Below are 144,179 nucleotides of genomic sequence, written 5' to 3' on the forward strand. Positions count from 1 at the left end.
TTGAAAAGTAAGAATGTAGGGAAATCAGTAAAGAGAAAGAAAGTGGTGTTGTTAGGTAGTTCCCATGGAAGAGGTGTTGGCCAACTTTTGCAGGATCAACTAGGGTCAGAATACCAGGTCACCAATTTTTTTTTAAAACCTAGTGCTGGTCTGGAGCAGGTGACAGAGAATTTAGGATCACTTTGCAAAGATTTCACTAAGGAAGACATCGTGGTTATAGTGGGTGGGCAGCTATTGACAGAGATTCTGAGTACAGTATAGAGTGTGACCTGGCAAAGATTGCATCAGCATCGAAGCACACTAGTGTTGAGTTTGTATCTGTTCTTGGATGCCATGACCGACCTCATTTGAACTCTTCTGTCATGACAGTTAATTTGGAGTTGGAACAGCTGCTTATGTCGGGTACAGGGTCACACATTGGTGTGATTCCTGTTGATTCTCTCAATAGGTGGGATTATACTAGGCATGGCCTTCACCTCAACAGGAAGGAGAAGCGTAAACTGGCTGGGAAAATAGCAGGAAAGTTAAAGGGGGGAGGCACTGTCATGAGTGATAAAACATCAGTGGTTATAGGGTTCAGAAAAGACCCTTTTTTAGGATAGCGAGGACAGAAAGAAATCAAATTTTAAGAGAGGTTAGGACTGAGGCAAACCTTCAGTTTGAGAAAGAAACCAAAAACATAATTCTAGCTTATTACATCAGCATAAACAGCTAATGGTTAACAATTTTCAACAGTCAGCAGATATTTTAACTCTACCCAATTTTAACTCAGTCAATGTGAAATGTCAGCTATCTTTATTGTATCAAAATATTCGGGGACTGAGAAATAAAATTAATGAATTAATTATTGGCATAGATGAATTAGAGTCTTCAAACCCAGCTGACATAATCTGCCTCTTTGAACATCATGTGACCACTGGTATAGAACTTTTAAGTGTTACAGGGTTTAGGTTAGCATCTCACTTTTGTAGATCAGAAATGGAGAAAGGAGGAGTTGCCACATTCATCAGGAGCTGTTATAAATTTAAGAATATAGACATTCATAAATTTTGCCTAGAACAGGATGTGGAAGCATGTGCAACAGAAGTAGAATTTCACAAAAAGTCCTTCATAATATTAAGTGTATATTGAGCACCTGCAGGTAACTTTAATCTGTTTGTAAATCACCTTGAAACTGTACTGGCCCATTTAAAACAAAGAAATAGTGGTTGCTGGTGATTTCAATGTATATTTCCTTAAAGACTCTCCCAATAAGAACTTATTTGAATTAGTAACACCATCATTCAACTTAAATCCCACTATAAAGTTCCCCACTAGGGTAGCCAATTGCTCACAAACAGCCATTGATAATATCTTTACACAAAAGTCCAATGAACAAAATTATATTACAAAACCAATGGTCAAAGGCCTCTAAGACCATGACATGCAGTTCCTTCTGTTAAATGTTAATACTGAACAGGATATAAAATCTGTTAAATCTGAGCTCAAGAGGGTAATCAATAAGCCAAAAATTGATTACTTTAGGACACTCCTCAGAGACATTCACTGGACTGACGTTCACAGTGCTCATGGCATGATTGAAAAATATAACACTTTTGCTAATAAAGTGCTCACCTTATTCGACACTGTTTCCCCCCAAAACTTACCAAGGTTAGAGCAAAGTCTACAAAGAAGCCATGGATTACCCAAGGAATAGGGGTATGTTGTAAAACAAAAAGAAAACTGTATTTGTCAATCCGAAACAGTTCCGATGTTGATGCTATAGCACATTGCAATAAATACAGCAAAATATTAAAGACTGTAATACCGACATCAAAGCAAATATATTACAAGGAGAAGATAGTCATATCAGGTAACAAAATAAAGACTATATGGGATATAGTGAAGGAGGAGACAGGTAGAACCAGACATGAAGTGGGACAAATCGCACTAAGACTAAATGATACATTGGTGACAGATGTGTATAGTGTTGCAGAACTTTTTAACAAACATTTTATAACTGTTACTGACAAGATGGGGTTGTCAGGTTCTGTAGACGCTGCTGTGGAATACCTCAGACCAGACATTTCAAGTAACTTTCATAATATGAATTTGACCCTCACTACCCCAGCAGAAATAATATCCACCATAAAATCTTTAAAATCAAAAACATCTAGTGGGTATGATGAAATATCAACAAAGTTAATTAAAGAATGTTATTCTAAGTTAAGTAACATATTAAGCTATCTTTTTTTAACCAGTCATTTATCAGTGGAATATTTCCTGAATGGTTGAAATACGCTGAAGTTAAGCCACTATTTAAGAAGGGAGATAAAGAAATAGCATCAAATTTCCATCCAGTTTCACTTTTGCCAGCATTCTCAAAAATTTTAGAAAAAGTAATGTACAGTCAGCTTTATAACTATCTTATCTCAAATAACATACTGTCAAAGTCACAGTTCGGATTTCTAAAGGGTTGTGATATTGAGAAGGCTTTCTACACTTACAGTGAAAATGTGCTTAATTCATTAGACAAAAATTGCAGGCAACTGGTATATTTTGTGATTTGTCAAAGGCATTTGTATAAATCACAATATCCTTTTAAATAAATTTGATTATAGTGTAACAGGAAATGCTGCAAAATGGTTCAAATCTTATATCTGTGGCAGGAAACAAAGGGTGTGGGGTCCCACAAGGTTCCATTTTATCGCCCTTTTTCTTGTGTATATCAATGACCTTTCATCAGTAACATTACCAGAAGCCAAGTTCGTTTTGTTTGCCAATGATACAAACATTGAAATAAATAGCAAATCATGTGTAGTCTTAGAAAGGTCAGCTAATACAATATTTGCAGATATTAATCACTGGTTCCTAGCCAATTCTTTGTCACTAAACTTTGAAAAAACATTCTACATGCAGTTCAGAACTTGTAAGGGGTGTCCCACGAGTATATGCCTAACATATGATGACAAGCAGATAGAAGAAGTGGACAGTGTTAAATTATTGGGATTAGAGCTTGATAATAAATTCAACTGGGAGGAGTACACCACAGAACTGCTGAAGCATCTTAACAAATCTCTATTTGCAATGCGAATTGTGTCAGACATAGGGGATATAAAAATGAAAAAGCTGGCATACTTTGTTTACTTTTATTCCATAATGTCATATGGGATTATTTTTCTGGGCACAAAAACGTTCAGTAAGAGTTATATGTGGTATGAACTCAAGAACATCCTGCAGAAGCCTGTTTAGGGAACTAGGGATACTAACTAATGCTTCCCAATATATTTATTCCTTAATGAAATTTGTCATAAAAGTATATCTCTTTTTCAAACCAACAGCTCAATTCATGGAATCAATACTAGAAATAAGAATAATCTTCACAAGGATTTAAAGTGACTTAGTCTTGTACAAAAAGGTGTGCATTATTCAGGAACACACGTTTTCAATAACTTGCCAGCAGCCATGAAAAGCTTAACAACCAATGAAATTCAGTTTAAGAGAAGTCTAAAGGATTTATTGGTGGCCAACTCCTTCTGCTCCATTGATGAATTTCTCAGTGGAACCAACTGATTTGTATAAGTACAACATAACTTCTGCACAATTTCAGTGCAGTAATGTGTTCATTGTAAATAAATGTATGTGTGTGTGTGTGTGTGTGTGTGTGTATGTGTGTGTGTGTGTGTGTGTGTGTGAGTGTGTAAGTACAATCTAACTTCTGGACCAGTTCAGTGCAGTAATATGTTCATTGTAAATAAGTATTTAGTAGTTGTATTACATGTTTATTACCTTATAAATAAATAAAAAACTTTTTTATTTTAAATTCAGTGCATTAGTATTTCTGAAATGATTCTTTCATATGGCATTCATTAAAAAATGATGACCATTCCACTTGGGACCTGTGGAATGGAACATTAGCTTATTTGTTTGAGTTGTAAATATTTGTCATAATTTGTTGTTTCTCTGACTTCCTTACTACGGATCAGTTGGAATGAAAGTAAATCTAATCTAATCTAATATTAGGAATTTCGGAGAGATCAGGTTAACTGCATTACTACATCTGTAACAACAACACAGAAAATTGTTTTCTTGTTAAAATCAATGATTTCAACTATAAATGAGAAAAACTATAACTGTCAGCTCTTCAGAGTGCATGATAACAGAAACTCGGTGTCCTGTCCCGAGTCACATGACTTAGATGTTACTTTCAGTGTAATGACGTCACGCACAGTCTATATTATCAATGGTTTTTGTATGGTTACGACGAACCACAGAGATAAAATACGAGACTGGCAAAGATGTATCTTTTACTGCAACGTGACGTTTGGTGAGAAGATAGCGGCATCAGCATGTTGGCGTTGGGTACTACTACCAAATGACATTGTAACCTTTTTGAGGTGGTCAAACCAAATTCTGCAATTGAGCAAGGATTTGCGTAAGGTTGAGGTTACCACATATCGTAGAATAGCGTTATGAGAAGAACTTCAAGTTATATATACACATGTTTAGAACAGACTATAGTTTTCGTAGGAACTCTCAGATGAATAAAGAACACTTGTTATCGAGGACAAATAGCACTTCTAGGGGCACTTTCATAATGAGCGTAGTATTTGAAGAAAAGCCAAAAATTGATGAAAACTGGTTAACAACACATCATCCAGCTACGTCTGTTAATACTACATTTATGAAACCGCCTAAAATTTACATAAATTATTTGATCATTGTCGGTATTTCAGGTAGGACAAATTGTAAGTATTTAGGATTAAATACAGCATGAAAGCAAAAATAAATAAGTATCTTCCGTCCACTGTACGATAAATTACAACCAAACAAGACGCGTGTATTAACCATTTTATCAAAACTCTAAAGGTAAAGTAATTATATAAGTTTTCCCCATTTCTTACGATTGTTTTCTCAGTAAATAAACTGCTGTTTACAGGTTCTTTGCGCTCGCCGCCATATTGCTAGACTAAAGTAACGCCGATGGTACTATACACGGTATTGCTAGTCTAGTGATGTCATTTCAATCAATTTAATCTTTGCAATATATAAATATATGATCATCACCGATAACACACTGAAATATCGCTTTCAAATGTATTCTTTTTCGCAGAATGTCAATTTTCAACGCGGAATTTGTTGTTATGAAAACATGCGACAGCAGAACTGTCAAACTGAATGTCACTTTTTTTGTTATGCAAATATATGACAGCAGAACTGTCGAATTGATCGTCACATTTCTTTCATTTCAAATTTCCGATTCTTCCGGTGGATTTTCCAACTTTCGTACAAACCTTGCCCTGACAATTACAAACGCACACACACACGAACACACACACACACACACACACACACACACACACACAAAGTCAGCCAAATCGGTCGAGTCGTTCTCAAGCGATGGTCTTTCATATATGCGGCAATTGATTTTTATTTATAAAAATTTATAAATGATCGCTTCCATCCTTTAGCCAAATGTCCATGACTTTAAAGGTACAAGACCAATGATGAACTATTTACATTCTGCTTGGTCGGTTCTCAGTCTTTTGCATCTACATGATTACTCTCCAATTCACAATTGTCTGCAGAGAGTTCTTCGAACTACTTTTCAACTGCTTCTCTACCTTTCCGCTCTCGAACAGCGTGCGGTAAAAAGATTCTATTATAATCCTGGTATAATTACTGAGAGACTTATCACCATGGATGAGCCTTTATGTAGTAGAAAAGTCAATCAAAAGCTGTGGAGAGAAAAGTTTCTGGAGGAAATTTTGCAGAGTGGAAACAAAAAGTGTTCTAACTATAATATGTTCTTAGTAGACGAATATGTGGATATGGTTAAACAAGTAGAAGATGCGGAAAAGTTGGAGAAAAGAACATCATGACAAAAAAGAAGACTGAAACGCATTGCTGTTTTCAAAATTGATGATGTGAAAAAACTCATTGCACAGTGTGAAGTAATATAAAATACTTTGTTCCAGCTGATGAACTTTATGATGTGATTGACACAGGTCATGTAGCTGTGGGTCATGGTGGTCGCGATGGGATGTTAGTCGAGACAACAAAAAAATATGCCAATATCACAAAGGAAATGATATGCCTCTATTTATCAATGTGCGATGTTTGTCAACAAAATAACACAAAAAAGAAAACAGGGCTAGTTTCAAAGCCAACTCTCCATTTGGAAACGAATATCAGATGCCAAGTCGATTTGATTAATTTCCAAACACATCCAGATGGGAACTAAAAATTCATTCTAGTTTACCAAGACCATCTCACAAATTTTGTTCTCCTTCGTGCGTTGACATCGAAGAGGGCTGAAGAAGTGGCTTATCATTTAAATGACATATTCCTGAGTGTAGGGGCGCTATGCATTCTTTAATCTGATAATGGCAGAGAATTTGTCAATAATGTTATAAGTGAACTCGCAAATCTTTTGTCAGAACTGAAAATTGTGCATGGAAAACCAAGGCACAGCCAAAATCAGGGTTCTGTTGAACGTGCCAAACAAGACATTGAAAATTAAAGTTCTTGGTTAAAGGACAACAATTCGACGAAGTAGTCGGAATGATTAAGGTTTGTCCAATTCATGAAAAACCGAGCTTATCACTCTGGCATACAAGAATCACGTTACAAAACATTGTTCGGAATCGAACCTAGAGTAGGACTTTCCACTTCCTCGTTGCCTCAAGAAATCATAAACTATATTCAGAATGAAGATGACCTAAAGAAGGCAATCGAAGATCGTAGCAATACTGAACAGTATGAAGACAGTGATGATGATAACATTGTGGAAATTGACACATACGATATTCAAAGTGCTAGAAAAATTGCGAGAAAATTTTTTAAAAAAACAGCTAAAAGAATGAAAGCTTCCTCTGACAAATCCCATCCTCCAGCCGACATTGGAGACAACGTAATCATACCTATTCCAGATGTAGCAAAAGGCAGAGGTGACCTTCGAGTCATAACTGGAGTGTAGTACTTCAAAAGACTGATGATGAAGAGTGCCTCTACAAAGTTGGCACGAAACAGAGCGTACTTCAAAAACATTATTGCAGGTATGATTTTATTAAAATTTGCCACAGTTTTTGTAAAAAAATATCAAAAAATATTTGTTTTAACTTCTTTTTTATTTTATAGAACTGATTTTAAGGTCTGTATTCAGAAGTTTTTAGATGTGAGAGATATTAACCAGGATACTGAAATATCTTCAAGGACTGCAGTCACAAAGCATTCTGTTGGATCAGGGCAAGGCTTTGTGAAGTGCAGTTGCATAAAAACCTACAAGAAACAAATGCAATTTTAAGAAACACGAAGTATTCTGCAATTCTAAGTGCAACCAAAGTATACCTTGCAAAAATATGTAAATCAGCAAATTGCAGATAAGGTGATTTCTGCGGATGGATATATGTAAGCTGGTCTAGTGATAGAGGTGAAATTACTGATTAGTTAATAAATAACTTTAATGAATCATATTGACTATTTTATTTATATTCCTTTATTCAGTATACTTTGAAAAGCTTATAGAAGATACAAACTGGGTGAAATTAGTTCAGACTAGTTTATCCTAAAGCTTGTAATTTCTGACTAGGATAAGCCGATTCGACCTAGGGTAAACTGTTTTGTCCTATCGGTAACAGGATGAACGAGTTTCACCTAGGCGAAAGTAGTTCATCCTAAAATCGTGTTTGGCCGGTACCACTAATACAAAACCAGCTGCCCTTCTATGAACTTCTTTGATGTTCTCCATTAATCCTATCTGATGCGGATCTCACACCACACAGCATACTCCAGAAGAGGGCGGACAAGCGTAATGTAAGAAAAAAGCAGTCTCTTTAGTACAACTGCTACATTTAGTGGAAGTGTTACATTTTCTACCAATAAATCGAAGTCTCTGGTTTGTTTTCCCCACAACATTGTGTGATCGTTCCAATTTAAGATATTCGTAACTGTAATACATAAGTTTTTAGACGAGTTTACTGCCTTTAGATTTACGTGATTTATCGTGTAACTGAAATTTAGAGGTTTCTTTTTAGTGCTCATTTGGATGACTTCACTATTTTCATGATTTAGAATCAATTGTCACTTTTTGTACAATATAGATATCTTCTATAAATAATTTTGCATTAGTTATGATCATCTGCTGACTTTACATGACGGTAAATCACAGCATCATCTGCAAACAATCTAAGAGGACTGCTCAGATTGTCTCCTAAATTGTTTATGTAGGTCACGAACAACAAAGGGCTTTTAACACTACCTTGGGTAATGCCAGATATTAGTTCTGTTTACTCGAGGACTTTCTGTCAGTTATTACGAACTGTGACCTTTCTGACAGGAAATCACGAGTCCAGTCACACAACTGAGACGATACTCAATAAGGACGCAGTTTAATTAAAAGTCGTGTTTGAGGAACGCTGTCAAAAGCCTTCTGGAAATTTAAAAATATGGACTCAGTCTGACATCCCCTGTCGATAGCACTTATTACTTTCTGAGGATAAAGAGCTAATTGTGTTTCACAAAAACGATATTTTCTGAATCCGTGTTGGCTATTTATCAATAAATCGTTTTCTTTGAGGTGATTCATAATATTGGAGTAAATCGGCGTTAGAGATATGGGTCTGTAATTCAGTGGATAACTCCTATTTCCTTTCGTGGGTGTTGGTGTGAATTGTTCAACTTTACAGTCTTTGGGTACGAATATTTCTAAGAGTGAATGGTTGTATATGATTGCTAAGTATGGAGTTACAGTATCAGCATACTCTGAAAGGAACCTGACTGGGATACAGTCTGAACCGGAAGCCTTGCCTTTCGTAAGTGTTTTAAGCTGCTTCACTGCACTGAGAATATATGCTTCTAAGTTACTCATATCAGCAGTTGTTCTTGATTAGAATTCTGGAGTAATACTGACTACTACGTACAATAACGAGGAATGTCGTGAACACTTAGCGTTTATATATTTGCAGTGGGCCATCTTTATCGTATTCAAACAGTAAACATGACTTATTGTATAAATACGAGAAGATGCGTAAATAAAATAAATAAATAAAAGCAAATATACTTATAAATGACACTATGTACTATGTAGAAAATACCTGGTGCACATATTTCTTTAAATCTCTCTGGCGATTTAATCTTTGAATCTTGTTGGAATGCGAATAGGCTATGAGACAGGATTCTTCATGTAGCATTCTGATAATATTATATGGACCAGTGTACAGCAACTGCCGTTTCTCGTTTTTATTTTTTGTAAGTGAGGGCTTGGGGCGAGTTCTCAACAGTATTTGCTCACCAGCCGTAAAGTTCTGAATTTTTCCCAGTAGTTTTCATAATATGTGAACTTCCTAAGACATACAGAGGTTGTGAAGGAAATGCGGGCATGGTGTATTTTTTCTTCTCTTGCTATGTCACATCCTGGCGTGTGCAGCAGAAGTTTTACCCACTCATTCTTCTCTAATTTGATTTCAGCCAGTGTGTGGTGTGTGGATGCATGATGAAAATTATTCACTATTTGTTCAAAACTGATTTACAGACTCGACCCATCCAGTCTATTGATGAGGAAGATACATCCTAATGAATCGGATGAACTGCCTGAAACCCTTTCAGTGGGATTGGATTCAGGATAAAATTTCGGAATTAAAATTTGTCTAATATGTTGCTCTTGAAGAAAATATTTCCATGCTTTACATGTAAAGTTTGGGACATTGTCAGACAGCAGAGCCTGTGGTTTGCCAAACCCTGTGATGCAGTCTGCCCTCATCCTTTTGATAATCAAGGCTGTGGTAGCAGTTTTTGTGACATAAGAGTCTAAGAATTTAGAAAATAAATCACACACAGCTACGAGATATTTTGCAACCCCACGAGCCTGAGGTGATGGTTCTGCGATGTCAGGGGTCACGATTTCCCCAGGTTTTGATGTCAAAATTGAGTGCAGTGGTATCTTTATGGATGTGTTGAATAGACGAATTCTGTGACATAGTGATTCTTCATATATACAGCGAAACGTTTTGCAAAGATAGAGTGACGCGATGTGTTGAGAGTTGAAACTCAGCGAACGTGTTGTAGAGCTCTGCCGGGGAGCGACGTGCACCAAAGGTGACACAGGATAAGCGCTACAGATCTTTCTATTAGTGGCGGCCACTTTCAAATCTGGACCAGTTGAGTCCACGCACAACAGCCGCAAGAAGGTCGTCCAGTGTGTGACACGTCGAACGATCTCCATGAAACTTGTGCACAGCGTAATGTCGAAAAACCAGTCGCGTGCTGTTGTGACACGCCAAATCCTTAATAATCCGAGATGTTTGGCTTCTTCCCGTTGGGACAATATGTCGATTATCTTGGAAAAATAAGACATTAGATTGGGAATGTTCGGACAGAGCATTAGTATTGCCCTGCTTGACACAGTCACGTCGTTTAAATATCTGGACGTAACGTTACAAGGCGATATGAAAAGGAATGAGCATGTGAGGATTGTGGTAGGGAAGACGAATGGTCGACTTGGGTTTATTGGAGGAATTTCAGGAAAATGTACTTTATCTGTAAAGGAGACCGCATATAAGACGCTAGTAGGCCCTATTCTTGAGTACTGCTCGAGAGTTTTGGATGCGCACCAGGTCGAATTAAAGAAAGTCATCGTAGCAATTCAGATTCAGGCTCCTAGATTTATTACCGCTAGGTCTGAGCAACACGCTAGTGTTACAGAAATGCTTCGGGAACTCAAATGGGAATCCCTGAACGGAAGCCAAAGTTCTTTTCAAGGAACCCAATTGAGAAAATTTAGAGAACCGGCATCTGAAGCTGACTGCAGATAGATACTATTGCCGCCAATATACATTTCGCTTAAGGACCAGAAAGATGAGATATGAGAAATTAGGGCTCATACAGTGAAAGGCAGTCTGTGTGTGAGTGGTACAGGAAAGGAAATGTCTAGTAGTGGTAAGGGGTACTCTCCGTATGCTGTCTTGCGGAGTGGGTCCGTAGATGTAGATGTAGAAGTCTTTAGAACCAGATAAGTAGCGGGGCCGGAAAACTGGAAAGTGCTTTTTGAAACGTACAGTGGAAAGAACAAGTCACAATGTAAACGCTTTTCCTTGGGTTTGTTATTAGGCTGGCTGCCATTGAAGATTCGTATTGCAGGACTGAATAGACCGGCTTTGGAGTACCATCTCTTTAGTGCGCGGCAGCACCAGGTGGCTCAATGGTTTCAGTCGCCACAGGAAGGCATCAAGTCCCTGTCAAAGTAGGCTGAAGGGTTTAGTTGCTTCAGTGATGCACTTCCGGCAAATGCAGCCACGGTTCAAGAAATGTACTGCAGAACCGCACCAGCTACGCAAAAGCTTCGACCATAATTGCTACGAAGACGACGGCACATTACTCTCCACTGTTGCTTCTTTTCTTTTGTAAATTATGCACTTTTCTTTCCGTAAGTTTGCACATTGTTTGCTCCTTGGTATAGGCCTGATTGTCTGTTTCGTGGGTGGCGTTATACTTCAACAGTCAACATACCGCAGGCAACGTTCATTCACTAGGACTCTGGCGATCCGCCTGGCCACAACGGATAGCGCAATATTTTCAAGCAAGTGTAGTTGACTACATTTTTCACACCTCGAGAACACCAGTAAACAGAAAGCAGTAAGGTTAGAGTTTCTTGTTCCTCCCAGCATTGAAGTTATTTAAGACTGACAGTTGGGTGTACATGGTGGAACGAATGTGACATCGACTTGCTGAAGGAACTTTACTGGTTTCGTTTGATATGATTTCCAGAACCTAAGGAAAAGCTGAATCACGCTGGTTGCGCTGTAATTAGGATGTTTCACCTTCCCGAATGATATGCAATATCTTAACTACTGCGCCACCTCCAACGCCTTGTACCTCACACTTCAGACACGAGAAGGGCATGAATATTTCTTTCAAGAGGAAAGTAAAATATATTAGTACAAATGTACACGTTTGCAATGTAAGAGATGGCAGGTATATTGCAAAATGTCATTGAAAAGTGACAAGTTTTGAGAGAAGAATATGAAGTCATTATTGTGGGTCTTTCTGCGAAGGCTTTGTATGAAAACATTGTTTGTCTTTCTTCATGTTACACATCATGGCACAAATTGTTGCTACATATAGAGCTCGGTGATCCTTTTAAGATTACAACATATCTGTGCAGGTGCTTCGTGTTTCAACGATACCAGACATGTTGTTGTTGTTGTGGTCTTCAGTCCTGAGACTGGTTTGATGCAGCTCTCCATGCTATTCTATCCTGTGCAAGCTTCTTCATCTCCCAGTACCTACTGCAACCAGACATGTGTTATATTTAATTTAAAACCGTACATAATGTACAGAATAAATACCGTATCCATAGAGATGTCACTGTTTATATGGTACTGTTGTCTATTACTAAATTTAGTGTGTAAATGTAACTATGCAGGCAATAGTCCCACGTCTTTCAATGCATCTCTATAAAGTGCACACAAGCCGCTGAGACTCCTTTCAAAATTATTGAATATTTCGTTGTCTGTTAATTTGTATTACCTAGCATAATCAAAATTGAAAATATTAGAATTAAAGTCAAGATTAGTAGATACAGATAATGGATGACAAGAAGTTAACTTAAAAATTAATCTTAGACTTCAGCCATAGTTTATAAATGGGCGAGCCACCAGTATAAATAAGGGAGGTAAGTTCAGATTACGTGTGTAAAATTAGTGCTTAAATGAACACAAAGCGTGTAATTAATACATCATTAACACAGAAATATTTTCTATCTAAGGACAAGAAAATCTGATAAGGAACACCACTCAATCCATGACAAGAAGATTGCAGCACTGCATTGATACCAATGGTCATCACTTCGAACTCCTTCTGCGAATGGACGTTCATGCCACCTTTGTGACCTTCGTTGACCTTCAACGATCTTACTGCTGCACATCATTAGATTCGTCTCGACAGCCGCTATCAGAAAACAAAGTACCAGACTATAGCATCCAATTAAAAAAAAACAAAGTTGACCTTCATATCTCTGAAGCGACCCCACCTAGCAACAAAAAACCAATGTCATATTATGGCCCCCATTGTCCAATGCAACATCTGTCGGACAAACTTTTCAGCTACTATCATTATTTCGGAGTTGTTCTAGGTGGAAATAGTTAGTGACTCACCCTTAAATAAAAGAGAGAGAGAGAGAGAGAGAGAGAGAGAGAGAGAGAGAGAGAGAGATTTTAAAAACTGATATGTAGTATGTGAGTTCAGCAGTTGCCATGCAAGTGTTCCCATGGTAGTGACCAGAGACTTGTTCGCCACTACATACTAACCTTGTAAGTAGGGTGTTTAGGTTTTTATGTTGGTAACGCCACGTAGCGCTCTGTATGAAAATCACTGACTGTGCTGTGTGCAGTCTGTGGCTGGTTCGCATTGTTGGAATATTTGCTATTGTAGTGTTGGGCAGCTGGATGTGAACAGCGTGTAGCGTTGCGCGGTTGGAGGTGAGCCGCCAGCAGTGGTGGATGTGGGGAGAGAGATGACAGAATTTTGAGAGCGGATGATCTGGACGTGTGTCCATCAGAAAGAGTAAATATGTAACACTGTATATCATGAACTGATATATATATGATGACTTTTGAACATTATTAAGGTAAATACATTGCTTGTTCTCTATCAAAATCTTCCATTTTCTAACTATGCCTATCAGTAGTTAGTGCCTTCAGTAGTTAGAATCTTTTATTTAGCTGGCAGTATTGGCGCTCTCTGTATTGCAGAAGTTCGAGTAACGAAGATTTTTGTGAGGCAAGTGATTTGTGAAAGGTATAGGTTAATGTTAGTCTGGGCCATTCTTTTGTAGGAATTATTGAAAGTCAGATTGAGTTGCGTTAAAAATATTGTGTGTCAGTTTAGTGTTGATCAGAATAAGTAAAGAGAGAGATGTCTGAGTATGTTCAGTTCTGCTCAGCTGTTTGAAAATCAAATAACGTAGAGGTTTATCAGCACAGTAATTCATTAATTTTTCTGGGGGGATGTTTCAACCTGAATGTCTCAGTTTTCATATTTTCAACAGCATTTTCATTCCTTACTCAAAGTTTGAGGGAGAATTTTGTTTCATGTACGATAATGTGGTGGTAAGGATAAGGATTAAGGGGTGAGACGCCCTTTTGACGTATCTGAGTTGCTGAAGAGCTACTAATTGGAGTAACTTGTGTAATGTTATGAAACATATTGCGACACAAAACCACATACCACTCTGAAGGCTTTGTTTATCACTGACATCAGTTGAAAGCAGGTGAAATGTCATACTTTCCTGAAATGCATCATTTACAAACTCAAAATGATAGACATAAGTTATTTTATTTTTTATACGAAACGTGGAACATTTTAGTCGGTGAGACCTATGAGGAGGTGACCCTGGTGAAGTGCGGCAGCGTGTTGAGAGGCGCCGGGTAGTCGCGGAGCCAGGTGGGGCCCTCTATGGTGGGGTGCTCGGGGTCCACCTCGTCCAGCCAGCTGCCTTTGGGCAGGTAGACGTCGCGTTCGTATGTGTCGTGCTGCACGATGGGCGCTGCCAGGAGGTCCTTTCCCAGAAGGAACTCTGTACAGAAGACGAGACACATTACTGGTGCTCTAGTTATGTCATGTTGAACCACTGCCTGCGATGTTTAAATACTGGAAAACAATGTTATAATCTGGATGTTGCTGGCGTCAGTTGATTTTACGCTAGAGAAAAGTGGATAATGTGGTGTAAGTGGAAGGACTGGATTCTTCAACAAAAACAAAGTATGTTATTGGACAAAGAATGGTGGCAGATATGTGACACACTGGAGAATGGTAAGAAACGTCATCTGATTCCAAATATCAAGGAAGCTATGTTGTTGTTGTTGTGGTCCTCAGTCCTGAGACTGGTTTGATGCAGCTCTCCATGCTACTCTATCCTGTGCAAGCTTCTTAATCTCCCAGTATCTACTGCAACCTACATCCTTCTGAATCTGATTAGTGTATTCATCTCTTGGTCTCCCTCTACGATTTTTACCCTCCGCGCTGCCCCCCCAATACTAAACTGGTGATCCCTTGATGCCTCAGAACATGTCCTACCAACCGATCATTTCTTCTGGTCAAGTTGTGCCACAAACTTCTCTTCTCCCCAATCCTATTCAATACTTCCTCATTAGTTATGTGATGTACCCATCTAATCTTCAGCATTCTTCTGTAGCAGCACATTTCGAAAGCTTCTATTCTCTTCTTGTCCAAACTATTTATCGTCCATGTTTCACTTCCATACATGGCTACACTCCATACGAATACTTTCAGAAATGACTTCCTGACACTTAAATCTATACTCGATGTTAACAAATTTCTCTTCTTCAGAAACGCTTTTCTTGCCATTGCCAGTCTACTTTTTATATCGTGCCTACTCCAACCATCATCAGTTATTTTACTCCCCAAATAGCAAAACTCCTTTACTACTTTAAGTGTCTCATTTCCTAATCTAATTCCCTCAGCATCACCTGACTTAATTCGACTACATTCCATTATCCTCGTTTTGCTTTTGTTGATGTTCATCTTATATCCTCCTTTCAAGACATTATCCATTCCGTTCAACTGCTCTTCCAAGTCCGTTGCTGTCTCTGACAGAATTACGATGTCATCGGCGAACCTCAAAGTTTTTATTTCTTCTCCATGGTGACCAAGATATATGAAACAGGCGAAATACCCTCAGACTTCAAGAAGAATATAATAATTCCAATCCCAAAGAAAGCAGGTGTTGACAAATGTGAAAATTACCGAACTATCAGTTTAATAAGTCACAGCTCCAAAATACTAGCGCGAATTCTTTACAGACGAATGGAAAAACTAGTAGAAGCCGACCTCGGGGAAGATCAGTTTGGATTCCGTAGAAATGTTGGAACACGTGAGGCAATACTGACCCTACGACTTATCTTAGAAGCTAGATTAAGGAAGGGCAAACCTACGTTTCTAGCATTTGTAGACTTAGAGAAAGCTTTTGACAATGTTGACTGAAAGGGAGCTATATATTTACACAGTAGAGGCGACCATTTTCCTTCTATCTTCACTGATCTACACTGAGCAGTATAATAACTGATAATGTGGAACTATATTCTTATCCCACAGATAACGTGTAACGTGTTAGATCTTGATAAGATTTCGAAGGGGTGCCACAGTAGGCTGCTTGTTTTAAGGGGGGGGGGGGGGGGGTAGGACGTTAGACGGCCCGACTTGGAGCAGGAGAGGCATCTCAGGACATTTTAATTTCCACTGCCTATACTTTTAGAAATAAATTCATAAAACTTTGTCAGCATCACCAGAAAGGATTCAGGATTCACACCCATTGCAGTGGAAGTTCGAAAACATAACAAAATACATTTTTTTACGTGCGAAATTTCATCATTTTTTCACTTACTAATGGCTGCATTTGGTGCTATAGGTACAATTTTCTTCATAAGTTAGAGAGATTCTTCGATGAATTTTGCACAGCATACATACAATACTCACAGGTGTATGAAACTCTAGAATTTATTTAATTTATGAAAAAACGAATGAACTGTTATATTTTAAACTTCATGTTTAGAAAAAACACAAATTTTATATTTAATTACCTCAATTTTTACCATAGTTTTTAATAGATATGGAAATTTCTGAATCCTTCCTGGTCATGCTGACGAATTTTATGAATTTATTTGTAAAAGTATAGACACTGGAAATTGAAATGTCCTGTGGTGCCTCTCCTGCTCCAAGTCGGCCCGTTTGACGTCCTACCCCCCTTAATGTTGAGAAACGTAAAATAGTGCATTCCATAAAACGAAAAAACTTAGTATCCTGTGACTACAATATCAACGAGTCACAAGTGGAATCTGTGAACTCATACAAATACGTGGGTGTAACAATTTATGGGGATATGAAACAGAAAGTTCACGTAGTGTCACCTGTGGCTAAAACAAGCGGGAGACTCCAGTTCAGTGGTAGAATTCTAGGCGAATGCAATCAGTCTACACAGAAGATCGCTTACAGAACACTTGTGCTTCTCATCTTAGAATATTACTCAAGTATGTGATACTCATACCAGATAGGACTTACGGGGAATCTGAACGTGTGCGGAGGAGGACAATACGAATCACAGAACAACGTAACGGAAATGCTGAGATACCTGAATTCGCAGACATTTGAAGGTAAATTACTAGTTATCGCACGAAAGCTTACTTGCAAAATTGTATGAACCGGTATTTAGTAAAGAATGTGCACATTCTTAATCGTCCTACTTCTTACTCCCATAGGGACCGTAGAGATAGAGTTAGAATTGTTACGGTGTGGCGAGAGGTATTTAAGCAGCCATACTTTTCGTGGTCCATACTGGAGCGGAACGAGAAGGAATACTAACATATCCTACCACGCTGAGTACCCTACTCCATGCACTTCAGAGTACTGTTCAGTATACGGAAATCAGCGTCAAAGCGTAACATTTTTTGAATATGACTGCTCTATTACTTTTTGTTATATCCTGTCTGTCTTTTTTGTTTTTAAGCATATCTAGACATATTAGGGGAACCGGAAAGCAACGTCGTTTCTGCGCATGTCTATATTGGTCTGTCATTTATCAGCTCTTGTGTACTTCAAAGTCGTGCCAAAGACGTTTTAAGGTTAGTCTCTTGTTTACTGGCAAACCATTAAATCTTAAATTTTGTTCGCAGTTTATGGTGAAATGGCTAGCCAGATTCCAGAAATCACTTGCATCACTTGCTTTTTGAGTAATAGTTGCTGCCAAAAACATTTGTGATATTTACATGAATGCATTAGACGTTCGCAAATGCCAACTTCAGATTCGGTAATTTTGATCTTTCTGATACGTATCGATCAGAAAGGTTAACAACTTTAGACAATAACATGTTAAGAGTGGAAGTGGAACCAAATCAGTGTCAGACAATCGGGGAACCGTCAAACGCTCTTAATCAACCTTGGTCAACCACCCAAGAACTTTGCAGAACTTTCGTAAAGACAAAAAACAAGCTAACCTATCCACAATAAGCAAATTATTGCTTCAGTGACTTGGCAGAGCAGCGTTTTTTGATCGCTTTATCAGTTGAACTGAAACATGGGTCCACTACGATAATCCAAAAAGCAAGAGGCAGTAGCTCTCTCCGAATGAATCGCCACGGAATACAGATGAGCCAGGTATTACTCCCTAGAAAGGCGCTCTTGTGTGTTTGATGAAGTATTCGCGGGGTTGCTCATTCTGAAGTGCTGAAACCTGGAAAAACTGTGGATGCAGGCCTTTACTTTGAACAGGTGGATCGAGTAAATCAATATTTAATAGAAAGGTGCGCTGCGCTTGTCAACAGAAAGGCCATTATTCTGCAACACGATAATGCAAGACCGCACTGCGCAAGAGTAAGCCTGGAAAAATTTAATGAATTGGGGGGGGGGGGGGAGGTATTGCCTCATCCACCACACTTGTCCGATATTCCGCTATCCGATTTCCATTTATTTCGATCATTACGACATTTGCTAAGTGGAAAAAAATGTGAAGATGTGTATGATATCCAAAATGCTATCTCCAGATGTTATCTCAAAAACCAATTGAATTTTGTCCATCAGGCGTTGAAAATTTGCACACTGTATGGAAAAAGGTTGTTGATAAGAAGAGTGATTACGTCATTGATTAAAAAGAAAGACTCGTTAACAATTTATATGTTTAAATTCAATGTAAAAATACGACATTATTTTACGGACCCCCTAATACATTTACAGTCTACGTGTCACTTTATGATGTGTGACTGAGAATAGTTTGGGTGCCATTGTCATCACACTTTCAACATTCCGTTCGCAAGTGATCCTCTTGGAGAACGACTGTTGATAAGCCCCCATAAGAGCTCGCATTGCTGTGATTCTGCCGTCGTGAACACTTCACTATATATGTGTGTGTGTGTGTGTGGAGGGGGGGGGGGGAGGGAGGGGCGGCGGGGGCAGCGGCATTAATATCGTAATATGTATCCTTACATTACCGGAATTTATTCTTAAGACCTCTTTGTGCTGTACAAAAGCTCTCTTGTAGCGTTTAGCACTGAACTTACTAGAGCCCTTCACTGATGCCCTCAAGATCACTAAATGATCCCCTGGTGAAACCTACTACTCAGAGATTTCACCATCTGGCACGAAGACCTCAACGCAACTTACTTTCAAAAACATGAAAAATCCTACAGAGAAACTAGAAGGAATCGAGCTGCTAAACAAATAAATGCTCACTGTGAAAGCAGCTCATATGAATAAAAACGTTTGCTGAAGGCAAATGACCGTGACAGAACCTCTACAGCAGTTTAAATGCAGCGTGCATGGCATGTTCCATAGAACTGTTATGTTCCAGTTATCAGTTTGAACATGGCAAGGGAACGTAAAATAAATTCAGGGAGATAATATTCAAGTTAATGATTATTTCAACTGGAGACACCGTAAAAAGAAGAATACAATTATTCACATATGAACCACCAGGCGTTGTATGCCAGCACATGATAACGAATTTAACCACAAATTAGTCAAGAATCCTATGAAAGTATCAAGAACAGTTACATGATAATGTGAATTACGTGGCTCGCCTGGAACTCTACTGGGAAAGAGATTTCTGGCCCACATGCTTTGAGACTTAGTATCTCAGAATTCAAAACATGTTAAAGCCTGCCACTCACAACAGTTCGTTACGGACCTGTAATCGTTGCATTGAATTAATACTCAGAGCTGCGCAGTGCTAGGTCTTATTTCACTGTAGCTCATAGCTCGTAACAAACGCATGCAGAAAACAATCTCAAGGCAATGCTGCACATCAATCTCTTCCAGTAAGAATGTGCCAGCAAAGAGCTGCACACACAGAGCTGCACACATAGATCCATGCATCCAATGCCAAACAAGAACCACAGACAATTCTCATACAGGACGGAAAAAAGCTAACATTTTAACATTACACTCACGTCCACGTTCCTGTTCTTTACTACTGTTCTTATCCAAATGAAGCTATTGATTCACTATTCCTGCTGTGGCTACACTTCGCATTTCAATAATTGTTGTGCATTTGTTCAGAATAAATGTAGTGAAGTCTTAGTTTCCTTCGAAACTTATTGTTCCACACAAGCTCTGAATCTCGGTAAGGCGTAAATGATAAAAGAGGATTTGTTCCTCTTTTCTTGACTAGCAGTGCTGAATTCTTCCTTTAAACAACAACTGGGCTGCAGCTCTCCTGACACCACCAAAAACAGCTCAGTATCTATAGGTCGCTTACTATTCATGTACTGGCACACATAAATCATCAGTTCTCAAATAGATCGCAGTGCTCCTGGCACCAGTAAAATACTTCCTTACCGTTGTTGTTGTGGTCTTCAGTCCAAAGACTGTTTTGATGCAGCTCTCCATGCTACTCTATCGTGAGCAAGCTTCTTCATCTCCCAGTACAAACTGCAACCTACATCCTTCTGAATCTGATTAGTGTATTCATCTCTTGGTCTCCCTATACGATTTTTACCCTCCACGCTGCCCTCCAATACTAAACTGGTGATCCCTTGATGCCTCAGAATATGTCCTACCAACCGATCCATTCTTCTTTGTGCCACAAACTTCTCTTCTCACCAATCTTATTCAATACTTCCTCATTACTTATGTGATCTACCCATCTAATCTTCAGCATTCTTCTGTAGCAGCACATTTCGAAAGCTTCTATTCTCTTCTTGTCCAAACTATTTATTGTCCATGTTTCACTTCCATACATGGCTACACTCCATACGAATACTTTCAGAAACGACTTCCTGACACTTAAATCTATACTCGATGTTAACAAATTTCTCTTCTTCAGAAGTCTACATTTTATATCCTCTCTACTTCGACCATTATTAGTTATTTTGCTCCCCAAATAGCAAAACTCCTTTACTACTTTAAGTGCCTCCTTTCCTAATCTAATTCCCTCAGCATCACCTGACTTAATTCGACTACATTCCATTATCCTCGTTTTGCTTCTGTTGATGTTCATCTTATATCCTTCTTTCAAGACACTATCCATTCCATTCAACTGCTCTTCCAAGTCCTTTGCTGTCTCTGACAGAATTACAATGTCATCGGCAAACCTCAAAGTTTTTATTTCTTCTCCATGGATTTTAATACCTACTACGAATTCTTCTTTTGATTCCTTCACTGCTTGCTCAATATAGAGCGTGAATAACATTGGGGAGAGGCTACAACCCTGTCTCACTCCCTTCCCAACCACTGCTTCCATTTCATGACCCTCGACTCTTATAACTGCCATCTGGTTTCTGTACAAATTGTAAATAGCTTTTCGCTCCCTGTATTTTACCCCTGCCACCTTCAGAATTTGAAAGAGAGTATTCCAGTCAACATTGTCAAAAGCTTTCTCTAAGTCTACAAATGCTAGAAACGTAGGTTTGCCTTTCCTTAATCTAGCTTCTAAGATAAGTCGTAGGGTCAGTATTGCCTCACGTGTTCCGATATTTCTACGGAATCCAAACTGATCTTCCCCGAGGTCGGCTTCTACTAGTTTTTCCATTCGTTTGTAAAGAATTCGCGTTAGTATTTTGCAGCTATGACTTATTAAACTGATAGTTCGGTAATTTTCACATCTGTCAACACTTGCTTTCTTTGGGATTGGAATTATTATATTCTTCTTGATGTCTAGGGTATTTCGCCTGTCTCATATATCTTGCTCACCAGATGGTAGAGTTTTGTCAGGACTGGCTGTCCCAAGGATGCCAGTAGTTCTAATGGAATTTTGTCTATTCCCGGGCCTTTGTTTCGACTCAGGTCTTTCAGTGCTCTGTCAAACTCTTCACGTAGTATCATATCTCCCATATCATCTTCATCTACATCCTCTTCCATTTCCAAAATATTGTCCTCAAGTACATCGCCCTTGTATAGACCCTCTATATACTCCTTCCACCTTTCTGCTTTCTTTTCTTTGCTTAGAACTGGGTTTCCATCTGCGCTCTAGGTAATCATAGAAGTGGCTCTCTTTTCTCCAAAGGTCTCTTTAATTTTCCTGTAGGCAGTATCTACCTTACCCCTAGTGAGATAAGCCTCTACATCTTTACATTTGTCCTCTAGCCATCGCTGCTTAGCCATTTTGCACTTCCTGTCGATCTCATTTTTGAGACGTTTGTATTCCTTTTTGCATGCTTCATTTACTGCATTTTTATATTTTCTCCTTTCATCAATTAAATTCAGTATTTCTTCTGTTACCCAAGGATTTCTACTAGCCCTCGTCTTTTTACCTACTTGATCCTCTGCTGCCTTCACTACTTCATCCCTCAAAGCTACCCATTCTTCTTCTACTGTATTTATTTCCCCCATTCTTGTCAAATGTTCCCTTATGCTCTTCCTGAGACTCTCTACAACCTGTGGTTCTTTCAGTTTATCCAGGTCCCATCTCCTTAAATCCCCACCTTTTTGCAGTTTCTTCAGTTTTAGTCTACAGTTCATAACCAATAGATTGTGGTCAGAGTCCACATCTGCCCCTGGAAATGTCTTACAATTTAAAACCTGGTTCCTAAATCTCTGTCTGACCATTATATAATCTATCTGAAACCTGTCAGTATCTCCAGGATTCTTCCATGTATACAACCTTCTTTTACGATTCTTGAATGAAGTGTTAGCTGTGATACTTCCTTACTAAAACGTCCATAATCGGAAGAATAGCGTTAAGCACACGGTACAATTAGGACTATTGCCCAATTTCAACCATGAACCACAACAAGACACTTTGGCTAGCAACAGCCTGTATGCAACGGAGAATCAAAGAAACCTCATATACTCGTCTACAAAAAAACGACAGCGTTACATTATTCCAGCATCTACTTTGGAGCAAATTCTTATCTACACAAACCAGTTTCAGTGTATAACTTCATCTTCACAGTATTCAGTACAGCCAGAAACATTCACCTCAAACAAATATCAACCACAACGACAGCCTAGAGAAATCATAAATCATCATACATAATCAACCTCTACTGAAACAGAACCCATCTGATGATCTTATGCAACATTATTTATTTCCTGACAGACTTATCATGGTTTGAAATCTGAATCACATCGAATTTATTTTCAGTAACCATGATCACTGTGAAATACTTATTTTAATTTGTTTTTCATGAAGTGACTGTTAACAGATGACATTAATTCAAACAATCCCACATTCTTTATGACCAGTTCACTTTCATTAGCCATTGAACTACGTACATTTTTTCGCGGATGACTGCAACAACTTCCACACTTAGATCGACTGGTAGTAAGAGAACTATACTCATATAAATATAGGACAGAAACCTGACTTCACCTAAACAAACGAGTAGCAATACAATAACTATAAAAGAATTGAAAAATGTAGACCTTCACAACATATCACTTCACACTTACAAATTATAGACCCCAAGTATTAAATATCACTGAATGGAAAAATATTTATTCATGACCTCGTGACATAGTTCAAACCAACTAACTAACAAAAATTATTGTACTGCATCACCTTACCACATCATCCAATGTTCGCAAACATCCAGTACCAAGGCATCAAACAAATCATCAAAACATAAAGAACAGGTATAGTAAATCAATGCAACCTATTCATGAAAGCAGACACAACACCAAGAAAAACTGTATGTAGCAAGTAGGGAAATTTCATCACTTGAGTACAGTAAGTGAAAGAAGAATATACAAAACAGCCACATGGAAAGCATAATCAGAATCTAGTCATCGATCTGGTCGATCACTGCATACTCTGTAATCACATACTGTCACCCACAAAGAAGAAACTATCTTGTATGAATACTAAAATGCAAACGATTCCTAACAAGTAAAAAAAAAAAAAAAGCTCTTCAAGGATAGCACATATTAGCTGCCCAGTTGCACACACAAAATGAACAACAATTAATTAACATACCTGGGTACTCTCATCTGAGTACAACAACATACGAATTTTAGTGTCACTAAATTCTCCCACACTGAGGCCTGTTCTTACTTCTGTGTGAAGAAGATAAACATTGTGTTTGATCCTCTTATAGTTTGCTTCTACATCATTCAGTGAAAATAGCACAGTAAGGAATTCATTCAGCTTGAATGGAACTTCAGCGAAAATAGCACAGTAAGGAATTCATTCAGCCTGAATGGAACTTCAGTGAAAATAGCACAGTAAGGAATTCATTCAGCCTGAATGGAAATCATCCAGGTGCAGTTCACTAACACTCAATTGCACCGGAATGCCACAGATAAATTTATGCACATCCATCTGGGAACAGCAAAAAATACATCAGGCTTAACTAATGATGTGGTCTCTCTTGACACTACGTACCTTGACAGCATTGCACTAAGAGGGTCACCATTTGGCATAGCCTGAACAGTTCTGAATTTATCTCTCCCCTCCTAATAAGACACAGGATCTGGCTCATCTTTATGACCAGAATTCATATCAAAATGACGCACATGAGTTCTGCTATAACAAGAACCCTAAGCAATACTTTCTCCTAACTTTTATTGGAGAACTCTGTTCTCTTCCCATCAACCTCCTTTTGACCTCCTCTCAAATTCAACAAACGTCTCACCTCTTCAGAATCACCAACAATAGCAGGTAGTGTACTACGTGAGCTGTGCTCAGCATTAACAGCTACTTGTGCAACAGAAATGGCTTTTTAATGGTCTTGTGAACCTCTTCTCTAATTCCTGACAGCTCTTTCTCTGAACTAACGTTTATCTCTTCAAAATCCATCTCTAGTCCTTATAATAAGGCAGTATTATTTGAACTTCGTTTATGAATTTGTGTATCAAGCTCCTCATTTGGGAAAGCATCCAACATTTCTGTCAAATCTGTTTTATTATTCTCATACTAATTGCTTAAGCTGAAAACTCTCTTTTAATTGCTTATTTTGTTCACTCACTATTTCCTGCAATTTAATTTGACTTCCCCATATAATAACAAATTTATTCTCAATACTAGATTTACTCTCATCAAAATATGACAAACTCTCCTCTTAACTGCGTGCTAGGTGCATCAAATCTCACTGAAAAATCTTCCCAAATCTAATTTGTACAAGTTTGTGCTTTAGTACACCTACTCTAACCTATTTTTCCATAGAAATAGCCTCGATCTTTTCACTTAATGTATCTACACCAGGCCACCTTCTGTTCTTTCCAAAATTTAATTTCGCTTCCAATATTAATTTTTAGTTTCTTACAAATTCCCTTTTTTATTAGCCTCTAATCACTCTATGGATGCGAACAGAACATGAATTAAGAATGAATCAGAAATATCTTTTGGAACTTAATTAACGCTCAGTTACTCAATCTGTTCATTACAACCAGCAGGAGTTGCAGAATTATCTGTCGAAACACGACAGTGAGCAGCAGACTCAATGGGTAGAACAAATTCAGATTAGTGGTACCCATACCATCACCTATAACTTCTTGAAACACGTTACTGGCCTCAACACACGCTAATTCACTAACTCACATGCTCATTGAATCACTAAACGGCACACCCATATCACCTAAATAGTACCACTACACGTAACAACACCAGAATCATACTGCATGTTTTAACTAGATTTTTCGTTTCTAGTCTGGCTCTTCCCAAGTCTGTTGCTTCTCATCTCACTTTGATTTATTGCATATTTCTCCTTCATACAACGCAAAATAAGAGCACAAATGATTGATCAGCCACTTGAAAGCAATACACCAGAACACAGGTTCACAAAAAATCACAAATCCTCTCACTATACAGAAATTTAATATTCGTTTCTATAAAGCATTGCAATACCAGGACATAAGACAACAATACTTAAACTCTTTTCTTAATAGTCCACATCAAAAATTGGAAGCTGAAGTAAATTAAATATGACATGAAGATACTCAAAGTTCACTGCAAATACATATAAAAATTTAAAAAATCATTTCTCAAATATTAAATATCCATAGAAAAGCCACATCATTGCTCACAGAAGCACAAAAAATCTCAACTTCACAGCTGTGGATGTACAGTAGTACCTCCAGTCTCTTCTAGATACAGAATTTTTAAGTCACAGGTAATGGTAGTAAAATAATTAATGAAAATAAACAAAATTGTTTAATCCAACATACTCAGTAACTTTCTCCCAGATCTCATTCTGTCCTTCTGTAATGTAATGACGATGTAATATGTAACTATAACATAAACATTTTAAATTTTTCTGATAAAATTGTACCTAACTGAGTGCTAATATTCTGTTGATGGATTCTAGCTTATCAAGACTGTACCACTTTGAATTTAAAGAAGTGAATGCTTCATTTCTATCTATTGACTATTAACTGTAATATAGTGTGAAATAAATTACAGTCATTTCATTTAAAGTGTAAATGATCGATCAGCTTCCAAGGGATTTGTATTGAATTCATGTTTGTAGTTATGATTTACATAAGAGGATGAACCACAGTTTGTTTAACTTTGATAGATTTTTTAGATGATCTTGATGCACATAGTGGGCAAGAGGAGAACTGGGATCAGTGAGAGACTGGCTTGTACAGAGTGGAGTCATAAAGCCAATTTTCTGAAATGTATAATTAAAAATGTTCGATACAGTGTGCCAATACTCTGATAAAAAGGTTAAGAAAGTAGGGCAGCAATAAGTTACATGGTTATAAGTCGTCTCAACAAGATATTTGTCATGGATGCAAGAATTTCCAGATATAAACTTTGGTGAAATAGTGGCGCCACTGGTATGTCAAGAACAATGGCTCTTGATGGCATCATGGGGAGCCATATTTTTCTACATTAACAGAGACGGGAAGAAATTGAGTAATATTGTTTGTCACCACAAATCATGACTGTTCATTTGCTACAACAGAGGAAATTTTATGCACTCTCATATTTGGAAGCGTATTGGGAGAATCAGTCATATTAGTGAATATACCAGAACACTGGATTTTAGAACAAAATAATTTATCAGTTCTCAGAAGTTCTGTATTTTAATATTACATACATACAATTATTGTCTTGTTTCGTACATCATTTTTTTAAACAAGTTGATTTGTTGAGGAACTGCTGTTCATGTAAATTTTATTAGCTGAAATGGCAATGTTAGTGTGTCATTTACTTAACAAAGTACATTAACGACCAAAGCAATGAAATCTATTTGGAGTGGTCCCCTTTCAACTCACAGTGGTTAAATTCGATTTGCTGTTATTTTACGAGAGTACAGTAAATACAGTAAAAAGGTGGGATTTTAAAGAGGTGGAAACTGGATAAACTGAAAGAACCAGAGGTTGTAGAGAGTTTCAGAGAGCATTAGGGAACGATATGATACTGCATGAAGAGTTTTACAGAGCACTGAAAGGTCTAAGTCGAAACAAGGCCCCAGGAGCAGACAACATTCCATTAGAACTACTGATAGTCCTGGGAGAGCCAGCCCTGACAAAACTCTTATCATCTGGTGAACAAGATGTATGAGACAGGCGAAATACCGTCAGACTTCAAGAAGGGTATAATAATTCCAGTCCCAAAGAAAGCAGGTGTGAAAATTACCATACTATCAGTTTAATAAGTCACGGCTGCAAAATACTAAGAGAAAATTTTTACAGACGAACGGAAAAACTGGTAGAAGTCGACCTTGGGAAAGCTTAGTTTGGATTCCGTAGAAATGTCGGAACATTTGAGGCAATATTGACCCTACGACTTAGAAGGTAGATTAAGGAAAGGGAAACCTACGTTTATAGCATTTGTAGACTTAGAGAAAACTTTTGACAATGTAGACTGGAAGACTCTCTTTCAAATTCTGAAGGTGGAAGGGGTCAAACACAGGGAGCGAAAGGCCATTTAGAATTTGTACAGAAACCAGATGGCAGATATAACAGTCGAGGGGCACGAAAGGGAAGCAGTGGTTGAGAAGAGAATGAGACAGGGTTGTAGCCTATCTCTGATGTTATTCAATCTGTATATTGAGCAAGCAGTAAAGGAAGCGAAAGAAAAATTTGGAGTGGGAATTAAAATCCACGGAGAAAAAATAAAAACTTTGAGTTTTGCCGACGGCATTGTAATTCTGGCAGAGACTGCAAAGGACATAGAAGAGCAGTTGAACGGAATGGACAATCTCTTGAAAGGAGGATATAAGATGAACACCAACAAAAGCAAAATGGGGATAATGGAATATAGTCAAATTAAATCAGGTGATCCTCGGGAATTAGATTAGTAAATGAGACACTTAAAGTAGTAGATGAGTTTTGCTATTTGGGGAAGAAAATAACTGATGGTGGTCAAAGTAGAATGGATACAAAATGTAGACTGGCAATGGCAAGGAAAGCATTTCTGAAGAAGAGAAATTTGTTAACATGGTGCATAGATTTAAGTTTCAGGAAGTCTTTCCTGAAAGTATTTGGGTGGAGTGTAGCTGTGTATGGAAGTGAAACATGGACGATAAATAGTTTAGACAAGAAGAGAGTAGAAGCTTTTGAAATGTGGTGCTACAGAAGAATGCTGAAGATTAGATGGGTAGATCACATAACTAATGAGGAGGTACTGAACAGAATTGGGGAGAAGAGGAATTCGTGGCACAATTTGACTAGAAGAAGGGATCGGTTGCTAGGACACTTTCTGAGGCATCAAGGGATCACCAATTTAGTACTGTAATGAAGCGCAGAGTGTCAAAATCGTAGAGGGAGACCAAGAGATGAATACACTAAACAGATTCAGAAGGATGTAGGTTGTAGTAGTTATCCAGTGATAAAGAAGCTTGCACAGCATAGAGTAGCATGGAGAGCTGCATCAAACCAGTCTCTGAACTGAAGACCACAACGACATCAACAGTAAGTAATATTTAACTGTTATTTCAGATCAGCTTTTCGACATGCAGCTACGTGGTTCAAAGATGCTGATGGCATCCCTCTTGATGCCAGGTAACTGCTATAATAAAGGATTTCATTAAAATATTTCAGTTCATTACAAAAGTAATAATATTCGGATTTTTTCTGTTCAGGACTAGTGGGCAGATTTTATGTTTGGTATTTACTTCGGATGGAAAGACTAATGTTGACTTCGGTCTTGCTCTCATTCTGATACTGAATACAAGCCTTGCTTGTTCAGTCGATGTAACTCCAGTTATTAAGACGATATCGCAGATAGGCAGTGCAGTGAGGCGTATTGTTAATGTATTTTATGTGGAAGACTGAACCCCACATGCAGCTAATACGTCGGATAAATTATGCGAAAACATCTTACAGCAATTTCAGTGGAGGTAAAAACACAGTAATAAATATTGTTATCAGTAAAATGCCTGTCCAATTTCATAACGGGTTATAACGCTAAAGAGCCATTGCACAACAAAACTGTAAAAGTCACAGCTTGTTTGAAGTATAAAATTTGCGATACGCTCGAACGTTTAATGTCTTATGTGTTATCTGAATATACAGTGAAATATGTTGGAGGTTGTTACCTTTGAATAATGCTTTAAAAAGTGTATAGATTTTTTTGTGCAGTGAAGATATTTTTTATGAAATAATGTGGTTGTGGTGCAAGAGCAGTCAGATGTCAATGTCCAACGGGCGCAATATTTTTACAAATGAGCCCATTGCTATTATCAGATGCAATGATGCAATGTGGTCATGCCCCGAGGTCATACTGACGGACGCTGCGAACGTTGAAAAAACAATCTTGTTAAAGCAGGATTATGTTACTAAATATCTGACAAGAGACAAAGTAGGTGACGTTGTACTACTACATGTGAGGGAGTGAGAAATTCTCCAAACTGCTCTCTAGGTTTCAAACACTGAATTGTTGAGTAATACACTTCACTCCTTACATTACTATGAAACGCATATGAACACAAGAGATGTCTCCCACTAACTGCATTTCGAATGACTGACTCGTAACAAGAAAACAGGAAAACCACAGCTGCATTCTATCCATCATACACAGGTCCAGTGTATAAGCCATGACACTTTGAAATGTAAGTCACAGAGGAATAGGTACATGTATTTAAAGCAAAATGTTATACTTCAAACGAATAAGGACCTCAGAAAGACAACATATTAGCATGAACACTTCAATAAATTTCCACAAATAAATAAAATTTACATCGTATATTAACACTACATGAAATTCAATGGAAACAACTCTACCTCCACTGTGTAATAACCCGACGTTGATCACTTTTCTCATAAAGCAAGCCACGAGCGTATTATAATTCTTCAGGTTCTCTTTGCGTACTTCATAACGAAATAGTTCATGTGTAAATGGTCAGATGTCAGTGTCCAAGTGACCAAATTACCATCATTGCACCTGATAATAGCAATGTGCTCACTTGTAAAAATAATGTGTCCGTTGGATGCTGACATCTTACCATTCATGCGTGACATATTTCGTCACAACCATATTATTTCACAAAAAATACCTTCGCTGTACCAGAAATTTTTATAGAGTTTTAACATCAGCATTCAAACATAACATGTTCCAGAATATTTCACTGTACATTCAGATAAGGCATAAGACATTAATTCTTCGCACAGTTTCACAGAAAGGAAATTCACTCATAAAAATCCGCACAGTATTCAAAAGAATGGCACATTAGCAAGATTACAGGACAAAAATTTTTTCAAAATAACCAACAGAAAAATAAGAACCATTTCCACCCATTCACCGAAAATAACTCACTCTGACGGTCATTTAATCAAATCTTACCGCATGTTGACAAACAATTTATCCACAGAATGCTGTAGTACTGGCTGAGTTTAAAATACCTGTGTAATGTAATGGATGTAGTCTTCAGCATGAGATATGACTATAAGTACCATGCAATGAAAATAGTAAAATGCATACAAATATCACTCCCAGCATTAATTGTCCTTCGAGTAATATATAAGTTTCGCCAAAAGAATGTACTCTTCACTAGCAGAATATTGACAGTGAATATTACTGGACTGTAACCTCTAAAATTAAAAAACTGCTCACGCAGATACGAGAAGTTCTACACACTGTATGGCAAGTCTCCACACAAGAAAGTCTTCGATACTTTATTCCAAAAGTTCCAAGAACTGAAATGAACGACGTTAAATATCCAACAATCTTAATGCCTCCCAATTAGCTACAAAATAAAATACCAGAATTTGTAACTTCTCAGGTGGTGTAAGCAACATTAGCCTTAAAATAGTAATGTACTATAAACGAAGTATTTATACGGAGTTTAGCCATGTATGGAAGTGAAACATAAACGATAAACTGTCTAGAAAGGACGAGAACAGAATTTTCTGAAACGTGGTGCCGCAGAAGAATAATGAAGATTAAATGGGTAGATCGTATAACTAATGTGGAGACAGTGAACAGAACTGCGGAGCAAAATAATTAGTGACAAAACCTGACTGGAAGAAGGGATTGATTGACAAGACACATTCTGAGACATCAAGGAATCACAATTTTAGTATTGGAGGGAAGTGTGGAGGGAAAACATTATAGAGGGAGACTAAGAGATGAATACAGTAAGCAGATTCAGAAGGGTGTAGGTTACAGTAGTTTTCCGGAGATGAAGAGGCTAGTACAGCATAATCATGGAGAGCTGCATCAAATCTGTCTTTGGACTGAAGATCACAACAACAGAAAAAAAGGTTCCGCTACATCTATTAAATAAAAACGAACTGGATTAGACAAATAATGTAATACATGAACACAATGTTTCGTGTAACAAGTATACTTCACATAAATGTGTGAGGTTCATAGATCACTGATCTTCCAGCAACATATATAGAACAGTACACACACTGTACTATAAAACCATATTCTTCGAAGTATACTAATGAGTAATGTTGTCGCAATATTCTTTGCAAAATGTCTCACTATATAAGCAACAGTAAATGATGTTTTATTTGCACAGCTGGTGACCCAGAGGACATGAAAAGCCCATGTAAAAACTGATAAACGCTGGTAAAATGGGATCTTGGCTGACATGAATAGCAATGAATTATTAATCAGAAGGTTCCCAGCAAAAGGTCTAGGGTGAGGATCGAGTAATATCAGCTCCCCTATGATGGTAAATTCTGGATACATGTGAGAATCTCTGCAGAAAGCTGCCCTGTTTGATATGCCCTCTTTTGCATTGAAAGGTTTTAACTCTGCAATTTTTGTTAAACACTGTCTGACTATATTTTAAGAATAAATTGCCAAGGAGAAGGCTCACTTTACACAAGGCGTTGATCTATGGGCGTAAATGAACATTCAAAGGAACTTAAACGACCAAATTTCCTAACAGCAAATTCATGCCCTGACTTGCTAAACATGTAAATAGACAGCGGCAAGTACAATAAACATACCATGTGCAATGAGCGTACGTGGCTCAGTCTGTTGTCTTAACACTCTTCCACACAAAGCCTGAAATTATAATGTACTTATGTAATAATTACTGAATGGAGCATGATACTATATATAATCAGCTGCTACGAAATTCTCGACGCAGCTTACGTTCAAAAACCTGGAAGATTATTCAGATAAGCTAGAAGTAATTTTGTTGCAGGACAAATAAAAGTTGATAAGCACACGTTTGCTGCAGGCAAATGATCGTAGCAGGACCTCTGTGGCAGCTTAACTGCTAAGTGCACGAGCTTTTGGGGTGCTGAGTGGAATTTTTACGTTTCAGTTATTAATTTAAGTAAACGTAAGAAACTTCGGATATATGTTATTCCGGTTAATGATTATTCGAACCCAAGGCATCTCATAATATAAGGAAGAATACAATTATTCATACATGTACCACTTGGCTGTCTACGCCACCACATAACAAATGTACCCAAAAATTAATCAATGTTCCGAAAACATCAAGTATAGTTAAACAAATCCGAACGTGAATTATGTAGCTCGGCTACGAGTCAGACATACTTTTGGTTTCTGTCCGATGTGCATCGTGACAGAATATATTACAGTACAAAGTGTGTTAAGTTATACCATTCGTAGTGGCTCGTTACAAACCTGAAATCGTTGCACTGAATTAATAAGCTAAGGTGCGTAGTGCCTGGCTGTAGTTCGTAGCTCATAACAGTAATACACAGAAGGCAGTTTCATGGCAAAGCTGCACATGAGTCTCTTCCACTTAGGACGTGTCAGCACAGAGCTACACAAGTAGCGCCACGCGACCAGCACAGGCAAGAATCACGAGCACGTCTCTCTTGCCTGCCTTTGTCCTTTTTCGTACGCTCACCAGGCACGAGGCAACGCAGAGTTCTCACAGCCCTAGCTTCTCTCCGTGAAAGAACGTGGCCCAGACTTTCATTAACGACTGGCCAGAAACTGTACTCACTTCGGACGTCTTATTACTAGTGTGCTCGCCAGCTGTTGTTGTTGTTTTGGTCTTCAGTCAAGAGACTGGTTTGATGCAGCTCTCCATGCTACTCTATCCTGTGCAAGCTTCTTCATCTCCCAGTACCTACTGCAACCTACATCCTTCTGAATCTGTTTAGTGTATTCATCTCTTGGTCTCCCTCTACGATTTTTACCCTCCACGCTGCCCTCCAATACCAGCTAGGAAACGGAAAATAATAAAGGCTGAAAATTCTCATTTCTGACGAGCAACTTCCAGCCTACCGCTACCATGGTCCAAATATAAATCCGTAGGATATTTACCATGAATCGGTGTTGGATTCACCTTTCTTACAACTACTTTTGTGAGCTGGTTCCAATTTAAATCGATTCGCACACAATCTGTATATATTTTATCGCTTTGATTGTTGCAGTTACTTGATTACTTACCACATGAACGAAAAGCTATGACTATTTTCACCTATTTTTGGCAGTGAGTTGCTTTTATTTATAATGAGCGTCGACTGTCCGTACATTCACTAAACATAGATGTTCTTAGCTCCTCCTGATCTTACAGTTTTCTACATACTCAACAACAGCATCACCACTGAATATCCCCATGTAACTTCCCACCTCATTCCGCACATCACGTACATACTGCACGTAATCAACAGAAACGACCTAGTAACATTTCCTTGGAGTAGTCCCGAAGATAATTGAGAACAATATTCTGCGCATTACATGCTAAAACGACCACAACTCTAGTTAGAAAGTTGTCCTGATATTCCATAAGCTCGTATCCTCTTCACTAGTCGTCAGTGAGGAATTGTACTAAACGTCTTTGAAAGCGGGGAATCGTGGCCTCTGTGTAGAGCCTTCTCGATCTCACAGGAGAACTGAGTGCAGATTTACAAAATCGTCGTTTGCATGATCTTTTCTTCATTGCTACAGAGGAGACCGATAATGAGCACAAAATATGTGACAATTACAGAAAATTGTGGGTAGAGGCATTTTCATGTTAAAGTCAAAAATATGTAATAATTTCTGCAAAATCACAAGGAAATTGTAAGACTATTTAATCACTCGCACGCGCGTAGGACTCAAGAAAAATGTAGATCTTACCTGAATCGATGGTGAGGGCCGTCGAGTCTGTAGGGTCGAGCCACCAGATGGGAGGGTTGACAGGGGTGCCGTCCTTCACCGCCCGCTCCATGGCTTCCACAATACGAGGTGCGTGCATTGTGTGCAAAGCTGTCATGTTGCGGAAGATCTCCACCGTCTGTAACATCACCAGCAAGTACCTTCCAGGTGATGGCTGGACGCAAATTTTTCCGTGTTTTTTGTTGAATGATTTGCAACAAAATTCACCATTACTGAACATACACTGGCGTATACTCTGTATTAAGGGAATGATGAATGGAACGTAGCAAAACACGCAACACAGAAAACTACTGGAGTGATCTTAAGTGGCTTAGTCGTGTATGTCCGGGCAGTTACAGTTCCTAGTCTTCCTGTTCAGCTGGGTTAGAAGCTGAGAAAAAAAAATTGCTCATTTGAGAAATGGTTGTGCAGAGAAGAAACTGTCCAAGTATAGTTTAAAAAAGCCTTCACTTCTGTTGTAATAATGCATATTTCCTATCATGTAAACTGAACAGCGCCAGCCGCGGTGGCCGAGCGGTTCTAGGCGCTACAGTCTGGAACCGTGCGACCGCTATGGTCGCAGGTTCGAATCCTGCCTTGGACATGGATGTTTGTGATGCCCTTAGGATAGTTAGGTTTAAGTAGTTCTAAGTTCTAGGGGACTGATGACCTCAGAAGTTAAGTCCCAAAGTGCTCAGAGCCATTTGAACCATTTTTAATCTGAACAGATATATTATCACATATCGTCTTCGGATATACTATGAGAAAATAAAGTTCCGCATTCTGGCCCTAGACGAGCAATTGAGCCCGACTAAACGTGTTATCCACAGCCAATGGCGTCATCGGATGCGGTATGGAGGGGCATGTGGTCCAGATATAGTGTACCATGTTATTAATAAACTCTATAAAGTCAAGAAACTAGATTGGCATTTATCTGGTGATAAATATACAACAAGTGGCTTTTTTACCATGAACATGTTTTCGAGCCACTGTAGGTTTATCATCATGTGTTATAAGGACATTATATTGTGGACCAAGTGTAACTAGATGCAGCGCTGGAGAGTGCACTGCCTTGTGGTGTTAACATCAGATTGCTTCTTATAACGTGCATTATTAAGCTATGTACACAAATAAACACAGTATTTAGCTACAGTTGGTTTTGCACCATCACAGAATGTAAACATTACTTGACGATTTACTGAAGAACTACAGACGATAAAAATGATAATCGTAACTGCTGGTAGAGGTGGATAATATCTTATATTCCTGAAGTGTCTGTGTTTATATCTGCTTCGCATTCAGTATGACGCCTTTGTGAATTTACTGGGACAAAATTCACGGATTCCTCACGTACATGCCCAGTTCCTGAAATTAAATCTTCGTCATTGTTAGCTTTCTAAATGACTATCTGAGTGGCAATTCGTCGGTCGACAAATTCTCCTGCAAAGCCATACATGGGTGTAATACTTTGCAGTTCGATGCTTTGGTCAAAAGAGTTCCTGTTAAGCCACTGTTTTTGTCACGAGACTCATCAGAAAGTTACAGACGACGGAATGACACGGTTTACAAGTGTTGTGCTTAATTCTGAAAGAGGTGTCTCATTTGAAGACAGACTGGCAGTTGAGGGACGTCGCCAAGTTCTCCAGGACCTGTGACACTTGTGGGGCCTTCTCACTACAAACAGACGGACTTCTTGTTAAGAGCCAGGAGGCAGTCTCAGCAGTTTTTTTTCTCAAGAACATCCGGTGTGCAAACCGCTAAGGAAATGTCCACAGACAGTGGCTTGCACTTGCATCGCAACACGAGGTAGCATGGAAATACTTCCTGCATTCCTGTGACCCAAGCTAGCAATCATCTGTGGATTTTTCCAAACAAGATTAAAAAGGTTGGCATCCTGTATTAAAGACTGATAAGAAGAAGTTATACAGCATCAGCCGTTCATTAGGTGAGACTGAAAATTAAACGTATCAATGACAGGGAAGTCTATTGGGAAATTTAGAATCCTGAAGTACAAAAGTGGGGAAATACGTACTCCATTGTTTAAAATTAAACATCTTAAAAAGTGTTACAAACACAATATCTTAAAAAATGTAATCAAATTTTCGGGACTGCTAATGCTCATAAGAAATAGATATCACTCCTAAAGGCAAACAAATGCAACATATCTTTAAACCTGCATAAGATAAAATTGGAGCATCGTTACTGAGAGATGATGACATACATATTGGCATGGGAGAAAACACAATTTCAGGCCTTAACAGCCAAATCAAACAATGTATTTACGAAAGCAGAAGTTGGAGACAAAGGAAGACGAGAAGAAATAGTAGATGATTACACTAAAGAAGGTGGTGGAAATGATGATTCTGAAGAAAAAGAAGAAGAAGATAATCATGATGAAGAAGAAGAGATTATTAGAGGAGGAAGATGACTCTCCCCATTGTAATACAGTCTCCAACGAATCGTTAATAGCTATCGACAATGACCACTGTAATAACCTGAAAGAAATGGTAGAATAATTAATTTTCTTAATGACTTTGAAAGCGACAGGCAGTGATTCACGTGATAATGAAATAATATCTGTCGAGGAGAAGCACTGATTCTTGCTTGAAGTTTATAATGATCACAGAAAATGAAGTGAAAGACTCAGCTGCAGAATGGTAAATTGCATATGAGAATATTATATCTTACATAAATAACAAAGATAATTAGTGATAAACGTACTCTAGTGAGCCAGGTCCTTGCTACGTTGATGGCTGAATCACTGTGTTTTATGTTTGTCATTCGCTGTTTGATGTATCAACGAGAAGTATTTGCTAGAGTTAGACATTCTTATCATATTGCTGTGCTAAATGCATCCCAAGCACAAGAAGATGATGGATGAATGGTGAACTAGCTGAAACCGCCTTTTTGTGAGCATATGATGATGACATTCTTTCCTTTGGTTATCTTCGACGACAAGTGTACATTAAGCTGTATATTCGATCAGTAATGGTGGTCATACATGTTTTGCAACGCTATAGAACCAATTTTTATGTATTTTTATGAATTTACACATGTTACAGAGATCAGACGCTGCTCATCTAGTAACGTATAATTTATTTCACTAGTGCCAAAGTGACCACGAATAGTTAAAGTGATACGGACGATTTGGATGTGAAAATATTTAGTTTTAGGGTCCATTGTGCCTTCAGAGTATGGTACAAGAATCATAATTTGGTCGTTAACAGTTGTTAAAAGTTTTATCAATAGTGTACACAATGTGAAATTTTAAAAATATTATAGAACAATTGATGTATGGCGGTAGTGCCATATGTGTCTCGTGCTTAAAATCTTACCTATTTTGAGAAATAGTACAATTTTATTTTGTTGTTAAGTTCGAATTTTTGTTCATGATCAGATATCTCTAATTCTGCTTACGTATTATTACAAGCAATCTGTATGTGTTTAGTACTCAATAAATGACAATTTTACTTTGGTTGCAAATATTTTATTGTAGAGATATCGACACTGAGTCTCTGTCTGTTGCACCATCGTCTTTGGTGACGTTTCATCTCTGTTTTCGACCAGCACCCGTCATGTTTTGATGTTTGTAAACATAACAAAAGTTCTTATTGTGTACTGCGAAAATATGAAGTTTAAGTGATTAATCACAATAAAATCTCACCAAATCACAGTCTCCCTTCCTTTCTAAAATGGTTTTTGCACAATTTGGTTGTCTTTTCGCTATATTGTGTGTGAACTTACTGTTTTTACATCATGTAATTTCATTAGATTCTGGTGTTATTTAGTAGTTGATTATGGGGCATACACTTTCAGAGATCTTTGTCATGATAGTTTCAGTTGGTAAATATTGCAGACATCATTGAGAGTTGTTACTGCACAAAATCTTTACTAGCATTAATCATTTTCAATAAAAGAAAAAATTGACAGTCAATATCATCGACTTTTTTATTGTGGAACATGGTGCATTACATTCTTCCACCTTAAAACAGCGGTTTCTAAATTGAAACATTATCGAAAAACTTGTAAAACCTTCAGGCAGACCCGAACCACCATTAACACAGCATCAGTTGAAATGTCGACACCCTTTACGCATTTCAGGTGCCGGGATAGCATTGTAACACTTGCAAATATCATAGAACAATGTAGATATTGAAATACTTAATTTCAAGATGCATTGTGTGTTACACTAATAGTGGGCCAAAAAAAGTGAGCTACATTATCCCTGTATCTGGCAATAATTAAAACTTCCTATTTGTTAGTATGTTTGCCTGCTTAGCATACTATATTAGATAACTTGTATTTTCTGCAGTTTTTAGCCTTGTCAGGTTAATTTTACTACGTCGAAGTTTGGGGCCTAATTTCAAATGGCAAATGTTTGTTTGGTGTGTTATTTGTAACAATTTAGGTGTGGAAGTAGGTAGCATTGAGCTACTGATTTTACTGTTCAAAATCTTATTTTAGGTTCAGTTTTGCACACACACACACATACACACACACACACACACACACACACACACACACACACACATACACACGCACGCGGGCGCGTGTGTGCATGCACGTAAACATTGCATTATTTTTGTTGCTGATATATTTTCAGAATCTTTTTAGAACTGGAGAGAACATTGTGAACTATACCTGCATCATAGGACAATTTAGATGTGGAAAATAATTCATTTGAACCCCTGATTTGCCTTAGACCATGTATGGTACGCAGGTACAGGTTCACCGAGCGAGGTGGCGCAGTGGTTAGACACTGGACTCGCATTCGGGAGGACGACGGTTCAATCCCGCGTCCGGCCATCCTGATTTAGGTTTTCCGTGATTTCCCTAAATCGCTCTAGGCAAATGCCGGGATGGTTCCTTTCAAAGGACACGGCCGACTTCCTTCCCCGTCCTTCCCTAATCCGATGAGACCGATGACCTCGCAGCCTGGTCTCCTTCCCCAAAACAACCAACCAACCAACCAGGTACAGGTTCACTAGTACAACTTAACCTAACCTGTAAGATCACAGCATAAACACTGTGTATGTGTTTCTTGTGCGTGAGTTCTTGTGTTATTGTGTGTGTGCGTGTGTGTGTGTGCGCGCGCGCGCGTGAAAAATTGTGGCACTTGATGTAAAGATAGCATTTTTTGCCTTGTTGACGTAGTTTTACCGACATTTTAGACTTGGAAGAATCATTGTGATACTCGACAATGATCGTAGTACAATTTAGATGTGGAAAATAGTTAATTTGAGGATACGCTCTGTCTTACACAATGTGTGATATGGGACTCAATCTATAGACATTGCCAAACATCTGTTAGCAACACAACCGAAAGGTGTAAAGCAGCAGTTTATTTTACTTCGCATTTTGAAGTGTTGCAGAATGGTAGTTAAAGTAAAACACATGCTCAGCATCTTGGTATATCTAATTCATTAATTACAGTGTATAAGCGACCACTGGTTTGTAACTATTTATGGAAAGAATGGTTTATTCTCGTTGTCATATTCCATGCTGAATGCGTCTAGTTTCGTATGAAATTTACAAATGTCAGTTGAAATTTGCTGATGAGGCCATAAAGTGTTTGACAAACAATTTTTTTATAGCGAAGAATGAAAAAAGTTGGCAATATATTTTTAACATGTGCAAGGAGTACGGAATTTGACTATGAAATACAGTGTGTGCATGCACTATTCACAGGCATATACCTTTGAACATACACCATTTTTCGGAAAATCTTTGAACATGATACTATTTCAAATGAATGTTACATAACTTTTCGGAAATACTCCACGTCAGAGGCATATTTTTACGGAATTCAGTTACTTAACTGCCTCTTTTGCATAGTATACTGAGATTGACTGGTGAAGGGGATAGGGTGGAGAATGGGAAAGGGGAAGGGGTTAGGGGGAGAGGGAGAGGTGGTACGAAGCACAACTAGGCTACTCCCGCTATCTTGCATTTTTTTAATTTCCTGCCATCTTGGATTTTTGAATTTTCCCGCAGCATCAGCTTGGATTTGTCGCCGACTGCAGCGCCGAGTAGCAGAGGAAGCTTGAACTATGGATCAAAGTCCTCGTAGATATACCACCTAGATGGTATGGCGGTAGTGCGAAGAGAACCATTTCTTGCCAAATTTTCTCAATGGAAAAATGAGATGAAGGTTGGTGTTCCTTAATGTCACAAGTTAGCTTACCGTGTCGCTATCTATTTTTAAGTTTATTCTGTCCATTTCTACATGATAGTACGATGTATTCCTGTTGTTGCCACAGCGGAGAAGAGAACACAAAAATTCACAACAATGTAATGTTTCCTGACACTGTTATTTGACATTACTCTTCACGCACTATCACTTGCGACTTTTGTTCAATGTGTAATATGTAAGAATCCACAGTTCATCTAAATAAACCGCAGGCTGCTCCAATTCTGATGGTTTATATTTCCATAAAAATATAATATAGTGCGTTCTTTTTGCAAGAAAGTTCTCTCTTCTGCACAAAATGGCTAGAATCTGGTCCCTATCAATATCGAAGACCAGAGATTGGACTGTTTTTTTAGAGTGTCCTTCCAACCTGCAAGTCCAGTTACATGTGCCAAAAGATGTGAAGGTTCTGCAAAAATATTTTCTTGTGTTGTTCATAACACCTCAGAAATTGCTGTCTAATAACACTTTTATCTGTATCATCAATGAGACATTTGTAATTTGAATTTCACTTATTCTTCTTCTGTTCCACTCGTCATCACATGTCCGTCCTTCTGTAATTTGCACTCTCCTGACCTTGCTTTTGCCTGTGAACAATCGCTCTTCCATCACCTTCTCTGTCCGCAGAGATGTTTTCTGTGACTTGTTTCTGCGACTGGGCTACGAGATAACAGCGCGCACCACTTTACTGGGTAACCAGTTCGCCTTGCCGGGTGATACTTGCTTTGGTGACAGTACTGCCTAATTTACTCTTCGTCCTCAAACTTGCACTGAGCACTGCTCAGTTCTCTCTTCAGTCGGTTTCACCGGTGATGTTAGCTGTACATTAACAGCAGCACACAGCAGTATGGGTAGCTTTCCTGCTGAAGAGTTAGCCAATATGCGGCTCACGTCTGTGCAGTGTAAGAGCGGCAGCACGGCACTGTGCTTTGTGATTCCTTCTGGTACAGTAACTTTTGCTACTGCGAGCTGTTGAGTTGCTCCACATTTTGTGTTGTACCTTTTTGGGATGGTACATTGAGGCTGTTTCGTTGTTCTAAAAGTATTATGAGGACAGTGGTTAGTCACGTGTCACTAACACGCAAAAGTCCAGATGTGAGACACTCACACAAACGTTGTATGTAGACAGAATATCAATCAAAACACCGATTTCTATAGTGCTGTGTGCTGTCCTCCGGTAGAACATGCGTAAACGGTAATTAAAAGTAACACGAGCACTACGGAGCACAGAAGGGCAAAACTGTGAGTGATTAGTTTCATAGATCTCGCGTGGGTGGGTAGATAGACCACGAGCTCGTCGTGCCAAAGTTTCCGCATTCAATCCTGATCAAAATTCATTTTAACTGTTTACGCGTGAAACTATTATATGGGTTAACATTTTCCTGACATGTAAAAGGACTTTTTGGAATTTGCAGCAATGTTCTTGTAACAGTCTACTTTCGCTTCGTTAGTTGAAAGTAGCAAACCTATAGAGTACATTTGTATAGATAGGTCCGGGGTTCTGTCGGACATGTGCGACAGAACAGACACCACTCGTGATGAAGCACCTAGTGCATTTGTAGTTTCATAGCATACACATAGCCGGCCAGTGTAGCCGAGAGGTTCAAGGCGCTTCAGTCTGGAACCGAGCGACCGCTACGGTCACGGGTTCGAATCCTGCCTCGGGCATGGATGTGTGTGATCTTAGGTTAGTTAGCTTTAGGTACTTCTAAGTACTGGGGGACTGATGACCTCAGATGTTAAGTCCCACAGAGCTCAGAGCCATTTGAACCATTTTAGAATACACATAAACAATCGGAACAGTAGAATAAAGAAACAATTGCATCACACTGGCGGAAGTCTTAATAATCCCATATAAAACTTTCCCCTAAATGCAGTAAAAAAGAAAGTGGTCATAATTGGGGTATGAACCCAGCAGTATGACGGTCTAATGCTCTACCAACTTCCCCACGGAAGCTGTACGTATTAGGTACTCACAGTTATGCTTTTCGTGTGCTCCGTTGTTCTGTTGTTACTTTTAATTAACGTTCTGCTGGACGACAGCATAGAATACGAAATAAATCGGAATTTTGGTTGATATTCTATCGACATACAACATTTGGTACCGATCTGAGTGTCTGACATCAGGAGGTCAGTGTATAAGCAACAATCGATGCATAATATAGAATTATTTTGTGTTGTATTCTTGCAAAATTTCTAAATGGAAGAGCCGACTCTGTGATTCTACTATTTTAGCCCATGTTTCTCCGAGTTGTTGGAATATGACGAGACATTTCACCTGCAGGTTTTAGGTGCTGGTTAGGCAATGTTGGGAAACTGGGAGATTTTCCACCAGAAACCGGCACGAGTAGTGGACATGTGAGTCAGCCGCTTTGGGTTCCGCTTAAGTTAGAATACTACAAAAGTGCCTTTCAAAACAGTGTGAGTCATATGAGCTCCCAAGGGATTTCAACAAAGGCCCACAGGGTGCCCTAAATGCGAACCACTATGTGACCGTAAACAACATGGGAGCAGAGCTCAGACATCATTCCGCCAATCATAAGGCGAGGGCCAGTACACTGCCAACTTTTACTTCGTTGGCAGAGAATACGAAAAGTGCTAGAGAAGAAAATTCTGCTATCTTTTCCTGCATGCAGGAAAAGAGAGAGAGACTTCCAGTTGTCACTGTGGCAAGCTTCGCGATTTCCTCCCCTCCTACGGTAATTATGAGAAGTGTGTGAGAGCAGGCAGTGGTGAGCACATGGGGCAGTTTGCGTCTCTTCCCTGGAGAGTCATTGCTCGGTGCTGTGCTTCAGCTTGGCTCTCCTTTAGCTGTTTTGGAGTAAGTGTCACGTTTAGCGAATGAATTGGCTTTACACTGCATAGCTCACAATTTCCGTGTCTGTTTCTCAACTTGTGACGGCTTTTTATCATTGGAAATGTCGTGTGGCTAGGGCCTCCCGTCGGGTAGACCGTTCGCCTGGTGCAGGTCTTTCGATTTGACGCCACTTCGGCGACCTGCGCGTCGATGGTGATGAAATGATGATGATTAGGACAACACAACACCCAGTCCCTGAGCGGAGAAAATTTCCGACCCAGCCGGGAATCGAACCCGGGCCCTTAGGATTGACAGTCTGTCACGCTGACCACTCAGCTACCAGGGCGGACTTTTTATCATTAATCCTCTATCATATTGGGATGAACTATTAATGCTATTCAGTATATGTCCCTTTGCCTTCCTTCTGTACAGATAAAGCATGTACAAATCTAGATATTATCACACTGGTGATTCATAAAAATCTTAACATTGTACGTGTACTGCTTTTTTCACTTTTTATGAAAACAGTAGTAAATCAGTCCAACTCTAATTTGAACAATGTTGATTGAGAACAAATAAATTAGTATTTTTAAGATCACTTTTTCTCATTTTATCATTTACTCCCCCAACATCGTGATGAGGCGACCTTTACCATTAAAAATAAGTATCGTGAGAAGATTCTAGCTCACTGAATTGCAGCTTCACTGTGACGGTATTCGCAAACTAATACAGGTGCCATTACGAGGAACCTATTCTTTTCCTTTAATCTGGAAAGTCAGCTGGTCCTTTTTAATTATATGAATTCTGTTAAATTTTGCTTTGTGGATAATGAAACTTCAACTGAAATAACACTCAGCAGAGTGTATAATTATCAATTTAACCGTTTTGCGATTGTGTTGGATTCCTTATGGGCACAGAATCACTTATTTGGTCATTTGTGTATTGAGTTCACGAGTGTGAGAGACAGCTTGTTCAAACGAATGCTGAACTCAAGTCGACTCGCACATAGCACAATTACAACAAGTGACGTAGACATTTCAGTAGTTTCACAGAAACAATTTTTTTGAGGACAGAAACGGAATCAACCATAGTTAAATTACTGCTCTGTAACGAGTCAGTGTTATACCAAAATAATTAGAAGACATCCCCGAATAACTTCCGGAAATTTGATTGGGGGAGACCTGTTTTGCCCTGTATACATTGTTAGTGCAGGCGATGGGTAAATTCCCGACAGGTATACGCGTCACAATCAGTGAAAGGGTGAAGACTGGAGTAAAACTAATATGCTTCGCTGCCAGAGCACGATCAACATGCACATCCATGGGCCTGTGGGACTCAAGGAGAAAAAACCCCACGGCGCAGTGCTCCTATCGTAGGTGATGGAACCAATTGATGAGCGAGTGGGGCATGTTGGTTGGCAGCCATGACGTTCTCCTAGGCGAGTACGTGACTTATAGATAGGACCAGAGCGTTGCTGTTGACTACTTACATCCTTCGAGAGCGAAATTCCAGCAAAGCTATGAACTTAGAATTTAAAGAAAATTGAAAACCTACATTCGACTAGCGTCTGAATTCCAGCAAAAATAGTGATAGTCTTATATTATAGGTGATAAAGATGTAAACTGGAGCCAAGGTAGCCCCTGAGGGCCGGCAACCCACATTACACCACAGAGGACGAGGTTGTCTATGTCCAAGGCGTAACTAACGCACCCTGGTAAACACCGGCTATTTACATACAAGATAAGGGAAACAGACATGCCGAGCACTACTTCCTGCAGGGGAAGCTCGAGCCACGGAATGCAGGAAGTATCACTATGCCAAAACCTGATTGGCCAGAGACAGCTATTTAGTGGCTAGAACCAGCCCCGAAGTTCAGTTCACTCTGGATGCCGATCTCGTGTACTTCGACTGTTGAGGTTTACGTCTTCGTCTCTGAATTGTTTAATAGTGTGTGTGTGTGTGTGTGTGTGTGTGTGTGTGTGAGTGTGTTGTGTGTGTGTGTTACCACAAACCTTTGTGGCAAATTAGAAGTGAAGTTTTGTTTGCCTCAATTAGGAGACTTTTACTGGCACCGTTATTGTTACCTTTCGTTTTTTGTTCAGTCATCAACCTTGTGAACTTACATCAAGAAAAGTTTGTGAAAAATTGCGAATTTTCAGTCACAACACGTACCTCGTTGTCGTAGTCCCAGGGCACGGAGGAGAGCTGTATAGTGGGCATGAAGACGTTGACCTGCAGCCAGCGTATGAACAGCTGCTTGTCGAGTACGTCACCTTTGTAGCCATTACCGCCCACCATGTCTGGCAGAACGAAAGGGTGGCCCACTATGTTCATCTGCAGCAGTGTGGGTATCAACGTCTTCAGACCGTTCTGGGCGCTCCAGCTGCTGTCTTTGTCGATCATTCGGAAGAAGTGGGGCAGGTGCTGGCTCTCGACACTGGCGCGCACCTCTATCATGGGCCCGAACTGCGAGACGGTCTGGACGTAGTCGTCGGTGAAGCGCACCGGATTGACCTCCAGGGGCGTGATGGCGGGCAGCTGCGGCAGCCAGCTGGTCTCGCCGGCGTCGAACTTGAAAGAGTCCAGCCCCGTCTCGTTCCGAAGCGCCTGAGAAAAGACAGCGGCGTAAACGTGCACGCAGTGGAGACGTGGACACGCGACAGACGAGCGTCACTGTCTAAACTAGCCAGCCGCTAGGCTCGCTGAGTCAAACTTGGGGAGCAACATCTGCTTAATGACTACTTAAGTCAAGGCAAAGTACCAAAAAACCGCTCTTATTAACAAATATTTTTAAAAAAATGGGATCATTGTTCACAATTTTACAAAAGCTCAAAATTTAGTGCGAACTTCAATGTGAGACACATTCCACAACGAAAATCTGTCTTTAAATCTGGCAGAAAACCCGGAGCACATCAGTCGCGATACGTTGATTTCGCAGCACTGAAACATGCAGCAATTTGCGGAAGGGTTGCATTTCTGTCACGTTGAGCAATTCTCTTCAGTCGTCGTGGGTCCCGTTCTTGCAGGAGCTTTTTCCGGCCGCAGCGATGTCGCCGATTTGATGTTTAACCGGTTTCCTGATACTGGCGGTACACTCGTGAAATGGTCGTACGCGAAAATCCCTACTTCATCACTATCTCGGAGATGGTTTGTCCTATCGCTGGTGTATGACTATAACACCACATTCAAACTCACTTGAATCTTGATAACCTGCCATTGTAGCCGCAGTAATCGATCTAACAACTGCACCAGACACTCGTTTTATATAGGCGTTGCCGACCGCAGTGCCGTATTCTGCCTGTTTGCATATCTCTGTATTTGAATACGCATGCGAATACCAGTCTCTTTGGCGCTTCAGTGTATGTCGCAGTGTGTGAAATTAGGAAAATAAACACTATCTGTTGAGTCTGGTTCCAATGGTAATTTTCATGTGCATGTGTATCAGCACTGTGAACTATCTAAATTTCATCTACATCTTCATGCAAGTATATTGGCTACCTGAACAAGTTATGTGATTAGCACAGACGAGCGTGCTACGGAAGAATCACAAAATGAATCGTAAACCAACTTTAAATAAACCTCAGGGATCGTATGGATGCTTCAACATATAATGGAAATACAAACAATTAAAGAGTACACCAAGGAAAGAAAGTCTATAGAAAATTATGGATAGAACATGTAATGCAGCTCACAATTGGAGAGGAAATCGGTAAGTTCCTTCCAACTGGATCGAGTAGCAAGTGGGTGGGACAGGGGAAACACAGCTTCTGAAAGCTGCAGCACGAGGTGGAGAGGTAAATACCAATAATGATCTTCCAGTTCTTACACGTTGTTTGCTGCTTAGGAACTGTAGACAAAAATGTCATGTCTTCTGCCGCAGAACTCTGATGAGGATGATGATGTGTTGGTTCTGGCGACAGATCTTTAGTGAACTTACTATAACCTTTTTTTGAGACAAATACTGCTAAAAGTGGTCAAACAGTAATTTAACAGGAATTAGAATTTAAGAACACCTTGAATACCATAAACTTAGAAAACCCCCTTCCCACCCAACACACACACGCCCATCCTCGTGCGCATGCGCACATACAGAGAAAAAGAGATGCTTTCTGTAAAAAGCAGTTCATTTATGTAATATAAAATGGCGCAACAGTAAAATATGGCTGGCTAACCACTGAAATAGAAACTACATCAGCTGCAAAGGTATGTATGCTCTTTATTGTGCGGACAAACTTTGTGCTTAAAGAACAGATTATTCAACAGCTGACAGTATCATACTGATCGATGTCATGGAGCTAACAATTTGTTACAGCCTCTTCATGTCTTTTACAATGTTTTACTCATCTTACAAGACTCTGCTTGATGAATCACACTTCAACATAATCTTAAGCATAGAAACCAGATCATGAAGTAGAATGTTCCCAATCAGCTCTCACATACCATTTGGGTTCAGTATGGAAGCTAGTAATGATAACAACACACCAACCTTACCATTAAGTACTTGTTAATAAATTAATTCAGAATGTATAAATAAATGTTTAAAATATTTATGCTTGTGCCTCCAAGGAGCAATTGTTAATCAGGATGATGCGACTGAATCAAGATGATATACTTTTTACAAGTGTAAAAACCTGTCAAGGTGTTGATGGCGTTTTACGTCAGTGGCGACTATTACTTTATCTCTGTCAGTTTTGCATAGAATTTATGTGCAGGTGGGGCGATATCCTTAAAATGTATGTTCATAAAGGGAAAGCCAACCAGATGTATTTGAAAGCGTTTGAATCACCCAAGAATAAGAGAAAATATGTTTTTACTCTTATCATCCCAGTGATGGATCAGTATCAAATGATTCTTGCTTCCTTACGATGTAACCTCTTCACTGAAAAAGATATGTGATAATTGCTACCTGCTTTTTTAAACTTTTTTCCTTCATAACTATAGTGACAGTAATAACGAGAAAAGTTTATGACTGGAATAATGACATAAAGATTTTCAGTTCTCCTTCAAGCACATGAACTTTTTCGCTGTTGTAGTAGCTCCCTGAAATAAGCTGTAATCACAGAGATATCTCATAAGCAAGTGTAAGCATCGTGTCTACATAAGGCTATGGAGTAAAAAAGTTTTCCGTGTAAGCTGACTCACCCAGACGCGATTGATCCACCAGCTGGCGGCTTTGGAGTTGGTGAAGTCGATGACTCCGCCGTAGCCACGCCACCACTCTGTGCGGGTGCTGCCCTCTGTGTTGGTCGCGAAGTAGCCTTTGGACAGCGCCTCCGAGTGGTAGGGCTCACAGTCCTCGCTCACAAACGGGTGTATCCACAGCGTCGACCGGAAGCCCATCTGGCGGAGGTCGTCCGTCAGCGCCCTCACGTCGGGGAACTTGTTGGTGTCGAATGTGAGACTGCCGTAGCAGGTCTCCCAGTTGTCGTCCACCTGAATGTGGCTGTTGTTGAAGCCGTTGGCGAGAATTTCTGCGGCCAGTTGTCTCACCTTCTCGTCGTTGACGTCTTTCTTGTAGCGGACCCAAGTCGACCATATGGGGTGCGTCGCCATGCGCTCATCTGGGATCGCCGTCGGCTTGGCCAGGTACTTCCCGACGGCGTACTCGTGGGCCTCCCTGGCGTCGTCGAAAGAGCACACGTCCCACTCCATAACGTTGTCAGCTCGTTCCAGTGGGTACGGGTCCTTGTTCTCAGCGATAAAACATAGGGAATTCACTGAATCGTTAGTGTTCTGGCTTATGAAGAGTGGTACGTATGACGGGATATGGACCAGTCTCCCGTCAGAGAAAAGCCAGTAACGCACGGCGATGCCGATGTGATCTGTCTTCACGGTCACATACGGCATGTGGTCGTACTCTTTGGACTCCATCGGCCACTTTGGGTTTATCGTCTCGTGCCCGCCATATACCTGGCTGTCCAGGTGATACAGACAGCTAGAGATAACGGACATGGAAGAATCAATTGACGCCTGTATATTGAGACAGTGGCCATCACTGTCTCCATTCTCTACCGTTATTTTACAACTGCTGGCTCTGGAGTGTTCTTTGTTGGAACGACTCTCCCCACATGGGATTGAAGAGCCATCCTTGTCACTGACCACAAAGTAACCAATCTCAAACTCTTCGTCACCTGCAACATAAAGTGATAAAAAATGTCTTCACCTGCAGCTGGGAGACATATGTTATCCTCTAGCGAGTATAGTTATCCCTTATATTATAGAGGGTGAACCTGAAATCCACCGACTAACTTTGGTGAGTTGTTGTGGTATATTTTCTGAGTATTTTGATGTGAGGGACTGTTGGACTCCAGTGGCTCATTACATTTCCCAGTACCTTTCTTTTCGTGAAAATTTCATAATGATGAAATAGAATGAAAGATACTGGCATATTACAGGCCAAACCCGAAGGATCTGGTATCTCGTAGGTGGCTGTGTGCAGCTGCAACAATGCTGTGAGGTGGCTCCCGCCACTGCGTGCCGTCCATTGCATTCAGTGAACCCTTACAGGAGGTGCCTAATGGCCAACTCCTCGTCAGTGAATCAGCCCAAACTCCTCTGTACCGCTGCTAACGTGCAACTATTTTCTGGAAAATGAAATCTGAGGTAGGACCGAGCAGTAGTGACTGCTAGTGCGAGGGCGAAGAGTAAAGTGGACAGTACCTTTGTCAACAGCAAGAACCGTGAATGAGTGGAAAAAGTTAGTTTTCAAATAAAGCACGTAGCATATAACGTCGAGTTCCGCATTGTTGGGCGGATTTATTTTGTGCAGTACAACTACAAAGGTAAATGGGGGTAAGAAAGCAAAGGAAATTGAATTACTCTGTAGCGACCCACTGGAGACTACAAGTGGCGCGAACCAAGATAAAAAATATCCTTTAACGAACTTCGAAATGTTGTGTGTAGAATTCAGGTTCAACCTGTACATAACGTATCCGTTCAAATTGCGTGAGTTCGTAAAGTACATTGTATTTTGTATGCGATACTCAATGGAGAATGACCACCTAACTGTCACTCTGAGAGGGACGAGTCTGGATCTGGAACAGTCAGTAACAATCGGTTTCCGAGTAATGGAGCATGGCATCTTGAAGTAAATGCTTGTGTAGTTGTTTTAGGTTTATTCCCTTCTATAACAGTACAGAAGCGTTTGAGCCGTGGTAAAATTTGCTGTTATGAAGAGCGCGCCGCAGCGCGTAGTGTAAAGCAGTCGCCTTCCGTTTCTGGCGGTGGCGCCGCTGTGGCAGTCGCAGCTTTGGTGTCTCCCTCTGGTGTGAAAGGGGAAAGGTTGGTTGTTCACGTGCATTTAAGGGGCGCTATGAGCTCGTTCGGGCTCCTTCCGCCTCCTTGATTTCTACATCTATGGCAGTCCTATCGCCCTCACTCCCACCCTTAAGTACCTTGGCGTCACCCTCGACCGTCGCCTCTCCTGGACTCCCCACCTCCGGACAATCCAAGCCAAGGCACCCTCCCGACTCAGTCTCCTCAAGCTCCTCTCCGGCCGTACGTGGGGTCTGGACCCCTCCACCATCCTCCACACCTATAAATCCCTCATCCGCCCTATCCTTTGTTATGCCCAACCGGCTTGGATCTCCGCCCCCCCTCCCTTTTATAAATCCCTCCAAATCCTTGAACACCATGCTCTCCGCCTCGCCTATCGCATCCGTCTCCCCTCCCCCACGTGGTTCCTGTATGATCTCATACCCTTCCCCCACCTCCTCCTTTTCCTTGAAAGGATACGGATCCTGTACACCTCCCGTAAACTCGACCCTCCTCACCCGCTCGTCTCCCCGATCCTCACCGACCCCCGCCCGCTGCCGCGCCTGTGTTTCCATGTCCCACCAGGTCTCCATCTCTCAACCCTCCTTACCCTCTCCCAAGGTGGCTTCCGCCAGCTCCCCCTCCCTGACGATGTCCTCCTCCCCTGCATCTACCCCTCCTATCAACTTTGATCCTCCCCCCCACCTCCTGTGTCCTTTCCTTTAGGCACCCTCCCTCCCCCCCTTTCCCTTCCCTACTCTTTCCTTTCCCCCCTCCCTCCTACCCTCTCCCCTGGGCTTCCCCTCGCCCTACCTCCCTCCCCCTCTCTCCTTTGCCCATGGCATCTCTGCTCTCCCCTCTCCCATTTCCCCTTCCTCCTCCTCCACCTCCTCTCTTGGAAGGTCCCCGGACTCGTACACGCTCAGTGAACATTCGCGCGCCGGAGATCATCGCCATCAGTGTTTAGTGTGTGTGCATCGTTTTGTGTTTCGTGCAGTTACAACTCAACTGTTCACATGTACCGTCGCCGTTCTCCGTGTTTTGTGCGCCGTGTCTCCAAGTGTTAGTGTTTTTTTTCATCCAACGTAAACGGCTTCTTGTTTATTGTTTTTTGTATCTCCATTTTTTGCCCGCCTTTTTTTGTATTGTATATATCGCCTCTCTGTCCTGTTTATTGTTCCACTTAAGGCTGAAGAGCAGCGTACTATGCTGCTGACAGCCCACCTGTATAGGTGTTTAAAATTACAATAAAGGAAAAAGAACTCATTAGGGCGTCAGTCAGTCGGAGGCAGTTGGTCAGCCAGGGCAGTCTGTCAGCCTGGGCGAGTCTGGTCAGTTGGTCAGCCAAGTTAGTCTGGGTTTGTCTCCCGTCCGCATTGGTTAGGCAGTTAGTGTCTGTCTGTCGTACGTTAATAGCTGCCTCTGTCATGTTTGTCGGATTCTGTGTTAACGAATTTATAGAATTAAGGTAAAGGCCGAATTCCTGAAATATGTTTTTATCTTGCGTATCATCTTGCGACCCGGTATATGTGTAATGTAGAGCATGTTGTACACTTTATGTAAGCCTGAATTTCATGGGTTTTATTTAAATAGTCATTTTTATGAAGTTGCCGCCCTTCCACCGTAGGAGTTCTTTAAAATGAATTGCACTTTTGGTGGAAAATAACTTCTTAGTGTGAGTGTCTGTGCCATTTCCGTCCCTCTTACGGGGAGCATAGTTAATGTGTTTGTGTGAGTTGTTAAAAATTTTATTTCAAAGTAATCTGGTATGTTGCAGATTTGCACAAGTGTAGTTTTTCAGAGGTCGTTGTGAGCGGTCGTGACTACGGCCGTGTTGATAGGGGGCGGAAGCTTCTCAGCCCGAAGGCTCCTACTGTAACAAAAAAAAAATTTTTATCCTGCCTCTGAATAATTGTAACTTGATATTTCGAAGGTGTTTTTCTGCTTATAAATTTTAAATCTGTTTTTGAAAAGGCTTTTATGAATAAAATTTCCCTTGGTTGAAATTTAATTTGTTTCCATCAGTTATTCCTTGGCAACTACTTCCACGCTCACATGATGTGTTAATGTTCTTGATGAATGGCTAGTAAATAAAGTAAATTCTTTAAGAAAAGATTTTGAAAGTAAATTTTTACGGTACATCGTTGTTAATACAAGCGGCGATCAAAAAGTCCGAGAGCCATACAGTCCAGAATCGGTATGAGAGTCAGGCAAAATCGCCGTGAGCGTTGAGGCGAGGCGATCATCCCACCGACGCATCAAGTTGAAGATACCGTTGATAGAACACTGTCTCCAGCTGTGTGAAGAAATCCGTAACTGCCTATTGCACATCCTCGTAGGACAGGAATCGTCGACCCTTCAAACATACTCTCCTCTCCCATACCTATTCTTCATTTTACGATGTAACAAGTGAAGTAGAATATAAACTACGAAATATTACAGAAATGGATGTAATCCCTACTCCGAGGATTCTCGTTAACTGAGCGACTCGATTCAGTCGAATCCGAATTTAGTTTCAGCGCTCGTGACCATGCTACTGTACCCCGGAAAGCCACCAAATTATCAGCGATATAGAGCTGTCTTTCTATTGCCAGGAAACATTCGAATTTATTGTTACCAAAACACCTAAAACATGCAGGCAGGGAACACCTGATAACAAGAAACCAAGCAGGAATCAGGATCGAACGCACCACAACGACCTCAGCCAGCACTCAATCGTACCGTTTATGTCTCAACCCTGCACTTAGACGATGAACGCGCTTTAGACAGGTGAGATGCTCAAATCCTTATCACAGAGTACTACAACTCGATATCATATCACTGATGACCCATATAATGACATTGATAAACGATGACAGGCCTTAACGTACAGCTGTTACACAACCAGCAATCAAATGAGCGTCTTGCAAAAGTAAGAGACTTCTGTTGAAAATCACGACCTGTTTCGCGTCAACTGAAGACGCATCCTCAGGTGACAGACGCTCCATTTAACAACTCATAGCGAAAAGGTAACGGCTTTGCAGTCACTCCCTGTCATTCACGCCAGTTAATATACCGCGGTAAAGGGTTGTTAACATGAAGCCTATGGCATAGAATCGTGCCACGAGCGTAAAGGTGGTTGAACGGCAGCCGACAAGGTAGACTTCTGCGATGCGGAAGCTCGCGAAAAGTTCTTCTCCTCGTAATAGAAAAAGAGCAGTAAACCATAGATTCATTGAGGGATTGAACTCCCATGTACAAAACTGCTTAACTCCCATTTACAAAACTGCTTCAAATATTTGTTTATTCTAAAATCAGTTAACATATTAAACATTTGAAGTTAACGATGTAAGCAAGAAAAAGTTTAGAAAAGGTTTGAAACCATGTTTAAAGTTTTGACTGCCTTCCAGTATCCATCGCAGTTGTGATAACAGTAATTTCTTAGTTGTGATAAGTGTCGGACGATCTCGTCCATTTTCAAAGCTTGGCTTTAGAAGTAAGTGTTATCATATAGTTCCCAAAAATGAGTATGTGAGTAATCAAATATTCATGATCCCTCACTAATAATTATTATACACTGAAGCGTCAAAGAAACTGGTATAGGCATGCGTATTCAAATACAGAGACGAATAAACAGGCAAGATACAACGCTGCGGTCGGCAACGTCTGTATGAGACAAGTGTCTGACGCAGTTGTTAGATCGGTCGCTGCTGCTACAATGGCAGGTTGTCAAGACTTAAGTGAGTTTGAGTTTGAACTTGGTGTTATAGTCGGCGCACGAGCGATGGGACACAGGATCTCCGAGGTAGTGACGAAGTGGGGATTTTCCTGTACGACCATTTCACGAGTGTACCTTGAATATCAGGAATCGGGTAAAACATCAAATCTCCGACATCGCTGCGGCCGATAAAGATACTGCAAGAACGGGACCAACGACGACTGAAGAGAATCGTTCAACGTGACAGAAGTGCAACCCTTCCGCAACTTGCTGCAGATTTCAATGCTGGGCCATCAACAAGTGTCAACGCCGACGGCCCACTCGTGTACCCATGACGACTGCACGACACAAAGCTTTACGCCTCGCCTGGGCCCGTCAACACCGACGTTGGGCTGTTAATGACTGGAAACATGTTGCCTAGTCGGAGGAGTCACGTTTCAAACTGTATCGAGCGAATGGACGTGGAGACAACCTCATGAATCCATGGACCCCGCATGTCAGCAGGGACTGTTCAAACTGGTGGAGGGCTCTGTAATAGTGTGGGGAGTGTGCATTTGGTGTGATATGGGATCCCTGTTACGTCTAGATACAAGTCTGGCAGGTGCCACGTACTAAGCAATCTGTCTGATCACCTGCATCCATTCATGTCCATTGTGCATTCCGATGGATTTGGGAAATACCAGCGGGATAATGCGACACCCCACACTGTAAGTGTACTGTCATATCGCTGGTTTAGTTGTGGAGTATCTTTGCGGGCAGCCGCGTCTAGAGAGTCGAGCACGGGGGACAAAAAACTGTTGTGTAGCGTGTACCTCTGCATGTAAGAAGCATTGTTAGTATTCAGGTTGAAGTGTTGCTACACGTGCTATTGCAGTAAAGTGATTAAATATGGAAGTAATTCAGAGGAAAGTGCGTCAAGATGTAATTAAAAACGGGCAGTGCCGCCGATAACGTATTTGTGTATCCTCTCGTTGCGTGTCGCACAGTATCAATCATCCGTGCCGTGTTCGGTCTCCCAGAATGATCTGATGTGAATCAGCAAAAATTAGTTACCATAAAAGAGTGCAGTCAAATGCCAGTGTCTTGTAGCGAGCGTGAGGACGTGCGTTCGATCATTGCGTTTCCGCATTATCAACAATCAGCCGCGCTGCGACGGTTACGCGCACGCTCGTTCAAATCAGAACTGAAAAATTAACTTTACGAACAGTGTTATATCATTACTAGTGACAAGGAGGACTATTACCAGATATCTGTATGTGTGACGAGCGTAAGAACTTCGTTCGATCATTCGGCTTCCGCATCATCAACAATCACCCACGTCGTGTCGGTAACGCGTACGCTCGTCTGAATGATATTTTGGACTGTTAATCATCAAGATTGTTAATTGGGATAACCATTTACGATGTAGAGTGTAAACAGTGCAACCTGTGGTTTCCATATGGTCTCAGAATATAGATGTTCATACCAGACATAGGACAGTGTTGTGTTTGAACGTTGAGTGGCTCGCCTAAACCAGCTTGCATACTTCGATAGATAATTTCAGTCAAGTCAACAGCAACAATACGATAGCCGTGGGATTATCAGGTACGTGGCGTGAACAGGGCGCACGGTCACGAAACGAGATGCCAGTTTAAGGAACCACCGCACCCATTGTACCCCCGGGCGTGTTACAACACGTCCAGAATTGCTACAGAGTGGCTCTGGGAGCACTCTTCTGAGTTTAAACACTTCCGCTGGCCGCCAAACGCCCCAGACATGAACGCTATGGAACATATCTGGGATGCCTTGCAACGTGCTGTTCCGGAGAGATCTCCACCCCCTCGTACTCTTACGGATTTATGGACAGCCCTGCAGGATTCATGGCGTCAATTCCCTCCAGCACTACTTCAGACATTAGTCGAGTCCATAGCACGTCGCGTTGCAGCACCTCTACGTGCTCGCGTGGGCCCTACATGATATTAGGCAGGTGTAGCAGTTTCTTTGGCTCTTCACTGTGTAATTACAAAATGGTAAACTTGATACGAGTGTACACCGCGATTTCTCGTGTGCCTCTACCAACAAAAATTTAATGGAACTGCATACAATCACACATGCCTGATTATCAGAACTTCCCCTGCACCTATGATGTGTGGAAACTGGTGCCATGCTGTGCAGTAAAGAGTCAGCAACGTGGACGCTCGAAGTGTGCAGGCCTGCAAACGGCAGGCAACTGTGACGGATTCCCCTTGCGAATAGAGGAATCATGGATTCTTCCAGCGCTTTCGATCAAAGTTTTATTAGAACTATACTTTAAGAGGCTTGCAGGAACCAGTAGCTGTTCCAGACCCTCAATAAAGAGAACGAAGCAAGCCCACAAGTACTTCCCAATGCTTCACGATTTCAGAAAGGAGAAGAAAAATGTATTTTTTAACGTAATATTACCAAAAAGATTGTCAGATGTCTGACGCATAATTTCGATGTAGCACGTGTTATTCATTTTATATTGCCTGGATTGTAGTAAGTGACGTCCAGTACACTACACATTTTACCTCCTTTTTTTTGTTTTGTGGATTTATTTCAGTCAGTGCATGGTCGATCTTGTTTTGTTTCGTTTGACCCTCTGTATATGTGAGTACTTCTTTTTCGGTACTCTAGTGAAAAAAAAAATACTGACTTAGAACGACTATATTTGACGAAATGTAGCACGTGCTATGTGTTGTTGATACATTCGTTTGAAGACTCAACAGCTGAAGCTTACAACATGTGAAAGGTGAGCGTTTGTGTGTAGGCATGAGCTGTGGAGCTGCACCTGCCCTACCACACAGTGCTCGTCCACAGTGGAGCCCTGCCCCCTCCCCAGCAGTGCTGTGCTCTCCTCTTCCACACAGCTTGTGCAAGTTATTTTGTCCATACTCTGGCAGTTGACGCATAAAAAGCCGAAAACCGATTTATAATAAACAAATAGTGCTATAATAAAACACAAATTTGTTTTTTTCTGCCATTAAATACTAAATAGCCCCACAAAGATGTGACGGAACAGTTGATTAACATGTGCAGCCACCACCAGTCTAGGGAGTATCGGGAATGTTGCATCAATAAACCAAGTATCTTGTTTACCTTTAAATTCACTGCTGGTACTGTAATAGTTACTTTCGCAGCCTACATATCGGATCGAACCAACACCTTAACATAAAAGCAGTCAATTACAGATGGTAACGCAGCGAATGTCAGTTTCTACCGCGCCACTGCTGAGCAGCCTATGAGGTGAGTGGGGGCGGAATTTCGTACCGGCAGCAGAGACGCGTCCTGAATGTCGGCCGAGAGGCGTTCCCTCTCTCTCTCTCTCTCTCTCTCTCTCTACGCTCTCGGCAAGACGTCTTCTCCCTTCCCCCTATCTCCTTGGTCTTTCAGACTCTGCTTCGCCTCTGGTTGACTACCATGAGCATTCTAATTTGTTGGTGGTTTGTTCACCGACCTACAGCGCGCCTAATTATACATCAAAGTGAATATACCCTACTTTCACCTTTTAAACCTACTGGTTCATTTCTGTAGGTTTCAGACGCACACATCCTTTATTATATATTGACGATGTAATAACTTGTATATTGTTAAGCCTAAGATTGTTGGAAGCCAGTAAGGGCACTCCAAGATAGGAAATCAGAGACAGTGCAGAGAGCATGCAAAAGTGGTAGCGTTTAGGTTACCTGAGGTAAGCAGTAATGGTAGAACCCTGCGAATTGCAGACACGCTGGGCAGCTGTCCCAAGGTAAAAGTTTCAGTGTAGAGAATTAACTGCTAACTCCATCGATAGCCGAGACTCTTTCGTACGCCTTCACAATAGAAGAAGGTCACAGGAGGCTAGCAAGCTTGACACATGCTCCTGAGAACCGTAACATCAGTGGGTTTACACAAGTGCTACAGCAGCAGTCCCCACTCACGAGATCTCTCAGGGCGAGGCCAAGTGACGTAAAACACTGATAGCCATAAGAGAAAGAGCAGAGACGTTAAGCTTTCAGCTGAACGCTGTTGCTACCGAACTTGAAATTTGTTAATGCAAAGTCTAGAAACACCCTACCTACTAAGTAGAAGAATGAGGGGGGACAGAGCCGCCCTGGAGGCGCAGAAACTGTCATACGATTGGCTGAAGTGTGTAAAGTGTTGATGGGTTGGTAGGCCAAATGTAGGAAAACAGAAACAGTGTCCTTTAAAACCAATGTTTCTCTATTCAGACAGAGTTCAGTCAGATCACTGGAGGTCCAGCTCCATGTCAAACACTGCCAACATCGAGTAATTCTCACTCCACAGACTCAGACACTGGCGTCTGTTATCCATATAGTTGCACCCTTTCCTTTTTCTAACGTTTAGGACTAGCTTCCAGTGTACTAGCTTGTCGGAATGCAATTAAATATTGTTAGGCAGGCCCCAGACGATCCTGGGGTCTTCTGTTTAGAGCATCCTATGGACTCCCAAAATTCGCGCCTCCAGTAGGTGTGACAGTATTTACCGCTGATCCACGCAACCAACCCGCCTTCACTGGAAGTTTGTCTTTCTGCCCGTGTTCGTAACCGCTCAGAAAGTGCATACTAATATGTAACCCCCTGTCTTGTCACTGTCTCGTCTTAGAACACGACACCTTGTCCACCCTGCTCAGGAACCACTATGGCGTCTGTTAAAACATGGTTGATCACAAATATCTACAGGATGAATGAGGAGCTACGGACAAAGTAGTTATTTTTCTATTTTGTACTAGACAGTAGTTGTAGAGCTTGCAACATGTTGTCTCGACGTTAGAGAAGACGTTTTGAAAGATCAGATTAACAGGGCTACATACGAATAAAATGAATGTACCTTGTCGATATTGTCAAGCGTTTATGAAAAAAGAAAAAAGTGAACAGTGAGTAGGCAAAATGAGAGTGGCGGGTATCCAGTATCTTACGCTGAAAAGTACTCATGTAATACATTATTCTGTTCGCCGCAGAACAAGAGACCTTGATGGAAGAAGGATTATTTTTAGGATCACGGCGATCCATCTTCTCGCGGTGGGGACGGCAGCTGGGCGCCTCACCTGTGGCAGACAGCACCAGCAACCGGCCGCTGTCCTCGTCGTAGCGTGTCCTGAGTTCGGCCGCCGCGGGACACACCACCGCCCACGCCACCAGCAGCGCCGTCGCCCTCCAGGCTGCAACAAGACACTGTGGTGCAGAGGCGGAAATGTTGAATCACTCCCAGACATCATAGCTCTTTTGTTAATTCAGATGTCCTCTTGGCAGGTCTAGATTATACGGCGCGAAATACCAAACACATTCAAGAATTCTTCAGAAACTGTAATGTTGCATGATATCAACTCAGAAGTGTTACTCAGGGGTAAAAACTGAACCCACACGGCGCACAGCACATGTCGTACCTGAACAGCCATATTTAAAGCTTTAACCATACGAAGACTCGCGTTACCGTATTCCTGACTAAAAACATTGATATAATTATACTGTAAAATACACTGTGTGAGAAGTTTCTTGGTATCCTGATGGATGACAAGCTAAATAGAAATCGATCACAAATAAAATAAGGAAACAGCTCGGTTCGGCATGTTTTGTGCTTTTGATGTACTTTTTGACAAAAGTGACATGCTGAGATGCATACAAGGGATACTCATAAAATTTTAATTCTCACCTGGAGGAAACAGTTTTTTATTTATTGCGGGAATGCTCCAGATTCCACCTTTTTAGAGAAACTTCCACTTTGGCGTACTGGGAAATAACTTTGCAATGCCGCAGGAGCATAATTGATAACAACAGAGATGCAGCAAAATGATATAGGAATAGCAGTGGACATACCTTCTATTCCTATAACGAAAATAGTGGCATTTGAACTTTTCATAAACAAGTGAAGTGCTCCTATGTTCTGTGCTGGCGTAAGATGACGCCAGCACACCAGGCGGCAAAGGGGTTGCGAGAAGATCAATAGAGTCCAACGACACATTCGCAGGAAACGCGCCACCAACGGCCTCCCGGCGACCAGTATTTAGATCGCCGCCATGGACCGGTGAGTCAGTTTGTAGCAGTCTGTTACGCCGAGTGAGTACGAGCCTGTCATTAGTCGCAGCCGAGTCGGATCTGCAGTCACAGCCTCTAGTTCAGAATCAGGCAACACGTAGTGACCAGAATAGTGTTCATAGCGAACTTCGTGCTTCAACAGCAGTAAGGCTAACGTGGACTATTACAGAGAACTTGTACCAGAACGACTATCATAAGTAGATTTCTTATTCATAGGAGTAAAGAAGCCAGTTAATGTATGTTTGCAGTTTATCTTACAGAAATAGGATACTGGCCACCAAACTATGACCTTTCCTTGCTCCCTTGGTACAAGTCTACAGAGACAACGAGACGATATAAAATGTTTGTCTGTTATGAGCTTTTAGGAAAATCCATTCCATGTGTTGGTGCTGTGGTCTTTAGCTCGAAGGAAGGTTTATATGCTGCTCAACCCTGTGCATGCCTTTTTCATCTCTGAGTAAGTAATGCAACCTACACACATTTGAACCTTTTTACTGTATTCATCCCTTGGTCTCTCTACAAAATGTTTACCTCCTCTCCCCCAGTCCCTCCCGCAATGCACATCCTTCCATTACCAAAGTGATTTCTGTGATGCCTCACAACGTGTCCTGTCAACTGATCACTTCATTTAGTCAAACTCTGCAGCAGATTTATTTTCTCCCCACTTCAGTTCAGAACCTCCTAACAAGGGAACCTCCCCATTGCACCCCTCTCAGATTTAGTTATAAGTTGGCACAGTGGATAGCCCTTGAAAAACTGAACACAGATTAATCGAGAAAACAGGAAGAAGTTGTGTGGAACTATGAAAAAAATAAGCAAAATATACAGACTGAGTAGTCCATGCGCAACATAGGAAACATCAAGGATAGTCTGAGCTCAGGAGCGCCGTGGTCCCGTGGTTTCGTGAGCAGCTGCGGAACGAGAGGTCCTTGGTTCAAGTCTTCCCTCGAGTGAAAAGTTTAATTTTTTATTTTCAGACAATATCAAAGTTTAGGCACACATAATCAACTTCGCTCTCCAAAATTCCAGGACATATTCAGCTTTGCTTGGACATATGCAGGATTTGACGGTCTACACACGGAAAAATTTGAAAACGTTAAAAACACATGTTTTGACAGAGCACAGGGAAATTTGTGCGACTGTGAAACTGTTGCATTCATTTGTTGCAGTTTGTGTCACAAACTCTTATGTTTTCATCACTTTTTTGGGAGTGATTGTCACATCGACAAGATAACCTATATGGGGCAAGGTAGAATAATCTTTTTACCCATTCGTCAAGTGTACAAGTTAGGTGGGTCGACAACATATTCCTATCATGTGACACACATGCCGTCACCAGTATCGTATAGAGTATATCAGACGTGTTTTCCCGTGGAGGAATCGGTTGACCTATGACCTTGCGATCAAATGTTTTCGGTTCCCATAGGAGAGGCACGTCGTTTCGTCTACTAATTTTGCTTATTGTTTTCGTAGTTCCACACAACTTCTTCCTGTTTTCTTGATTGTTCTGTGTTCAGTTTTTCAAGGCCTATCCACTGTACCAACTTATAACTAAATCTGAGAGGGTGCGATGGGGAGGTTCCCTTGTAAGTAATTACGCAGTCTATGAGGGTTGGAACTTAAATGGTTCAAATGGCTCTGAGCACTATGGGACTTAACATCTATGGTCATCAGTCCCCTAGAACTTAGAACTACTTAAACCTAACTAATCTAAGGACATCACATACATCCATGCCCGAGGCAGGATTCGAACCTGCGACCGTAGCAGTCGCGCGGCTCCGGACTGAGCGCCTAGAACCGCTAGACCACCGTGGCCGGTGGAACTTAAATAGTGGAAACTATGTATTCCCAGCCGATACAAAAGAATCACATGTTTGCACCTGTTACTGTCCTTCAAAGAAGGCACCAGCGTTATGTAGAATCCATTGTCATGTGGAAGGCGTAGTATACCGTTAGCAGAGCCTGTTCTGTTGATGGTGCGAATGGAGCGGTCTACTGCCTGTCGAATCTGTGGAACAGTTCTGAAGCGAATGCCGCGAAGCGGTTCGTTCATCTTCGGAATCAAATCAAAGTCATAAGGACTTAAGTACGGGGAGTATGGTGGACGGTACAGTACTTCCCAGTCCCGTCGAACGAACAGAGCAGCCACAGCTTGCGCTATACGCGCCCTCGCATTGTCGTGCAAAATGATGTGTGGGTTGCGCAGAAGTGACCCCGCTTCTTTCGCAAAGTTGGTTGCAGGTGATGCTCCAAAAACGAACAGTAATACTGTGCATTTTTTGTCAGCAAATGTTTCTCAGCAGTGCTATCAACGTCACTTGCATTCGTTACACCTCAGTTTTAAATTATTTTGAGTATATAAAAGCTGTTAAATTCTTTAAAAATCGCTTAATTCAATAAATTTAACTGTAAAATATGAAGAAATGGTGTGTGGAACAGTTTTTTAAGTGTCATATTTGGATTTCCCACCCTAAAAAACATAAGAATAAGGTATTTTTAGCAAAAAAGTTTTTCCATCGTTGACCCGTGTTATGGTCAGAGTCCACATCTGCCACTGGAAACAATTCCAAATCTGATTTAGAGTTTTCTGACTTACCATTATATCATCAACCTGTCCAAGGTCTCCTGGTCTCTTCGTGTCTACAGCATTCTTGCGTGATTCTTAAACCAAGTGTTAGAGATGATTAAATTGTGCTCTCTACGAAGTTCTGCCAGATGGCGCCTTCTTTCATTTCTTTGCCCCAGTCCATGTTCATCTACTAGTTTGCCTTCTCTTTCTTTTCCTAGTATCGAATTCCAGTCTCCAATCACAATTAAGTTTTCGTGTTCCTTAACGACTTGAATAATTTCTTTAATCTCGTGATACATCATGTCAACTTCTTTGTAATCTGTGGAGCTAGCTGATATAAAAACTAGTACTACTGTGATGGGTGTTGGCTTCTCTGGCTACGATAACGCGTTCATTGTGCTGGTCATAGGACAACCACATTCCCGTATTCCCATATTGTACCTACTAGTGCATTACCCCTGTTTGGTCTAGTATTTATAACCCTACAGTCTTTCTGCTACTTTAGTAATTCCCACAAGTAATTTCAACTTATAGAATTTCCTTCTTAAATTCACTAACCTACTTACCTAAGTAACGGACCTAAACTTCTACACTACTATCCATAGAATGCTAGTTTTCTGTTTCTTGATAACGACGTATTCCTGAGTGGTACCTGTCAAAAGTTTCGAACGGGGTATCATTTTTACCCTCGGAATATATTTCCCAAGACGAGGCCATCACGATCTGACAACACAATAGCTCTGCAGGCTCCCAGGAAAAACAGCTGCCGTAATTTCCCCTTGCTTTCAGGCAGATATGGAATGCTAATAATAAAAGTGCCTATGAAACTGTGTGTGCTAAATACTTGACGCTCTTGAGCTGTGTCTGTCTGTACTGGTGATGTAATTACATTAAGAATCTGCCGGAAGAAACGTTATGGCACATCACAGTCAAGCAACTTTGTAGTTGGTGTATGATGGCGGCAAAACATGCGTTCTGTGCATCTGAATAATTAATCTTTAAGTGTTCATTGGTGAAGACTTCCAGCGTAAGAAGTCACCCTCATGTCACTTTGTCAAAGAGCGCAGAGGAGCGGATAGAGGTTCAGGGTACTCTCTCTTGTCCTTCGGGTGGAAACTGCCCATAAATGCGGAAGAATCAGCAATGATCAACAGCATGAGGATGCAGAAGGTAATGGAAACCACTGCATCAACGGCACATAACATGTATGCAGAGGATATGTGGCCTGTAATTGAAAAGGTTTCACGATGATGTCTAGTTTCAAACATAGGCCTTAATTTGAGGAAGTTCTGAGAATGTACGTTTGGAGCACAAATATCTCTGACCACTATGGGACTTAACATCTGTGGTCATCAGTCTCCTAGAACTTAGAACTACTTAAACCTAACTAACCTAAGGACATCACACACATCCATGCCCGAGGCAGGATTCGAACCTGCGACCGTAGCGGTCACGCGGATCCAGACTGAAGCGCCTAGAACCGCACGGCAACAACGGCCGGCTTTGGAGCACAGAATTGTATGTTGTGAAACATGGGCTATGGGAAAACTGGAACAGAAGTGAATCGAAGCATTTGAGATGTGGTGCTACAGACGAATACTGAAAATTAGGTGGACTGATAAGGAATGGAATGAGGAGATTATTCGCAGAATCGGAGAGGAAAGGAGTTTGTGGAAAACATTGACAAGGAGAAGGGACATGATGATAGGACATCAAGACGTCAGGGACTGACGTCCATGGTACTAAAGGGAGCTGTGGAGGGCAGAAACTGTTGAGGAAGACAGACATTGGAATACATCCAGCAAATAATTAAGGACGTAGGTTGCAAGTGCTACTCTGAGATGAAGAGGTTGGCACACTAAAAAATTAATAACTAAAATAAAAAAAATCTTCGTAATGTATATTCATATTGGCAGTTATCGAAGTGCTAGATGAACTGAGCATCTATCAGCATATCTGCTTTTATTCACACACAGGTTAAAACTGCGACTTCCTTACAGTATTCTCATTAGAAGCAACACAGGCACGAGCAGTTGAAGTGTAGATTGCTGATGTTTTTTTGGAGAGGACACCAGTTCTTGGACGGACTACTTCTCGTTTGAATACTTGCACTGAATCTTAACCTCGCTTCTGCTTTTCCTTCAAGTAGTTTCATTTTATATCGCTCCCGACAGATACTCCCAGGTAGTTTACAGCTATGCTGCTGTACTGTTTCCGGCGAGTTGGCACCAATGTTTTAAACGAACAGTAACGGTCTCTCCCGTTTACAGGTGCGCTATACGTTAGATTCATGAACTGTCAGGTTAACTGCCAATCTCTTTCACATGTATCGATCTTCTGTAAGTCTTCCTGTATTTCGTTTCTTTTTTTTCAGATTTCATAAACACGGCTTATCTGCGAATAGCCTAGCAGAGTTTCCTAAGCTACCCACAGATATACTGGACCATAAGCCCCACTACAGTCCCCTGTGGTACCCCAAAGTTATTTCTTCGGGTAAAGATTCCGCTCTGTTAAGAACGAATTATCGCGTCGGATCTAGTAAGAAGCAATGAACCATGTAACACACGTTCGTGTTTTGTATCCTATGTGTCAGTTAATAACTGTATTGTTTTCCAGAAGTCATGGTATATGCGATTTTAATGTGACTGTTTTGAAGTGTTTGTTGAATGCAGTTCCCCGAGTTCCGTCACACTGATTACCGTTACTGCAGCTGCTACTGCGCCCGATGCGCTTTTCTGCCTCTAGAATGGCTGAATATATCTGCTTTCACTGAACGATACAGAAACGGGAAGGTAAATGAGAAAGACGGTCTCAAAAGTATTAAAAATGCCTAAAATCCAAATAGAAGTATTTATACGAGGGTTGGAATTTTAATAGTGGCAACTATTTATTTACAGCTCGTACAAAATAGATGCGTGTTAAGTTTTACTGACCATCAAAACAGTCACCAGCATTGCGTATATGTGTGCGATGTGGAAGTCGTAGGATACTCTTAGTAGTTCCAGCTGTGTTGACAATTCGAGCGGCGCGGTCTATTGCCGGACGAATTTGTAGCAATTCTGAAGCGAATGTCTTGAGAAATCGAGTTGAACTCACGAGGACCTAAGTCAAGCGATTGCAGTAGGTGGTATAGCACTTAGCAGCCCCATCAGTCAAACAAATCAGTAACAGCTTGCACTGTACGTGCTTGAGAATTGTCCTGCAAATTGATGGTCAGGTCCTGCAGAAAGTGTCATCACTTCTGCCTCTAAGCTGGTCGCAGGTTGAGTTCCATCTTGTATCCTGCTCATTTCGCATAAGACATTTTCGACGAATGTAAAAATATTAAAGTTCTTAGCCTTCGCAGCTATAATTCCAATTTCCCTGGGGGGTTATATCCGGGAAGTACTTGAGAGTTATCAGAGCATACATAAGTTCAGCCTTGTGCGTAGCTACTAATATCTTTGCTTTTTATCAAACTGATATCACGCAAATGATGAACTGGAATATTTCACTTGATCACGTACTGATATCGCGCAAATGGTGAAGTGTAATATTTCACTTGATCACTATCTATCCTGTGGTTCATGGTGTGGGTTCCTGTAGTCATGTCCTAGTTCATGAACCACGGGCAACCTATGAGTGGCCAAGTAAGTGGTCCCGACAGTCGGTAAACCAGTTACTTTGGAATAAGGCAGGGCATCTCGGACATATTCTGAGTCGTGGTCACCTTTGTGCTCATACGGCAAAGACTACCAAATCCACCGGTTAGTCCCTCAACCGTTAGGGGTAATACCCAATGGGACTCAGGGCAACTAAGGCTAGCAATCTGCTTCCCTGGTACTTAAAATATGATGCTGGCAACAATCAGAGCAAAATGCCTCGGACCTTTGGAGGTGACGGAGTTCCACCTCTAACTGACAAACCAGGGACTCCTAAGATACGACTTGGCAAACAAATGGTAATGAGATAGGGAGCTATTAATATCAATGGTGGCTACTCTGGGAAGAAGGTAGAGCTGGCAGAGGCTGCAAGAAAGATGAGGCTGGACGTTTTAGCTGTTAGTGACATTCGGGTAAGGGGTGGGAAAGAAGAGGAAGTGGGAGAATACAAGGTCTACCTGTCAGGAGTCAAAGCAGGAATAGCACAATGGGGTGTAGGGCTTTACATCAAGAAAGAAATGGAACCCAGCGTAGTTGCAATAAGGTATGTAAACGAACAACTGATGTGGATAGATTTGACCGTGTCTAGCAAGAAAATTATGATTGTGTCAGTATATTCGCATTGTGAAGGGACAGATCAAGATAAGATGGATAGTTTTTATGAGGCACTCAGTGATGTAGTTGTTAGAGTAAAGGACAAGGACAGTATTCTGCTCATGGGTGATTTTAACGCCAGGATTGGAAATCGAACAGAAGGGTATGAAAAGGTTATGGGTAAATTTGGAGAGGATATGGAGGCCAACAGGAACGGGAAACAACTCTTGGATTTCTATGCCAGTATGGGCTTAGTAATCACAAACTCCTTTTTTAAACATAAGAACATTCACCGGTATAATTGGGAAGGCAGGGGAACCAGATCTGTCATTGACTATATAATAACAGATCAGGAATTCAGGAAGGCTGTGAGGGACACACGTGTATTCAGGGGATTCTTTGATGGCACTGATCATTATTTAATCTGCAGTGAGATTGGGATTGTGAGGCCGAAAGTGCAGGAGGTCAGGTCCATATGTAGGAGGATAAGAGTGGAGAAACTTCAGGATAAGGTAATCAGGCACAAGTACATAACAGTGATCTCAGAAAGGTACCAGTTAGTTGAATGTAGTCAATTACAGTCATTGGAAAAGGAATGGACAAGGTACAGGGACACAGTACTAGAAGGGACTGAAGAATGTCTTGGAACAGTAGTGTGTAAAAGTAGGAAGACGCAAACAGCTTGGTGGAATGACACAGTCAAGGCAGCCTGTAAAAGGAAAAAGAAGGCGTATCAAAAATGGCTACATACTAGAACTCAGGTAGACAGCGAAAGTTATGTTGAAGAAAGAAACAAAGCCAAACAGATAATTGCAGCATCCAAGAAGAAATCTTGGGAAGACTTTGGAAACAGGTTGGAGACTATGGGTCAAGCTGCTGGAAAACCATTCTGGAGTGTAATTAGCAGTCTTAGAAAGGGAGGTAAGAAGGAAATGACAAGTATTTTGGACAGATCAGGAAAACTGCTGGTGAATCCTGTGGATGCCTTGGGCAGATGGAGGGAATATTTTGAAGAGTTGCTCAATGTAGGTGAAAATACGATCAGTAATGTTTCAGATTTCGAGGTAGACTGGGAGAGGAATGATGATGTAAATAGGGTCACATTTGAAGGAGTGGAGAAAATGGTCAATAGATTGCAGTGCAATAAAGCAGCTGGGGTGGATGAAATTAAGTCGGAACTCATCAAATACAGTGGAATGTCAGGTTTTAAATGGCTACACAGGATAATTGAAATGGCCTGGGAGTCGGGACAGGTTCCATCAGACTGGACAAAAGCAGTAATCACACCAGTCTTTAAACATGGAAACAGAAAAGATTGTAACAACTACAGAGGTATATCTTTAATCAGCGTTGTGGGTAAAATCTTCTCAGGTATTGTTGAAAGGAAAGTGCGAGTATTAGTTGAGGCCCAATTGGATGAAAGTCAGTGTGGGTTTAGGCCTCTTAGAGGTTGTCAGGACCAGATCTTTAGCTTACGGCAAATAATGGAGAAGAGATATGAGTGGAACAGGGAATTGTATCTATGCTTTATAGATCTATAAAAGACATATGACCGGGTTCCTAGGAGGAAGTTATTGTCTGGTCTACGAGATTATGGAATAGGAGGCAAACTTTTGCAAGCAATTAAAGGTCTTTACATGGATAGTCAGGCAGCAGTTAAAGTTGACGGTAAACTGAGTTCATGGTTCAGAGTAGTTTCAGGGGTAAGACAAGGCTGCAACCTGTCTCCCCTGCTGTTCATATTATTTATGGATCATATGTTGAAAACAATAGACTGGCTGGGTGAGATTAAGATATGTGAACACAAAATAAGCAGTCTTGCATATGCGGATGACTTAGTTGTGATGGCAGATTCGATTGAAAGTTTGCAAAGTAATATTTCAGAGCTAGATCAGAAATGTAAGGACTATGGTATGAAGATTAGCATCTCCAAAACGAAAGTAATGTCAGTGAGAAAGAAATATAAACGGATTGAGTGCCAAATAGGAGGAACAAAGTTAGAACAATGGACGGTTTCAAGTACTTAGGATGCATATTCTCACAGGATGGCAACATAGTCAAAGAACTGGAAGCGAGGTGTAGCAAAGCTAATGCAGTGAGCGCTCAGCTACGATCTACTCTATTCTGCAAGAAGGAAGTCAGTACCAAGACTAAGTTATCTATGCACCGTTCAATCTTTCGACCAACTTTGTTGTATGGGAGCGAAAGCTGGGTGGATTCAGGTTATATTATCAACAAGGTTGAGGTTACGGATATGAAAGTAGCTAGGATGATTGCAGGTACTAGTAGATGGGAACAATGGCAGGAGGGTGTCCACAACGAGGAAATCAAAGAAAAACTGGGAATGAACTCTATAGATGTAGCAGTCAGGGCGAACAGGCTTAGATGGTGGGGTCATGTTACAGGCATGGGAGAAGCAAGGTTACCCAAGAGACTCATGGGTTCAGCAGTAGAGGGTAGGAGGAGTCGGGGCAGACCAAGGAGAAGGTACCTGGATTCGGTTAAGAATGATTTTGAAGTAATAGGTTTAACATCAGAAGAGGCACCAATGTTAGCACTGAATAGGAGATCGTGGAGGAATTTTATAAGGGGGCTATGCTCCAGACTGAACGCTGAAAGGTATAAGCAGTCTTAAATGATGATGATGACTATCTATCCTTACTGTTTAGCCGGCCGCGGTGGCCGAGCGGTTCTAGGCGCTTCAGTCCGGAACCGCGCGACTGCTACGGCCGCAAGTTCGAATCCTGCTTCGGGCATGGATGTGTGTGATGTCCTTAGATTAGTTAGGTTTAAGTAGTTCTAAGTTCTAGGGGACTGATGACCTCAGATGTTAAGTCCCATAGTGCTCAGAGCCATTTGAATTATTTATCCTTACTGTTTGTTAGTTAATCAGTCCCAATGGAATATCTCTAATGGCGAAACTATAACCTAAAAACTAAACTCCTTCTTTCTCCTACAAAAAGAAAGGAAAATAGATTGCCTTTTTTTACCAGGACCTATGAAATACGCTTGTTGAGAATGCCTCCTTATGTGATTATGATTTGGTCATAATTATAAGTGCGGTATCTGTCTCCAAAAGTGGTCTGCTGGGTCTAGTGCCGTGGCAAACCACATCTAGCTTCAAGAAATTTCCGTAGTGTGGAATCTACTCACCAAGACCAGGGCACAGTTATTACGTTACAGTTTTAGAATATGAAATGGAGGAAAGCCATTGGTTAGAGATAGCTGCAGTGCCTTGGAAAAAAATTGTCAACGTGTAAGTTTGCACGTACTTCAGATATCTGAAGTGTATGTGCCAAGGCAACAGATTTTCATAGTTTCCCGTAAAGAGCGGTCGTCAAAGAGGCTTTTACTGTCTCACCTATCGTTACGAGTGTGGTCACGTCGTGGTATCTCACTCCTCTGGTTTCGATGTAATGCAACCTCCCGGCTATCGCGATGCTGAAGTCCCATATTTTTTCCATATTTATTTTACTTCATATTATTGATTAGTTTACTCGTCTGTGTTGTTGTCTTGCCACCATACCACTTCAGAGACAACATATCTCACAAACAGAAAAAGATGACACAAGCTGTTTACTTCTTTTCTACCTGAGGAAAAAAGCGGACGTACTGTGTCTCACAAAGTAGTTTAATAAACACTGTGAGTGTTATTTCTATGTGCCGAGTTTTTCCTTTTAATCCTTTAAATTAATACCTTTACTCTTCCTGCAGACTTTGTCGATCTGGTAGTACAATAATGTTACATACCATCGGCACGAGTGTCTTGATTTGTATAAATCGACGACAGAGACAAAAACTGCCGACAGATGAATGCTATAGCTGTAGATGTGCTATAAATGACTACAATTTAACAAATGTAAATGGATGAAATTCCAAGACGTAGCTAACACACAAATTTCTCGTTTTGCCTATATTTTATGAAACAGACAGTCTAAGTGGTGAAAGCAAGAAATGAAATTTATTGCTGAGAGTACTGTCTCGATCAGAGCTAGGGTCCTATTGTTATCAGGAGGTCGAGCGAAGACCATGGGTGTGTGATCCTGTAGAGCGCTGGGGCGCCAATGAAACACATTTAATTAACCATGATTTACCGGCGAGAGTTTCACGATCACCTCGTCTTCTTCCCGGTGCTGCCGAGTTGTCACTATACTGCTTGAAAGCGAAAGGGGCGCGTCTTTCTCTGGCGAGGAGCTTACCGAGCGTAGTCCCTGTGGTCAGTACCACAGCCTTAGGCCGATGGAGCCCAGCGAGGCTGTGGACTTTTGTTAGAGGCTCAGTGTTCTCGATGAGTGAAACTGCGCTTAGGCTTGTTCCCAGAACACTGCTACCCCTGTGTCAGTTGCTAAGATGGCGTGAAGACGGAAGACGCAATAGCAACACGAAGGACAGCCAGCCCGAGCGATGGTGCTTGTCTTGCTCCAGTAGCAGCGACACAGGCGTCAGGCGCCCAAGTTAAACAGCTTGCAGATGGGGAGATGGGTTCTTGATCCGTGGTAGATCGCCCTGGCCCTCATCCTCAGACCATCACCACTGCGACCGCAAGACTACTGATTGTAGATCTGGAGACCTCTCCGTGGCCAGGCGGCTGTGGACTTGTAGCAGTGGACTACAAGTTGGCGGCAGCTTTTAGACACTTGCTGAATTCACCAGAGCATTCTGTAGCTTAATAGGTCTTCCATCGGTATCTGTGATGCAGATGGATTGGCCATTCCCCAATACAGAGCTTGAGGAGGGTGAAGGTTTGATAGCAGGCGATGACGTGATTCCCCACCCCCACACTGTTGTCCAAATGTGCTTTCGTTTTCTGAGTAAGTTCAGGGTTTCAGATCATTCCTTTACGTGAAGTTTGCATCCTGAGAGGCATTCTTGTGACGTCTTTAGGTTAAGCTACTACATTTGGCCTCATTACAGTACAGCAGTCAGTCTACTGGGCACTGTTGTCAAAGTGCTGAATCAGTTGTTCATGGCTTCCGTCTTGCCCAGTCTGATGAAACGAGCATTCCATCTTGTGTGTACATCGGGGTTACCATGTTGAGAGTAGGGTACGACATCGTTGCGTAGCTGGCAGATGCACGCAGCTTGGCGATTTCTCAGTCGGTTTCTAACGCAGTTTTATTCCTGCACCAGCTTATTATTCTCCTGTGCAATATTCCCCCATCCTTTATAAAATTCATCCCGAATTTTCACGCGTTCCTATTAGTCTACAAGTCTTATACATCCATCCTTTATGGAATTTAGTTGTTATAAAAATCGAATTCGATATCACAAATTTGAATGCCCTTAAAATATTGTACCAATCGCTAACCATTGCTTATTCCTACTACCTAGTGCTTAGACTCTAACTACTCTGTGGTACTTACCGTCATATAAGCAACCCAAGGAATAGCTAACCCGTTCACAGGTAATTCTGGGCGTTGTATATGTTTCTTCTTGTAGCAAACGTAAATTACACAAATAGCCACCAAATCTCTATAGTACTCGTAACTGAAATGCTTATGTTTATAACCCGATTACACTGCTTCACGCAGTACTGCTGGATGTACTGTTCTGTGGGAATGTGCTAACAGTTGGTATACTGAAAGAAGGATATCAGGGCTCAGGGTATACTTTAAAAATGTGAGATTTTGGACTAGCAGTATCTCTAACAGCTTCTCTGGCCAAAATCTTTACTTCACTAGTGCGTACTTTTACCAACTTTCCTACCGTGCTCAAGTTTACAGGGGCAGGATGTATAAGAAAACATTGATATTGGGTGTTTAAGACAACCACTGCAAGATGTATTGACACACGTAGTCGCGCACCATCTGTTCTCAACTAACGATATGCTGGAAAATAATGCTAATTTGCCCTCAGTCGGTTCCGCTTTACTGTGTAGTTCAGTTACAAAATTCTTTTGTTCTTCTCGTAGTCCTGCTAAGAAGTGCTGCAGTGGCAGTAGTGTAGCGCTTAGCTAGCCATATATGGCATAGAAAACAGATTCCTGCAGTGTTACGGTCTCCAATCTTCCGTTACTGATACTAGCTGACAAAAGTCGTAAGAGTCTGGCTATAACTGTCTGCCCATCTATTTCCTGTGGTTGGTACTGCACCTGTTTAAGACCTTCATTTATTCAATCTTCATTTATAATCTGCTTAGTGCTTCTACTGTATTGCATTAAATCCGTTGCCAGTTTCCGTGCCACTCTTGTGTTATTTAAAAACAGCTTGTTCCATATTCCTCAGCTGGGTGGTATGCCATTCCACTTTACTCCTTGTAACGTCTCCTACTGCTTGTACCTGGCCTAGTGTGTAATTTAAATGTCGAATATCTTTTTCCAATGCTGTTCCAGACACTACCTTCAAAAGTTTTCCACTGTGTTTACCCATCCTTTCTTTCTCAGAAACGATGTCCTTGGCACCAGGTTGATTGCCATCTTCAAGAGTTCCCTGAGTTTATTATAATAGAGTTGCAATCCGCTGTATTCATTTTCACTAGAACTCCCTTTTTCCCTGCTTCTTTCTACAATTCCGCAAAAGTATCTTCTAACTTACACACCTAATTTCTCATCTTCCATGCATTAAGAGTTAAACCAAGCGTCCACTGATGACTGAACAGTTCGAGCTACAGGATTCTTCGCCTTCCTAGAGTTCTTATTCCATACCACCTATGGTGTTGGACCCTGTGGCAAAGCGTCTACCACTCCACTGAAAGGTTTGATTTGGCTTACATGAGTAATCGATGTTTTTGTCAGAAGCTGTACCTTCACATTCACTTGGGATGTCATCTCTATCACCTGATATGGGCTTTAGTACTTAGTTAAAAATTTGTTTATTCTTTCTTGTGGTGCGTATGGGTTGGTTACCTAAACCCACTGACCTAGTTAATGTTGTGGCAATACGCTGTAAGTTGCCTCATCTTTTCTCGATGTTCGAGTGCTTTTGTATTCGCTCGTTTGACCTTCTGCCATACTTCTCTTATATGTTTCGTGAACTTCTTCACTGACTGTTCATTAGCATCTAATTGAGGCATCATAACCTCGATAGGAGAGGGCATGTTTCTGCCGAATACAACCTCATATGGTGAAAGATCTGTACTACTATGTACTTTTGAAATATATGCTGTGACGATATATTGCATCTATGTGTCCCAATTATCATGTTGACTATTCACATAATGGCTCAACATCTTTGGACCTGTTCAATATGGCTGTTTGTGTGGATGTAAAGGGCTAATGTGAAGTTTTTGGATGTGAAGGAGGCTACACAACTGCTTCAAAAGGTCTAACATACAATTTGCTCCCTGATCTATAATTATAGCATCAGAAATACCACACGGTACTATACAGTTGTGAACCACTGCGTTCCTGAATGTCTGTATTCGCTGGTCTGGAGTTGCTGTTATTACTGTGGACGGGGAAATGATCTATTATCGTCGGAATACACTTGTTACCAGCTGCTGTCATATTGAAAGGTCCATGAATATCTAAACAAAGCATTTGAAAAGGTTTTCTAGATTCTAGTAATCTTTGCATTGCATGGATCGATGACTGTTCTTGCATTTAAGATGTAATAATTGCAACGGAACCATCCAATGACTTTTTGAGCACAATGACAACGTTTGCATTCCAGGTAATATCACTATTCTCAGTGATTGCATCAGCTAACTGCAGGTCAGTGAGTTCCTCCATTAACAGTTGTAACTGCTTTGGGACCCTGTATGGTGTCTTATATACTGGAGCATTGTTTCCTGTTGGTGTTCTATGCTGTGTAGTGGTGTCGCTGGTAATGGACCAACTGAATTGAACGCATCCATGAAAGTAAGAAATAAAGCTTTCATGCTATCCCTATCTTTCCTTTGCAAGTGTTTAAATTTACCACATAGTGAAGAATTGTTAACCATATGCCTGTGGCTGTGGACATCACCCGACTTGTCAGTATCATCTTCTAGGTCTAGGAAGAGTCATCTCGCCCATGCCAAAACTGCCTAAACTCGCGGGAAGCACAAAGTCTCCATCTATATTCATAATGCATACTACGCTCCTGTTTACCACACCGTGCGACTTATCTACCTCTTCGTTCCATGCCAATGGTTCTACCATGCACAACAATTGAAAGATGGCTACACTGAGTCACAGCGCCAGAGATTGCGCCAAAGAGTATTATTCAGCCGCCTCCACTGGCAGTGTTTGTTGAGAGGTGGTAGTGGAAAGTTCTTGTCGAGAAGTCGTGGTGGAGAGTGCTTATTGAGAAATGGGCAGTAGGAGTTCCGATGTAGCCGTGACTAGTTGTGAGCATGTTGTATGCAGTTGTTCTGATGGGCTAGACAGCCGATGCTGTTCGATTGCGGATGTTGTAAGGATCAGAGTGTATTTTTCGTCAATATATATGAAGGTAAAGAAAATCTTTTATTTTTTATTTCAAATGTGCTAAATAACAATGCCTCTTGGTCACAGGTTCAGTCAACAAAGCATCTGGCTTGTGTTCATGTATTAGAGTGTAATTCTGGTTTTTATGTGCAATTATAGTATTTTTGTTTTGTTTTTAATTACTTCATTGTAGATGGCGTTTAAAGCATCTTGTCGTATTGAGGAAGAACCGTGCCAGATGTGTACGTTGAATCACACTTCCACACACAGAACAGTTACACTTGTGCTTTGTCGTTCGTAGTTTTTGTTTCGTAGCTTTTATAGTTGCTGGGGACTTAATTAATTAATCGTGTTAACGGAAATTTCCTTTCATTCTTTGTTGTTATTCTATGCAGTCAGATTGCGTGCTAATACTGGTCAGGGCCAACCGGTTACGAGACTTCGTAGCCGGACATACAGCGACTAAAATTAAAATTATTTGCATTATATTTAATTAAGCCCCCATGCACGTGGCGACCGCTGCTTCGGATCGTCCCTTGGAATTCTTTTGATAGTAAAAATAGCAGACAGTAGTATTGTTGTAGTAATTTGTAGTAATAGAATATTGCATGTGTAGATTTGCTAATTGAACATTTGTAGTTGTCTTGTCATTCTTCTAATGGTATTTTTGCAGAATTTAATTTTTGATGTCCTGTACACGGGTTTGACAATTTTGTGCAATTATGAAGATTTCAATTGTTCGTTAATCGTGTTTGTCGGAATGCTTTTCGTGTGAATGGTATTGTTGGAGATAGAGTGTCATTGTGTGTAATTTTCGTATAGGGACGAGTTTTGTATATTTTGTAAATGATTACGCGATCGATGAAAAAGGCAAAAATGATGGATAGTCAGAATGACGAAATTGTTGACATGGCGAACTCGCCAACACAGGACAACAGTATGATGAATAATGAAGTTGAAAACAATTTAATAAGTCTGGAAAATAGGCCGGAACCAGTTCAAAATTTTTCACAATCAAAAAATTTTCGGAATACGAGATTAACGACAGAAGAGTCTGGAATAGTATCGAACACAGATAGCTTTACAGCTTTGACGGAAGAAGTTGGTTTTGCGGGAAATGTTAGGGGCGAAAAGAATTTTGAACCAGTTAATATGGAGCAGTTGATGAGTGCAATATTTAATTTGGGATCTGAATTAAAAACAGTGGGATCACAGTTACGATCTGAAATTAAAACTGATATGGGAACAATGGAAACACGGTTAGACCCACTGGGATCACAAATAGGAACAATTAAAACAGAAATAGTAACAATTAAAATTGATATGGGAACAATGGAAACACGGTTAGACTCACGAATAGGGACATGTTTCAAAAACATGAAAGATGAATTAAAGAAAGAAATTAGAGAAGAAGTACAACCGATTTTGAATGCTCACAATAATAGATTAATGTCAATAGAAATCAGACAAAAGGATCAGGATAGAGAACAGGAAGAAAGAGATCGCGTGATAGTACAAAAATTTTCAGAGTTAAATTTAGAACGTGTACACGATAAGGAAGAAATATTTGAAAGAATCGAGGAATCTGTGCCAAATGACAGAATAAATAACCTAACACAACAGTATGAACAGTTAACTACTAAATGTGTCAATACTGAAACCCGAGTCGCGACACTTACGGAAGACGTAAATAAACAGAAAGAATAAATAGGTGACTTCTCGGAAAGAGTTGAGGAGGTTGCAGATAAAATGACGAGTCTTAGTTTAAATGGGGACAGAGATTCAGATAATACAGCTCCATTGCCATTTGCAGAAACCGAAGAGTACCAGAACATAAATAAGCATGTTGAAAGTCAGGGAAAATTTAATGAACGCATTAAAAGGGAATTTGAGGCATTACGAAAGAAAGTCAAACAAATTGAAGGTGAAATCGTAGGAAAAGACAGTAGAAGAAATTTAGAATCACAGATAGCAGAGAGGTTTGAAGAAAGTAATTTATTTCATTCACGAGAAGCAACAAGAGAGCGCCAGGCGCGCGAACTTGACAATAATCGACATTCGGACTGGGACATACGCGGTAGGTCTTTGTCGCCACGAGGAGAAAACTTTGACTATAAACACTTCTTAACTGTTCGGAAATTTAAGATCTTTCGCAATTCTAAGAACGACATACATCCATGTTCATGGTTAGATCAATTTATGTACGCACTTCCACCAAATTGGCCACTAAGTCACAAACTGGAATTTATGTGTGGATATTTAGAAAACAAACCAGCGACGCGCATGCGCGCACTTATTAGAGATTGTAATAACCTAAATGATTTTTATCATGCTTTTCTATCGGCATATTGGTCCGAAAACACGCAAGAGAGAGTCAAACATAGTCTTATTATGCAGCGTAATTTTAAACAGTCTGAGTTCCGCACGCCAGCAGAATACTTAAAAGACATGATTCGAAAGAATCAGTTCCTTTCCAGCCCTTATAGCCCGACTGAATTAATTCGCATTTGTTTAACTGAGCTGCCACAATCGATAAGACAAATTTCTTTAGCCGGAAGATGTAAAGACGACATTGAGACTTTTAAGACCTTGCTACAAGAACTTGACGACGGGACTTCTTGTAATTTTTTTCAGTAACAGTAATTAGAATAGATTTTCAGAGAAAAGGGATAGTGATCGGAACGGACGTTATATGGGTAATTTTGAGAATGACAGACGAAACAGACAGGACAATAGATACCAGCCTTATGACAGTAACAGACGTTCTAACAGAAATTACACAGACAATTATAATAACGGAAATTCCTAGCGGAATGATCAATCATACGGAAACAGTAATCGGTATCATCAAGACAGAAATTATTCATACAGTAATATAAATTCTTACTACAGAAGTAACCAGGGTAGTAGATATAACAATAATGTCAGAAGTGACAGTCGAAATTACACAAGAAGTAGTCGTGTAGATAGCCAGGAAAACAGAAATTTTAATAACAGACACAACCAAGAATTTACATGTAACAGACAGGAGGGACCTAATTGGCATCCTCCGCGTGACAGAAATTCACAGAGACAAGTGCAAATAGTAGAAATTGATCCGCGAAATGACGGAAATAATCAAAGACGTGATGCGAACAATCGACAATAACTTGTAGCTTCGGCTTCTGGCAGCAATATAGACAGTTCAGAAAGTAATGACACTACGACTTTACACTACGTACGCCTGGAAGACATGAGAGACATTTTGCTAGACGAAAAGGAAAATAATGTAGAGGCATTTTTACATCCTGTTATTGAAGTATGTGTGGGTAAGAATAAGTTCACCGCAGTTTTAGATTCTGGGAGCCCATTGAATGTCATTAGTGAATCAGTTTTTCGTATATGTGTAAGAACTATTGCTTGTCCTGTGTTACCTGTTTCTAAAACTACAATTCGAGGCGCTATTTCCGGAAAAAGTGTGGAAGTCAAACAACAGACCAACTTAAATTTCATTTGTCAAGGATACGAATTTTCTGCTAATTTTATTGTTGTTCCATTACTCAATACACAAATTATATTAGGTATGGAGTTTCTTAACGTACATAAGGCAATTTTAAACTTTAAAGAAGGAAGTGTGAATTTGACTGTTCCCGGAATGCCGAAAAGTGTGAAATTTTTCGAGTGTTTAACAAAATCTGAATCAGACACAAAATGTTTAAGGTTACTTACTTCTGATGTTTTCGCTGAGCATTATGACGACAATGTATTCATTCATGACAATGACAATAGATACAGAGACGGGATGGATGATATAATTAATAGCGAAGAATTTATTAATGAAAAGGTTAAGAAAGCTGAAGTGGCAGATGACGTTTCAAGAGAAGAACTGCACCAAATTTTGACTTCACATGCTACAGTATTTAGTCATCACACAGGAACTATACAAGGCTTACAATATTTATTTAAAGTAAAAGAACACACACCATTTCGGGGGAAAACGTACGCTATTTCTTGGGCTTACAGAGACAAGGTTAAGAGTGAACTTCAATACATGTTAGATCAAGGCATTATTGAGCCAGCAGTCAGTCCTTATACTAGCCCATTACACGTCGTTCTTAAAAAGGATGGGTCAATTCGTTTGGTTCTGGATTCCAGACAGATAAATAATATTATCATTCCTGAAACTGACCGTCCACAAAATTTAGATGAACTTCTTCAACATTTCCATGGAATTAAAGTTTTATCCACGATTGATATGCGCGCAAGTTTTTGGCAAATAGAACTCCACCCGGATTGTAGAAAATACACTGCCTTTTTAGCCTTTGGTAACTGTTATCAATTTCGGAAATTACCGTTTGGACTTACTGTATCTTCAGCAGCATTCACCTGTTTATCTTCGTGACAATATTACTTCTTATGTTGACGATATTCTTATTGCTAAACGTTCTTGGAGTGAGCATAACAAAATTTTGGATTCATTATTACGTATTTTTGCAAGAGTTGGCATTACAGTGAACTTGGAAAAATCTGAATTTGGTCGTTGTCAGGTGAAATTTCTTGGTCATATTATTTCTACAGAAGGTATTCTTCCTGATCCAGAAAAACAAGACGCTATTCGTAATTATGCTGTTCCTACTACAAAACGTGATGTTCGTAGTTTCCTTGGTGTCTGTAATTTTCTTAGACGCTTTGTTAAATTGGACGATTTGACCACACCTCGTTTATGTGAACTATCTGGAAAGAAATCTAATTGTGTTGGGATGAGGAAGCTCAATCAGAATTTGAACAACTTCGTGATGCTTTAGTTGCTGCTCCACTTCTTGCACACCCGGATTTATCTAAAGAATTTTGTTTGGCGACGGACTCATCATACAAAGGCCTAGGTGCGCACTTATTTCAAGAGATAGAAGAAAACGGCGTTGTAGTACAGAAAACTATTGCATTTGGAAGTCGTGTTCTCTCTAAATCGGAAAAGAATTATTCGATTACGGAACTTGAAGCTTTGGCTGTTGTATGGGCTTTCACAAAATTTTGCATATTTTTGTATGGCAGACATACTAAGGTTTACACCGATCATCGAGCTCTGGAATTTCTTATGTCAACAAAATTAACTCATGGAAGATTGTCACGATGGGCGCTGTATCTACAGGAATTTGATTTTAGTATTGTTTACATACAGGGATCTTCAAATGTAATTGCCGATGCTTTATCACGTGCACCAATGGGTTTGAAACAAAGTGCTGAAGAGGACTGCGAAGAAAACAATTATTGTTTGATGTATATTCAAGGTGTTGCGTTTGAGAATTTTATTTCGTCTTCGCTCCAGGACATCGCTAAGGAGCAAAACAAGGATCCAATATGGAAGGACATTAAGGAGAAGTGGAGGAAAAAGGAAAGCGTAGCGATCAGACAGTATTATTTAGTTCGCAATGATATTCTTTTTAAACGAAAATCATTCGACAACTCTGTTTGGTTAGTTTGTATTCCTGATGAGTGGGTCAATAAATTGATTTGGTACACACATTTCAGTTATGCACACTTTGGTCCCAGAAAATGCTTTCATAAATTACGAGAAAATTGCTACTTCAGTAATATGGAAAAACGTATTCGATCTGTTCTTGCCAAATGCAAATTATGTCAAAAGGCTAAGCCGCCAACTATTTCTCACAGAGCACCGTTGTTTCCTATAATTCCAGCGAAATTAAAGGAGATGGCCGCAGTCGATTTGTTCGGTCCAGTGGTTCATTCTAGTAATGGTTTTGTGTACATTTTGGTAGCAGTGAAATTGACATCAAAATATTTGTGTTTTACACCTTTACGCAAAGCAACAGCTCGTTCAGTATCTATTGCTTTCATCAAACATTTTCTTAAAGAAGTGGGTCATGTTGATAAGGTTATATCAGATAATGGATTATAGTTTCGCTCTAAAATTTGGCTTCGTACTCTACGGCGTCGTAAAATTAAACCAATTTTCATTTCACTTTTTCACCCTCAATCTAATGCTTCAGAGAGATGGATGAAGGAAATCAATAAATTGTGTCGACTTTGTCATCAGAATCACAGAACGTGGGATCAGTATCTTCATATTTTTCAAAACATTCTGAATGAACTCCCTAATGATTCAACTTCTTTACTGCCTATATTGATATTAAAAAATAAAGCACCGACAAATCGCATTTCTGAAATCGTTCCTTTTCCGCCTTCACGGAAACTGCGGCATTCTGAAGTTGTCAACCTGGCTCTACAAAATATTGCATCTGCGGCTGCTAAAAGAGAGAAATCAGCTAAACGTCCTGGTCGTTTAAAAACTTTGTCAGTTGGTCAAAAGGTGTTAATTAAGTCTAATCGTTTGTCTCACAAAGGAAAAGGCTTGTGTCGCAAATTTTTTCTGCTATATAACGGTCCATATAGAGTTCGCAAAATTATTCATGATAACACCGTCGAAGTAGAAACTCTTAAATCACGGCGCTCTAAGGGAATACATCACATATCGAACGTTAAAATTTTTGTGGAATGACATACTTTCGAGAAACCAACAGTTATACATAAACATGCAGAGAATACAAGGATACCACGCCGTCTTCCGGCGGCGGCACATACTCAAAGCAACAGTCAAGTCTGCGCGGCGAACAAGGCAGTCGTTGACCGCAAACAATTACTTCCTACGTCACCCTTACCTACAGCTGATCGAGCGTTCAGTGCAATGCACTGACAGCCGTAAACAAATACACAGTCTAATTTCTCCGAATAAATTCAGTATAAAGCTATAGTGACTTGATAAATTATGTTATTAACGTTGCCGGCCGAAGTGGCCGTGCGGTTAAAGGCGCTGCAGTCTGGAACCGCAAGACCGCTACGGTCGCAGGTTCGAATCCTGCCTCGGGCATGGATGTTTGTGATGTCCTTAGGTTAGTTAGGTTAAACTAGTTCTAAGTTCTAGGGGACTAATGACCTCAGCAGTTGAGTCCCATAGTGCTCAGAGCCATTTGAACTATTTTTGTTATTAACGTTAAGTACTTTTCAGCATACAGTTTCATAAAATATTTAAGAACTTCAGGTAAATTCTCTGTGTGTCCGACGTTAAGAGGACTTGCTATGGAGAAATTTTCAGGAAGAATGTAATTTCGAAGAAGAAACTAATAAACTAAAAAGGTAACTATTAATTGAGTTTATTTTTCAGGTAACATATTTCCCCTTAGGTACGTACTTTAGACGTAATTTGCTGCTCACGATTACGTGATTTATACTTTGTGCTAAATTTTATGTTCTATGAATTTACTTGTGAAGCGACGTGCTTGCGTACATTAACTGATTTTGACAATGATTGATTAATGAACAGGGTTGTTACTTATGTATATTATGCATCGCTTGGCTGCTATGCTTTTTCACTGATGTCATGTTTTTTTTATGTGCCTGCTGTGCTTATTTATTTAAATTATAATTGTCACCTGATTAATTGTACTGATATGGTTATTTATGTAAGTCATACTTTGTGATTTATCTGCTTGCGCCTTCATGTTTACTTATTAAGATTACATATGAACATTTATTTGCTTATGCTGATATGATGCTAATGACCTGTTTATTACGTAAGATATATGTTTGCTGCTTTGCTTATGGATTGCATAGTTACACATTTCTGTTTTGTTGCCATAATTACTCTTTATTTTGGTATATAGAAATGCTGATGTACAGTGTACGAATATGGAGTTTGAGTCACACTATGGTATTAATTATAAATTGTTCGCTTGGCAGAGCCTCGTTATAGGGATTGTGCTACACCCACTTGTTAACATTCTGTTCTCTATTGGTATATTTACTCGCTATTGCATGTTTTGCTTACGCTCAGTGCCTTATATTTTTAAGAAAAGAAAATGAACTACAATAATCCTACGAACGACATTAGTACAAGAAACTTCATTGAAATGACATGAGCTGGAGGTTTTATGGAAGCCGTATAAATTTATGCTAATAGGAAGGAAGCTAACGACATGACATACCAACACTAGGTTTAGACCATTGACAGCAATTACACTGCATTCTTCGTGAGCAATTGAAATAGTAAGTGACACTTGACACAAGAAATACTCCACATGTTTGCTTCTGTTTTGCCATGATTTTTGAAGTGGTGTACACACTGTGAAATATTACGATTTATTCATTCAAAGTCTTATGTGATCTTTCATACTACGTACTCGCACCTACTTACTGAAAGTTATTCAAACTGAAGGCTGTTAGAGGTCATGTATGCATTTCTTTTATTTTATGATGGACAAGGTAATCAAAATGTATTTTATAATTCGTAATGAGTAGAAGATTTGGCTCAGGTGGACTACACAGAGGTTGTGTGTGGACATTGTGCCTTCAGATTGCGTGGGATGATAAATTGTAGTTTGCACTAGGATTTTATCTGTACTTGTTCGAGGAGACTGACTAGAGGAAAGAGTTGTTATGGAAGTGAAATGATATTGGTGATAAGGTTTATATGTATCGACGTATTGAAGAGATATTATTGAGGTATTGAGATTGTGTGAAGTTGATGATTATTGGAGTTTTGGTGGACAAGAGGTAAGGTAAATGATATTGATGATAAGGTTTATATGTATCGACGTAAGAGGTATTGTTGAAGTATTAAGATTATGTGATGCTGATGATTATTGGAGTTTTGGTGGATAAGAGGTAAAGTAAGTGAGGAGCATATTTTTGTTTTGTTTTCGCAGGAGAGCTTCTGTAAAGTTTGGAAGGTAGGAGACGAGGTACTGGCAGAAGTAAAGCTGTGAGTACCGGGCGTGAGTCGTGCTTCGGTAGCTCAGTTGGTAGAGCACTTTCCCGCGAAAGGCAAAGGTCCCGAGTTCGAGTCTCGGTCGGGCACACAGTTTTAATCTGCCAGGTAGTTTCATATCAGCCCACACTCCGAGTGAAAATCTCATTCTAGAAATTGGTCAGTCGCTGCTCCGGATGATGACAGATGCCAGTGGCTGCTAATGTACAGGTGAGGCTCGTCGATAGCGGCGACAGTAGACGTCAGTACCTCAGGTGGCCCTTTATAGGACTGCAAGTCCTGCTGTCACAGTGCACCGTGTCAGAACCACGTTCTGACGCGAATGTAGTGTACCAGAACCACCGCTAACAATAAAGTTAAGTGTCGACGCCGCTTCTTGACAGTAATGTTACGACCTGAGTCAAGGTCGTGTTGTTATCACGATGTCGAGAGCAGAGGGGGGGGAGTGATCCTGTGGACCTCTGGAACGAAACGAGAGCTTGTCAATTACGTTATTCCCGGTTCTTCCTAGTAGCGACCGTGGTGAGCCCGCGTAGCATGAAAAGGCGAAGTGAGGAACTTTCTGAGAGCAGGCTCTGGCGTTGCCTTTGGTCAGTACTGCGTCCTGCAGGAGGTACAGCGACTGTGCGTCTCCAGAGCCCAGCGAGGCTGTAGGCTTCTGATGGAGGTTCAGTGCTCTCGATCAGTGAAACTGCGCTTTGGCTCGTTCCCAGAATACTGCATACTTATGTAGTCGATTGTCGAAATGGTATGGTGTCGGAAGACTCAACAGCAATATGAAGGACAGCCTGAGTGCCAGTCCCTGGTAAAACAGAACTTGTACTGCCGCAGTAACGGCGACACAGGCCACAGCAGCCCAAGTTGAACAGCATGTGGACAAGTGGACTGGTTCTTCGTCCACGGGAGATCATCCCGTTCCCAGTCCTCAGTCAGAAACTGTTATGACCGACAGGACTGCGGCTTGCAGATCAGAAGACCCCTTCACAGCCAGACGGCTGTGAACTTGGAGCAGTTGACTCCAAGTTGGCGTCAGCATGTAGACATTTACTAAATTCCTGCAAGTTAACAAAGCTGGACTTCCATTCGTATCCATTATGCAGACTGAATGACCTCAACCTCAGAATGAGTTTGAAAGGGTGGGGGCTTTGTAGTAGGTTATGACGTGATCTCTCCTCCTCCTCCTCCCGCCCCTCCCCAACCCCCTCCCCGCGCCGCCAAACTGGTGACCGAAAGTGCTGTCGTTGTTCTCTGAGCCTGTCAGCGCTCTCGGCTGCTCTAGCGCTTAACTTCACCGTTTCAGAACGTTTCTTCATGCGAAGTTTGCAACCGGAAAGGCATTCTTGCGACATCTCTAGGTGAAGTTGCTACATTTGGGTTACTACATTTAGCCTCATTATAGTAGAGCGCCGGCGGCTGTGGCCGAGCAGTTCTAAGCGCTACAGTCTGGAACCGCGCGACCGCTACGGTCGCAGGTTCGAATCCTGCCTCGGGCATGGATGTGTGTGATGTCCTTAGGTTAGTTAGGTTTAAGTAATGCTAAGTTCTAGGGGACTGATGACCACAGATGTTAAGTCCCATAGTGCTCAAAGCCATTTGAATCATATTTTTTGTAGTAGAGCGTTGTGTCTACCCCACAGTGTTGCCAAAGTGCCGAATCAGTTTTCTTGGCTTCCCTCTCACATAGTGTGATGAAATGAGCTTCCAGCTTGTTTGTACAGTACTTCAGGCCTGGCGTGTTGACATTTGGTTACGACACCATTGCGTAGCCGGAGACGCATCTCACTTCGCGACATCTCAGTTGGTTTCTACTGTGCATTGTGATGCAGCCTGTCTGCTGTCACATTATTAAAGTACTACATTTTTTCCATGCTTGTTTTTCTTCTTACTGCTTAGTGTACGCCTGTACTGCAGAAAACAAAAACATTTGACACAAGCTGCCCACTTCTACCTACTGAAAAAAAGGGGACGCGCTGTATCTCAGAAAGCAGTTTACTAAAAACTGTGTTTTTTATTTCTATGTGTTGGATTTTTCTTTTTAATGTATTAAATTAAAAACTTTACTGTTCCAGCAGACCTTGCCGATCTGAGAGTACAAAAATTTTACATTGCGTTGACAGTATTCTTTATTTGTATCAATTGAAGACAGAGAAAAAACTGGCGAAGGATGAAAACTGATAAGATGTGCTATAAGTCCGTACCATCTAAGAAATGTGAGTGATGAATTTGCAAGAAGTGGTTAACAAACAAATTTCTTAAACGAAGTCTTGTCTTATGAGACATATACGACAAGTGATGAAAGTGCGAAATGAAATTTATTTTTGAGACACTTTTAAAGCCTCTTTCATCTCAATATCCTGTGTGCTGCAGTTTTCGTTGGTTTAAAAGCAGTGAAGTTCAGTTTTTTGAGTTTTTAAATAATTTTCTACCACTTGCACGTGACATTTTTCTTTATCCGTTGTACTATTGCACAGTTTCGATGTTGGACAATTTTTAAGTATCATATTAAACGGAAAGAACTTGGGTTCAGTATATTAGGAATCCCTTAAAATTGAAACGTAGTAACAAAGCAGATTTTAAAATATGCTGGAATTAATAAAAGATAAGATTAACTTTTAACCGATTACTAATGTATTGAATTCATGTTTCTTCTCTGTAATAGGATACTTCAAAATGGTCTCACACCGAAATTAAGTACTTTGAGTGTTAATGAATCTGCAGCTCACGCTTCTGTTGGTTTTCATTCGAAAGTTTCACCATAAAACAATCTCTTTAAATGTATATTGGACATGCTGAAGAGTCTTTCGCTCTTATTATCTGAGCTGTCGATTTTTCTTCGCCTCCGCATGGATCAAATGGTTCAAATGGCTCTGAGCACTATGGGAATTAACTTCTAAGGTCATCAGTCCCCTAGAACGTAGAACCACTTAAACCTAACTAACCTAAGGACATCACACACATCCATGCCCGAGGTAGGATTCGAACCTGCGGCCGTAGCGGTCACGCGGTTCCAGACCGTAGCGCCTAGAATCGTTCGGCCACCCCGGCCGGCCGCATGGATCAGGAGAGGCATTAGCATCCTATGCATTGTAGCTACTCGTTTTTCCCAACGAACGGCGGCAAAATTTAGAATTAGAAAAATGTGTAGTATACATCCAACACTCAACGTGGTCATTCTATCGAGTTTACATTAAGAATAAATATCTTTTGAAAGCATTAACTCACCTTTAAACATTTCCCCAGCTGGTAGACAGTACTGTAAACGATTTCTCTTTGTTGACACTCGAATATATAGGTAGCCGTTATCAGACACCATTTTTCCATTTACGTAGGTGTAATTGCTTTTCTCAATCGTAACGTATTTCTTATCAAGCAATCATTTGATAGAGTGCATTAAAATGGCACATTTTTGCAACCACATTAAGTGTTCTGATCAGCTTCACCTTGTGAACGATATTCTCACGACTTACAGCGACACCAGTTTCTCAAGAGATACATGCGAAATGAGACTCCGGAGTAAAAACGCCTCGACGATGAGGTAGTTAGAAACCGATAACAAGTTTCGAGAGGTGAAGTGGCTCCATTTTCAAACATCTGTAAACAGTGCTTTGTAACTGAAGTCTAAGTTGAAGTTTTATACAGTCTAAATCATGTGAGCCACCGCTATTAGAAGCCTAAAATAAACATTCCCTGAAAACAGTATTTTACAAGTATAAGAATAATAGCTGCGACCCTATAGTACGCATCCGGCTGTGATAATAATGCTCCACAGCTCCAGGCGTGTCTCAGCTCCAAAGAATAGTACGTGCAAAATTAAGAATAACCAGTTGTCTGAATTCCATGCTGCAGTCCATACAAATTATAAAAAAAAAGATATACATATATATGTACATATGCATGTATATGTTTGTATGTTCCACATCTGCCCCTCAACCACACTCGTTCCACATATCTACATCTACATCCATACTCTGCAAGTCACCTGACGGTGTGTGGCGGAGGGTACCTTGAGTACCTCTATCGGTTCTCCCTTCTATTCCAGTCTCGTATTGTTCGTGGAAAGAAAGATTGTCGGTATGCCTCTGTGTAGGCTCTAATCTCTCTGACTTTATTCTCATGGTCTCTTCGCGAGATATACGTAGGAGGGAGCAATATACTGCTTGAATCCTCGGTGAAGATATGTTCTCGAAACTTCAACAAAAGCCCGTACCGAGCTACTGAGCGTCTCTCTTGTACAGTCTTCCACTTGACTTTATGATCTCCGTAACGCTTTCGCGATTACTAAATAATCCTGTAACGAAGGGCGCTGCTCTCCGTTGGATCTTCTCTAGCTCTTCTATTAACCCTACCTGGTACGGATCCCACACCGGTGAAAAGTATTCAAGCAATTGGCGAACAAGTGTACTGTAACCTACTTCCTTTGTTTTCGGAGTGCATTTCCTTAGGATTCTTCCAATGAATCTCAGTCTGGCATCTGCTTTACCGACGATTAATTTTATATGGTCATTCCATTTTAAATCGCTCCTAATTCCTACTCCCAGATAATTTATGAAATTAACTGCTTCCAGTTGCTGACCTGCTATATTGTAGATAAATGATAAAGGATCTTTCTTTCTATGTATTCACAGCACATTACACTTGTCTACATTGAGATTGAATTGCCATTCCTTCACCATGCGTCAATTAGTTACAGAGCCTCCTGCATTTCAGTACAGTTTCGAATTGTTACAACCTCTCGATATACTACAGCATCATCTGCAAAAAGCCTCAGTGAACTTCCGATGTTATCCACAAGGTCATTTATATATATTGTGAATAGCAACGGTTCTACGATACTCCCCTGCGGGAAACCTGAAATCACTCTTACTTCGGAAGACTTCTCTCCATTGACAATGAAATGTTGCGTTCTGTTATCTAGGAACTCTTAAATCCAATCACACAATTGGTCTGATAGTCCATTCATTAAACGACGAGCTGGGTTTCACACGATCGTCTTTTTAGAAACCCTTGCTGATGCCTACAGAGTAGATTTCTAGTCTCCAGAAAAGTCATTATACTCGAACATAATACGTGTTCCAAAATTCAACAACTGATCGACGTTAGAGATATAGGTCTATAGTTCTGCACATCAGTTCGAAGTCCCTTATTGAAAACGGGGATGATCTGTGCCCTTTTCCAGTCCTTTGGAACGCTACGCTCTTCTAGAGACCTACGGTACACCGCTGCAAGAAGGGGGGCAAGTTCCTTCGCGTAATCTGTGTAAAATCGAACTTTTATCCCATCAGGTCTAGCGGCCTTTCCTCTGTTGAGCGATTTTAATTGTTTTTCTATCCCTCTGTCATCTATTTCGATATCTACCATTTTGTCATCTGTGCGACAGTAGAGAAGGAACTGCAGTGCAGTCTTCCTCTGTGAAACAGCTTTGGAAAAGACATTTAGTACTTCGGCCTTTAGTCTGTCAACCTCTATTTCAGTACCTTTTTTGTCACAGAGTGTCTGGACATTTTGTTTTGATCCACGTACTGCTTTGACGTAAGGCCAAAATTTCTTAGGATTTTCTGCCAAGTCAGTACATAGAACTTTACTTTCGAATTCGTTGAACGCCTCTCGCATAATTTTTGTTTGTCTGCAAGGCTTTGGCTATGTTTATGTTTGCTGTGAAGTTCCCTTTGCTTCCACAGAAGTTTTCTAACTCGGTTGTTGTGCCACGGTGGCTCTTTTCCATTTCTTACGATCTTGCTTGGCACATACTCATCGAATGCATATTGTACGATGGTTTTGAACTTAGTCCACTGATCCTCAACACTATCTGTACTTGAGATAAAACTTTTGTGTTGAGCCGTCAAGTACTCTGAAATCTACTTTTTGTCACATTTGCTAAACAGAATACTCTTCTTACCTTTTTTAATATTTCTATTTACGGCTGAAATCACCGATGCTGTAACCGCTTTATGATCGTTGATTCCCTGTTCTGCGTTAACTGTTTCAAATAGTTCGGGTCTGTTTGTCACCAGAAGGTCTAATATGTTATCGCCACGAGTCGGTTCTCTGTTTAACTGCTCAAAGTAGTTTTCAGATAATGCGCTTTAAAAATTTCACTGCATTCTTTGTCCCTGCGACCCGTTATAAACGTTTGAGTCTCCCAGTCTATATCTGGTAAATTAAAATCTCCACCCAAAACTATAACATGATCGGAAAATCTGCTCGAAATACTTTCCAAATTTTCCTTCAGGTGTTCTGCCACAACAGCTTCTGAGCCAGGGGGCCTGTAGAGACATCCAATTACCATGTTTGAACCTGCTTTAACCGTGACCTTCACCCAAATTATTTCACATTTCGGATCTCCGTCGATTTCCATCGATACTATTGTACTTTTTATCGCTATAACCACGTCTCCCCCTTCGCTGTCCAGCCTGTCTCTGCGGTATACATTCGAATCTGAGTGTAGAATTTCATTAATGTCTACATCTGGTTTCAGCCAACTTTCCGTCCCTAGTACTATGTGGGCACTGTGACTGTTTATTAATGAGAGCAGTTCTGGGACCTTTCTATTGACGCTCCAGCAGATTACTATTACCTCATTAATATTGTCATTCCCTGTTACGTTTTGCCTACTGCTACCTTGTCGCGTCTCAGGAGTCGTCTTATAGGGCCTAGGGAGGGAATTCTCTAACCTAAAAAACCCACATGTGCACTCCACGCGCACTCCGCTACCGCTGTAGCCGTTTCCTGCGTGTAGTGCACGCCTGACCTATTCAGGGGGACTCCAGATCTCCGTAGAATCGTCTGAGCCTCTGGTTTACTGTCTGGAAAGGATCACTATAGGATAAGACAATCCACCTACACAAGAGGAAGGGATGGGGGTGAAGAAGCACTGTAGCCCATGAGGCGAGAATACCCACACTGCAGCCATAATTTCTTTACAAATGAATTATGTGGTAATGAATCAAATTCTGCTTTACTCATAAACTGACTTAATTCGTTGGTCATAAATTGAGCTCCAGACGTAACTAATCTTTTAGCTACAACTTTGTTATTATTAGCAGGAGCAACTACATCGAAACATTTATATGCATAACCCCATACAAAAAATTTATGTGTATTAGCAATTATCACACTTGTTTGTTTAATTTGTTCTACTGACTTCCATAACTGAAATGTAGTTAATTGTCCAGAACTTGTACCATTTGATGAATCAGTATTACTAGTACCATGCCGTAGTTGTTGAGAAGATCTTGGTTGTTCTTCTACTTCCATTTCTGTGGCTGCAGAAGTACTGGGAATTTGTAATCCTTGATCTTGAAACTCGTTGTCTATTAAATTAGGTTCATTATCAGGTCTTGAAGATGGTCCTGGTGTCGGTTCTTCGTCTTGTTTAGGACGTTTCGCTTCAGATGGAGTATTACAAAATAATTCAGTTAAATGAAGATCTTCTAAAGCATCAAAAAAATCCTTGTCTTCAGTAGTTAGCTCCAATGATTCATCTAAAATATCTCTCTTACGTTTTGCGGCACGTTTACGATTAATCTCTCGTATTGCTGACCAAGGTAACCGTTTCTCTTAACCACGAGCAGTATACTTTTTAAACTTCCCACGATTTGACTCCATAACCCATCGTTAACTAAGTAGAACTAACCATAAAGTCCAACGCTGCCCCTTATATACCTACTCGCAACTTCATTTGTAATACAAATGAACATTTTTAATACAAATGAGGACATTTTTACATGACTGATTACTTGCCAACGACCCCCAGCCACCCACCGACCCTCGGCCGTGACGTCACGGCCGCCACACGGTGCCACTTTGTGCCTTCGGCACTGCCGAGGCCGGTGGGTGGCTGGGGGCGCACTTGAGAATAAGAGCACTTAAAGACTTGCAAATTTCAAACCTCTACGAAACTCTTCCTCGCTGACGACCCCCGCCCCCCAGAAGGATGAACGGAAAAAAGTTATCCCTTACTACATTTTCGCTGTTCTTACAGTGAAACTGCGATATGAAGCATGACGTTTTGATTTCTTACTTTATTAGTACTAACTTTATTCGTGGCACATTTTTCATACAGTATTCACATATAGTACTGAAAAATTACGTCATTGTACGATAGCTCATTCAGCAGATACGATGTCACAAAGACTGAGTGCATGAAAAACCATCGCAACATAAGACGATTAAATTTATTACTTCGTTGCCAATGAATCTATTCACAACAGTTTTTGCAGTCAATTTCCCTTTGTCAGTGATTCGCTGAATTGTACAATATATCGTTGTGTGACACATAGTTCAGGAGATACGACTAAAATGGTGAGATGCCTGAGAAACTGCGGCATTATGCATAATGTTTTAGTTTATTTCTTCTTTTCTATTAAATATACTCACAACACGTTCCGCAGATTGTAGGTACATACACCACTGGATGGGCGTGCATAATTATATCATTCTACAGCACGTAGTTCAACAGATACGTCATAAATATTGAGATGCGCGAGTGTGAAACTGCAGAACGGAATGCACTAGGCATACAGGTGACGCATTGGTACAAATACGCATGAAATATGTTAAATATGTGTGAAATATATTTGACATGTGCATTTGTGGGTAAAGTCACAGGTAAGTAGCGCATCATAAATCCATGTCACGACATCAGTAAACTTTGGTACACATGTTAGCTACAGTGTGATAGGAACTACTGTAGGGATAAGAAGCGCCAGCCTCCAATTGGGGGGAATGTGATAACGTGGAGAGAAGGAAGGACGAGGGGCTCGAAGACAACTAGGGCAAAGGAGAAGATCTACACATGTAGGAGGTTGAAGAACCGATTGACAGAGATAGAGGAGGTGATATTAGAGAGAGAGAGGAGAGGAAGAGATGAAGAGAGAAATAAAAGACGAGGAGTTGGTCAGAGGCAGATGGACGTAGAGATAGGCAGCAAGATGAATGAGGGGAAGATGAACAGGGGGATAAGGAAGTGGACAGAGAAGGGAAGGAGGAGGAGATGCACAGTGAGAGGGGAGAGGGGGAGGTGGAGGCAGACACAGAAAGGAAAGGGGGGGAGATGGACAGGGAAGAGGAGGAAATGGACAGAGAGAGGAGGCAGGCAAAGATGTGCAGAGAGAGGGGGACCACAACGAGAGGGTGAGGAGGAGATGGGCAGGGGGGGGGGGTGGAAGCAGCAGATGAACAGAGGAAGAGAATCAGATAGAGACATGGGGAGGAGGAGATTGGACAGAGGGGGAAGCAGCAGATGAACAGAGGGAGAAGAGCAGGCTACAGAGACAGAGGGGGTAGGACATGGTTGGAGGGGAAGCAGCAAATGGAGAGAATCAGACTGACAGAGACAGGGGGAGGCGGAGATTGGATGGGGGGGAAAGCAGAAGATCAACAGAGGGAGACGAGCAGAGACACAGTGGGTAGGAGATGGGTGGGGGGGGGGGGGTGTAAGCAGCAAATGAACAGGGGGAGAGAAAGACAGAGTCAGGGGGAGGAGGAGATTGAACACAGGGGGAAGCAGCAGATGAACAGAGGACCAGACTGTAAGGCCTGGTTAAATCCGCAGGTCAGAACAGGTAGCTGGAATTGTTGAAAGGTGCCAAAAATGAGCGGCTGTCAGTTACACTCGAACACATAAAACTTTATTTAGTTGCCCAAACGTTACAGAGCAAATTTCCTACCCTCTGTATGGACTGAATATGTCACACAGTCTTATGGCTTATGGGTAATACCTCTTTAATTTTTAAAATGGCTGAAGCCCCATGATTTAAAACTCAACCACAGTAAATTTTCAAAATCCAGAAAGCACAAGGTTTTATCCTTAAATAATGTTTCAAATGACGCTGAAGGCCCAAACAATCTAAAACTTGACAAATAAGGGCCGGCCTCGGTGGCCGTGCGGTTCTAGGCGCTGCAGCCCGGAACCGCGAGACTGCTATGGTCGCAGGTTCGAATCCTGCCTCGGGCATGGTTGTGTGTGATGTCCTTAGGTTAGTTAGGTTTAAGTAGTTCTACGTTCTAGGGGACTGATGACCTAAGATGTTAAGTCCCGTAGTGCTCAGAGCCATATGAACCATTTGACAAATAAGGAATTTTAATTTTATACTGCTGAAGGCCTATGATTTTAAAAACACAAGTACAATAAATTTTGAAAGGAAGAAGGCCTAAACTTTATCCTTAAATAATTTTAAAAAAGGAGGCTGAAGGCCTAAACAATCTAAGACTTAATAATAAGGAATTTTAATTTTAAAATGGCTGAAGGCCCATGATCAAAACACAACTACAATAAATTTTTAGAAGGCAGAAAGCCCAAGGCTTTATCCTTAAATAATTTTTTTTAAATGCGGCTGATGTCCCAAACAATTTAAGATTTAACAAGTAACGAATTTAAATTTTAAGACAGCTGAAGGCCCATGATTGAAAAACGCAGCTACAATGAATATTCAAAAAGCAGAAGACCTAAAGCTTTATCCAGAAAAAAAATTTAAATGAGGCTGAAGGCCCATAAAATGAACGACTTGACAGGTAAGGAACTTTCTATTTTAAAACGGCTGAAGGCCCATAATTTAAAACCCAACTAAAAGCATAAAAATTCAAACAAACGGCATGAGTGATTGAAATACACAATCAAACACCAAAAAGAAGAGGAAGTACCGCCAGCGGCCCTCAGAAGTTTCCGATGGTTGGCCTGCACTTGAAATATTAACTTTTCTTAGGGGAGACAGGTAGTCGGCCCAACTATAACCGATCCGCCGGCAACCCAACCAAGAGACAGTCAATGGACCCACCAAGAAGACGACTTGCTTTCCACCCGACCAGTACACAAGGAACACCAATGCCAAAACGTAAAAGGCGTAGCCGCCCACAACCAAGTATGCACAAGCTGTCAAAACTACACACACGTGTTGGACAGCGACAACACAGTGAGGAAAGGACACTGCCTAATTTTTACGTCGGTGGCCAGGGCAGATCACCGAAACGCGAACGGCCACAAGGCAGAAAATTCCGCTGATGCACTTGGACTTCACTAACCAAAATACAGTTAAGCTCCACCGGATGGTGGCTAAACTTTCGCCAACTCGAACACTCGCTGTTGCTCATGTGAATACCCCCAACAGCCAAACATGAAAACAAACGGCACAATGTGAACGGACTTGCTTCGGTAATTAAATCACCAACCTTGATGTCATGGATTGGCTAGCCACGAACTTCATAGCAATCGGAACAGTTCCCATACACTCCGACACTTTGTAGAGATTGAAAGCGAACCCGGCCCACTGCGCTGCAGGGTGATTTCCTGGCTGATCAGGTCCGAAGTAACTGCTGGCACGTTCCAACTGACTCATCGAGAAGTAATAGCAGTCCAGCACGGATAATACGGCAGGGCTTATATCGATAAGCGCTGCTGCCGTTGCTCATGGACAGGCATGGCAGCAACTCAGTGACACAAGTAATTGAAAATTAACAAAACGAGATGGCAGTATGGTAAAAACAAGATGTAAAATAAGAAATGGCATGAACACGAGCCACGCACAGCTCAACCTCCCCCCCTCCCCTCAAACATGAACCCGTGGGTCACATGCCGAAATGAAATTGATTAGCAGCTCCAAAATCAAGGCAAAACACAATAGCCAAGAAAAGCCGCAAGCGAAGCACTCGCTCAGTCACAGCCCTGCAGAGGGAATATGACCCCTGGCTACCCGACATCCCTGCACTACGAAGGGCCCGACCTAAGTCCCGCAACACGACCAATTCAAAGTCATTGCTAAGTCAGCAACGAAGATAGCGAGATAACCACTCGGACTTCAACAATGCAGAGGAAACACGCCCATTCCCTACACTGAAGAAGCCACCGAGCTAAGCCTCACAAGATGACGAAGTTAAAGGAACTGTTCGAAGTTGACAACCAAAGAGCTAACAGAACCTTAAGACCAGAAGGAGATGTCTTGAACATAAACAGTGCCCGCTCACTGTCTAATTGACTGTCAGTAGGTTGCATTCCTTTCAAAATCCACATAGTTAGCTCAAGGCCTGTAACAGCCCCAAACAAAAATTGCCACTCCTATCTCACCCACCACCGCCGACGTGACATCAACCCACTGACCAACGGCAGCGTGAAAATTGGCTACCAGTTCCGGAACACTGCCCTCAATCAGTTGGTGCCTTATTGCCAACTCGTAAACAAGATGGTCCTTTCGGGGCAGGCCGATCCTCGAACACTGTCTGACTGCCATTAAGATAAGCACCTTGATGTCCTGGATCAGTGAGCCACGAACCTCATAGCAGTCAGAACTGCTCCCACACACTCCAACACTGCGTAGAGACCACCAGCGCGCCCGGACCACTGCACCGTGCCGAGATTTCCTGGCTGATCCACACCAACTGACTGACTGCCACACATCAGCATGGAGACAGCACTAAAAATAACTGAACAGCCAACATCACAAGCTACACACAGTTTCACGAACACTTGCATGAAGGACTAGACAGTACTAACGATAATGACTGTTCAGTAACAAGGACGAATTACGAGTCGCCACATGCAGGCAACCCATAAGTAATTGCGGCCAATATACACATTGTCCGACAAGACGACCGACCGGCGACCAACCAAGGCAGTCCACACTCAAGTGATATGTATCGTTAACCGTTGGGTGAGTAATGGCTGTCTGGACCTTACTGCAGCCGCACCCCGACAGAACTTCTGCTGCGTCCTAAGTCAAACACTGCCAGGTCCGAACTGCACTGCTAGCACCTTGCAACTCACTGCCAGATGCAAACTAACTCCGAACACACGACAGCCGGAAAGTAACAGCAGTCAGCAAAGATAATACGCCAGGGTTTATATCGATAAGCGCCGCTGCGACACTCACGGTCAGGCAAGGCGGCAACTCAGTGACATCAGTAATTGAAATTAACATAATGAAGTGGTAGTACACTAAAAAAAGGACGTCAAATGAGATAGGACATGAACACGAGCCACGCACGGCCTACAGACTGACAGAGAAGGAGATTGGACAGAGTGGCAAGCAGCAGATGAACAGAGAGAGATGAGCAGACTGACAGAGACAGAGGGGGTAGGAGATGGATGGAGGGGGAAGCAGCAGATGAACGAGGGAGACGAGTAGACTGACAGGTTGGGCAGGGTGGGAAGCAGCAGACGAACAGAGGGAGATGAGCAGACTGACAGTGACACAGGAGATAGGAGATGGATGGAGGGGGAAGCAGCAGATGAATGGAGGAAGAAGAGTAGACTGGCAGAAACAGGGGTAGGAAGAGATGGGTGGAGGGGGTAGCAGCAAATGAACAGAGGGAGACAAGCAGACTGAGAGATACAGATCACAATATAGTAGTGATGAAGAGTAGGCTGAAGTTCAAGACATTAGTCAGGAAGAATCAATAGCAAAGAAGTGGGATACGGAAGTACTAAGGAATGACGAGATATGTTTGAAGTTCTCTAACGCTATAGATACAGCAATAAGGAATAGCGCAGTAGGGAGTACAGTTGAAGAGGAATGAACATCTCTAAAAAGGGCCATCACAGAAGTTGGGAAGGAAAACATAGGTACAAAGAAGGTAGCTGCGAAGAAACCATTGGTAACAGAAAAAATACTTAAGTTGATTGATGAAAGGAGGAAGTACAAACATGTTCCGGGAAAATCAGGAATACAGAAATACAAGTCGCTGAGGAATGAAATAAATAGGAAGTTCAGGGAAGCTAAGACGAAATGGCTGCAGGAAAAATGTGAAGACATCGAAAAAGATATGATTGTCGGAAGGACAGACTCAGCATACAGGAAAGTCAAAACAACCTTTGGTGACATTAAAAGTAACGGTGGTAACATTAAGAGTGCAACGGGAATTCCACTGTTAAATGCAGAGGAGAGAGCAGATATGTGGAAAGAATACATTGAAAGCCTCTATGAGGGTGAAGATTTGTCTGATGTAATAGAAGAAGAAACAGGAGTCGATTTAGAAGAGATAGGGGATCCAGTATTAGAATCGGAATTTAAAAGAGCTTTGGAGGACTTACGGTCAAATAAGGCAGAAGGGATGGATAACATTCCATCAGAATTTCTAAAATCATTACGGTTCAAATGGTTCTGAACACTATGGGACTTAACATCTGTGGTCATCAGTCCCCTAGAACTTAGAACTACTTAAACCTAACTAACCTAAGGATAACACACACATCCATGCCTGAGGCAGGATTCGAACCTGCGACCGTAGCAGTCGCGCGGTTCCGGACTGCGCGCCTAGAACCGCTAGACCACCGCGGCCGGCAATCATTAGGGGAAGTGGCAACAAAACGACTATTCACGTTGGTGTGTAGAATATATGAGTCTGGCGATATACCATCTGACTTTCGGAAAAGAATCATCCACACAATTCCGAAGACGGCAGGAACTGACAAGTGCGAGCATTACGGCACAATCAGCTTAACAGCTCATGCATCGAAGCTGCTTACAAGAATAATATACAGAAGAATGGAAAAGAAAATTGAGAATGCGCTAGGTGACGATCAGTTTGGCTTTAGGAAAAGTAAAGGGACGAGAGAGGCAATTCTGACGTTACGGCTAATAATGGGAGCAAGGCTAAAGAAAAATCAAGACACTTTCATAGGATTTGTCGACCTGGAAAAAGCGTTCGACAATATAAAATGGTGCAAGCTGTTCGAGATTCTGAAAAAAGTAGGGGTAAGCTATAGGGAGAGACGGGTCATATACAATATGTACAACAACCAAGAGGGAATAATAAGAGTGGACGATCAAGAACGAAGTGCTCGTATTAAGAAGGGTGTAAGACAAGGCTGTAGCCTTTCGCCCCTACTCTTCAATCTGTACATCGAGGAAGCAATGATGGAAATAAAAGAAAGGTTCAGGAGTGGAATTAAAATACAAGGTGAAAGGATATCAATGATACGATTCGCTGATGACATTGCTATCCTGGGTGAAAGTGAAGAAGAATTAAATGATCTGCTGAACGGAATGGACAGTCTAATGAGTAAACAGTATGGTTTGAGAGTAAATCGGAGAAAGACGAAGGTAATGAGAAGTAGTAGAAATGAGAACAGCGAGATACTTAAAACCAGGATTGGTGGTCACGAAGTCAATGAAGTTAAGGAATTCTGCTACCTAGGCAGTAAAATAACCAATGACGGACGGAGCAAGGAGGACATCAAAAGCAGACTCGCTATGGCGAAAAAGGCATTTCTGGCCAAGAGAAGTCTGCTAGTATCAAATACCGGCCTTAATTTGAGGAAGAAATTTCTGAGGATGTACGTCTGGAGTACAGCATTGTATGATAGTGAAACATGGACTGTAGGAAAACCGGAACAGAAGAGAATCGAAGCATTTGAGATGTGGTGCTATAGACGAATGTTGAAAATTAGGTGGACTGATAAGGTAAGGAATGAGGAGGTTCTACACAGAATCGGAGAGGAAAGGAATATGTGGAAAACACTGATAAGAAGAAGGGACAGGATGATAGGACATCTGCTAAGACATGAGGGAATGACTTCCATGGTACTAGAGGGAGCTGTAGAGGGCAAAAACTGTAGAGGAAGACAGAGATTGGAATACGTCAAGCAAATAATTGAGGACGTAGGTTGCAAGTGCTACTCTGAGATGAAGAGGTTAGCACCGGAAAGGAATTCGTGGCGGGCCGCATCAAACCAGTCAGTAGACTGATGACCAAAAAAAAAAAAAAAAAAAAGATCCTGAGATATCAGTACCCAGAACAACCACCTCTGGCCGTAATAACGGCCTTGACAGGAATGGGCATTGCGTCAGACAGAGCTTGGATGGCGTGTACAGGTACAGCTGCTCATGCACCTTCAACACGATACCACAGTTCATCAAGAGTAGTGACTGGCGTATTGTGACGAGCTAGTTGCTCGACCACCATTGACCAGACGTTTTCAATTGGTAAGAGATCTGGAGAATGTGCTGGCCAGGTCAGCAGTCGAACATTTTCTGTACCCAGGCAGGCCCGTACAGGAATTGCAACATGCGGCCGTGGATTAACCTGCTGAAATGTAGGGTTTCCCAGGGATCGAATGAAGGGTAGCGTCACGGGTCAGAACACATCTGAAATGTAACGTCCACTGTTCAAAGTGCCGTCAATGCGAAAAAGAGGTGGCCGATACGTGTAACCAGTGGCACCCTATACCATCACGCCGGGTGATAAGCCACTATGGCGATGACGAATGACGAATACACGCTTCCAATGTGCGTTCACCGCGATGTCGCCAAACACGGATGCGGCCATCATGATGCTGTAAACAGAACCTGAATTCATCAGAAAAAAGACGTTTTGCCATTCGTGCACCCAGGTTCGTCGCTGAGTACACCATCGCAGGCGCTCCTGTCTGTGATGCAGCGTCAAGGGTAACGGCAGCCATGGTCTCCGAGCTGATTGTCCATGCTGCTGCAAACGTCGTCGAACTGTTCGTGCAGATGGTTGTTGTCTTGCAAACGTCCCCACCTGCTGACTCAGGGATCGAGACGTGGCTGCATGATCCGTTACAGCCATGCGGATAAGATGCCTGTCATCTCGACTGCTAGTGATACGAGGCCGTTGGGATCGAGCGCGGCGTTCCGTATTACCTTGCTGAACCCACCGATTCCATATTCTGCTAACAGTCATTGGATCTCGACCAACGCGAGCAGCAATGTCGCGATACGATAAGCCGCAATCGCGAAAGGCTACAATCCGACCTTTATCAAAGTCGGAAACGTGATGGTACGCATTTCTCCTCCTTACACGAGGCATCACAACAACGTTTCATCAGGAAATGCCGGTAAACTGCTGTTTGTGTATGAGAAATCGGTTGGAAACTTAGCACGTTGTAGGTGTCGCCACCGGCGCCAACCTTGTGTGAAAGCTCTGAAAAGCTAATCATTTGCATATCACAGCATCTTCTTCCTGTCGGTTAAATTTCGCGTCTGAAGCACGTCATCTTCGTGGTGTAGCAATTTTAATGGCCAGTAGTGTATATATGTTTGTAATTCTGCTTCAAGCACATGTACTTGTTCGCTGTTCCTGTAGCTTCCTGCAGTAGGCTGTAGTCAAAGAGACATCGCATAAGCAAGTGGAAGTGTCGAGGTGTCAAAAGTCTCGGGATAGCTCCTAATATAATTCAATTGGTTCAAATTGCTCTGAGCACTATGGAACTCAACATCTGAGGTCATCAGTCCCCTAGAACTTAGAACTACTTAAAGCTAATTAACATAAGGACATCACACACATCCATGCCCGGGGCAGGATTCAATCCTGTGACCGTAGCGGTCGCGCGGTTCCAGACTGAAGCGCCTACAACCGCTCGGCCACAACAGTCAGCCCTAATATAGTGATGGACCTCCTTTTGCTAATATAGTGCAGCAATTCGACGTGAAATGGACTCAACAAGTCGCTGGAAGTCCCCTGTACAAATATCGATCCATGCTGCCTCTACAGCCTGCCACAACTGCGAAAATCTTGCGAGTTCTGGATTTTATGCACGAACTGGCCTCTCGATTAGATAATATAAATGTTCGATGGAACTGATGTGGGGCGACCTAGGTGGCAAAATCATTTGCTCGAATTGTCCAGAACTTTCTGCAAACCAGTTGCGAACAATTGTGACCTGGCGACATGGCGCACTGTAATCCACAAAAAAGAAGTCCATGAATGGCTGCAAGTCGTTTCCAGGTAGCTGGACATAACCATTTCCAGTCAATGATCAGTTCAGTTTGACCGGAGAACCCATTCCTTTCAATGTATACACAGCACACACTATTAAGGAGCCACCACCGACTTGCACGGTGCCTTGTTAACAATTTGGATTCTTGGTTTCGAGGCGTCTGCGGCACACATGAACGCTACCATCTCCTTTTACTGACTGACATTGCTGGCCGGATTGGCCGAGCGGTTCTAGGCGCTACAGTCTGGAACCGCGCGACCGCTACGGTTGCAGGTTCGAATCCTGCCTCGGGCATGGATGTGTGTGATGTCCTTAGGTTAGTTAGGTTTAAGTAGTTCTAGGGGACTGATGACCTCAGCAGTTAAGTTCCATAGTGGTCAGAACCATTTGACTGACATCGAAACTCAGCAGGCCAGAGTTTTGCAGTCGCCTAGGGTCCAACAGATATGATCACGAGCCCAGGGGAACCGCCGCAGCAAACGCACTCACGTCGGTCGTCTGTTGCCATGACCTGTTAACGTCAGCGTTCGCCGCACTGTCCCAACACATACGTTCATTGTACGTGTCGCTCCGATTTCTGCAGTTATTTCACAAAGTGTTGTTTTTCTGTTAGTACTGACAACTTTATGCACACGCTGCTGCTGTTAGTGAGTGTGTTGTCTGACGAGAGGGGTAATTTGTTATTCTCGGCACACTCTTAACATAGTGGTCTCGGATTATTAAATTCCCTAACGATTTCCAGATTTGATTGTCTCGTGTGTCTAGCTCCAACATTCCGCTTTCCAAGTCTGTTAATTCCTGTCGGGCGGCCACAATCACGTCTGAAATAGCCTGAGAACGAGTAACAGCTCCGCCAATGCAGTGCCCTTTTATACCTTGTGTGCACGATGTTACCGCCATCTCTAAATGCTGCTTATCGCTATCCCACATCTTTTGTCCCTCAGTGTACGCAGTAAAAACGTTTTCCGTGCAAGCTGACTCACCCAGATGCGATTGATCTGCGGCTTTGGAGTTGGTGAAGTCGATGACTCCGCCGTAGCCACGCCAACACTCTGTGCGGGTGCTGCCCTCTGTGTTAGTCGCGAAGTAGCCTTTGGACAGCGCCTCCGAGTGGTAGGGCTCACAGTCCTCGCTCACAAACGGGTGTATCCACAGCGTCGACCGGAAGCCCAGCTGGCGGAGGTCGTCCGTCAGCGCCCTCACGTCGGGGAACTTGTTGGCGTCGAATGTGAGACTGCCGTAGCAGGTCTCCCAGTTGTCGTCCACCTGAATGTGGCTGTTGTTGAAGCCGTTGGCGACAATCTCGGCGGCCAGTTGTCTCACCTTCTCGTCGTCGACGTCTTTCTTGTAGCGCACCCAAGTCGACCATATGGGGTGCGTCGCCATGCGCTCATCTGGGATCGCCGTCGGCTTGCTCAGGTACTTCCCGACGGCGTACTCGTGGGCCTCCCTGGCATTGTCGAACGAGCACACGTCCCACTCCATAACGTTGTCAGCTCGTTCCTCTGGGTACAGGTCCTCTTTCTCGGCGATAAATCACAGCGAATCCACCGAATCTGGCTTATGAAGAGTGGTACGTACGACAGAATGTGGACCAGTCTCCCGTCAGAGAAAATCCAGTAACGCACGGCAATGCCGACGTGTCCCACCTGTTTGGTGACGTAAGCGTAGTGAGTCTGTCGTCTTGTGTCCAACATATACGTGGCTGTCCAGGTGGTACAGACAGCTAGAGATAATGGACGTGGAGGAATCATTTGACGCATGTATATTGAGACAGTGGCCATCGTTGTCGACGTCCTTGACAGTTATCTTACACCTGCTGGCCCTCGGGTGCTCCTCGTTGGAATGACTCTCCTCACACGAGATTGAAGAACCATCCTTGTCACTCACCATGAAGTACCCAATCTCAGACTCTTGGTCACCTGCAACATAGAGCGACAAACTGATAACTATTTTCACTTGCAGTACATTAACTTATTCACAAGTGAACGATGTGTATTAAATGACACCATAAAATTGACTGTAATTCCTGCATTGTGAAACAGAGCTCGTCCTGTAGAGACTGTAGTGACCCCTTGTATGATAAAGGGTGAGCCTGAAATCCACCGACAAAATTTCCGAGGTTACTCTGTTTTGATATAAAGGTCCCGTACCGAGTGAAGTGGCGCAGTGATTAGCACACTGGACTCGCATTTGGGTGGACGACGGTTCAAACCCGCGTCCCGCCATCCTGATTTAGGTTTTCCATGACTCCCCTAAATCGCTTCAGGCAAATGCCGGGATGGTTCCTTTGAAAGGGCACGACCGACTCCCTGCCACATTCTTTCCTAATCCGATTGGGCCAGTGTCCTCGCTGTTTGGTCCTTTCCCCCAAATCAACGAACCAAGGAACCCATGGTCAGCAATAGCTCGTCACCCCTTTATTGCGTAGAGATGGCTTACGATCTGAGCTCTTATTACTCCTGTGAATTATTCTCTATTCTGCAAAGATTTCTTTAATTTTCCTTTAGACAGTGCCTATCACGACATAGTTATGCATGCTTCAACAGCTTAGCATATCTTCTCTAGCCATTCTTGACTATGACAGTTGACAACATCGGTAAGACTACGTATCTCCATAATTTTAGATATGGTTACGGGACTCGGTGTTTGATACAGGATGTCAAATGAAACACCTTTCAGCCGTCTAGTTTCCAACCTTATTTTATTTAGCAATCAGTGTCAGCGTTTTACTATGCCATCTTCGGGCCGCTTACTGACGTGTAGGGAGAATCTACCCTGGTTGTGATCCAAACAGGGGCCAGAAATACTGGTATTAGTAGATGTTTGCTATAGTGATCACTTCAACCATCACCTGCCGACTGTTAGATGTTTATCTAAAAACCAACTTTCACAACTCTAAGGATAACAAATATTATTATGCTCAATTGATAATGAAATATGACAAAGTGCAACCAAAACAAACAACGAAATATACTTAATTCAATCAAAATTACCATTAAACCACAGAAAATACTCATTATAACATATGAAAATACAATCAATAAGCAACACACATAGCTAACTAACCCAAAAAACTCCTACTTCTTGTATGGTTCTATTTTCTTGAAATACTAGTTCCGTTTGGCAGAGTGGTCAAAGTATTATGTTCATTTGTTACTCACAATAGACTGCTCATCATGAACTTTAATACTGATAAGTTATAAATAGGTTTAATAAGCTCCTTGACAAGAACTTTAACATCGATAGGCCGTAAACAGAAATCTGGAAAATTTTGTATATTAGCAACTTTCACTGTTCTGCTAATCAACGATGTGCTTTTGCCTTTGCAATTTCCACAGGAAAGAATTAGCTGCCTGAGTGTCAGTAATAACAATGATTTTCATTTATGTATTTTTTAGTATTTATTAACCGTAAATACGCTGACAATATTTCATGCTCAAAAGTTGTATATTTTTCCAATTTACTTCCTTCAGAAACATAATCACATGTGAAACAAATTCTTGATGTAAAACACATTAAATCACACTCTTATTCCCACACGTGCTTCCTTTCAATCCACTACTTCCAATTTCTTCTAATTTTTTCTCGGTAATCCAGTCCCTCCGTCGACCTCAAAAGCCAATCGTTTTGATTCGTCGCCCGGTGCTGTCCTCCAACAAGAAAACTCCATTTGAAGTCACTAAATGTAGCTAATCAGATCAAAGTAAACTAATACCAAAATCTAAAATGCGACTATCAGCATCAATTGAATTCGGTATTTTATGTGAACTTTCCCCTGCACGATGGATGATGCATTAACCGAGCACTTGTTTTATCGATCTGTCATTCCTCTCGACAGGCCAGTCACCGACTTTCGATGGAGGTCTGATTTTGACTTCAGGAATTTTAGTTCACGAGAGAGCCAGAAAGGGAATTCACCTACACTCAAGACGACTACTAACTGGCTAGCTGAAGAAGTTGCTCGCTATTTACCAATACTGCTTTGTGCCTGGTACATGGCATAGTGCAGTGGTCGGTAGCTAGCCGCTGCACAGATTGTGGGGAGACGAGTTCACATTTTCGTTACTAGAAGCCCTATTAGCCACCATTATAATACTTCGGCTGTAGATATAAGAACATTGGAAAAATGATAATGGCATTTAAAAACCCCGAAGTAGTTCAAAGAGGCGGAACACCTTGCCAAGAACAACAGGTCTGTGGTTACATAAAAGCAAACAGCATTTTAGAAAGTAATTCGCAATACCTTACCCATACTTGCGTTCACAGAGTGTGTTATATGTGAACAGAGAACCATCTCAATTTTCGTGGACAAGCGTCTGGTTTAAATCGTTTTCATATTTCGCAAAATATTCACGTGGACAGGGACCGTCTGTTCATTAGAATTCCTTCTCCATTACTGATAACGTACTCTGTTACAGAACTATGTAAAGATTGCTACAGAAACAGTAGTATATTATTTCCTCATGTGGCGCCTTTTTATTTAGAGGAATCAATAGTGGCGAGTTAAACGTCTACACCTCTCTCATGCTTAGGACGTTATGCCGTGCTGCTGGTACCTCACCACGGAAGGAAATACAAATGTGTACCTTATTCAGTTGGAATCCCGCCAGAATACTGTTACCTGGCGTATTACATAACGAAGTAGGCACACGATCAGAAACGTACGAAAATATTTATTGATGGAAGAATAAAAAACTTGTGATTTTGTTCTCTTACGTTGTTGCACAAGCACGCGACAGATATAGTGAATTACGTACAAGAATGGAGCGCTAGTGGCAGAATATATTTTAAAGAAATGAACTATCTTGTGTGACTACATTACTTTTTAGGTTCGTTGAACTTCTATTCTGTTGTTTAGTCCGTTTTTTCTGTGTTACGTCGACTATTCATAATATATTTCTCATCAATATATTTTCATGAACATTCCCCCCAAAAATCAGGAGCATTCTGCCATGTTCTGTGACTCATAATCACCGAATGTTTTAACTGCTGTTGTATTTGTTTCATGTAGGGCGTTCGGAAATTCCCGTTACAAACTTCTAGGACTTGTAGTGAGGTGTGAGCACTGAATATTTTGAATAGAAACCCATAACCGGAAACGTACAGTTTCCGTTCTGCGACGGTTTAAATTCAGACGTGTGGTACGTCTAGATCTGCTGCGGAAACAGGAGAGTCTCAGAGTTGCCTGTCCTGGTTTGCAATAAGACAGACGGGATGACGTGTACAGTGTCTGTGACAACGGCGGTCGTCGCCACATCCAGCCGCTGTTGTAATGCGTCAGTATTATCAAACTGTGCCGGCCGTGGTGGCCGAGTGGTTCTAGGCGCTACAGTCTGGAACCGCGCTACCGCTACGGTTGCAGGTTCGAATCCTGCTTCGGGCATGGATGTGTGCGATGTCCTTAGGTTAGTTAGGTTTAAGTAGTTCTACATTCTAGGGGACTGATGACCCCAGAATTTAAGTCCCATAGTGCTCAGAGCCATTTGAACCAAACTGTACATGTCAAGATCATATCAAGTGGACACCCTGGGTGTTTTTCCTACACGTAAAATGATAAATGCCAGGATTCAGGGGAAAAAATGGGTTTTATTCCCAAGAACTACCACTAAGAGACACAATGTTCATGGAAACTGGCTACGGTTGCGGATTGAACCGTACATGCTGCGGAAAGAGCAATTTGCCCTCAATAGGAAGGACTGGTGGACACGTCTAGAGGGTAAGGAAGCTGACAGGCAAGAAATCGACCCGCTGTTGCGGCCGCTACCTCGCCGACCCTCTCTCTTACCTCACGTGAAGGCACACGGTCGTCCAATAGGTGGGTTTGTGGCAGAAAGTTGGCGTCTCTCACTCAGCAATACCGCGGTGGCGTCCCTAGCTGAGCGTAATAGCGTTGAAATCGACCACAAGTACTGCAGAGTAGTTTACGTAGCTGCTCACGCCACTGCCTGAGGCTAAGTTAAAATGCCGGAAGCAGAATACAATAAAATTTTTTTACCATATTTACCCGTTACCATGTACAAACCTAATTTAGTTCCTTGAACAGAATTGGATGACTTAAAGACCTGAATTGAAACCGTCGTAGGACGGAAACGGTATGTATTCACTCCCCTCTACAAGTAAGGGAATTTCTGAAAACCATGGAGAAGTGAATACGCTGCCATCTTTTTCTTTATCGAGGTTAAGGACGAGTCTCTTCACTGAGAAACACTTAATAATTCTTTGAAAAGCTTTCTCATAAATTTATGCAGTTACTGCATCTCCACCAAGATTAAATTAATTTTTATAGATCGTCATCAGGTAAAAGTTGTTATCTAAAAGCCGAAACCGATGTGTAACAAAAAATATTAGTGGAACACAATCCCCCGTATTTGTTATTGAATATGAAATCGATCTACCATAAAGAGGCGGAAGGATCCGTTACCATGATTAATTTCAATGATCTGTAGGTTGAATGAAGAGCGAATAATAAAGAAGTTACTTTCTTTTTCATACTAGGCAGTATATGTAAAATTTTAAACAGAAGATTTCGAGGCTTGAGAGTAGACTTCTGCAACATCACATTAAGAGAGTTATGTATGAAGGCAGTAAATACTCGATACTGTCAAACGTTTCCTTAAAAAGAGCAAAATTGCAACAGTGACTAAGCGACATGAGAGTGGCGGGTGCTTCGTATCTAAGGCTGAAACGTACTCTAATTCTACGAGGGTTGTCCAGAAAGTAATGTACCGCAGTTATTCTTCAACAATTCTTTATTGAACATAATGACACACACACGAAAGACTGGTGTTTCAGCTACACATACTATTTTTTTCACGTAGTCTCCATTCCATTTTATGGCCTTCCTGCATCGCGAAACAAGTTCATGCATGCCCTGTCGGTACCAACCCTTGCTCTGCTGGCCGAGCCAGCGCTTCACTGCGTGAATCATCTCCTCATCGTCCTCCAAATGTCTTCCAAGAATGGCATCCTTTAATGGTCCAAACAAGTGGAAGTCTGAGGGGGCTAGGTCAGGGCTGTCAGGTGTGACAGCCGTGGGTGGTCTCTCCGACCGCTGAAAATCGTGGACCTCTGCCGAACCGCCTTCTGATGACCTCATGCTCCGTTTCTGTCGACAGCAGATGCTCCATAGACTTTGCACAAGCGTTTGTGAATATTCCCCACAGTTTCTTTCTCTACAGTGAGGAATTCAATGGCGGCACTTTGCTTGTAACGTACATCACCTAGAGACGCCATTTTGAAACTCTCCTGCAGCTACGCTATCTGTCGGAAGTGACGGAAACTTGGCGTGCTCACTCAGGAGACTTCAAATCATACACAAACAACGTTTCAAAGGGGCACAGGGGCGAAAACACTGAGTCACTTCCATACCTCTTGTCAACGTAGCTGTGCTTTTGACAAATCTAGATTGTATGTCGTGAATTACCAAACAAACACACACACACACACACACACACACTCACACACACACGCACACACACACACACACACACACACACAGAGCCGGCCATTGTGGCCGAGCGGTTCTAGGCGCCACAGTCTGGAACCGCGCGACTACTACGGTCGCAGGTTCGAATCCTGCCTCGGCCATGGATGTGTGTGATGTTCTTATGCTAGTTAGGTTTAAGTAGTTCTAAGATCTAGGGGACTGATGACCTCAGCAGTTAAGTCCCATAGTGCTCAGAGCCATTTGAACCATTTTGAACACACACACACACACACACACACACACACACACACACACACACGCACGCACGCACACACACACAAAGAATTATCGACATGGGGCACAAAGCGGTAGCTGTGATATACAAGTACATAGAAACAAGTGATTACAATTTCAGAAAATCTGGATGATTCGTTCAAGAGGAAGAACCTCACAAACTGAGCAAGTCAGCAACGCGTTGGTCCCCCTTTGGGCCTTATCCAAGCAGTTATTCGCCTCTGCCATGGTTTACAGAGTATGTCCTTCTGACGGATATCATGCCAAATTATGAGCAACTGGCGCGTTAGATCATCACAATCTCGACACGGTTGCTATGCCCCACCCATAACCGTTATATGGAGGGCCGTCCAACCGGCTCTGTATTCTGACGATTTAACGCGCCATTACGACAAAACTTGAAGCGATACACCTCAGGAGGATATCCAACAACTCTGTCGATCCAGGCCGAGTCGAATAACTGCTGGAATAAGGGCCAGAGATGGACCAACGCGTTATTGACTCCATCAATCTGTGAAGCTCATTCTGAAATTGTAGTCATTTGTTTTTCTGCACATGTACATCACATCTGCGGATGTCTGTTCCATTCCGATATTCGTTCTTGGTGCACCGTTTTTTTTTTGTCTTAGAGTGTACTTCAAAGATGTTTCTAGTAACTGTAATCTTGGTTTCATGGCATAATCGATTTAATCAAAGGTCCAAACTGAACTACGCCAGGCGCAGCACATTCAACTGATGGACATTCGCAGCTAAACTTGTCACCAGTGTCATGTTCTGCTGTCCAGACAAATAGAAGTACAAAATAATATCATAAAATGCTTCCCTCGTCATATGGTAAAAGAAATACTATGAGAAATTCCTTGGCATAATCGGTTCTAGGCGCTACAGTCTGGAATCGAGCGACCGCTACGGTCGCAGGTTCGAATCCTGCCTCGGGCATGGATGTGTGTGGTGTCCTTAGGTTAGTTAGGTTTAATTAGTGCTAAGTTCTAGGCGACTGATGACCTCAGAAGTAAAGTCGCATAGTGCTCAGAGCCATTTGAACCATTTTCAACTTCCTTGGCATCTTGAAGTATAACAAGCTAAACAGAAATAAACACTTTATATTCAAAGCGGCAATCATCGTTATGCTAGATGAATGCGAGGGTCTATCAACGTACCTGTCTGTATTGATACTAAGGTTAAATCTCCGATTTCCTTAGAGTATACTAACTGGGCCGCGCAGAACCAATCAGAATATTAATGAATTAAAAACCTTGCCATTACATAGCTACGAGGAGCAACTGGATAAAGATAGTTGTAGAAGTATTAGTGAAAGATCAAAAGAAATTCCTCCCGCAGGTGAGAGTGTTAAGATCCTAAAGGTTACCTGCCGAAGCATTCGCAGCAAAGTGCCAGAGTTTGATGCACTACTGAAAAGCAGTGAGGCTCAAACGATAAGAGGTACACAAAGCTGGTTGAAAGCTTAAATTGACAGCAGTGAGATTTTTGGAGAATGTTTAAGTTTATATCAAAAGCATAGGCAAATGGGAAATTGAGGTGCTGTAGTTGTCGCAGTAGACAAGAAACTTAAATCCACCGTGACAGAAATTGAAACTGCATGTGAGATTGTTTGGGCAAAACTCAGTGTCAGCGGCGGTCATAAAAAGGTAATTCTATCCTTCTGTCACTCACTAGACCCATCTCCTGATGTTACCGAAAACGTTAGAGGAAACCTCAGTTACTTGTACGTAAGTTCCCCAATCACACTGCAATCATGGTGGAGACTTCAATTATCCAACAATCAGTTGGGAAAATTATAATTCTGTTAGTGGTGGGGGATATAAGACATGCAAAACATTACTAAGTGCCTTCTAGGATCTAATGGCAACAAGTAGACCTGATCTCTTTGAGGACGTCCACATCCAAAGTGGTATCAATGACAATGACGCGATTATAGCAGCAATGATTATCGAAGTATAAAGGATAAATAAAACAACCAGAAAGATATATATGTTCAATAAACTAGATGAAAAATCAGTAGTGCCATGTCTCAGTGAGGACCTTGAAACTTTCAGCACAGGGAAGGAGCATATAAAGGTAGCATGGCTCAAGTTTAAAAGAATAATTGATCCAGCATTGGATAGACATGTGCCCAGTAGAACAGTTCATAATGGGAGGATCACTGTAAAGAAATTTCTTAAGAAACAGAGATTGCTGCATAATGGGTGTAAAACAAAGTATAGGGCTATAGACAAAAAGATGCTGAATGAAATATATTTGGCTGCCAAGAGAATAATACTGGAAACCTTCAATGACTACCGTAGCAGAATACTGTCAAGTGATCTTTCGCAGAACCCAAAGAAAGGCTGTAATGTAAAGGCCGTTGGTGGCACCAAAGTTAGTGTCCAGTCCTTAGCGAATGAGACAGGAAGTTGAGGGTATCAAAGCAAAACTTGAAACACTAAACTTCATTTTGAAACGTTCTTTTAAAAGGAAAGCTCAGGAGAATTGCCCCGATTTAATCCTCGTACCACTGAATAGATGAGAGAAATAAGTATTAGCGTCAGTGGTGTTGAGGAACACCTGAAATCTTTGAAACTGAACAAAGCTCCAGAGTCCCATGGAATTCCTATCAGATTCTATACTGAATTTGCAGCTGAGTCAGCCCCTCTTCTAACTATAAACTATCGTAGAGCCCTCGAACGAAAAATCGTGCCTAATTCTTGGAAAAAAAAGCACAGGTCACACCTGTCTACAAGGGGGTGGTAGAAGTGAGCCACAGAACTAGCGTTCGATATCCTTGACATCGATTTGTTGAACAATCTTAGGTCGTATTTTGAGCTCAAACGTAGTGAGGTATCCCGAACAGAACGACTTCCTCCATGCCAATCAGCATGGATTCCGAAAACATCGATCACTTAAACGTAGCTCGCACTTTTGTCATACGATAGACTGAAAACTTTCGACCAAGACTATCACGTAGAAGCGGTTTTTCTTGATTTCCGAAAAGCATTTGACTCGATACCACACCTACACTTATTGTCAAAAGTCCGATCGTATCAAGTGAAATTTGTGACTGGATTGAGGACTTTTTGGTAGGGAGGACGCAACATGTTATCTCTGGACGGAGAGTCACCGTCAGACTTCGGGTGTGCTCCAGAGAAGTGTGTTGGGACCCTAAGTATTCATGTTATACAGTATGACGTTGTAAACAATATAAAGAGTTACGTCAGGCGTTTTGCAGACGATGTAGTTATCTATTATGAAGAACTGACTGAAAGAAGCTGGGTAGATATCCAGTTAGGCCACGATAAGGTTTCGAAGTGGTGCAAAGATTGGCAACTTACTTTAATGTTCAAAAATGTAAAATTCTGCGCTTCACAAAACGAAAAACGTGGTATCCTGAGACTGCAGTATCTATGTGTCACTGTTGGAGTCGGCCGACTCATACAAATACCTGGGTGTAACATTTTGTAAGGATATGAAATAGAATGATCACATAGGCTCCGTCGTGGGCAAATCAGGTGGTAGACTTCGGTTTATTTGTAGAATGCTGGAGAAGCGCAATCAGTCCACAAAAGAGATTGCTTACAAACCGCTCATGTGACCGTTTCTAGGATACTGCTCAAGTGTGTGGGACTCGTACCAAATAGGTCTAACAGGGGATATTCAGTGTATACAGAGAAGGGCAGCAGGTGTGGACACAGGTTTGTTTGATTCAAAGTGTCACAGAGATACTGAAGAACCGGAACTGGCAGACTCGTGAAGAACGACATAAACTATACTGTGAAAGTCTACCAACGAAGTTTCAAGAATCGGCTTTAAATGATAACTGTAGGAATATACTATAGTCCCCTACGTATCGCTCACAAAGGGATCGTGAGGCTAAGATTAGAACACTCCGAGGCACAATCATTCTTCCCGCGATGCATACGTGAATGGAACGCGAAGGGATCCTAGTAACTGGCACAAAGGGAGGTAGTGTCTGCCACGCACTTCACAGTGCTCTACAGAGTATAGATGTAGATGTAGATGTAGACTACAGATTCCTACCGTGTTTGAGGCAGAACTTTATGGTAGTGTTTAGCCTCGACTGGTTGCCGGCGTGGCAGTGTAGCGCTGTATGCGCTCCCAGCACGTTTGGTCGTAGTCAGGTCATTGGCCTCCGACGTGTGAGACACTTCACCTTCCAATTAGTGGAGTCATAATCGGCAACAACAACATGGGAGCAACATAGAATCCAGAACTATCTCCTCACTATGAGTACCAAAGCCCAGGTGTGTCCCACTGCAGTTAATACCAAACAGACGACAGATTTTAGTGCATAATTTTGATCACTCATAGCAGCTGGACGATAACCTGTACATTCACGACATTCAGCTTGACAATATGTCACCCTGTTATATTTCAACTGAGTCAGAAATGTTCCAGTAACACAGAGCAGACATGAGAACAATTGCCCAGGTTATGTGAACTTAGTCCGATGGAGCACATCCAGGATGTGTGTTATATGAACTAACCATCTGTCTCCGTTAAATTTTAATGCCGACTGAGCGGTCAAAGACCAGGACACCTCCCACATATTTGGTCCTAACGAGGTGGCTGCGGCAGTGCTATGAAACGCATAGAACTCCCATTCGAGATGCCCGATATCAGTTAGCTACCCAGATTTAGGTTGCCTGTTGTTTTCCTAAATAATAAAGGCTAATACCAGGAAGATGCCTTTGCGAAGAAGAGGACTGATCTCCTTTACCATCGTTATCCCGTCAAAGCTTGTGCCTCCTCGTCGTTGACCGTAATCTTGTACCTTGTCTTACAGTTCTTCAGTATGTCACGGAATTCGATCGCTGACTTCGTTAGTGCCAAAACAGAATAAACTAGGCCCTTTGTTCTGTTACACATGAGTGTACTTTCCAGTAATGCTCCCGGGTTTCTGAAGAGTCGTACGATACACTGAATGTGTCCTTACTACGTCATGGGAAGCTAATTTCTCTTCCCTGAAAACGAAAATGCTAGCACGTCACCCGTTAATTGCATTGTCAACTCCCTGTTTACCCAGTTTTTAGTATGTACGTCTACACAACAGAAACCACTGTACGATGTTTGGCACAGGGTTGGAAGGTGGGAGAACGACAGGAAGCTCTGCGAGTATGTTGTCTGACTACTCGCTGAGCGCCTTCTCGCACATTTCCAGCAATCAGACCTGCCTTAAAGCCAAAAGCCTCTCTTACAGCTTTTGCCATTGGAGTTTCACGCACATGTTCGCATGTATCTCGCATTAACTAAATGAATGTGTGACGAAACATGGTGCTGTTCTTTGGATTATCTTTACCTCCACTGTCAATCTTGCCTGGTAAGTATACCACATTGTCGAGGTGTATTCAATAATCGGTTGAATGAGTGTTTTCTAAGTGACTTCATTCATGGTTCACCTACATCCCCTTGCGATACTGCTGATGAATCTCACCCTGTCTTCTGATTTTCTTACAACTAGTGAAGCATCCCCTTTGAAAAATTAATCAATTACTGTGCTGGTAAACCTCTTACGTTATTTGATTTTCAAACAGCTGAGCAAAACTGAACGTACTCAGACATTACTCTCTTTACTTATTCTGATCAATACTAAACTGACACACAATATTTTTAGCGCAACGCAATCTGACTTCCAAAAATTCCTACAAAAGAATGGCCCTGACTAACAATAACCTATACCTTTCATGAATCACTTACCTCACAAAAATCTTCGTTATTCGAACTACTGCAATACAGCGAGCACCACTGCTGCCAGCTAAATAAAAGATTCTAACTACTGAAGGCACTAACTACTGATAGGCATAGTCAGCAAATGAAAGATTTTGATAGAGAACAAACGATGTATTTACTTTAATAAGTCATCACATATATATCAGTTCATGATATCCAATTTACAAATTTACTCTTTAGACACACGTCCAGATCGTCCGCTCTCAAAATTCTGCCATCTCTCTCCCCACATCCACCACTGCTGGCGGCTTACCTCCAACTGCGCAACGCTACGCGCTGTAGACATCCAACTGCCCAACACTACAATAGCGAATATTGCAACAATGCCAACCAGCCACAGACTTCACTACTTACACTAGTTTTTACGATATTACGGTGCCTGTGTTGTTAAGAGGAGCGATGCAATGTTCATTCGAACTTTCAAGTACCCTCAAAAAGATAATAATAAAAGAGAGAGAGAGAGAGAGAGAGAGAGAAGAACATTCAGTCGTATAAGGGAATTGCTAATGACAGTGTAAATCTGTGCCGCACCGGGTCTGGAGGCCGGATTATCTGCTTTAAGTGAGCAGTCACTTTAACTGCTTCGGCTACCCGTGCATGGCTCACGAACAGACCCGAACCATTATAAAGGGTGTAAATTTTAAGTTGACAAACTAACTCGAAAAATAAGCTTCACACGAAAAAATGCGTAGAATCCAATGTTGATTATTTTCGTGGGGGACATTTGCTGGTGCTAAAATTAGCCAGCCACCCGGCCCCTGGGGGTGGGGCAGGAGGCAGCTTTAAAATTTCAAGTGGGAGCCCCCATTTTTTATTGCAGAATCAGATTCTACATAAAAAACTACGTACATTTTGTCTTAAACATTTGTTTTGATTCTTGGCAGTTGGCACTGTAATTCAAGAAAATCCATGTCCTCATTTTTGAGTGGAAGATGGTTACGGATAAATAAAAAATACTTACTTCGTAAATTTTGATTTGCTAGAACTAAAACTCTCCCACTCTCCCCGTAGGGTGGGGTTTGAGACAGAGGAATTAGAGTTTTACAAATGTTGACCAAAATATTAATTTTTTCCGAAGATTCGGATAAGTTTTTTTCCTTGCTGAACATTTGTAACTACGGTGATTGATCAGGCCAAGGCAGCATGGTGACACTCTTTTAGAGCATGTTTGGTTACAACGGCGGTATGTGGACAAGCATGTGGAGAACACGCTGTCGAAAGCACCCCCTGGATTGCTGTTCATGAATCGCAGCACAACTGACGTATAAATCTGCGGTGTGGTTGCGTGAGAGCGTTCCTGCTGTCATACGAAATAGCACCCTATACCATAACTTCAGATGTAAGTCCAGTGTGTCTAGCACGCAGACAGGTTGGTTGTAGGTCCTCAACTTGCCTCCGTTTTAGCCGGCCGGTGTGGCCGAGCGGTTCTAGGCGCTGCAGTCTCGATCCGCGCGACCGCTACGGTGTGTGTGATGTCCTTACGTTAGTTAGGTTTAAGTTTTAGGGGACTGATGTCCTTAGATTAGTTAGGTTTAAGTTCTATTGGACTGATGACCTCAGAAGTGCTTAGAGCCATTTGAACCATTTTTGCCTCCGCTTATCAACACATATCCATCACTGGCACCAAGGCAGAACCAGCTTTCAACAGAAAACATGAGTCCTCTATCCTGTCCTCCAACAAGCTCTCACTTGACACCGCTGAAGTCGCAAATGGTGGTGGCTTGGAATCAATGGAATGCCCGATACAAAACATCTGGTTAGGAGCTGCGCTTGGAGTAACGATTTGTAACAGTTCTTTGAGTCACTGTCGTTCCAACTGATGGTCAAATTGCTGCTGCAGAGGCAGTGTGATGCGCCAGAGCCCCAGGCGGAGCACGAATGTCTGCCCGGAGCCAGGTCTCCTTGCACCGTACATTCTCGAGACCACCGCCGCCAGCAGCAGTCAGTCTCGTACAGTGGCTGCATTCCTGCAGTATCGCAGAAGGAACATCCGACTTCTCATAGCCCTATTACATGACCTCCTTCAATCTGAGTGAGATGGTGATAATGGCGGCTTCGTCGCCTTAAAGGAATTCTTGACTAACATCGACTCACCACGTCCAAACGCAACTAGCTCTTACTTCCGCTACAGAGTGTATTTAAAGCAAAAGCGATTTTTATCTTCATAGTGGCGCTACTAGCGTCACTCTTAGGCGATTGGCGCGAAATTTGAATATACACCATCTCTCAGATGTTTATATATGAGACTACCAACTCTCAGTTAAGTCGCTCAACTCCTTCTTGGAGCTGCGACTATGTTCCGTCAGTATATTTCATGCACCCTTTGCATAATTCATTTACGTCGAATGTAATAATAAGAATATTTAAGGAAAAGTACCTAATCTTGTCAACTGTAATTGTATTTTTGTAAGGTCTTATGTCTGAGAATTAGTACCGCATTGTTAGAGCATAGACGGTTTCCACATTATGCACAAATATTTGTATCTTGACGTTTTATGGAACTTATCCGAGAAATACTGGAAAGTAATATTTTATTTAATCACTGGCGCCTTCAGTAGTGTCAAGCGAGGGACATGAAAGGGAAGCAGTGGTTGGGAAGGGAGTGAGACAGGGTTGTAGCCTCTCCCCGATGTTATTCAATCTGTATATTGAGCAAGCAGTGAAGCAAACAAAAGAAAAATTCGGTGTAGGTATTAAAATCCATGGAGAAGAAATAAAAACTTTGAGGTTCGCCGATTACATTGTAATTCTGTCAGAGACAGCAAAGGACCTGGAAGAGCAGCTGAACGGAATGGACAGTGCCTTGAAAGGAGGATATAAGATGAACATCAACAATCGCTAAACGAGGATAATGCAATGTAGTCAAATTAAGTCGGGTGATGCTGAGGGAATTAGATTAGGAAATGAGGCACTTAAAGTAGTAAAGGAACTTCGCTATTTGGGGAGCAAAATAACTGATGATGGTCGAAGTAGAGAGGACATAAAATGCAGAATGGCAAGGAAAGCTTTTCTGAAGAAGAGGAATTTCTTAACGTCGAGTATAGATTTAAATGTCAGGAAGTCGTTTCTGAAAGTATTCGTATGGAGTGTGGGCATGTGTGGAAGTGAAACGTGGACGATAAATAGTTTAGACAAGAAGAGAATAGAAGCTTTCGAAATTTGGTGCTACAGAAGAATGCTGAAGATTAGATGGGTAGATCACATAAGTAATGAGGTGGTATTGAATAGAATTGAGGAAACAAGAAATTTGTGGCACGACTTGACTAGAAGAAGCGATCGGTTGGTAGGACATGTTCTGAGGCATCAAGGGATCACAAATTTAGTATTGGAGGGCAGCGTGGAGGGTAAAAATCATAGAGGGAGACCAAGTGATGAATACACTAAGCAGATTCAGAAGGATGTAGGGTGCAGTACGTACTGGGAGATGAAGCAGCTTGCACAAGATAGAGTAGCATGGAGAGCTGCATCAAACCAGTCTCAGGACTGAAGACCACAACAAAAACAACAGCTGTTCTTACATGTTTTAGTTAAACTGTCCCAATGTAATATTTCTAAAAACTGTCCCAATGTAATATTTCTAATGGTTACTCTATAGCCCGAATAATAAATTCCCTTTTCCTCCTACATAAAAGAAAGAAAATAGTGTTGTTTTTTCATCAGCTACTATATAACAAGCTTGTGGAGAATGCCCTCATATGCAATTAACGCTTGTTCACGATTGTAAGGTCTAGACAAAAGCAGTGTAAATAGTTTACTAAATCAGAACATAAAAGGACGAAGGAGACAAAACGTTGGTTACATATGCTATAATGTCTTCAAAATTGTCAACCTGACAGTCAGCACGTGCTCGAGATGTCTGCAGTCTGTGTGCCATGACAACAGACTTTCAGTATCCCCCACAAAGAGCAGGCGGCAAATAAAAGCTTTCCTTATCTTACCTATCGTTCCGAGTGTAGCCGCTCCGTGGTATCTCGCTTCACACGGTGTCGACTTGAAGCAGCCTGTCTCCTATCGCGTTATTAACATCATACCTTTCCTCACCGTGCTCGTTTTTGATTAGCTTACTCCTTTGATTTTTAGCTTTGCCGGACGTACTGTGTCTTACAAAAGAGTATGATAAAAAATGTGTGTGTGTTATTACTATGAGTTGGCGTTTTCCTTTTAATCAATTATGGATTAGTGTTCCAGGAGCCTAAGACGATCTATGAGTACAAAAATGTCAAACCTCACCTACAAGAAAACCCCGGTTTGTATAGACTGGAGACAGAGGGAAAAATTTGTCGACAGATGTTAAAACTGGTATCATGTACTACAAATAGGTAAATTAATGAAAAGCCCAAAAAGTAGCTAACAGATAAATTTCTGTTTGAAAGGCTATTTACCTATACCCATGCTATTTCTGAGACAGACAACTGGTGGGAATAAGTAATGAAATTTGTTTCGAAGAGCACTCTTAAATCGCATTGTCTCCCAGTATCCACTGGGCGCTAGTTGTGGCTATACTAAGCCTGTGAAGTCTCATCTGTATCAGTTTTCTAATGTTTTAATAGTACCTGCAGCTGTCAGTTTCTCCTTTGCTCTTTGTCTTATTGCACAGTTTCGCTCTGAGACTATTTACAATTATTCTTTTAAATGGAATGAACAAAAATTCAGTGCTTTAACAATCAGTTACAAGGTGAAATACATTGGTGTCCAAAATTAAAGGAACAAACGGAAATTTTACAAGGTTGCATTTATTTTGCCACAAAACAGCATAAAAAGGTGACAGTAAGGTAGAAAGAACGTAAAGAATACAGAACGTAAACAACTGCAGCGTGCATAACGGTAGACAAAAATTTTTTTCGTTTGTTCTAAGTTTACGGATTTACTCACACGTTCCGAAAAATGGTTAATGCGCTCAGTATATGGTGTGACCACCTCTGGCACCAAAACAGGCCTGACAACGATGGGACATGGGGGGATTGATGTCACGAATCTCATGTGGAGGAAATAACGCCCATTCTTCCTGTAGAGCAACTCGCAGGTCTTGGGGAGTGGTTGGTGGATGCTCACGTGATGCACCCTGTCTTCGCAATGCATCCCAGACATACTCTATGTGATTCAGATCGGAAGAGTGAGCAATATCTTCTGGTTTCAAGAAAACATCAATCACCTACGCTCTATGAGGTCGAGCATTATTGTCCATAAACACGAAGTTTGGGAACACAGCACTTGGCAACAACACATGGAGTCTCAAGATCACGCCACAATACCTAACAGCAGTTAAACCTTGCCGATTCACCTGTACAATTTCATGAAAAGCAATTACAGTGGACAACATAGTCCCTGCCCCAACCTTTAGGGATCTTCACCGATAGCAGTCTCTTTCCACAGTGTTTGGGTCCAGAAATCGTGTTCCACGTTCTCTCCAGATGCAAATCGCTCTCCAGACCAGTTCGGGACTCATCTGTGAAAAGAACATTCGAACACTGTTCGATGGTCCTGTTGGAATGTTGATGACTCCATTCTAGACGTTCCCTTCTGTGAAGGCGCGTCAGAGGTAAACATACAGCAAGTCTGCTTCAATAAAGACCACTCTGCCGAAGCCTTCTGTACACCATTTGGCTCGATACAACATGTCCAGTGGATGCTGCGAGGTCAGATGTCAGTTGCCGTGCAGTACTAAGTTGGTACCGCCGTGCCCTTACAGCCAAATGACGGTACTCTCTTTGTGAGGTCATACGTGGTCGACTCTACCCTGGTCTTTAGGATACAGTTTCGGTCTCTACAAACTGTCGCCTTATCCGAGAAACAGCAGAACAATTCACATTACACCATCGGGCCACATCAGTTTGCGACCGTCATGTTTCCATTCATCCTACGCCTCTCCACTGCAGAGAGTCTGGTATGCGTCTTCCCTGTGCCATACTGCATCGTCTGTGGCTGTGTACAGATCGATTGTGGATGTGGGACTACCTGACAAATACTACCCCGTTTGACGGGTGCCATGATGTCATCGCTGGCGTGGTTGTCTGTTGACCGGAATGCCATCTTCCGTGCAGAACACGATCATACGGACATAAGATTGTATGATTATATCGTGACTTAGACACAGGACTGGGACATTGCAGTTTGTTCTTTAATTTTGGACATCAGTGTATGACAACAATAAATCAGACGTTAAGGTGTGCTAGAATTAATAAAAAAACTATGTTCGAACATTAGCCGATAGTTAATGCAATGAATTCATGTTGCTTTCGTTTAATGGACTGCTTCAGAATGGTCTTTGACCGAAATTGTACAATCATACAACGAATTAAAAAAATGTAAGCTTCAGTCAATATGAAGTGATTTTAATAATTTATCGCAAGCGCAGACCAAATTTCAAAGGCGATCTTTGAGTGTTAGTGAATGTATAATCCACTCTCCTGTTGTCTCTCATTCGAAATTTCCACAGTAAACTTAACGTGAGTGTCCTCAACAGATTACGATATTTGAAACCAGCAGCTGTACAGAAAATGATTTGAGCCTCGTATGAAACAACCTTTCTATACCACCACCGGATATATTGAGGGGCTCTTTTATATCTATTTTCTACCTTTACGATTTTTCTTCGTCTCCACGTAGAACCGGGATAGGCTTTCTCGTCCTATGCAGTGTATGTGCTGGCTTTTCCCAACAACGAGTAATCATAAAATCAGAAAACTCTGGAGAATACATACACTGCCTGTTGTCGACAAGTAGCCAAGCAAACATCAGCATTCTTCTCTGTGTATAAAAGGCAGTGTCCTGACACTGACTCACTTATCATCGCCCAGTCCACTCCGCTAAGGGAGAAACTTGAAACTTGGAGATGGTGCGGATCTTATACTGTAATTGTCGTTTAAGAAGGGATTTGTCGAAATTCCAACACTAAGGGGGTAACTAGGGGATGAAGGGTTTTTTAAAAAAATGTCGCTATTAAGGCAAGTTTGAAGCTAGACCTACGTAAACTGGTATTTGATTTCTTGGTCAGGAATGAAAAAAAATCTGTTGCAGCATTTTTGAAATTTAACCCTAAGGGGTGAAATAGTTGGCGAAACCTTTTTGAAAATATCATTATTAAAGAACTACTGAAGCATTTTCAAAGCTACGCCTATGAGCATTCGCATTTGACTTATTTGTTACAAATAAAAAATTCCTGTTTCATTGTTTTTGGAAATTGAACCCCTAAGGGGGCGAAGTAGGGAATAAGATTTTTTATGAAACTATTTGATTATGAAAGCATTTTTAAAGCTGAATCTATGAAAATTTAAATTTGGCTTCTCAGTGAGAAATAAAAAAATACGCTTTTCATTGTTTTTGTAAATTCAGATCCTCAGGGGTGAAACGGGGCATGAAAATTTTTATGGAAATATTTCATAGTGCAGTAATTTTAGAAGCTAAATTTACGAAAATTTGTATTTAGCTTTTTTGTTAGAAACACACGCATGTCCCCCTAAGGGTACGAAACAAGGGGTGAAACGTTCTATGAAATATTTCATAACAAAAGCATTTTTAAAGCTAAATATTTGAAAATTGATGTTTGGCTTCTCGGTTGGAGATGGAGAAGTATGTGCTTCACTGTTTTTGGTAATTCAACCCTTAAGGTGGCGACATAGAGTCAGACTGATTCACAGGCTCGTCATCACCCAGCCCAAACTGCTAAGGATAGAAACTTGAAGTTTGAAGAGGGTGTGGCATCGTTTAAGAAAGGATTGTCCGAAATTCCCCTCCTGAGGGGATGAAATAGGGGATGAAAGGATTTTTAAAAGTGTGTCACTATTAAGGGACTTTTGAAGCTAGAACTACGAAAACTGGTATCCGGTTAATCAGTCAGAAAATAAAAAAAATTGTGTTTCAGAATTTTTGGAAATTCAACCACTAAGGGTGTAAAATAGTGGGTGAAAGTTTTGTTTTTGAAAATAAATAATTACTAAAGAACTACTGAAGGATTTTTAAGGATTCATCTATGACAAATGGTATTTGGCTTCTCGGTTTCAATTTTTTTTGGAAATTCGGCTCCTAAGGGAGTGCAATAGGGGATGAAAATTTCTAAGAAAATGTTCCAATATACACTTAGCAGGTCCCCTGAACATCGTATGCATTTTAATGACTCTGTATAATTTTTAAATAAAATAATTTGCTATTAATTCTACAACAGTTCATCAAGTATAAAACTACAAATTTTCATTCCTGATTTCATATTTCTTAGATTTACAGGAAGTAAAGGATTAATGGGAGTGTGATGAAAGTTGTGTCTCACAATTGCAACTTTTAAAACTGGTTTTCCTTTTCTGTACTTAAATCACTGACACACTTGAAAGACGTTTCTGTAGTGAGAAATCAATCTGTGATAGTATAAGTGTCTTTGAAAAATTCAGTAAGGTTGTATAAGGACACTCTGTCTAGTACTTGTGGTGGTCAATCACGGGCCTAGTGTACCATATGGTCCGTTGAGAACATCTGGTTCAAACGCACAAAGAGATCTGTAGTTCCACGCTGTCTGTTTTTTTGGTTTAACTCAGCGTGTGTTCATGTGCAGAGACGCTGCCGTCGTTAAGCAATATTTTAAGTAGTTTTCTGATATTCATTCTCAGGTTGACCACAGCGGCCGGCAGCTCCACATCGCTTGGTAAAGCCCCGTGCGAGCTTACATCGACGGGGTACTGTGTGCCACCAACGGACACCCATTTGCCGCGACTGTAGTAAACAGTGTCCTTTACTGCAAACTTGTACTGTAACGAAGCCCACTGACTTCAGCTGCTCTTGCGTATTTGAATCTCCATTTATTCCACGTTTGCTTTGACAGTCACAGCAACGAGGATCAAAGTTAAGTGTATAGTTTTTGCATTAATAAAGTGTTCTGTTCACTGATTGGTCGCTTCTTTCCGTGCACATATGTCCAAAGTGGACACTACAAATCTGATTAAGGGGTTTGCGTTTGTTGAATGCCTGGAGAACGTTACCAGCCATCACGCGAAGTGAAGCAGGGAGGAAGTGGTGTTGCGATGTTGTGAGGATGTTTCTCGTGGATAGAGTGTGGCTCCTTACTGCACTACGTGTTAAAATCAGAAGGTTCAAATGGCTTTAAGCACTATGGGACTTAACATCTGAAGTCATCAGTCCCCTAGACTTAGAACTACTTAAACGTAGCTAACCTAAGGACATCACACACATCAATGCCGAGGCAGGATTCGAACCTGCGACCGTAGCAGCAGTGCGGTTCCGGACTGAAGCGCCTAGAACCGCTCGGCCACAGCGGCCGGCCAGAAGGATATGAAGACATTTTACACCATTTTGTACAGTGTAAGGTACAGGACCAGTATGGAGACGATGGTTGTTTCTATTAGCATGGGAGTGTCCCTGTCAAAAAGGAGCACCTATGAGGTAATGGTTTCTCGACAATAACATTTCAGAAATGGACTGGCCAGCCCAGAGTTCCAGCCTCAACGCAGTGTCACACTTTTCGGATGAGTCAGGACCTCGACTTCGCTCCAGACCCCAGCATCTAAGATCACTACCCTAACTGGTTTCTCTTGAGGAAGAATTGGCTGCCATTCCTTCACAGACACTCAGATACCTCACTTATGGAGTCCTCAGCAGTTCATAAAGATGAGCGTTCATAAAGATGAAGGGTGGACACACACTACATTAATGTCCTCTAATAAATGTCCGGATAGTTTTGATAAGATAGTGATTCTCACTCTCAGGAATCACCAAGGTAACATCATAAAACAAAGGAATACAGCGATGGAAACTCAAAAGTGAATCATATAATTAGTTTCATTATCGCTAGAGCCTGATAAGATAGCAGATGTTAACAGTACTTACCGTAACCAGATGTGATTAAGCGTCTCTTGGTCCCTGAGAGTCTCCGACCGATCATTTTATCTTGCGGGATACGTAAATTGGGTGGCGCGATGATCCATATCAGTCGTAGAGCAAATCTTTAGCTAAAATCCCCACTTGGGATTAAATTATGCGTAATTTTGCGCACTTGACAACTTGATGAGCTTTTGTGATGCCTTTCGAGCACATTAAACAGCAAATTCATCGTGCGTCTCTCTAAAAGTGCACGATTATGGAGTAATAATGGACACAAGAATCGGCCATCTGCTTAAGACGAACCATCTTGGATTTTCCCTCATCTGAAAAAAGAAACCTGGGCATCTGAATCGAGATGTGAACCGCTTACCCCTCGAGTAAGAGTCCAGTGCTTTTACCTCTGCGCCGCTCTAATTCTGGAAAGAGAATTCGATTGGGTCGATCTCCAGGGATAAGTGAACAAAGATATGTCGGAATTACTGTCACGCCTAAGACTTTCAACAAATCGTATTTGTACAATAAACTTTTACCTTACTACATTAACTCAGTAACAATTACAATACAATCGTCGAATGTGCAAAAACCAAAACATACTTTTTCCTTTATAAGTTTATTGGTACTATGTTTGTTGCAACTGCTGTTATAATAATGTCTTCTCATCGCGCGGGTAAACTCTGCTTCTGTCCTAGCGATGTTGTGATGGGAACCTCATGTTCAAATGGTTCAATTGGCTCTGAGCACTATGGGACTTAACATCGGAAGTCATCAGTCCCCTAGAACGTAGAACTACTTAAACCTAACTAACCTAAGGACATCGCACCCATCCATGCCCGAGGTATGATTCGAACCTGCGACCGTAACAGTCGCGGGGAACCTCGTGTCAGAGACCTTGAACAAGCCTCAAGTGGTTCCTAGACACACACTGGTAAACCGAATCATTACGACCACTGACCACTGCCGACCGTCAAACTCAATACCACCGGGCACGTGACACGGCAAGGCGAGTAATTAAGCGAACCAGAGACGATTGAGGAATCGTTCTAGCGACGATCGGGTCGCAAATGCGGAAATCCACAGACATAAGCGTCTTTGAGAAAGATCAATTTGCTATCGCTCGGCGCCTGGAAAAGAGCATCTCGAAAATGGCGAAGCTGGTCGCCTGTTGGCGTGCGGCCGTCGTGACCATCAGTGGGCAGTGGTCGAAGGACGATGTTTTAACACGAGTGGGCGACAATATGTTGGACTTCCACCCCACTCTGTGTAGCAGGAGAAGCGGTGATCTGTGGCAAATTTGACGTTGACGATAGAACATAATTTCGGTACAGATACAATTGTTTTCTAAGAAAAAGGCGAAGTACATTAGGGACTGAGAAGTCCCAAAAGAATCGTACAGCTAGGAGTATTGCTTCTTGTGGTATTTATAAAAACAGTTCCTTTTTTCATTAACATACAAAAAATATTGCACTTTGCCCCTTGGAGTTGAATGAGGAAGATTTTTATCCTTTTTGGGCCTTCACCAAGCCGGCCGCTGTGGTCGAGCGGTTCCAGGCGCTTCAGTCCGGAACCACGTGGCTGCTACGATCTCAGGTACGAGATGTCCTTAGGTTACTTAAGGTTTAAGTAGTTCTAAGTCTAGGGGAATCATGACGTCAGATGTTAAGTCCGATAGTGCTTACAAGGGAACCTCCTCATCGCACCCCCCTCAGATTTACTTACAAGTTGGCACAGTGGATAGGCCTTGAAAAACTGAACACAGATCAATCGAGAAAACAGGAAGAAGTTGTGTGGAACTATGAAAAAATAAGCAAAATATACAAACTGAGTAGTCCATGTGCAAGATAGGCAACATCAAGGATGCCGTGAAATCAGGAGCTCCGTGGTTCCGTGGTTAGAGTGAGTAGCTGCGGAACGAGAGGTTCTTGGTTCAAGTCTTCCCTAGAGTGAAAAGTTTACTTTCTTTATTTTCGGAAAATTATGATCTGTCCGTTCGTTCATTGACGTCTCTGTTCACTGTAATAAGTTTAGTGTGTGTGTTTTGTAACCGCACCGCAAAACCGTGTGATTAGTAGATGAAAGGACATGCCTCTCCAATGGGAACCGAAAATATTTGATCGCAAGGTCATAGGCCAACCGATTCCTCCACAGAAAAACACGTCTGATATATTCTATATGACACTGGTGACGGCATGCGCGTCACATGACAGGAATATGTTGTCGACCCACCTAACTTGTACATTTGGCGAATGGGTAAAAAGATTCTTCTACCTTGCCCGATTTAGGTTTTCTTGTGGATGTCACAATCACTCCCAAAAAAGTGATGAAAACATAAGGGTTTGTTACATAAATTGCAACAAATGAACGCAGCAGTTTCACAGTCGCACAGTTTTCCCTGTGCTCTGTCAAAACATATGTTTTTAACGTTTTCAAATTTTTCCGTGTGTAGGCCGTTAAATCCTGCATATGTCCAAGCAAATCTGAACATGTCCTGGAATTTTGGAGAGCTAAGTTGATTATGTGTGAGTGCCTGAACTTTGATAATTGTCTAAAAATAAAAAATTAAACTTTTCACACGAGGGAGGACTTGAACCCAGGGCCTATCGTCCAGCAGCTGCTCACGCTAACCACGGGACCACGACGCTCCTGAGCTCACTTCTTCCTTGATGTTGCCTATGTTGCGCATGGATTACTCATATTGTATATTTTGCTTATTTTTTCATAGTTCCACACAACTTCTTCCTGTTTTCTCGATTGATCTGTGTTCAGTTTTTCAAGGCCTATCCACTGTACCAACTTATAACTAAATCTGAGGGGGGTGCGATGGGAAGGTTCCCTTGTTAGAGCCATTTGAACCATTTGATGTGGAGGCGCTATCAATTTGGAGTGTTGCCGTTTGGGCTTAATGTGTCAGTGTCTGAATTCATGAGAGCGATGGATAAGATACTGGGCGAGGAGTTACTTAAAAAAGTCACCGTTTATGTGGATGACCTCTTGATAGCAAGTGAATCATGGGAAGAACATTTGAATAGATTGGATGCAGTCTTGGAAGCTTTTGAAACTGCAGGGGTAATTGTAAACCTGAACAAGTCGGAATTTGGCAAATCAAAGATAAAATTCCTGGGCCATATAATATCAGAGGAGGGTATCTATCCTGATCCTAGTAAAATGGAGGCTATTAGAAATTTTCCGACCCCCCATAGTAAGAAGCAGTTGCGAGCGTTCTTTGGGGTTTGTGAGTTTTATAGAAAATTTGTCAAGGGATCCGTACTTAATGCCCCGAAAATGATGGAATTGACCAAGGCAAGAATGACGTGGCATTGGAGTGCAGAGTGCCAAACCGAGTTTGAGAGTATCAAGGAAGCACTATGTAGTGCAGACATATTGTACCACCCGGATTTTTCCAAGGACTTTTATTTGGGAGCAGACAGCTCTGACTATGGACTGAGGATACATTTGTACCAAATGGAGAGGAGCGGAAATGGTGAGAGAGTAAGAACAATAGCGTTCGGTAGCAGGAGTTTAAATGCTTGGGAGAGGAAATATTCGATTACTGAAAGGGAGGCATTGGCAATCGTATGGAGGTTTAAGCGATTCCGTTATTATTTGGCGGGGAGGCATGTGAAAGTGGTGACTGACCATAAGGCCCTTACATTTCTGACCACAAGCAAATTGAGTCATAGCAGTCTAACGCGATGGGCCCTGGCATTACAGGACTATGACTTCGAAAGTAATTTATGAGCCAGGAGCAACCCATATAATACCTGATGCCTTGTCAAGATTTCCAGCTGACTCGAGAGGAATGTTGGTGGAGAGGCTGGAAGGAGAAGGAGTTAGAATTAACCTGATGAAAGGAGTACAGTATGAAGAATTCATAAGGAAGTTCCTAAAGAATGTGTGCAGGGAACAGAAGGAGGACGAGAAATTAAAGACAATTAAAAACAAATACAGGTGTGCAGGAGAGGAAAGAATTCGCACATTTTATTATATTCACAATGGGATACTTTATAAAAGAAACAAGGAGAGTGAGGAGAACTGGAAACTCTGTGTGCCTGAGCATGTGGTAGAGAAATTAATTTGGATTCAGCCACGTTTATAAGGGACCATACATGATTATAAAAATTGGTCATCCTAACACGGTGGAGTTGGAATATGCACGGACAAAGAGAGTGCATGGTAAGGAGCATGTGGAAAACATAAAAAGGTACTACTCACACGAGAACAGGGATAACCCAGATGAGGAAGTGGAATTCGATTAGGGCGAATGTCTGAAATGGGGTGTTCAAGCTCCATGATGTAGTTGAGTAAGACATGTTTGGAACACTTAGTTGTTAATTGGACATTTGAAAAAGGGGAATGTATATTTGCATTGTATTTTCTGATGTATTATAACTAGAACTTCATATTTCATATCGACAATTACTTGAGAATCACTGTAAAACCTGTAACAACTAAATTGTAATATAATAACTCATATGTCATGTGTTCACATAATAATTTTGATTGTATGTTGTGTGTTACATTCAATATGGACTGTAGAGGATTATTGCTGCTTGATGGAAAATTGTGATTTGGACAAAGCCATGTTTGTGAGATGTAATAACCTTTTCTAGAATATTATTATGGAGGCAGCCCACTACCGGAGTCGAGGGATTGTTTGGTAAATTGTAATTTCATTAATTATTTACACTGTGTGTTTTGTTCAGATGTAATAATATCTAGTTTCTTTGCCCATTATTTTACGCCAGAGGCTCCAAAGAAGTTTCCTAGGGCGGGGATGTAAGGGGTCCGTAGGCTCCTACTAACTTTGCACTCGGCACAGGTCGATAGGACGAACAATCGATTGTGACGTGTTGCAAGATCGAGTGTTGAGTTGCGCCAGTGTGGTTGGCGGGAATGGTGTGTGTGAAGGCCATTGTTGACATACAGGGCTTTAACGGAGAAGGGTGTCGCCATCGCCGTGGTTAGACCCCTAAGTATTAGATTAATACCGGGAAAGTGAAGAAGTATCATTATGAAAGTGATCAGTGACGTTACTAGTGCCGATTTTTGGTTTCGCGTCTACCGCGCCGGTCTAACCTTGGATTGCAGTGTTGGATGCAGTGATGGATTAGCGTGTGACGATAATGGAAAATGAAGAAAGCCTGTGCTGAGAAAGTAACAACTTCCGTAGCAGCCAATTCCGATTATCAGCCCCATTAGTTTCATGGTCATGTTAATAATAAATATTGGGCTGCTATTCGATCAGATCAGGTCGGGATAAAATCGAAGGTGTTACAACTGCTTCAGCTCAGGTCTCGAACTAGGCACTTTGCGTCCAATCTCGGCGCTATATTGACCTCTGTGCGAGGGAACTACTGTGCTGAGAGAGAGGACTGTCTCTTCTTTAGGTTGTCTCGTTTGTCGCTGCGGATTGCAGCCAGACATCGCTAATGTCTGTGGTATCGCGGCACACACGATATCAAATCTCCATTGTCGTGTAGAGTAAATGCATGTGGCGACGGCAGAAAGAAGGACTGAACGTGGATGCAGGTGAAGGAGACAGGGTAGGTATACCTGCAACCCGGTACCGACAGCACAGGTTACCGGGAACACCCACCAGAAACCCGGTCGCAGGGCGCACACCGATATCCACAGAAGCAGACGCTATGGTCAGCTGCCCAGCAAGAAGATCTTCCTTCTTTCCTTTTTTTTTTTTTTTTCAATGTAAGGGCCTGAGAGAAGGGTCGGGGAAAAGAGGGGAGGAGTCATCTTCTGAGGCCCGGCCTCAATGTCCCGTTCCCGCCCTCCCAGCGCCAAGGAAAGGAAAGAGGTTCGATAGGATCCAGACAACTTTACTGGATCAATTTGGGATACTACTAACGCCACCAGAAGCTTCCAAGTCGTCTTCGCGTAATGAATGTAAGGGGGACTCCCTCTAAACCGTTTGCTCTGAGGATCAATTGTGTGCCATGAATAATTTTTAAATGTGCCTTCTAGTACTCGGAACTCCCCAATGGGCCGGAGCATCCTCGAATAATGTTCCTAAATAGTGTGATCCATGAGCAGCGTCAGAGCCGGGCAATTGGACAGGCGTCACAGCCGTTGATGTCATTGATGGCGGAGGCAGCGGCTGCGGGGCATCGATCTCCACGGTCACCACAGTGGAAAATGCAGGCCGCGACTAATGGAGAGATGGCTACGACTGAAACTGAGGATCCCAGTGATTTGTCGGTGGACAAATATTCTGTGGCACCATCACTGAAATCAACATCTACATCCACATGGATACTCTGCAAATCACTTTTAAGTGCCTGGCAGATGGTACTTCGAACCAATTTCACAATTTTCTATTTTTCCAAATTTGTATAGCGCGTGGAAAGAATGAACGCCTATATCTTTCCGTATGAGCTCTGATTTTCCTTAGGTTTCGTGATGATCGTTCCTTCCTATGTGGGTCAGTGTCAACAAAATATTTTCGTGTTCGAAGGAGATAGTTGGTGATTGGAATTTCGTGAGAAGATTCCGTCACAACAAAAACGGCTTTCTTTTAATGATGTCCAGCCCAAATTCTGTATCATTTCTGTGATATTCTCTCCCATATTTATCTATAATACAAAACATCCTGTCTCTCTTTGAAGTTTTTCGATGTACTCCGTCAGTGCAATCTGGTAAGAATCCCACACCGCGCAGCAGTATTCAAAAAGAGGATGGACAAGTATAGGGTAGCATCTCCTTAGTAGGTCTGTTACATTTTCTAAGTGTCCTGCTACTAAAAAAAAGTCTTCGGTTAGCCTTCCCCACGACATTTTCTATGTGTTCCTTCCAATTTAAGTTGTTCATAGTTGTAATACCTAGGTATTAGATTAGACTGACTTATTGTGCAACCGAAGTTTAACGTGTTCCTTGTAGCACTCATGTGGATGACCTCACTTTTCGTTATTTAGGGCCAACTGCCACTTTTCGCACCATTCAGATACTTTTTCTAAATAGTTTTGCAGTTTGTTTTGATCTTATGATGACTTTATTAGTCGATAAACGACAGTGTCGTCTGCAAACAACCGAAGACCGCTGCTCAGATTTTCTCCCAACTCGTTTATTCGTTTATATAGACAAGGAATAGCAAAGGGCCTATAACACTACCTTGGGGAACGCCAGAAATTACTTCTGTTTTACTCGATGACTTTCTGTCAGTTACTACGAACTGTGATCCCTCTGACAGGAAATCACAAATCCAGTCACATATGTTGTTGTTGTTGTGGTCTTCAGTCCTGAGACTGGTTTGATGCAGCTGTCCATGCTACTCTATCCTGTGCAAGCTTCTTCATCTCCCAGTACCTACTGCATCCTACATCCTTCTGAATCTGTTTAGTGTATTCATCTCTTGGTCTCCCTCTACGACTTTTACCCTCCACGCTGCCCTCCAATGCTAAATTTGTGATCCCTTGATGCCTGAGAACATGTCCAACCAACCGATCACTTCTTCTAGTCAAGTTGTGCCACAAGCTCCTCTTCTCCCCAATTCTATTCAATACCTCCTCATTAGTTATGTGATCTACCCATCTAATCTTCAGCATTCTTCTGTAGCACCACATTTCGAAAGCTTCTATTCCCTTCTTGTCTAAGCTATTTATCGTCCACGTTTCACTTCCATACATAGCTACACTCCATACAAATACTTTCAGAAATGACTTCCTGACATCTAAATCTATACTCAATGTTAACAAATTTTTCATCATCAGAAATGCTTTCCTTGCCATTGCCAGTCTACTTTTTATATCCCCTCTACTTCGACCATCATCAGTTATTTTGCTCCCCAAATAGCAAAACTCCTTTACTACTTTAAGTGTCTCATTTCCTAATCTAATTCCCTCAGCATCACCCGACTTAATTCGACTACATTCCATTATCCTCGTTTTGCTTTTGTTGATGTTCATCTTATGCCCTCCTTTCAAGACACTGTCCATTCCGTTGAACTGCTCTTCCAAGTCTCTGACAGAATTACAATATCATCGGCGAACCTCAAAGTTTTTATTTCTTCTCCATGGATTTTAATACCTACTCCGAACTTTTCTTTTGTTTCCTTTATTGCTGTCTCAATATACAGATTGAATAACATTGGGGATAGGCTACAACCCTGTCTCACTCCCTTCCCAACCACTGCTTCCCTTTCATACCCCTTGACTCGTATGACTGGCATCTGCTTTCTGTACAAATTGTAAATAGCCTTCCGCTCCCTGTATTTTACCACCACCACTTTCAGAATTTGAAAGAGAGTATTCCAGTCAACATTGCCAAAAGCTTTCTCTAAGTCTACAAATGCTAGAAACGTAGGTTTGCCTTTCCTTAATCTTTCTTCTAAGATAAGTCGTAAGGTCAGTATTGCCTCTCGTGCTCCAACATTTCTACGGAATCCAAACTGATCTTCCCCGAGGTTGACTTCTACCAGTTTTTCCATTCGTCTGTAAAGAATTCGCGTTAGTATTTTGCAGCTGTGACTTATTAAACTGATAGTTCGGTAATTTTCACATCTGTCAACACTTGCGTTCTTTGGGATTGGGATTACTAAATTCTTCTTGAAGTCTGAGGGTGTTTCGCCTGTCTCATACATCTTGCTCAGCAGATGGTAGAGTTTTGTCAGGACTGGCTCTCCCAAGGCTGACAGTAGTTATACTGGAATGTTGTCTACTCCCAGGGCCTTGTTTCGACTTAGGTCTTTCAGTGCTCTGTCAAACTCTTCACGCAAAATCATATCTCCCATTTCATCTTCATCTACATTCTCTACCATTTCCATAATATTGTCCTCAAGTACATCGCCCTTGTATAGACCCGCTATATACTCCTTCCGCCTTTCCACTTTCCCTTCTTTGCTTAGAACTGGGTTTCCATCAAAGCTCTTGATGTTCATACAAGTGGTTCTCCTTTCTCCAAAGGTCTCTTTAATTTTCCTGTAGGCAGTATCTATCTTACCCCTAGTGAGATAAGCCTCTACATCCTTACATTTGTCCTCTAGCCATACCTACTTAGCCATTTTGCACTTCCTGTCGATCTCACTTTTGAGACGTTTGTATTCCTTTTTGCCTGCCTCATTTACTGCATTTTTATATTTTCTCCTTTCATCAATCAAATTCAATATTTCTTCTGTTACCCAAGGGTTTCTACTAGCCCTCGTCTTTTTACCAATTTGATCCTCTGCTGCCTTCACTATTTCATCCCTCAAAGCTACCCATTCTTTTTCTACTGTATTTCTTTCCCCCCTTTCCTGTCAATTGTTCCCTTATGCTCTCCCTCAAACTCTCTACAACCTCTGGGTTAGTCGGTTTATCAAGGTCCCATCTCCTTAATTTCCCACCTTTTTGCAGTTTCTTCAGTTTTAATCTATAGTTCATAACCAACAGATTGTGGTCATAGTCCACATCTGCCCCTGGAAATGTCTTACAATTTGAAACTTGGTTCCTAAATCTCTGTCTTACTATTATATAATCTATCTGGTACCTTTTAGTATCACCAGGGTTCTTCCATGTATACAACCTTCTTTCATGAATCTTAAACCAAGTGTTAGCTATGATTAAGTTATGCTCTGCACAAAATTCTACCAGGCGGCTTCCTCTTTCATTTCTTAGCCCCAATCCATATTCACCTACTTCGTTTCCATCTCTCCCTTTTCCTACTCTTGAATTCCAGTCACCCATGACTATTAAATTTTCATCTCCCTTCACTACCTGAATAATTACTTTTATATCATCATACATTTCATCAATTTCTTCATCATCTGCAGAGCTAGTTGGCATATAAACTTGTACTACTGTAGTAGGCGTGGGCTTCGTGTCTATTTTGGCCACAATAATGCGTTCACTATGCTGTTTGTAGTAGCTTACCCGCACTCCTATTTTTTTATTCATTATTAAACCGACTCCTGCATTACCCCTATTTGATTTTGTATTTATAACCCTGTATTCACCTGACCAAAAGTCTTGTTCCTCCTGCCACCGAACTTCACTAATTCCCACTATATCTAACTTTAACCTATCCATTTCCCTTTTTAAATTTTCTAACCTACCTGCCCGATTAAGGGATCCGACATTCCACGCTCCGATCCGTAGAACACCAGTTTTCTTTCTCCTGATAACGACGTCCTCTTGAGTAGTCCCCGCCCGGAGATCCGAATGGGGGACTATTTTACCTCCTGAATATTTTACCCAAGAGGACGCCATCATCATTTAATCATACAGTAAAGCTGCATGCCCCTTGCTTTCAGCCGTTCGCAGTACCAGAACAGGAAGGCCATTTTGGTTAATGTTACAATGCCAGATCAGTCAATCATCCAGACTGTTGCCCCTGCAACTACTGAAAAGGCTGCTGCCCCTCTTCAGGAACCACACGTTTGTCTGTCCTCTCAACAGATACTCCTCCGTTGTGGTTGCACCTACGGTACGGCTATCTGTATCGTTGAGGCACGCAAGCCTCCCCACCAACGGCAAGGTCCGTGGTTCATGGGGGGAAGTCACATAACTGAGACGATATTCCATAAGCACGCAGTTTCACTACTAGCCACTTGTGTGGTACAGTGTCAAAAGCCTTCCGGAAATCCAGAAGTACGGAATCGATCTGAAACTCCATGTCAATAGCAGTCAACACTTCATGTGAATAAAGAGCTAATTGTGTTTCACAGGAACGATGTTTTCTAAACCCATGTTGACTGTGTGTCAATAGACCGTTTTCTTCGAGGTAATTCATAACGTTCGAACACAATACATGTTCCAAAATCGTGCTGCATATCGACGTTAACGAGATGGGCCTGTAATTTAGTGGATTACTCCTACTACCTTTCTTGAATATTGGTGTGGTCTGTGAAACTTTCCAGTATTTGGGTATGGATCTTCCGTCAAGCGAACAGTTGTATATGATTGTTATGTATGGAGCTAATGCATCAGCATACTCCGAAAGGAACCTAATTGATATACAGTCTGGACAAGAAGACTTGCTTTTATTAAGTGATTTAAGTTGATTCACTATTCCGAGGATATTTACTTCTACGTTACTCATGCTGGCAGCTGTTCTCGATTCGAATTCTGGAATATTTACTTCGTCTTCTTTTGTGAAGGCGTTTCGGAAGGCTGTGTTTAGTAACTCTGCTTTGGCAGCGCTGTCTTCGATCTCCATTGCTATTGCGCAGAGAAGGCAATGATTGTTTCTTGCCGCTAACATACTTCACATACGACCAGAATCTCTTTGGATTTTCTGCCTGGTTTCGAGACAAAGTTTCGTTTTGGAACTGTTGTAAGCATCTCGCATTGAAGTCCGCGCTAAATTTCTAGGTTCTGTAAAAGATCACCAATTTTGGGTATTTTGCGTCTGTTTAAAGTTGGCATGTTTGTTTCGTTGTTTCTGCAACAGTGTTCTATCCCGTTTTGTGTGCAAAGCAGGATCAGCTCCGTCGTTTGTTAATGTGTTTGGTATAAATCTCTCAATCGCTGCCGATACTATTTCTTTGAATTTAAGCCACGTCTGGTCTACACTTTCCAGAGACTTTGTAAAAGAATTCATCCTGCGGCTGAATCATGGTCTGAATTTGCAGAAAAAAGATGTGTGAACGGCAGCAGCAGAAGATGCAACAGGGCACGGTGCATCCGACCGTCAAACAATTTTGCTAGTCCGTTGGCAAGAGGAAATAAACATTTTCAGTGCCTGCTGGGGGAGGAATGGAGTTTTTTCATGTGACTTTTAAATTTTCGGACAAACCGTTCAGCTTCACTGTAGGACTGTGGGTGAAAAGGTGCAACGGTCACATGTATGTGCCATTGGCGGCACAGAACTGTTGGAAATCAGATGAGGTGAAGTGTGGTCCGTTGTTGGAGACAATGGCTTCAGGAAGACCTTCAAATCAAAAGGGAAAGGTAATACCATAATTGTAGCGATGGTGGACGTCATGAGGACAACAAAAGGAAACTTAAGTGTAAGCATTTACCACCAACAACAATGGCACATTCCAGAATGGATCCACAAAATCATTATAAATGAGTTTCCAAGGTCTGGACGGACGTGGCCATCCAATAAAGCATTATGATGGAGCTGACCGATTTTCCACACAAAATTTGCAACGAGCTGTCATGTGTTCAGTCTTAAGAGCCATTCCCCGGCACGTACAATGATGACGGGCGAGTTTCTTTGTGCAAATTACACACCAGTGACCATGGTGCATTAAAAACAAGACTTCCTGCTGTAGGGATTGAGGAATCACAACATCCGCATCGTCATTCTTTGTGTGCGGCAGCAGAACACCTATTCGTGCGAAAAGTAGTGAGGCGCCACTGCGTGGGGCATTTCTTTCAAACTGCGTGGCCACCCGTGGAGCACATATTGCAAAGCAACCTGCAAAGCTGCATCAGAAGCAGTTGATGTTGCATCATATCGAAGATCGAGAGGAGATTTTTGAAGACTTTCAAAATCCTGAGAATCGATTTGAAAACAAGATCCTTCATACGAATCAAACGCTGCATTTATATCGACTGCCAACTGAGGCAACATATTAGCACTTGAACGTTGGACAGTGACAACTCATACTGATAATTAGACGACATCAGAGTCCAAAGTTGCAGTTCTTGCACTGGCCGAGGTGAGACAAGCTTGGCAGGATTGAACAAGGCCGTCAAAGGCCGATGATTTGTCAGTAAATAGATCTTCTGACCATACAAATTGAGCCGTGCTGCGGCTCGCGCTGGTGCTGTTTGTAGGTTTCTGTCCTCTGTTGGAGGCCAGACTGTATCGTTTAGTTGACATGGTTGCGGTTGTTTGTATTCTTCTTGTGTCGGCTGGCGCCACTTGGTTTCGCAAGCATTGCCTGTCCACTAGTGGCAGCAGCGGCGGCGGTTATCGATATGTAGTAACAGTGGCCCTATCTTTGGAGCGACGTCGTAGTTCTTTCAGGACGTGTCAGTGTGCAGTTCGGTTGGGGACTCAGGATGAGCCAGGTCCGCACAGTGCGCAAACACGCTGGGACCGCTGGCTGCGCGCATGGACTGCCCGATCGAAGGCCTGTGGTCACGAGGGTGCACCACCTTGTCGTAAACCGGACCCTGCAAGTTTTGAGTGGATTTGGATTCAAGTAGAGAAACCTCCACCATTGTGAGATCTTGCGATTCTCCAATGACTTGGTTTCGTGTTGCTGCTCGTAGTGTTGCCGAGGCGAAGAACAGCGAGTGGAGTGCTTGGGGAAGGCGTATCTAATTAGCTTCCCTGGACTTCTGATTACTATTTACTGGATTCAGTTTGTTACTGTTTGTTAAGTTCAACCAGTGGTATTTTCCTGCCTCTTGGCCGCTAACGCTCCAGTTACCTGCCCTGGGGGTTAGCGTATGTAACAGCAGGTTTAAATGATTGCGCTACCAAGTATGCCATCATTTTGTCTCACCTGTTTGGTGATCAGTTGCTTATCCTTTTAAATTTACCTTTGCTGTTGTATTTGCTTTTTTACTGTATGTTTCTTTAATTTTTTATATAACTGTCATTCTTGGCATTACAGCTGGTTTAAATGGTTGTGCTACCAAGTTTATCATCATTTTGTTTCACCCGTTTGGTGATCAGTTGCCTGTCCTTTTATATTAACCTTTCCTATTGCATTGCTGTGTTAGAGTATGTTTGTAATTTTTTTTTTATATAATTGCCGTTCTGGGCGTTAAAGGCCTTCAGCCGTGACTGGTTGCTTGCCTTAAAATTCTAATTGGGATCACATCGGCTTGTTTTTTAAACATTATTTGCTGTGTCTGTATTTTATAACGCACTGAAAGCACTATTAATTACACAGTTGTTTATTCCGGCGGAGGTTCGAGTCCTCGCTCGGGAATGGGTGTGTGTGTTTGTCCTTAGGATAATTAAGGTTAAGTAGTGTGTAAGCTTAGGGACTGATAACCTTAGCAGTTAAGTCCCATAAGATTTCATACTCATTTGAACATCTTTTTTTTTTCATCATGATGATCACTTTACGTGGGAAACATCATTGTGTTGGCTAAGTTGTACGTTTAACTCTGCTGTCCACGATGCGCACAGATAAACACCAGAAAGTATCATGTTTGCACGTAAACGGAATTCACCCTTCTCTAGCCTCTGGTCCTTAAATGATTTACTACCGGAGACAGGTGACGCTGCACAAATTCGCAAGACGTGGAAAAGAACTAAGAAAAAATTAAAAATCGGTCACCGAAGACTCGCTCATCGCTATAATACGGGGAGATGAACTACCACCTTGAAACCAGGGGACCGAGTATTTGTGAAGAACTTTGGGGCAATAAGCAAGAGTGCTGAGATGTTTATGGGGAAGTTTTAAGGGGCTGGTTGCAATTATGTGGGTCATTACTCCGATTACCTCACTAGTGAGGAACCCAAAGAAGAAACGTCTTTGGAGTCCACATTTTGGAATCAAAGCCATATCGGAGTGAGATGGACGCTTAATTATATTAATTGTACATTATGAGAGTGACCTTTATGCATTGTTCTGGGAAGTCTGGTTTGTCAGAAGTAAGTGGTTGTCCTTAGGTTAAAGAAGTTTAAAAGGGGTGGCCAAAGGTGTTGGACGTGTCCTTAATAGCGTGTGCTAGTTTTACACCTTCCCCTGTCCTCAGAGGTACGGGCGATAGGGATTTGCCATCACAAGACGTCACGCAGCCACGGCCTTTTAAAACCCTCACCACCGGTGCCGCAAGGTGGTCGAGTAACTGAGTGGCGGCGTTGCACCACGTCCATAGCGACGCAGGCGCCACCGCACGTACCTTCTGGAGAAGGAGGAAGCGGGACTGGGGTCTTGTTTTGGAGAGCGAGCGAGAAACAAACAGCGGGCAGATACCAATAGAGGAAACGGCCGTTGGACTTGAGTGCACGCCGTCGCTGCCGTGGTGGCACAGCAGCAGCAGGGAAGAAGGCGCTAGCCGGATACTTACGATACGGCTGGCTGTAGTTTGCTTCAGGGCTGTATGTTTGGTCGTTTCCGAAGTAGAACTTGGAGACAGCTAGCATTTCAGTTTGAGTGAGTTGTAAGATGGAGCTGTTGTGTGCTTGTTCGATGTCTGCAAATGTTATAAGTTAGTGGGAGCCGCCGTATGTGCTGTGTGTAATTCAGCCGGATCAGCACACGTTATATTGCCAGCACTCGCTATGTGACTTGGGTTCGTGTCATGAATTCCTTATATACATTGTTAAAGTTGTCGGATGCCTGTTCGATTGGCCACATTCAGTTTGACGACATTTGAGCTTCATCTATGTTTCTGTTACCGACCCGGTACTTATTCAGTGTGTACTTCCTTGTAAGATTTGAAGTAGAATTTGCCCCGTTTCATGATGGTTTTAGTGTCTCATGAAAGTTGCCGCCAGTTTGTCGGCTACTGGATGACATGAATTTATTCTGTACACTAACACTTAGTTTCAATTGATTTTAATTGCGAAGCAGCACTGGTGCTCGTGTGCGGTATTTTCTAATGTAAGTGGCTTTTACACCCTTTCTTGGACATCGTGATGTTTTTCTAATTGTTGTTCTATTTACCTGCTGCAGAAATGACTCGTTATTTTGTGTTGCACGGGTTCTTCTTCTCCAAGATGAAACTATCCTAAAATATTCTTAAAATTGTGCTATATATGAGCAAATAAATGTTGAGACTTGTTTGCACAAAATACAAATAATTTTAGCAAGGGGCAACAATCGCTCACAGCTCAACCCAGTCCTTCTAACAACATACACTGTTTGACTGAATGAGCAGGCTACTGCTTCAGACAGAGAAATTTGAACTGTGCAGCTGCTGCATGGCTTTGACTATCAAAATGATTATCTAGCAGTTTCACAAGATCATCGTACGTTACTTTCTCGGCAACAGCTTAGGCATATAATTTGATATAGAGGCGGTTCACATTAGGACCAAGGGTGGACGAAAAGTAAGCACTGCGCTCCATACCTGGTACCTTGTGCCGGTTGGTATGGCCGAGCGGCTCTAGGTGCTTCAGTCTGGAACCGCACAACCACTCCGGTCGCAGGTTAGAATCCTGCCTCGGGCATGGATATGTGTGATGTCTTTAGGTTAGTTACGTTTAAGTAGTTCTAAGTCCTAGGGGACTGATGACCTCAGATGTTAAGTCCCATAGTGCTCAGAGCCATTTGAACCATTTGTTACCTTGTAGGCAGCGAAGTGTGCCTGTAATTACGGCCTACAGCCCGACCATTGTTCGTCTTGGCTACGGTGTGGTCGAAATTCTGGAGCAGCTACCGGTACCTGTGCTGCAGTAATGACGTCAGCTGTGCAAGAACAGTGAGAGGTATTTCCTATGGAGGCTCAGACACGATGAAATACAGTGGGAAACACACTAATCCAACAGAAAAAAAAACAGGGCAACAGCCAGAGGAACGTGTGCACCTCACGCACAGGGCAGGTAGCTGGGCTGAAAGACGAACAGTTTAAGCCCCATTTCTCGGCGCCAGTATTTATGACTATTGACAAAGTATCACTTGATGGATACAATTAGAATTCTTCTCTTGAAGTAGAACGTTCAGCATTTACAACAGTACATTTCCATCTCAGACTTCAGTGTTTGTTCGTACTAGATGATGATGACTGCTTCAGCACAGGTCTAGAACTGTGCAGTGCGCTTCCAATCTCGGCTCTATATTGCCCTCTGTGTGAGGGCGAAACTGTGCTGAGAGAGAGGTCTTGTCTTAATTAGCCTCTCCCATTCGTCGTTGCGAACTGCAGCAAGGCATCTCTAATATCTGTGGAATCGAAGCGCTTTGCCGACTGTGATGTAGCACCACGGCCTGTAGAAAACACCACAGCAGTATCACCAGCAGTTGACTGGCCAGCTTTAGAAAGTTTGAAATGCCCATGACGGATTTGTTACTCTGGTGATACACAATGTTTAGTGCACATTCGAAGTCTAGCAGCTGTCCTCACCGAGCCATTCTGCTGTTGATGGCTCTATGATGACAACATAATACTCCCCACCTTGTATTATACTGGGCGTTACGCACCTCGTGACATGTAGCGGTCTCAGTTCCACGCTACACGTAAGTGTCGGGGTGAATTTGATCAGACAGCGTATACAAGCCGATCTAATAAAATGCACAATGTTGTTCTTCAAGAAAAAAGGATATCCTGCAGAAGAAGTAAACAGCTTTGCTAACGAATCAGACGGTAATTTCTCGGCGATTCGTTGTAACCCTATAGAATCGGGGGTACTGCCCGTGTTCCGCGTCTTCCCAACACGATATTTCGTCGTATGTCGGTGTCTTCGTAAAATGTTTCCTGAGACTGATCGACAAGCTGACCGCTGCCTGGGCGGTGCCTGGTGTTCGCTATGCCATCTGCGCCCGCTGTTGCCATTTCTGGCGGTTGTATTCGGCGTTACGCGGGCATTCTGCCTTAAGTCCTCGCCCGTTGCGGTTGTTTTCTCCGGTGACAGAGTCCCATGGCGTTCCGTATTAGGTCTTGCCGGGAAGCAAGATACGCGCTCAGTATGCGGTGGAATTCGGCTTTGGAACTACTGCAGAATTAAACAGAAGAAAGTTCCCTTCACCTGTAGTGAATCTCAGAGGACCATGGGCGTAGTTAAAAGGCTCAAGCCCCTTATGGAGCATCCGCCGTAACTACCTCCTCGGGAGACGGACACAGCGTCACGGAGAACGCAGGGAACAACATCTACCACCTGACATCTCAGGCACCGCAACCTGGGAGCAGACATAAGGCAGATCTCCAGAGGGTGGCGACGGCCGCTAGAGATTGCCGCAGCGTGTCCGGACGTTACATGCAACTCTTACAGCAGCTCGATGCTGCAGGAAGCATATGTTGCAGGTGCACACCGAACTCAGAAGGGAAGGAGAATGACACGGCCACGAGAGAAAGAGGTAGCGGTCGCAAACAGCATAAGAAACGTCTAGAGCGTTACTATAGTGCTAGTAAAGCGCCTGGCTGCGCGGGACTAATATGGGACGGATGACACGGGGGAAAATCGCCGCAAGGGACTTAACATCTGAGGTCATCAGTCCCATAAGAACTACTTAAACCTAACTAACCTAAGGTCATCACACACATCCCTGCCCGAGGCAGGATTCGAACCTGCGACCGTAGTGGTCGCGCGGCTCCACACTGTAGCGCCTAGAACCGCTCGGCCACACCGGCCGGCCCTTTCCTGTCCGTTCCTCTCCCCCCGTCCTCCATCAAGTAACATAAAATTGAGTGATTTGCTCCATGATACATACACGAGTTAAAGGACGTCTTTAGCAGATTTACGTGAATTCATTTCCTTCAAGACTTTGAGATTTCTTGTTGCTCCACTGTCACATCATTCGCACAAACTACATCTTAGTATTGGACTCTGTGGTTGACATTTAAAGTTAAATTCCTGTTGGAAGGCCGTAATGTGATACATTGAATGTAAATGTACGTACAATTTCAACAGTGAACCTTTAATGTGGAGCGAAAGGGACGTTTTCAGCTTTGAATGAATGTAGAAAGAAGGCACTATGACAGTAGACCTGAAACAAAGAACCACAAGGATAAAAGACGTATTTCGACCGAAAATCTCTGTAGGTATTAATATCGGTTTCGGAAAAATTGTGTGAAACACAGAGAACTCTGTTCGCCCACGATTCCCGGAAAGCAGTAGAGGCCAGCCCTAAGACTGATGCCGTGTTCTTTGACTTCCGGAAGGCGCTCTGCCGCCTAGCGAACAAAATACAAGGCACGGAAAATCAAATTAGCTCTGTGGTTGTACTGAAGAATTTCTCGCAAACCCAGCACAGCATGCCATTCTCAATATAGAGCACTCTTCTTACGGGAAAATATGGAGAGTGGTCAGAAACTGTCCGGAAAGCTTGTACAAGCGTTGCAAGATAGGATGTGCTGAGAAATAAATTGTTGAAAAAAATATTCGATACGTTGCCCCGTTTACCGTTTCCGAGTTAATTAGCACTGAAGTTAGCCAATCAGGGAGT

The 144,179-nt window shown here is 41.7% G+C and overlaps 1 protein-coding gene across 1 annotated transcript; it reads right to left on the bottom strand.

Moving 5' to 3' along the window:
* Nucleotides 1–14,351: 14,351 nt before the first annotated feature.
* On the bottom strand, nucleotides 14,352–103,431 carry LOC124805456 (myogenesis-regulating glycosidase-like). The gene is made up of 6 exons (XM_047266019.1): nucleotides 102,930–103,431; nucleotides 59,247–59,489; nucleotides 48,523–49,511; nucleotides 45,553–45,987; nucleotides 34,376–34,532; nucleotides 14,352–14,551 (listed from the first exon to the last, which is right to left on the bottom strand). Exons 1-6 carry the CDS (start codon nucleotides 103,429–103,431, stop codon nucleotides 14,352–14,354), a joined length of 2,526 nt encoding a protein of 841 aa, XP_047121975.1.
* Between the last annotated feature and the right edge of the window lie 40,748 nt (nucleotides 103,432–144,179).

The sequence above is a fragment of the Schistocerca piceifrons genome, chromosome 7 (genome assembly GCF_021461385.2).
Source record: "Schistocerca piceifrons isolate TAMUIC-IGC-003096 chromosome 7, iqSchPice1.1, whole genome shotgun sequence".
Lineage (NCBI taxonomy): Eukaryota > Metazoa > Arthropoda > Insecta > Orthoptera > Acrididae > Schistocerca > Schistocerca piceifrons.

Coding starts and splice junctions, on each gene's coding strand:
- LOC124805456 (XM_047266019.1), bottom strand. CDS start 103,431: ATGGAGTGGGACGTGTGCTCGTTCGACAATGCCAGGGAGGCCCACGAG. Junction 59,490..102,929: donor CGCAGATCAATCGCATCTGG/GTGAGTCAGCTT, acceptor GTCTTGTTGCAG/CCTGGAGGGCGACGGCGCTG. Junction 49,512..59,246: donor TTACATGAGTACTTTTCAGC/GTAAGATACTGG, acceptor TTTATGTTGCAG/GTGACGAAGAGTTTGAGATT.